The 130,093-nt window shown below is 37.9% G+C and overlaps 3 protein-coding genes across 6 annotated transcripts; 2 read left to right on the forward strand and 1 right to left on the reverse strand.

Annotated features, from left to right (window-relative positions):
* Window positions 1-10,210: 10,210 nt before the first annotated feature.
* Window positions 10,211-20,868, forward strand: LOC114247050 (uncharacterized). The gene is made up of 5 exons (XM_028179859.2): window positions 10,211-10,334; window positions 10,419-10,470; window positions 12,517-13,013; window positions 18,649-18,852; window positions 20,471-20,868. Exons 2-5 carry the CDS (start codon window positions 10,437-10,439, stop codon window positions 20,651-20,653), a joined length of 918 nt encoding a protein of 305 aa, XP_028035660.2. The 5' UTR covers window positions 10,211-10,334; window positions 10,419-10,436; the 3' UTR covers window positions 20,654-20,868.
* Window positions 20,869-27,729: 6,861 nt separating this feature from the next.
* Window positions 27,730-38,826, forward strand: LOC114247024 (ribosome biogenesis factor Nop53). Its single transcript, XM_028179820.2, has 9 exons — window positions 27,730-27,949; window positions 28,338-28,574; window positions 28,838-29,003; window positions 29,389-29,602; window positions 30,914-31,095; window positions 35,846-35,965; window positions 36,347-36,564; window positions 37,568-37,764; window positions 38,628-38,826. Exons 2-9 carry the CDS (start codon window positions 28,453-28,455, stop codon window positions 38,795-38,797), a joined length of 1,389 nt encoding a protein of 462 aa, XP_028035621.2. The 5' UTR covers window positions 27,730-27,949; window positions 28,338-28,452; the 3' UTR covers window positions 38,798-38,826.
* Window positions 38,827-40,887: 2,061 nt separating this feature from the next.
* thw (chitin-binding domain protein thawb) lies at window positions 40,888-110,849 on the reverse strand. 4 transcript variants are annotated; one of them, XM_089728596.1, is made up of 8 exons: window positions 110,721-110,849; window positions 109,264-109,391; window positions 88,831-88,888; window positions 52,791-52,860; window positions 48,370-48,410; window positions 47,526-47,691; window positions 46,107-46,222; window positions 40,888-45,592 (listed from the first exon to the last, which is right to left on the reverse strand). In XM_089728596.1, exons 4-8 carry the CDS (start codon window positions 52,852-52,854, stop codon window positions 42,167-42,169), a joined length of 3,813 nt encoding a protein of 1,270 aa, XP_089584722.1. In that variant the 5' UTR covers window positions 52,855-52,860; window positions 88,831-88,888; window positions 109,264-109,391; window positions 110,721-110,849; the 3' UTR covers window positions 40,888-42,166. The 4 variants fall into 4 exon arrangements, with proteins under 4 accessions (XP_089584722.1, XP_089584724.1, XP_089584723.1 ...); XM_089728598.1 differs by having other exon boundaries at window positions 109,264-109,304; window positions 110,721-110,828; XM_089728597.1 differs by having other exon boundaries at window positions 109,264-109,355; window positions 110,721-110,783.
* Window positions 110,850-130,093: the final 19,244 nt, after the last annotated feature.

Below are 130,093 nucleotides of genomic sequence, written 5' to 3' on the forward strand. Positions count from 1 at the left end.
CTTATGAGTCCACACGGGTGCGTACCACCGCCCTGCCTATTTCTGCCGTGAAGCAGTAATGCGTTTCGGTTTGAAGGGTGGGGCAGCTGTTGTAACTAAACTTGAGACCTTAGAACTTATACCTCAAGGTGGGTGGCGCATTTACTTTGTCTATGGGCTCCAGTAACCGCTTAACATCAGGTGGACTGTGAGCTCGTCCACCCATCTAAAGCAATAAAAAAAAAAACTTCGCATTACATGTAATCAGTTTTAAAATCACATGGATTCGTTAAATTATAAAATCTTTGAAACATTTATAGCTGAAAATTAACTAGATCACGTTGTTGTTAAATAATATGTTAATCACAATAAATTATCTCTATTCGAGTTATTTAAATCCAACAAACAGCTACCATAAAAGTCATCAATAAAAACACAATAAAGCTACATTCTAATTACAGCTATTGTAAAATGAATAAACCACTATATAACTTGGTAATAATTAACAGTACATACGATTTTAAACTAAAATTTCCATAGTTTTTTTGCAGCCGTCTCAGTACTTTACAAGATTATGAATAAGAGAAATATGGTAGCTTTTTTTTACTTTTTCTACTTTGACTTGAGGCTTGAGATCTATTATCTCAATTGTATAGTTATTAAGTAAATAAATTTTTTGGGGATTTGCCTTTTATTACACAATGTTATTCTTTCATCATGGAAGCGATTGGTTAATACGCGTCAAGTACATATTTCACTAGAAAAAATTGTACCCGTCTGTGGGATATGATCGTCAGCACAACCGTATCGCTCGAGATGAATTCACCGGCTATCTTATTCTTTAGACCGCAACTAACTTCAATTACTTTACATGGAGAGTCGAACGAGTTCACGTGGATGCCATCGCCTACTTTTTTTTATTGCTTAGATGGGTGGACGAGCTCACAGCCCACCTGGTGTTAAGTGGTTACTGTTGCCCATAGACATCTACAAAGTAAATGCGCCACCCACCTAGAGATATCAGTTCTAAGGTCTCAAGTATAGTTACAACGGCTGCCGTACCCTTCAAACCGAAACGCATAACTGCTTCACGGCAGAAATAGGCGGAGTGATGGTACCTACCCGCGCGGACTCACAAGAGGTCCTACCACCAGTACCTGGGGGCACGAGTCTGAAGTCGAGGTAAACTGCGACGAGGATTCGCCTTGTTTGATTGTCCTGGACCTGTTTCCTGTTTCCTGAATCCGATCCTGGACCTGTTCACATGAGAGCATGGAATGTCTCCACCATGAGGGCTTCTGGAGGGGTCGTTGTGGTAGTTATTTATCTGTATAAAACATATTAATATGGTTTTCATTGAATGGGTTAAAAATATTTAGCATGGTCGGTTAGGGTGTACCGGTTTCGTGTGTTTGTTTCTGGCGCCCATGACTCATGAGAAAATCCTAGCTGAAGATGGTCGATCCTCAAACGTTGAGCTAATAAACGTAGCTATCATAGAATAAAAGCATAAAAACCTGAATTGCGCTAACGACTTTTTCAAGGTAAGTTCGATTGAAGTTTCGAACTATATCGAATAAAGCGTGCCTGGCGAAAGATTTGCACTTATCTTTTACCTTTTTTTTTGACTAAATACCTTTTTTTGACTATATTACGAAAATTATTAAAGTTTAATTTTTATTCATAATTCACCATTAAACTCATTTTACATGCAATAATTTCGTTGCACGCACGTATACGGTCATAGCTTTTACATTCACAGAACATTGCTTTATAAATGACGTTGTTTATTTAGTAATTTCTTAAAACATTTGGTGTCACGTGCATAATACGTGAGTTAATTAATCGAAAGGGAGTGAATGATAAGAAGTTTCGTTTACCTTGACCGGAGACTGCGGCGACATTGTTTTTAGGATAGTAACACATTTTCTCTGTGACTTTACACATTTTGCACGGGACGAAAACTTTTTGACTTGATAACCACTAATATACTGTATAAGTATTCTAGCCGACACCATCTAGGTGCGCTTCGGATAGCCTGCCGACCGAGAGGGCTGGGGGGGGTGGCGCCGACGACCGCCAGTCCGAAGTCCCGAGGGGGAGGGTGATGGGAGAGATGTGATCCGCAATAAACGCTTCACTTTCCCTCCTTTGCCTTTTCATGAGTTCTGTCTCATGCGAGGTGGTTCGGACGTGGGTTGTTGAGCGAGAGGAGGTTTTTAGTCGGTTCGACTCCGACATGCCCCATCCGCCATCCTAGGTGGAGGGCGGAAGTCCTCCTGCCCAAAAAAAGAGTGTATAAGTATGTTTACTAGTAATTTTTTGTAACGTTGGGGAATACGTTTACGGTTGGCATTGGTAGCATACCGGGTTATGTCAGACTCTGGCGCCTCCAAAGAAGAAGAGGGAGAAAAGGACGACCGTAGTATGCCTACCAGTCTTATGTGTATAAATCCGGCTTGAGACGTGAAGTTTAATATGATCAAGTGTTTACTTTTTAAGCGCTTGAGCAATATTAGCGAAACTAGTATTAAGCTCCCAGTCAGGATCTAGGTCTCATCATTGGTATACGTAGCTAATAGACCACTAGTGGTGTCTATGAGAATATACAACGTAGCAGGTATTATAAGCTCGCAAGGGCGAACGTCTTGCTGTTTCTGTTAAGAAAAATTCATATAGGCCCATTCGAGGTTTGCAATTGGAACTTCTATCGTATATCTCTTTTTTTTTCCTACCTTAGCTGATAGCCTTGAGAGGCTATATCAGCGGAACCCTAACTAGTAGGTGAGGTCACGGGGCTCAAACCTGACGACGTTGCTAACACGAACCCTAGCAAGAGCCGTGCTTCGCAGAATCTACCACCGGATCGGAAACGCGACCCACTGAGAAGATCCGGCGAGAAACTCAGTGGGCTGTGTCTGAGAGTTAATTTACTCGTCGAGCCCTTCTTCGCAAGCGATGGGTTCGACGAGAACGGTGACCGGTGCTTGAGGTACCTAAAAGCACCAATAAAATGGAGTGAAATGAAATGAAGATGATTAATTTGAGACATTAATTAACTGAAATGAAATTAAATGAAATGAGATGATATGTGATGAAATATAATCTTTTTCTTCAGTGGACTTTTTTGAGGATCCCGAAAAGTTACGTCCAGCGGCTTTGTTTCATTTTCCCACATTTGTGCACTTTCGATATTAAACAGTTAATAAACCACCGTTATTACACATTTAAACCTGAAGAAACACTAAATAGACAAAATAAAACAAATCAAACAACTGCACTCCTCGCGTTCCCGCCAAAAAGTCATATCCTATATATTATATTGTTTTATTCTATAATAAGTTGTGACATAACATGACAAAACTACAAGCTTTTGTTAAAACTATATACGTTACCCTAAAATTGAAGTTTAAGAGACGGTCTATAGTTAATAATGTTCTTTTTTTTAACAAGTGTGCGTCCACGGCACGAAATATTTGCAATATGAAGGCAATATCTACTTAAATTGTGCACGCAATTTTTCTTATTTGCATTATAATAAAATGTTTGTGATTGCTTGGTCGCTTACCGATAACTGAATTAAGTTTTGAGAAATGTATAGAATGAATGTTGGTACATAATTGTAATATTGATAAACTCCGAAACTGACTGATTGAGTTGAATTTTTTTATTATTGTGGTGTGAACGAGCACACGGATCCGGTTTTCAATACTTATTGGAGCCCATAGACATCACGACGCGAATGACAACCCACTTTGAGACATGAGGTCTAAGCCCTAGATTGTATAAATATGTATAATTTTTATTAACTTTTATTAACCTTTTTTATTAACCTTTGTTATTAACTCGATAATGTGAACCAATGTTTTTTTACAGAAACCATTAAAATTAATTTCCCAACACTATCTTCTATCTATCTATCTAACACCTTCAATTTCCCAACACTATCGTGAAAAAAAAAGATTAGGACGAATCCTTATTTCAAAATATTATTCTGTGTTCTATTGTTAGGAATATTATTAGGAATTGCGACCGAAATGTATACTCTTAAAATGTGGAATTTCATCCGTAAATCCAGTCTGATTCTATTGAAAGTAATTGATTCTTTCCCATAGTTTTTTTTTTTGTGAATAAATCACGCTCAACACGATCCACCGACAATGAATCTGCTTTCGATTCAAGAGTTTTACTTCACGGCTAGTTGGAGATGTTCTTACTTTATTTCTAAGCAATTCACAATGGCTTTTAAAGGCGTTTTCGTGAAATATCGTTATTTTGTGAATCGCTACAACGCGTACGTGAAAAACTTAATAAATCACTACATAGTATAAAACAAAGTCGCTTTTTCTGTCCCTATATCCCTATGTATGCTTAAATCTTTAAAACTACGCAACGGATTTTGATGCAGTTTTTTTAATAGATAGAGTGATTGAAGAGGAAGGTTTATATGTATAATAACATCCATTAAGTAGTGGCGAAATTAATAATGAATTACAGTTTCCGAAGTGAAGCGAGGGCGGGTTGCTAGTAAAGTATATTTCACGACAGAGTATACTAATGTGCGAACAATATGTCTGTCAACTCTATAGAACAGAAAAATATATATTACTAGCTGACCCGGCAAACGTTGTGTTGCCTTAAATAAGATTTCTAGGGAAATTCTACTGTAGAAATAAAAACCTCATTTAACCACATAATACCTCATTATAAACAAAAAAATATATCCAAAAAATTTAAATAAAAAATAAATGTTTGGGGTGGACAACCCTTTTCACTTAGGGGTATGAAAAATAGATAGTAGCCGATTCTCAGACCTACTGAACATACTATTGATACAAAAATAAAACCAACAAAACATGGCTGAAAAATGTATAGTATTGTATAGCTCTCAAATATATTAAGAGTATAATCTATGATGTATAGTGAGTAAGTAAGACAGGAGACCGGCTTCGTCCCCATCCCTACTACGTGATGTTTGCTGGATCAGTGGTGACACCTGGTGGGGATAGCTGATCGATTAATAGTTGATCAGTAGTCGACCGGCGAGCGCGGGAGATCAAATTCAATTTAAAAAAAAATCATAATTAAAGGAACTTGAAATTATAAACTCTGAATAAGAATTTATCGTATTATAATATTTGGTTGCCATCTTGCAACCTTATTGCGGATGGAAAAATAGGGGTTGATCGTATAAGAGTGAAAATTGAGAGTAATATGATTTTTTTTATTTTAAGTCATGATAAAACTAAATAAAAAACTTGCCAAAAAAATTAAAGTTTATAATTAACAAAAAATAGGGGTTGATCATAGAGGGATGAAAAATTGAGAGTAACATCAGATTTTTTATTTTAATTCATGACAAAATAAAAATAAAAATGAAAATCTTGCCAAAAAAATTAAAGTTTATAATTAACAAATAAAAAATAGGGGTTGATCGTAGAGGGGTGAAAATTTCAGAGTAATATGTTTTTTTTTATTCTACGTCATGACAAAATAAAAACAAAATTCTCGCAAAAAAATTTAAAGTTTTTAATTAGCAAATAAAAAATAAGGGTTGATCGTAGAAGGGTGAAAATTGAGGATTGTATGTATTTTTGTATGTTGTATCATAAAAAAATAGAAATTAAAAATTTTGTCTAAAAAATAAATAAAAAAATTTAGGGGTGGACTACCCCTAACATTTAGGGGGATGAAAAATAGATGTTGGCCGATTCTCATAAATACCGGATAAGCACAAAAAATTTCATCAAAATCGATCAAGCCGTTTCGGAGGAGTATGGCAACGAAAACTGTGACACGAGAATTTTATATATTAGATATAATTTTTTTTCTGTAATTATTGAATTTTATCGATCGGAGACTTAATCGACTTCAGTGTTAATGAGCATGCATACATGAGTTTAATTCTGGATTACAACGGTTATAAGATAGTCTCTACGAGCCGCTAAACTTCCACCATGAATTTTAGTTCTCAAATTTTAAAAGCTATGCACCATTGATATATAAGAACCCTATCCACCCATTTCCTCGAGAACTGTCAACAGTGTTTTTTATACACGACGGCCTGCCTGTCTTGCCTTAGGTGGTAGGACATTTTACAATTTCAGGGGTCACTTGTCGACCCGTATATATTTATTTATTGGATTAATATTCAATTTCGTTGTCATTAAGAATATATCGAGTAACACTCACTCGAGACTGAGGAGAAGTTAGAGAATGACCTGTTTTTCTTCGTTAGACATAAAATGTTCGGCTATTATGCAGTACAAAACAGGTCAATGTTACATATTTTCAGTTTATTTTTACTCAGGCGGCAATTGGGCGTCAGGCGGGATAGGTTATTCGTTTAGTATGTGAGCGTCTCTATGGTATTTTCCATTTTTCTATACGGAGCGGAAACTTGGACCCTTAAAGCGGCTGATCGCAAACGCGTGGATGCTTTCGAGGTGTGGTGCTGGAGAAGAATGCTCCAGACACCTTAGTCAGCGAAGAGAACCACTGTGTCTATCTTAGACCTACTGCAGATCAAGACAAGACTGTCCACACTCTGCCTTCGCCGTGCATTCGAGCACTTCGGTCATATTGCTCAGAAAACACCCGATAGCCTAGAGAGACTATTCGTGACAGGGAAAGAGACAGCGCGGGCGCAGTCCGACAACGTGGTTCGACCAAATCCGCACCACACTAGAGATTCCATTCCATGAAGCCCTTCATGCGGTCAATGATCGGAGGGACATTACAAGAAGTAAAATCCTGTCGAAATATAATGGTCACGACCCTCAGAAGTGACGAAGCGACGCGAAGAGGGGTGAACCCTTACCATCTTCAGCCACTGATTCCCTTAAACTCTGTGCCCCGCCAGATACATGAGCCCCGCACGGGTACGGCCCCCGACGGACCCGCGGTTGCCCCGTCCCAAAAAACAGGTTATTTCATTGATTGATCAAGATAACATTATTTGCTTCAATGCCAATTACAGATAAGACGACATTTAAAAGGCATTGATATCTCAAAAGTCTTTTTTGTTCGTTTCCACCATTTGATTGGTCTTGTTGATTATAATAACGAATTGTTGCGACATAATTGGATTGGGTTTGTGTGCAATTCGTTAACTTAGTATTAGCTTCGGCTACTATGATTCTGATACGATCTAAACGTTTTTCTGTGCGCATAAGCCGATAGGCACTTATTAATAAAACTTATTTAGTGACGGGAATGAAGAAGCAGATAACATGTTCTGTCTGTATTGTCGCGAAGCATTCATTTCTTCTTAGGTCTACCTCTTCCTCTATATCCTTCCACGTTCATATTTAACACTCTCTTACTAACCTTATTTTCATTTCATCTCATAACATGTTCATACCAACATGGTGTTTCACTGGTGGTAGGACCTCTTGTGAGTCCGCGCGGGTAGGTACCACCGCCCTGCCTATTTCTGCCGTGAAGCAGTAATGCGTTTCGGTTTGAAGGCTGGGGCAGCCGTTGTAACTATACTGAGATCTTAGAACTTATATCTCAAGGTGGGTGGCGCATTTACGTCGTAGATGTCCATGGGCTCCAGTAACCACTTAACACCAGGTGGGCTGTGAGCTCGTCCACCCATCTCAGCAATAAAAAAAAAAAAAACCAAACGCGCACTTTTCAACTTCTCTGTCACAGGTGCCACTTTCAGTCTTCCTCTAACATTATAAACCAATGAATAAAATATTATTATTATTAAAAAAGAAAATGTTACATTGTAATATAAGTCTGTAATGTTCTACGAATGGCCGTCGGGGCATAAAAGTTCTTGAATGGCGACTGCGTACCGGAAGACGTAGTGTGGGTCTCCCACAAGATGGACGTAGATGGACCGAAGTCCTATTGAGGTTCGTGGGGATCCGCTGGACCGATCTTTGCGGTGAGGCTTGGGGGAGGCCTATGCTCATCAGTGGACTTCTGTAGGCTGATAGAATAGAATAGACATGTTCTACTACCTTTCTTCAGATTTAACAACACTTTACGTACGCTCCTGGATATTTGCGCCCCAAACATGAATCGTGGGCACGTGAACGTTGAGTGGTAGTGGCAGTTGAGCTTCCTCATCAGTCCTGGTGAACCTGTAAAGCCATTCCACCGAGAGCAGTGAGAAAAAAGTTACTATGGGTAGGCCAATATATAACGGGGGCCGGAGGCGGGAATACGCCCGTACGTCCCGGCCCCTGTAGGTAGCGGCCTTCCCCCGGTGAAGGTCAAGGGGCGACCTGAGGGGGTGAGGCCGCGCGGCGCGCTACAAGCACTCTAGCGCGCTGCCTTGGAGTGAATAGAGCGACCGGTCGACGGTGTATCGCGTCCCGACCCGGCAGGCTGGTTCTGGTCCAGCGGGGTATTCCGGGACACCAGCGGCACCGTCTGGGCGGCCCGACGGGCTGCCGTACCGAGACGGCTGACGTTTCAGAGCCTTCGATTCGCCTCGAAGGCTCCGTCGGCTGGGCGTCCTTGGGGTGAGTTGCGCCGTCTGGTTGTAGTGTTGACCGCGGTAGCCCCCCTACCTCATCCGGGTTCTGACCTCGGAGGGGATCGGACGTCGGGTGTAAGAGTGCAGGGGAGTCGTTTAGTGGGTGGGTCCTAAAATCCTTGGGCCCGCGGTCTGCTCACAACACCATGCAGATCGTTGAGTCTCACATACCCCGCGCGCCCCTTTTGCGCGGGGACCTCGTAGGAGGTTCGGCCCTCTACCCGAAAAAAAAAAAAAGGCCAATATATAAGAGTTACGGCTTAGTATCTGGAAGGTGATCAGCAGGAATACAATGTATTCCAGAAATGGGTATTACGAATTTAATATCAATATTAAATTCGTAAGAGATCAATCTCTACAATGCAGGAATCTAATAATATGCAGAGATGTCACATAGAGTTGTTAATAGTCATTTTGTTAAAAAAAAAATGTTTTTAACTTTTACTTTACCTACCTGTGGGAATGCAAGGCCACACCATCCCAGTTAGTTTTACCGCGAAGCAATGAAGTATTCAGGTTTGATAGATGGGATGCTAATAAAAATTCAAAATAGCACTTTCATATTAATATAAAGTATTGAAATTTACTTAAATATATTTCTGTATGGATAGTATTATCAAGTAGCAATCCTAGTAGTTTCACTATTTTGGTAATGAGTGTTACATGCTGTTGCCCATTCATATCTTATCCTATATGTATATGATATCGAAGTGAGACTACATTAATTTACGGGCTATTGGCTTTGCCCATAAGCCATTTTATTGAGCAGCTTATCTTCATTGGGAATGGTAACAAAACGATACTATAGGGATAAGCGGGGAAATTAAGTTCATAAATATACTTTACTACGGATGCGGAGAGTTAGAAGAAAAGTGGTTAAGAACAGTTTCTGTATATTAATTCAAAAGCCAAACTGAAAAGTATTTTGTCGTTGGGCGTCCAGCATTGCGGTTGCTATGTCACCATATTGCCAGAACAAACTGATCCAGTCTCTTTCAAAGTTCGCGAAGAGTTATGTTCAGTAACGCACTTCATATATGCTGGTATATTTAAATGCAACTAATAAATTACTATAGCTATGGTATTTAATAATTTTTTTGGAGAAATCAATGTATAGCGTCAAAAGATTATGCGGGTCTGCACTTTTTTCTTTCGTACTTATTCGCTGGTAGCCTAGGGGCTATTTCAGCTTCGCGTAGACAGATAGGTGAGTTCAGGGGTTCAGTCTGAGAGAATTGGTAACGTTGCCCCTAGCATGAGCAGTGTTTCGCTGATTCTACTACCAGATCGGACAAGTTCAATGAGGACGGTGACCGGTGCTTGTGGAGCCTAAAAGTACCGAGAGTGGATACAAAGGATCCGGCAAGACATGATCCTTTCACTGTCCTCTGGGTCGGATTTGAGTCTGTACGTTTGTGTGCCTTAGAAGGAAATTAGACAAACTAAACAATGCTAATATTACATATTTTTTGTACATCCGTGTATCTTTATCAACTGAAAATACACTAAGTAGAAACTCAGTAAGCAGCAAAATAAAATCATGTCATCGGTATGAACATAATAAAACAATAACAAAATTTCCGCAACAAAAATCGATTCGGCACAATCGATTAAATAATCAAAAATGACACCGCACGGAATACAAATCATTAAATCGTGATCTTAAAAACGATACAATAATTTCATTGTAACATCTCTATATTGTTCGGTATCAACTTCGTTCTTTTGGTAAAGAAATAAGCAGTATAAATACAACTGATTGCTGGGAATCGGTACATTGCTACACAGACCGAGCGAGGGGCACAGCACCCCAGAACCTAAACCGAAAACAATTAATTATTTGTGAAAGTATTGGAAGGTCAGCCATTTTGTGCATTATGTGGTTTGATAAAAAACAAAAAAAGTTAAACATTTTTAGTGTAATTTTTTTATGTGTTTTCAGTTCGACTGGGGTATAACAATGAAGACTTTTAGGACTTTACTGCTCTGTATGGGTGAGTTTTTTAAAATAACAATTATAATTGATATATAGCATATAGATAAACACGAAGCTTAGCTCGTTATCCTATTTGAAAGGAATTTTAAGATGATTTTTGGCAAAACTAAGTACAAAAATGTAAATCAGAAATCTAAGGTTAACCGATTTTCAATTTTTAAATAATAAATGCTTTACTATATAATAATAATATCACGCAAATTAAATTTAAAGCTGCATCAAAAATAATAATCGAATCATGTTTATATAAAAATTATATGTGATATAAATAATAAATACTAATGGAATTTTTTATGACAAATTTAAGGGTTAAGGAAAAATTTTAGAATTAAAAAAAACTATGAAATCTATAAAATTTCGTTTTTCGTTTATTAAATTTAAAAAAGTTAATTCTATTGAATTATTTTATAATACATATAACCCCGAATCACCCTAAAAAAAAAAAAACATTTTGGTCCAGCCCAGCAGAGCGCATTTAGAAATATTCATTTTAATTAACCCTTTGAAAATCATTCACTATAATGATAATTTTTTATTGTATTGCTCCGAATTAATTAACGCCCGCCAATGTTGCCGCCGTCGAAAAATAGAATCCCGCTCTGGGAGCTTGCTGGTTTATGTAGCCTGTCACTGTTCCTAATGATTATTTTCAATTGTATTTCTCCCAATTAATTACCGCAGCTTAATGCGCATATTAACAATTATTAAAATGTAAATTTACTTGATTCGTTTCTAATTCGGCGTAAGCAATGCAACAATAGTTTCAGTAAAAGCATCGTAAAACCGATGCGTGCTACAGAAACACATAACTTTTACATAACGTTTTCAAAGGAAGCGTTTATGTATAATACTAACACTAGTTCCTTCCTAACACGAATATATTTTCACGTATCGATGCACATAAAAATTGCTTTCTTTGCTATTTTTTTTTTTCTGTCATGTAACATTTGCATGATAGTCTCGCGATAGTTTTACGCACGCTGCTTTGTAAACAACAGTTGATTATTGTTTAATTATGTCAATTAAAATTGAGAACTAATAGCTCTGGAATACACTATACTCTCCAATAGAAAATAGCAATTTATAGCAGATCAAAGGTAAACCAATTGTTTGACTGTACTCTAAGACCTAACTCCAAAATGCAGCTAAACAGATAATTTAAAGTATTAAGTCGTCCACTGCTTAGAGACTATTCCTTTACAAACACCAGTTACCTTTATTTAGATTCATATAGCGATTGATTTGAAATCTCAATACTATAGGTCGATCTAAAATTATTTTACACAAATTTAATGGTGGTAGGACCTCTTGTGAGTCCACCCTCCTGCCTATTTCGTGAAGCAGTAATGCCTTTCGGTTTAAAGGGTGGGGCAGCCGTTTTAACTATATAGACCTTAGAACTTATATCTCAAGGTGGGTGGGGGCATTTACGTTATAGATGTCTATGGGCTCCGTTGACCACTTAATACCAGGTCGGCTGTGAGTTCATCCACCCACCTATCATCATCATCATCATGCTTTCCTATTACCCTCTGCTGGGGTGTAGGGCTCGAATCAAATTTTTCCATTTGTATCGGTCTTGGGCAGTCTGTTCTAGCTCCACCCACCTATGCAATAAATAAAATCAAGGAGCAGTTAATCTGTCGTTTAAATACAGTACTAAACTTAGTCAAGTAAAGTCCTTGGATCTACGCTAGGAATTAATAATTAATCTGTTTAGCATAATAAATAGACCGCGGTAAAAATGTAACAAGTCAAATGGCAAAAAAAATATTTATATATCTACGTGGATCCTGCGGCTGTAACGTAAAACTGAAGACTCAGCTTTTTATTTTGCTCACCAAGACAGCTGAAAACGATTTCTTTCAACCATCTTTATGAATTTACTGATCGCTTTTGCCAGAGATATCTCAAAATAGGTAGTATCAAGAATAGTGTTCTAAAATGTTAATTATTTTATTAAAACTGTAATCAATAGTAGTTTCATAATTGAAACCAGAAAAAAACTCTACCCGGATGTTTTAAACTCTAATCTTTTCTTTAGGAACCTTATACTTGGCGTCGGCAGCTCCAGTGGCCCGGAATAATTCACCACAGCACGCCGAATATGAGTACGATTACGACAGCTCCGCCCAGCAAGCGCAGGCCCAGGAGCCTCAAGAATCCGCCAGCCACTACGACGCCTACATCCAAGACGTCAAAGCAGCCACAAGCGGCGACACCAAAAAAGGTTACAGCAGAGGAAGTGGTCTAAGAACTATTGCTGTCGGTTCGGCGAATCAAGCGAAAACAGCGCTTGGAAACCAAGCCGCGGCGGCGTATCAAGCGGCGTATGTGGCCAAGAATACCCTCGCGCAGTCCGCGGCGCAGGCTAGTGCTACTGCTCAGGCGGCGTTGGCAGGAAAGCAGGTCATCCTGTCGGGATTAGAGCAGCAAGTCAGGGACGCCAAGGTTGCGCTCCAAGGTGAAGAAATGCAGTTGCAACAAGCCAAGAGAGCCGCCCAGTCAGCCGCCCAGGCCGCGCAGCAAGCTATGCATCAGGTACGTTGACTTTTGACAAATCAAACGATTTATCTATAAACTTATATATATACGCGGTAGGTAGCGGCTTGGCTCTGCCCCTGGCATTGAAGTCCATGGGCGACGGTAGCCACTCACCATTAGGTGGGCCGTCCGCTCGTCTGCCTACAAAGGCAATAAAAAAAATCTACGGTGGTTTTTACGGATGTTCCGTTATAACTACTGAAACACGCATCCGATTGACTTGAAACTTGGTATCCATGTAGAAAATACACGTACTTAATGGATAGGCTAATATTTATTGGACTCCCTTATAATAATGACATTAAATAATAATGTTAATTTTAAATGCCCAGCGAAGCGAGCGGGTACGGCTAGTCGACTAATAAAGACAATATTAGTCGATTGTAATACCATTGCCTTCGGGTATAGTCATCACAACATATATTTATCAGTCAGTTATGTACGTTGATGTAACTTGAGGTTACAATTCGTTCGCAAAGTTTGACTGGGTTAGTAACATGATCAGCAGTCTCGTGGGCGAATCTAATGTACAGTCCCTAACAAATTGTGTTATATTAATCCGTTATTTTCTCGTTGTTTTAGTATGAAAACCTAAAGAATGTTCTGAGTTCAATGAACTCTGAAAAGGACTTGTAATTTTATCAGGCAAGTTGATTATGTTAAGAGAGGGAATATTGTTTACAATAACATAGTTTTTTTAAAAAAGTACTTTAAAAACTAAAAATAAACACACCTTAATAACTAGAAAGCCGAACTAAAAAGAACGTTTTTTTTCTTGGTCAGTATATTACAAATATCGCATTTTCTTTGCTTCGTGAGCAAATTTTCGTTAATCCAACGTATTGAAGTTTATGAACATTACCTTGAAAGATTCCGTTACAAATACGGATATAAAACTAATCAAGTCCACTATACTATATCCACGTCCTTACGGATCCATCAGATCCAATAACCTTTGCATTAGACGCCTTCATTTTTATCACTAGGAGCAGGCTTAGGAACTCCGGTAACCGTATTCGTCGAACTCGACAAAGAGGTCGACGTGCAACCTAACCCATGCATCAGCCCGCTGAGTTTCTCGCCGGATCTTCTCAGCGGGTCGCGATTCCGATCCGGTAGTAGATTCATTCGCGAAGCAGTTGCTCTTGAGTTGTTAGGTCTCCTTCGGAGGTGCTCACGCAGTTGTTAGCAAATCCTACCCCTCCTGGCTGAGCCTTTGCTCGCCCACCCGCCCTGGTGAAAATGGAAAGGCCTCCGGGCCACCAGTAATCTTTCAATCATAAAAAAAAATACTATATCCTAATACGTTAATTTGGCGACAACATTTAAGAAATAATGAACAAAAAAGCTAAGTATATTCGCTAAATTTTATCGGACGCGTCGTGTCGTATCATACAGTTTTCAATATGCTTAGTGTGAGTTATTTAACGTTCTCAATGTCGTAAAAGTAACTCAAATTTGTTTGCAGTTGGAACAGCGCCCCTAGCGCCAAACGTAGGCAAACGTTCCAACTGCATACAAATTTGAGTTAACTTTTACGCTATCGAGAACGTTAAATAACTCGCACTAAGCACACTGGACTGCAGGTTTCTTCCATGTTTGTGTAGTCTTACGTGTGATAGGGAAAGAGGGATCCTAATAATTCAACATACAGATACAATTCGAGATTTATAATATAATAATTTATTAATATGCACAATAATTAAAAAGAGAACTTTTGTCCACGTTCTGAGAGAAATTGTGATATGTCCAAAAATTTAAATTTAAAGATTTATAATAATTGAAGCATTTGAGCTAGTTTCTTGAACGCATCGGGCGTGCTATTTGATTCAGGATCGTAAGCATGCATGAAGATCAATGGTATGTTAGAATGTTAGTAATGAAAGTAATTAACAGGTACTTCCCTGAAAAATAAAAGCACAAATCGTTAACAAAATAATCAAACCAATCAGATTAAATGTTATCACAACAAAAATGTGACATTTAATTTAAAATGAAACCAATTATAATAGCACTTTGCGTAAGATTCAAAAGTATCTACTATCGATTATGTAGCAATAGTGAGCTCTTTTTTTGTATCGGTGAACAGATATTATGTAACTTAAATTGATTACAGGACAGAAATACAAAGAAAACTCAATAATAACCTTCTATAATGTACGTAGCAGTAATCGGAAAAAATCGATTTGAAAATTAAATATGATGCATCGTAATAAAATAGGTATTGACAGATAGTCGATTTTGTCACGACGCGCGGCAAAATGTCTGCTCACTTAACAATTTTCATTGCCGTCTGTTTGTATATCACAAATATTTTACTTTCACTATCGTTATTATAATAACGAAATGTTATTATCCTAGAAAACGCCACTGTTAAGTATAATATATCGATATAGCTCGCAGAGTTAGTAAGCTGAAGTGGCAGTGGGCTGGTCACATATGTCGCAGAACCGATAACCGTTGGGGTAGACGTGTTCTGGAGTGCGACGACCTGCGCAAGGCAGCTGGCAGTAACTGCGATGCGTAGAACCGAAGATCGGGTTCAGTGGCGAGCTTTGAGGGAGGCCTATGTCCAGCAGTGGACTGCCGCAGGCTGATGATGATGATGATGAAGTATAGTATTTTAAAATTTGCAAACAATTTAAACGGAATACAGTGTGTCATCGCCAATCATTTTTCAAGTATCATGAATTTTATTATCATGAATTATTACTGTGATAGAAATCAGTTTGATTGGGTGTAAGTAAGCTTGTTAATTAATAGATCTAAAAGTAGTGTTGCATAGATCCCAGTTGAGGCGATTCCTCAACTAAGTTTATATGGGGATCATTATTATCTGGTTCACACTACATACTATTATATTTAATACGTCTAAGTTACATACTATTATGTTAATTTATTATATCCTCCAAACCGTGACGAATTCAGGTTGCAGCGTGGCTTTAAACAATATTAAACTAAAGGATTTTTGATTTATTGATATTTTTGCCAATTTCAAATTAAACATCACATCATTAAATTTGAATTCTTTTAAAAAAATTCTTGCCAAAAATTAGCATGAATATTAATTGTTTTCTTCATATCTTAATTATTATCCTTATTGATTGTGTTTGAAAGTTAAATGCTCGGGTATAATTTAATTTGTATGAACAAATTTTATACCTAATTATATTATGGGTGTAATTAAAAGAAAATTTTAAATGTCCTTTCAATACAAAAGTCGATTCCCTTTTCATATCGATGACGAAAACACTACTCCACACAAATCGATTCGCAATCGATCGATTTAGTAACAAACGTCTTGTCAGCTGTAAAAAAAAATCGATTTCGCATTCTTGAGAAAGATCGGCGCTGTGACTAATAATGTTGAAATTATAATAAACGTAAAATTAACGAAAACAAATCTTATTTAAGGTTTGGTAATTTATTTTATTTCAGTAACATAACGAAATTAAAAATGGCGTCACGTGATTTAATGTAAACAAAATTTTATACCAAAAAAAATTCTGGTCTTAATTTTTGAAACAGAAGGATTTTTATTACTACTTATCATGAATGTTTCATAACCATAAAAAAGATTTCAAAAAAGGTCGCTCGGTAAATTGGATATTCAGTAACTGTTGGATAATCGAGTAGTTTTCTCGTAATCCCACCATTATTGTAACGATGTTATGAAAATATTATTCTATTGGCGGTCAGACAAGCGCACGACTCGCCGTCATTTTCAATTAGCCTTAGCACATTAGTTTTTTTATTTTTTTTATTGCTTCGATGTGAGGACGAGCTCACAGCCCATCTGGTGTTAAGTGGTTACTGGAGCCCATAGACATCCACAACGTAAATGCGCCACCCACCTTGAGATATAAGTTCTAAGGTCTCAAGTATAGTTTTTGGAACGAAGTTCCTTATGGGACGATGCGGAGGGGTACCCTAATCGGGAAAAAGCGTCCGTAACGTCAGATTTTTATTAGTAATGTACACAGTGTACGACTTAACTTTGTAATAACGTACAAAAAATAACACATTTTTTTATCACTAATTGACCACGATCTCAGAGCGTTCGTTTGCGCAATACACTAACTCTAATGCAAACAACCAATGAATGAAGTGTACCACAATAAGTTCGCACGTTACCGAATGACCGTGGGTTGTTGCGAAACCTCCAGTTTTATTTCCGTTATACCTCGAATAGAACTTAAAATTAATATTTTTATAATAAGGAATTTCGTTCCAATCCGGTGTCCCACGACACCACACATCTTTGTTTTTATTGCAACCGTAGACAGACGAGCATACGGCCCACCTGAAGATAAGTGGTTACAGTCGCTCATAGACGTCAGCAATGCCTAGGGCACCGCCCAGCAGCTGCCTACCATAACATTAATTATCACATCGTGAAAGTGATTTGACGTGGATGTCTCAAGTTTATCGGCTATCTTCAGCTATGAGTCGAAACGCACAGGAGTTATGACCTTCTAGATTACGAGTAAACACATTATTTACCTATTAAGACTGTGAGTCTGGGCGTTGATACCGATTACTATACGTACCTGTGTTTTGCCAAATAATATGCCGACTCTCTCTGTTGTTTCAAAACAATTTGGTCTTCGTTGTCATGTGTCAATGTCTATGTCATATTAGGTCCAATTCCCAGTTGTCAAACTAACACCGGCTAAATTCTAATTAAAACATTTTTAATATTAGAAATCACTGATTCGTGAACTTTTCTTTTTGTTTAGGTCAGTTTTATTTTAATTATATCAATTGTCACGCTCCAATTACTAATGTTTGTATAGATATTTACACAGTGGGTAATTCGTTTTGTGTAATTGCCACTATAAGACGTTTTTGTGTATTTTAATAGAGGTCATTTTTTGTCTTCACAATTGCCAATTATTTGTTGGACAATAACTTGAATAGTGATAGTCTTGTTGCTTTCAATTTGTCTGTTTCCGTTTTTACAATGTCTGTTGTAAATACGAATCTTCCCTACTTCTACTGCACGCTGAGAGGGGATTTTGGTACCAAGAAGTCAAAGTCGTCGTGGCCTAAAGGATTAGACGTCCGGTGCATTCGTATCTAGCAATACACCGGTGTTCGAATCCTGCAGACGGGTACCAATTTTTCTAATGAAATACGTACTCAACAAATGTTCACGATTGACTTCCATGGTGAAGGAATAACATCGTGTAATAAAAATCAAACCCGCAAAATTATAATTTGCGTCATTACTGGTGGTAGAACCTCTTGTGAGTCCGCGCGGGTAAGTACCACCGCCCTGCCTATTTCTGCCGTGAAGCAGTAATGCGTTTCGGTTTGAAGGGTGGGGCAGCCGTCGTAACTATACTTAAGACCTTAGAACTCATATCTCAAGGTGGGTGGCGCATTTACGTCGTAGATGTCTATGGGCTCCAGTGACCACTTAACACCAGGTGGGATGTGAGCTCGTCCACCTATCTAAGCAATAAAAAAAATGTGGGGGTGGCGTAACATGTGCTCTTTTTTCATTACTATGAATACCAGGGATTTGGTATAAGTTTTACAAACGCTACTCGAAGTCAAACCTTATTGCGGGTGCTATCGTTGTAACCTCAACAAGTGCATGTTAAAAAAACTATCATTTTCCTTCCAGGTGAACGTGATCCAAGCAGCCCTGAACGCAGCCCAAGCAACATCAGAGAACGCCAACGAAGCGGCCTCCCAGGCGGCAGGTGAATTGGGAGCTCAGACTGCTATGGTTGGAGCTGCAAGGCAGAGGCTCCACACTCTCCAGGACCAGTTGCACGGAGTCAGAATAGACTTCGAGGCAACGCAGTCGGCTGCTAGAAAGGCCCAGGTATGTCAAAAGCCAAATTAAGCACAAATCTTTGTTAGTGACATGTCTTATTAGCGCCTTCCCGGTCACCGTCCTCGTCGAACCTGTCGCTTGCGACGAAGGGCTCGACAAGCGAATGAACCCACAGACACAGCCCACTGAGATTCTCGCCGGATCTTCTCAGTGGGTCGCGTTTCCGATCCGGTGGTAGATTCTGCGAAGCACTGCTCTTGCTAGGGTCAGTGTTAGCAACACTCCGGCTTGAGCCCCGTGAGCTGACCTACACACGTTAGGGCGAAGCTGAAATAGCCTATCAAGGCTATCAGCATAGGTAGAAAAAAAAGCGCCAGTGAGAAGACGAAGGAGAGCCCTTCTTCGAAAAAGAAGCGCGACACGATAATCCTTTTTTCTTGGATGCCTTAATCGCTCCCCTTGCATCTCCGATCGAAGGGACGAAAGCTGCCGTCGCCTTAAGCATGTCCTATCCTTCCGATCCACTCTAGGTGCTTTTAAGCACTCAATCACTGGTGGCCATTCCCGTCGAATGTTGAATTCGACGCGCAACCTAGCCCATAGACACTGTCTTCTCTAGTTTCTTGGAGGATGTTCTCAGTGGGTCATGATTCTGATCCGGTACACCGATTTTGCTAGGGCCAATGATAGCGATTCTCTCAAGCTTAGCCTGTGAGCTCACCGGCCTGCGCTAGCCCTAGTTAGAATTCAGGCTATCAGCAATAAGGTAAAGAAAGAAAAAGAGAGTCGGAGAAGTTCTTGAATACAGTGACGCTAGTACATAAACGAAATTTTCTCATCGGGAGACCGTCATAGTGTGTTTTAAATAGAGAAGCAAAATAAACATGTAAACGTCGGTCAGCCTATGAAATTAGCAACAGCATAAGTACACCTCTAAGCAGTAGATAGCTAAGCAGAGCTCCCCTCCTGGCTGAGCCTTTGCTCGCCCATCTGTCCTGGTGAAACTGGAAAGGCCTCCGGGCCACCAGTAATCCTTCAATCATAAAAAAAAAAAAAAAAGCTAAGCAGAGATACCTAAGTTCTTTCATTAAATTTAAGCACAATTATTTTTAAAAACAGGAGTCAAAGATGGCAACAAGGATGTACGTTGTAGAGGATATACAGATTTCAATATTTTTCTAAAGTAAAAATTGCACTTTATATAATTTACTTAAGGTTTTCTATTGTTCAACTGTTTCTTTCTGGATTCGAATGTTTAATAAATTATTTTGTTCATGTTAATTATTTTCTTTCAGTTATATGTACACCTTATGCAATATGGATAATTAGAGTTTAATTGCAATGAACTGGGCAGAATTTGAATAAAAGCTTGACACATTTTGACAAATAGTGACATTTCGAAAAAAATATTTATTTTTAACTTCCATAAGTCAAAGGCTGAATATTGTACATACCTAATATTACTTCTGTATTCAATTTAGCCAACATGAAAATCTCAACTCTTTTACCATTTATTTACTGTTGTTTGCCGCATTTCACGAAAACCGACTTTATTAGATTGGTTTGAATAAATAAAAGACGATAATTTATTCAAAAAGTATGTATATTGAAAATGAGTGTTTATAGTTATGCGACATTAACGCATCGAATTAATTCAATTCAATAGGCCGCGGCACAACAAGCCCAGGCAAACGCTGCGGAGGCTGCAGCCAAAGCGGCAGCCGCTGGTCTTGGATCCGGGCAGCACCACGACGCCTCACACGAAGGTACGAACCAAAAGGAGTACAAGGTAGCCCCCGGGCAGGACAGCCAGGAGTACTACTCAGAGTCGGACTACCAACACCAGTAGCAATAAGGTTTTAGGTGCTATAACCTATTACGGCGGTTATACATTTTTTGACAGATTGACAGTTTAGTTTTTAACGTTGGTATTATGCAAATTTCGTAATGACGTAGGTTAGATCTCTTTATGTATTTGTTTTAACCTATGTAGATTTTTTTTAAAGAATTAAAGAAAAGAAAAGTTTAATATGTAATTGGAAATGCAAAACTTAAACATCAAATGTCATCGTTAGTAATTTTTAAGTCAAAAAACTTGTAAACGCCGTAATATAAAAAAAACAATTAGAGTAGAACAAAATATCTTAAAAATTTATTTATTCCATCTCTTTAAGATATTCATGTACCTACTATAATTGGGTTAGGTAGATTAATTAGATGTAAATACAATGTCGTTGTTGTAATTTAGATCTTGTGATACGATATGTTTTGTAACATATATTTTTTTACTTTTATAAAAGAAGTTATTTATAATCGCTGAAAGTTTATTTGTGTGTGTTTTTTTTAGAACCGCACATTTTAAACTTAGGCTCAATAAATTTACATTAAGATACTGTGTGAAATAACGCGACATGACCGAGTCATTGAAAACAGAAAATCGACTTGAACAAAGTTTCTTATTAAAACAAAAAGTTTATTGAATTTTCAAAGTATCTAATATGAAATGACGATGCCAAGTCGTGTCGTAAACACAAGCAGCATCCAAAATGTCATCACTAACATTATAATAAGTGCGATGTCATTCAGGTGAAAAACACAGAGATGTTATAAGAAATAAAACGTTACTGTTACTATGTTTGTTATTTCAATTATGACTTGACTTACTGACTTTCGACTCGACTGTTGCTTCCGACTTGACATCTCACTTTTACTTGACTAATTTCACTCGACTATTATCTATTAATATACCTACTAACCTTAAAGATTTAAGGACAAAACCAACGACTTGGTAAGCTTGGTAATGGACAAATACAGTGCACTAAGAATGCGCGTTTCTTCGATGAATAGGTGGGTACTTTTTAAAACAGGAGAAAGACTACTTATCATTTTACGCAAAGTAGGTAATGATGTAGTAAGTCAGACTTATTATGGCTAATTTTATCTCTGCTGTACTTACTGTCTCGTACCGTGCGGTACTTGCTCCGCAATTATTACAATTAACAGGTTAAGCACCGAGATTTTTTAGCGATTTTTGCCAAAAGTAATAAAATGCATATGGATAAAGAATTACTCAAATAAGCTATTCCTGCTTTTAGTTATTTGATTATGCAATTATATTGTCGAATAGTCCCCCTTCAATATGTTATAGCTACTAGCCTAGATGAGCCATAGCGGTCCGCGTTTCTTACATATTCAATAGAAAACTTGCGGTCAAAGCAAAGTAATAGTATCAACCCACAGGGACCGCTCCGGTCCTTAACCTGTTAGAGCACGAGCTATGAGCACGAGCTATGAGCACGAGGAATCGATCACTGTGTAAAGTAAATCGTTAAGTGTACATTTTTCAATTACAAATAAAAGAGAGAAATATAGAGAAATACTTCACATGTGCTTAGATAATACTCCTGAAGTATCGTGTCGATCCTTGTTTATCAGAAATATTTATGTTGCAATAAATTGCAAAATCATATTACGACTATTTACTAACGTGATCAATGAATATACACTATGCACTAGAGGGACATTAATATGATTGACAGCTGCATTCAGAATAATTGACTAACATTTGATTTGCCTTATCTCAATGAATAATGTAACAAGCTGATGAATTTTTAATGAAAAGTACTATTGCAATAATATAAGCAATACAAATGCAAAGCTTAGAATAAATTATGACAAAAAAAATCGGCATTAGATACCTAATTAAGAGGTCTGTGAAAAGGTTTAATCGCACGTCTATTCCTAACTTAAATCATCCGCTTTCATACTTCTGCTTTATCTAAGTAACTTCGTCGCTTCCTTTTCACTTCCATCGACTAAATACGAATCGAAAAGATTCGTTAAGCGACCTCTTTCCATTTTCCAGAGAGGTCCAGACCCGCAAAGCGTCTCCAAACGAAAAAAGCTAAATCGATTCAACTCAAAAACCAAGATACACCGTCTCAAGCAGCGAAACCAAAAAAGCCCCTCGTTCTAGACCTAGCTCCTCATTCGAAACAATATCATTTCAAACAGAACAGCTCTGGTAATGGAGTAATCCACCAACCATTAACTTCACCCAAGAACAATAATCAGAACGAGTCTATAAAATCTAAAACCAAGAAATTGGATAAACCGATTTCTTTGGAGGAGGTCTTCCCTGATACCTATGTAAATTTAGATGAGTTTTAGTATAGCAGTAGTGACGGGCAGGGATCTTCAGATTTGAGTTGGTATACCTGTTCAGTGGAGGAAATCAAAGGTAAATCAAAAGCCCTGGAAAACCTGTAAGCGCATCAGCCTTCCAGGCAATCTCGTGTATCCTACTTATTTTAAATTGAAATTACGAACTTAGATATACCTACCTCTAATAATATTTCTGACCTACATAAAGCAAAAGCGGTAGTTGTAAAATAGCGGGAAAACGCACGAGAAAAACGCGGTAAACAATTTTTATAGATATCTTAATAACATATCCATCCTATATAATTTTATAAGTGTATCTAAAAATTGTTTAATGATTCTTTAAGAAAAGTAGCAAGTGGTGCATATTCTTTTAGCACATGCTGTAGATCTGGTTAGAATAAGTAATATTTTCAAGTAACTGCAGTATTTCTTGTTAAATAAAAAAATTACGGTAGCGGTAGGCAGCGGCTTGGCTCTGCCCCTGGCATTGCTGAAGTCCATGGGCGACGGTAACCACTCACCATCAGGTGGGCCGTATGCTCGTCTACCTATAAGGGCAATAAAAAAAAACTTAAAGTAAAAATAATATCAATTTTTTATGCATAGATTAGCCCTTTGGGACACCATTTTTTGCTGAAGAGAAAATAGCACCAAAAAACGTCAATGACAGTATATTGTACCGCGTTTCGTTCTAAACAGTGGCTAATATAGCTAACAGCTATAAAAGAACGGCTTCGCAGTATACAGGGACGTCTTAAACTAGGATGGGGCCCTTGGGCACACAAGAATTTGAGGCCCTTTTGGAAAGAAAAAAAAAGCGATTTATAGTAACATTTTTTTACTGAGTTCATGGCCATTTATTATAGGTAATCAAATACAGTATGATATAATATGTCATTAATGATATTAGAATGCTGCTGGTTTTTTGGTTACGATTTCGATAACGGTTTCTTTCGGGATTTCTGTTGAGCAAAATCTTCTATTATAGGCATAGTATATGCCTTCAAAATACCTTCTGATTACTGATTTGTGAAAAAAGTGTAATGTGCCCGACAAAAATGTTTTGAGAATAAACGTGTGAGAGAAATTGTCGGTATTTCGGGGCCCCCTGAGAATGGGGGCCCTGGGCACGGGCCCCGTGTGCCCTTATGGTAAAGACAGTATTGGCAGTATACTAAATTGACGTCAAACCTTACAGTGCTCGCAGTGCATATCGGAACATAGCCTATGTAATACTATTTACATACGTTTTTAGGATTATTTACAAAACTGTTTCTATTGTAATGTTTCGAAGCCTCGTTTTAACAATGCGTAAATTTAAAAATCACCGAGGGTATTCAATTGCTAACAAACTGCTAGTAGCTACCAAGTATATATTTTGAATAATTAAAACAATTAAAATGACAATTGGTCCCTCCGGAATCCGGTTACTGCACTGTTGAAGGTTCGCATAAGGACAATAAAAGCCAATTCGTTTGAAGAGAGATATGTCATGGCGCCGCGGAACATCAAGACGTTGGTACTCAAAGGCTTAGGTATAGAGTTAAGAAGAACTGTCGTATATGTGGAGCTATTTTCTTTTAATGCTTAGATGGGTAGACGAGCTCACAGCCCACCTGGTGTTAAGTGGTTACTGGAGCCTATAGACATCTACAACGTAAATCGCCACCCACCTTGAGATATAAGTTCTAAGGTATCGAGTATAGTTACAACGGCTGCCCCACCCTTCAAACCGAAACGCATTACTGCTTCACGGCAGAAATAGGCGGGGTGGTGGTACCTACCCGTGCGGACCCACAAGAGGGCCTGCCACCAGTAAAAAATGTGTCTAGCTAGTTAAAAATGTGTCTAGGTGTAAGCAGCACATTATAGCTGAAAACCCCATGAAAATAGCACTATCGTAGCAAATCGTGCATATACTTGTAGCAGTTATAAGCGGAACGAAGTGTGCAGAGTGAAAAAAGGTTATAATATTAACCTTTTATTTTTGGGGCTATGTTTGAAATTAAGCAACATGCTATGGTGGCCCTACTCTAATTGGTCGCTTTTCGACGGACGTTTGACTTTTTGGCGGGAAAGCGAGGAGTATCTGATTTTCTTTTGTTAATTATATTTTCTGCGGTTAGGTATCAATAATGGTTACTAAAACCCTTTAGCATTTGTAAAAATGCACAAGCGTGGAAAAATGTCGCTAGACGAGGCCTTTCGGGTTTCTCGCAAGAAGCCTATTATTATATTATGTAGGTACGGTACCGGTAAAATGGGGCGATTCGGGACAAATTCCAACTTTATGACCAATTTTAAGGTAGTTGTTGATGTATATAATGCTATATCAGGATCAAAATGATTGAGTCTTGGGAGCATCTTTGTTGTCCAACTTAAAACTATGCAACTAGCATTCCAGTTTAAGCAAAAAAAGCAAAAATAGGTGGAATCCCTATTTACCCGGAAATTGCGGTTAATTGAGACGAAATGAGAAATTTGCTAGGGTGGGCACTACTTGGTTTTAATTTATTTATTTATTTAGTTGCACCAACAAAGTGATTATCAATAAAAAACATTGAAAAACTGACACTCTGAACAATTATTAAATATTTTATTATGTATTACTTAGACATTTTTGTCCACCTTGAGATTTCATTGTTCTTATTACATGTCTGTGCAAAATTGACTTACTTATATTAAATTGCTTAGCTATTTCAACTAAAGACTTATTCCCAAATAGAAAATTTCCCAATTGCTGTTTTTAATATTAAGGGATTATTAATTATCTCTTATAAGGCTTTGCACTCTTTGATACGTACACGCGAGGCATATCTAAAAATAGAAAACAATACGTAACTGATAATATAAATATTTACCAAACAATAAAATAACATATTGATAATTTTGAATAAAAGTTCTAGACAAAAACATCATGAATAAACCAGATTTTTACCAACAAATTTAAAAAATATTGTTATAACTACATAGACAACCCTAGAAACCTGTACCTATTTATACTTAGGTCGTTTCCGTTTCACGTATTCTCATCCCAATTGACCCCTTTTTCGTTGTTATTTGTACCTAAGACGTCCCCAATATCCCCAAAAACAACAGATTTTTACATGTATTTTTATTTTATCAAATACATTAAAACCAATAACAACTGAGACTTACCTTTAATATACATGATGGTTCAAACACTAAATAACGTTTATAAATCACAGTCGTCTTCTATTATTATCAAATAAATAAAAGGGAGCAAAGTTTCTAGCACTAAAATAATTACCACCACAGAAAGTTAATTTGAAACGCGATTTTTTATAAGTTAGCAGCTATTATCATGCATATTCAGAGTTGTTTTGTAAACTTTCAACATTCTACTATTAAACTACAAAAAATGGAAGATTTTGCAACGAATTTATAACTAATATTGAGTGTCGAAAGATTTTCCCGGTTTTTTCCCGATTCGCCTCTCAATCCCTAATCGCCCCATTTTACGGTATTTAAAAAGAAGAAGAAAACGACACTTTTTAATTTATAGAGATTGTGTTTCTCACCTCTACTGTCATCTACTCTCCATAATAATATGGTAGGTTAGGTTAAAAAAAACATACAAGCAAAGGTTTCTTAATGTTTAAAAAAACAGTCGAATTTTGAGGAGGCAATGGGAATACGAAACATCGACACCAAGTTTTTACACAGGTAGTATCGGTATGCGCTGCAGTTGTGCCTTTAGTACTATATTTGGGTAGGTCTCAGTAAACAATTTCATAATGTTTAAAGCCAAAAAAACTTCTTCGACTTCCCCTTTTACTTTCAAATATAAATTAAGAAACCATTAGAATAGTAGAAAACTAACACCACATTTCTCAGCAATAACAAAATAATCTTACCCACACCAGTTTCTAAAGTTAACTATAACATAAATTATATACAGTTTTCTAAATTTAGATCGATAAAATCAAAAACTCTGTATTAGGAGTTAGTTACATGTCATTTTCCAGAAAAAAAAATTCGGTTGCGGAGTAATCATGCCTTTAGTCGAAAAGAACATAATATAATATCTGTTAACAATGTTTCCCACGTCTCATGACCTCATGTCTTAAGATTCGTATTCAGCTATTGTATGTCAGCTATTGTACAGTATGCTTATTATCTTTATAATATAATCCATTACCTATTTGACATGCTTAACACTAAGTGAGCTGTGAGTTAGTCAAACCTTTTTTTTAATGCTAAGATCATGACAGATAAAGACATGGGAGCAGGAAAATAAAGACTTTTGTGTGCATTTTTATTATTTTTAAAAACTTATACGATGATATTTCAGAAGTAGTCAAAGAAGAACATGCAGAAGAAGAAGATTGCGAAGAAGAAGAAGAAGAAGAAGAAAAGTAAACAGCATTCCAAACAGCTAATTGCCATTTTATTAAATTGTTTTATTTTGTGTAGCTAATAATTTCGTTGTTTTTTTATTTATATTAAAAGTGTAAGAATAAATGTGAATACGTATTGTGTTAACAAATTATTTTTATATACCTATTTGTCCCTCTATTCTGCATTTATTTTTCTTTATCAATCATCATTTAACAAATCTTCGAAAAACAAAAGTCTCCTTTTTCAAAATATAAAAAATGTTTCTATTATATATTTTATGAAAGAAATCAATGAAAATTCAAGCCCCTAAAATACAACAGGTGCTCAAGACGCGAGAAATAGTTTTCACTGGCAACAATTTTATCAACAACAAATATACGTTACACCTAAATGTTGCTAGTATCTATTAAGAGGGACAAGGAGCATTTAGGCCGTGGGTTTTTGGTTATTTTACTTTGTGTCAGTACGGCAATCGACTCCTTACTTTGAAATTAATGATAGTGTTCAGTTTTAATTTGTATTAGTTTGGTTTATTATTTTTGTTATTGCTTATATGGATGGACGAACTCACGGCCCACTTGGCGTTCAATGGTTACCCGAGCCCATAGACATTAACAAGGTAAATACCGTTACGAAATGAGTTCGATGTGTCAGTTATTATACTACAATAGTGATGTCCCACCCTTCAAACCGAAAGGCATTACTGTTTCACGGTAGAAATAAGTAGGGGTTGGTACAAAGGGCGGACCAAAAGTCTAACCAGACTTTTTAGGGATAATTCTGGCTTCACAGAAAGTCTAGTTAAGAACTCAGTGGATTGTGTCTGTGAGTTAAATTTCCGGTCGAATCCTTTCCCGTATTCGACGTGTTCGACAAGAAAGAGGAGTGGTGCTTGGAATGCCTAAAGCACGGAGAGTGAATCCGAAATGCCGCGTTGATGCCTTGTTTAGTACAAATTTATTTTATTTAATTTTGCTTCGATAATAAATTTACATTTTTATTTTAAGAAATTTGGCTGTATGAGAAGTGTTCGCTTGCAAACAAAAAAAAAACTCACACTTCCTTTAAAACGCGCTTTGTCGCGTGAAGTTTTAGAAACAGAAATATTATTATTTGTTGACAATGACGGAGACTAAGAAAAAGAAACATGTATCGAAAAAGAATAAAAAAGCGTGGCGGAAACACTGTGATATTAAAGACGTTGAAAAATTCCTGGAAGACCAGCGATTAGAAGAGAGACTAGGGTGAGGTTATGTTGATGTGATATTTTTTACTATTTTCGTTTAGATCATCAAAATAAAAACATTGAAAACTCTTAACTTAACCGAATTTAATACCAATATTATCGTCATAAAAAACCATGAATTTTATCGTGAATCTATTTGCATTTTTCAAATTCAAATAAATTATATTAACTAATATAAAAAAGGATCCAAAATAGAAAACCTAAAAATGTCATGTAGAGGAAATTAAAATAGAATTAAAAAGACTTACCATAATCTTTCAGTAAATTTGAAACTAAACCGGACAGTGAGATCTTCATCATAGACACGGGAGGAGATGGTATCAAAACTGAAGATGAAGACATTAAGCCTATATCATTAAAAAAACTAAGAAGAAGTAAGCTAGGGGAATTCCCTAAATGCTTTGAAATTTTACTACCCGATTCAAAGGTACATAATGTTAAATTAATAGTTATTTAATAGTGAAACAATTGTATAATCAGAATCAGCTAACTATAACTGCAGAAAGACTAAGGTAGGTTTTCCATGTAAAGTATGCAATATTATTATGATATGGTTGATATTCAATAATTTAACTCCAGAATTATCATCTCTGTAATGAGTTCCGATCTGGTTCACAAGATGTATAGCAAAGCTTTTATTGTAATATTCCATCCAGACTGCAAATTTAATCTTGGCCAGTAAAAGTCAGGATTATTAAATACTAGATGAGTTAAACAATCAAAATATTTTAAGTAAAGCTATGTTTCTCGATCGAATTATGTGATTGTATGTTAATAGTAGAAATTGCAAATTTAGTTTTCTGTATCATCAGGTGCAAGATCCAAATACAAAACGAAATACTGTAAAACCAGTAGGTTCCAAGCCGACGGCCTTCAGTAAGTTGACTGATAAACGAAAATATGAGAAGGGTATTTATCAGAAGAAAATAGAAGATGCACGCAGGAACAGGAAAATGGCATTGCAAAAGAAGAGGCAGGCAAAACAAGTGCGACAGAATTTCAATTTGGACCTTTGGGGCAAAGATTGTAAGCTTACTGAATTCTTTTACCACTATATTTTCCACTGTGGTTATTTCATTTATAGTTTGAATAGGATCATTTGTATCTGAAATTTATTTTAGAAGTCGTTGTGGCCTAAAGGATAAGACGTCCAGTGCATTTGTATGTAGCGATGCACCGGTGTTCGAATCCCCCAGGTAGGTACCAACTTTTCTAATGAAATACATACTTAACAAATGTTCACGATTGTCCACGGTGAAGGAATAACATACTGTAATAAAAATCAAAGGTGGTAGGACCTCTTGTGAGTCCGCACGGGTAGGTACCACCACCCCACCTATTTCTGCCGTGAAGCAGTAATGCGTTTCGGTTTGAAGGGTGGGGTAGCCGTTGTAACTATACTGAGACCTTAGAACTTATATCTCAAGGTGGGTGGTGCATCTATATTGTAGATGTCTATGGGCTCCAGTAACCACTTAACACCAGGTGGGCTGTGAGATCGTCCACCAACATAAGCAATAAAAAAATATGTCTGAAGACTGGTTGATTGTTGGTGTATTCATTGTTTGTCTACTATTTATTGTCTTTGTAACTCGATTGTACACTAAATAATTTTATAGCATATCAAACAAATCTCAGTTAAGTATATGGAAGTTTTGGAGAAGTTTAACAAAACAGGTTTTCAATAACTGTTTCATATACGAATCAACCCAATTTTTTATTTAAGTCACAGTAACATAAACAGACAAACAATTGTTTTATAATCTTAAGAAGGGACAAAAGCTGATCGCTTGGTACCACCATCTGTCTCTAACTGCTCTGATACAGTAATCTGTACCATTTTGAAGGTTCTGGGACAATAGTTATACAACTGACATTCAGGGTTGTGATGTCTGAACTGGCCAATATACACTAAATGAGTTTATTCATCCATACATCATCCAAAAAAATAGACATGCTTTAACAAAAGACTTCAAATAGAAAAAAAATATATTCCAAAACAAATTAATATACACTAAAAACAATAATCATCAAAATCTGTTAGTGTGATATTGAGTTATTGAGCTATTCATCTATATGTAACGCACATACTTAATGAAAATTTAAACGTAATGGGAAGCGCCAGCTTTCTAATTAAATAAGAATCATCAAAATCGATTCACCCAGTCAAAAGTTATGAGGTAACAAACATAAAAAAACATGTAGTCGAATTGAGGACCTCCTCTTATTTTGAAGTCGGTTAGAAAGGAGCTCTATCTAAAATCAATTGAATATTTCTGTGATTTGAAAGAGATTATGATTCTACTAGGTATAATAGATCATCATTTCTATCAACAGTACCAGATTCGAAAACCATCCCCTCAACATTATGCGATGAGTTCATTCCTCCACAAGCTCAGCTGCACAATGTGTTACCAGAACAGCGTCTCCGACAGAAACCTCCACTTGCCCAGACTCTGGTGACTCGTGCCGCTGTAGATGTTCCTCACCCTGGAGTCAGCTATAACCCATCATATCAGGTATTTAGTCGAATGTGTTGGCAAACATATTCTTATGGTAGTTTAAGTGGGAGTTGATACAAGGCTAATTATGAGTAGTGAAAATCTTCTATATATATAAAAGAAAGTCGTGTTAGTTGCGCTATTTATAACTCAAGAACGGCTGATTTGATTTGGCTGAAAATAAGTGAGAAGGCAGCTTAGAACCAGGAGAAGAACATAGGATACTTTTTATCACGTTCCCATGGGACATGACATAAAACGTGGTATAATTAAACGCAACTGACAGCCAAACGTAACGTAGTCTATGGTTAAATATAGTAGAATTTTGAAATTTATTCAAATAAAAAATTGACCTTGATAAAATCTAAGCTCTGCTCGTTTATTGCCTCTAAGGCGGAACAAAGTTCGCCGGGTCGCCTAGTAAATTATAAAATGTTGGTTTTGAACCAGTAATCACTTTATTCATTAAGCGTAACTTACTTAACCTCTGGTTTACTGAACAACATTTGAAGCACAGCTCGTTAGCTAGTGATGTAAGCTAACAAACTCTAAATACGTATAGTTTTAAAATAATTTGTGTATGTAAACTGAATAAACTTGTGTATAAAAACAATATCTTTTGTTACCAAAACTAAATGTTATTACAATATGCAAAAATCACATAAGATTCCAAATATGTAGTTCTATTTCCAAAATTCAGTAACATCCACAAATATCTCCGAAATATATACAGTTACTCATCACATACAAATGTATTGTCTATATTTTTCAAATAAAACTCTAACTTTAAACTTAGTATTACTTGTTGTTCAGATAAAACAACAGGATAGATACATCACATAGGTAGGATGTTGAAGGCTTATGTTACTGGTGGTAGGACCTCTTCTTAGTCCGCGGGGGTAGAACTTATATCTTAGAACTTATCTCTCAAGGTGGGTGGCGGCATTTACGTTGTAGATGTCTATGGGCTCCAGTAACCACTTAACACCAGGTGGGCTGTGAGCTCGTCCACCCACCTAAGCAAAAAAAAAAACAACAAAATACTTCGATGGGGGTTGATTGCTTCCCGCTTCCGTAGGTTTAACCCGCGATTCCCTACAAGTGACCCCTGGGTGGTGCAAAACGGGAGCCGAATACATAATCGGTGGTAGGACTTGTCCGACTGGCTGGCGACCACCCTCCAACTAGAGTCCGCCGCCAAATAGCCTAGCTGTGTTCCGGCGTGTGGGTTGGAGAGCCAGTGTTATTCCTTCCCTTTCCTCTTCCTTGTTGGGGGTGAATCTTGGCGATACCTGGAACATGCGGAGCAGACGTGCGTGTGAGCTCGCGGGACGTGATTGTTTGACGGGGGTATAGGGAGACCCAGTGAAACGGTGTTCGCCGCCGCCCGCCGGTCAGTTGGGGACCTGAACCCGGGTGTCACTACTAAACTCCGCCCCGGGAAGCTGTCCCGCCAACCGGTGTAAAATCCTGTCGTGCGGTCGTCGTGCCGGAGTCGGAGACCGGAGTGGATCCCGGCGATCGCACGCAGGGTGGACTGGGGGCCCTTCCATGCCCTGCGTCAGTCGCTCACGCAACCCGTGGCCGAGCACGTACTGTGCTCCGCGCTTTTTTCAGGTATTGTCAGGATTTCGCCTCGAACATCCTACCCCACCCAATCCCACTCTCCAAAAAAAATAAAAAAAAAATAATGAAAGTTCGAAAAAGGAAAAGGGTTTTGTCGGCGATTCCCCATTCCACATTTAATGTGGATTTCAGCAATGTAAGGGGTCTACATAGCAACCTCGACGCCGTACACCACCATCTTGAGACGGCGCAGCCTGCCCTCCTTTTTCTGACGGAGACGCAGATATCTGCTCCGGATGATACTTCGTACCTTGAATACCCCGGCTACGTATTGGAGCACAACTTCCTGCGTAAAGCCGGGGTGTGTGTATTCGTCCGGGCTGATGTCTGTTGTCGCCGTCTACGAAGCCTCGAACAACGGGACCTGTCCCTCTTGTGGCTGCGCGTAGATCACGGGGGTCGTACCCGAGTCTACGCGTGCCTGTACAGGTCCCACAGCAGTGATGCAGGTTCAGCTCTGATAGAGCATGTGCAAGAGGGGACTAACCGCGTGCTTGAGCAGTACCCATCTGCGGAGGTGGTGGTTCTTGGAGACTTTAACGCTCACCACCAAGAGTGGTTGGGGTCCAGAACCACTGACCTCCCGGGTCGGGCTGCCTACGATTTCGCCTTGGCCTACGGCCTCTCCCAGCTGGTGACACAGCCCACCCGTGTCCCAGATATTGAGGGGCACGAGCCTTCTCTGTTGGACCTTCTGCTGACCACCGATCCAGCCGGATACAGTGTGGTGGTCGACGCTCCACTTGGATCGTCTGATCACTGCCTTATCCGTGCTGCCACACCACTCTCTCGTCCTGGTCGTCGAACGACGACCAGGTATCGAAGAGTTTGGCAGTATTTGTCAGCAGATTGGGATGGATTGCGTGAGTTTTACGCATCCTACCCATGGGGGCGGTTCTGCTTTTCCTCTGCTGATCCTGACGTCTGTGCGGACCGTCTTAAAGACGTGGTGCTCCAGGGGATGGAATTGTTTATCCCCTCCTCTGAAGTGCCCGTTGGGGGTCGCAGCAGACCCTGGTATAACAATGCCAGCAGGGATGCTGCACACCTCAAGCGGTCCGCATACGTTGCATGGGATGATGCTAGGAGACGTCGGGATCCTAACATCTCAGAGGAAAGGCGGAAATATAACGCCGCTTCCAGGTCCTACAAGAAGGTTATTTCCAGGGCGAAATCGGAGCACGTTGCTAGAATTGGCGAGCGACTGAAGAGCTATCCCTCTGGGAGCCGTGCTTTTTGGTCGCTCGCCAAAGCTGCAGAAGGTAACTTTTGCAGGTCTAGTCTCCCACCACTACGCAAGTTCGATGACAGTCTGGCCCATAGTGCGAAAGAGAAGGCTGACCTTCTGGTCAAACTCTTCGCCTCGAACTCGACTGTGGACGACGGGGGTGCCACACCACCGAACATCCTCCGGTGTGATAGTTCCCTGCCGGAGATCTGCTTTACACAGTGTGCAGTCAGGCGGGAACTCCGACTCCTGGACGTCCATAAGTCGAGCGGGCCAGACGGCATCCCTGCAGTGGTTCTGAAAACGTGCGCCCCTGAGCTGACGCCTGCGCTAACGCGTTTGTATCGCCTCTCTTATTGCACTAACAGGGTTCCGTCTTCATGGAAGACTGCCCACGTCCACCCTATCCCCAAGAAGGGTGACCGGTCGGACCCATCGAGCTATAGGCCTATCGCGATAACTTCCTTGCTTTCCAAGGTGATGGAGCGAATAATTAATATACAACTCCTGAAGTATCTGGAGGATCGCCAGCTGATCAGTGACCGACAGTACGGTTTCCGTCACGGTCGCTCAGCTGGCGATCTTCTTGTATACCTTACTCACAGGTGGGCTGAAGCCTTGGAGAGCAAGGGCGAGGCTCTTGCTGTGAGCCTTGATATCGCGAAGGCCTTCGACAGGGTCTGGCATAGGGCACTTCTGTCGAAGCTCCCATCTTACGGAATCCCCGAGGGTCTCTGCAAGTGGATCGCTAGCTTTTTGGATGGGCGGAGCATCACGGTCGTTGTAGATGGTGACTGTTCTGATACCATGACCATTAACGCTGGCGTTCCACAAGGTTCGGTGCTCTCCCCCACGCTTTTCATCCTGTATATCAATGACATGCTGTCTATTGATGGCATGCATTGCTATGCGGATGACAGCACGGGGGATGCGCGATATATCGGCCATCAGAGTCTCTCTCGGAGCGTGGTGCAAGAGAGACGATCAAAACTTGTGTCTGAAGTGGAGAACTCTCTGGGGCGAGTCTCCAAATGGGGTGAATTGAACTTGGTTCAATTCAACCCGTTAAAGACACAAGTTTGCGCGTTCACTGCGAAGAAGGACCCCTTTGTCATGGCGCCGCAATTCCAAGGAGTATCCCTGCAACCTTCCGAGAGTATTGGGATACTTGGGGTCGACATTTCGAGCGATGTCCAGTTTCGGAGTCATTTGGAAGGCAAAGCCAAGTTGGCGTCCAAAATGCTGGGAGTCCTCAACAGAGCGAAGCGGTACTTCACGCCTGGACAAAGGCTTTTGCTTTATAAAGCACAAGTCCGGCCTCGCGTGGAGTGCTGCTCCCATCTCTGGGCCGGGGCTCCCAAATACCAGCTTCTTCCATTTGACTCCATACAGAGGAGGGCCGTTCGGATTGTCGATAATCCCGGTCTCACGGATCGTTTGGAACCTCTGGGTCTGCGGAGGGACTTCGGTTCCCTCTGTATTTTGTACCGTATGTTCCATGGGGAGTGCTCTGAGGAATTGTTCGAGATGATACCGGCATCTCGTTTTTACCATCGCACCTCCCGCCACCGGAGTAGAGTTCATCCATACTACCTGGAGCCACTGCGGTCATCTACAGTGCGTTTCCAGAGGTCTTTTTTGCCACGTACCATCCGGCTATGGAATGAGCTCCCCTCCACGGTGTTTCCCGAGCGCTATGACATGTCCTTCTTCAAACGAGGCTTGTGGAGAGTATTAAGCGGTAGGCAGCGGCTTGGCTCTGCCCCTGGCATTGCTGAATTCCATGGGCGACGGTAACCACTCACCATCAGGTGGGCCGTATGCTCGTCTGCCTACAAGGGCAATAAAAATAAAAAAAAAAAAAAATCTAGATCTGTTTGATTATTAAGGATGAACGTGATTGTTGTTTCCCAGGAACACCAAGAGCTCCTGCAGGAAGTTGTGCAGCACGAGCAAAAACTGATCAAGAAGGAACAACATCTGGACCGGGTCACCACCAAAATGTTCAAGAAAGTCACCGCTGCTGAAAAAGAAGTAAGAATATTCTTTAAAATTTTTAATTATTTAATAACAAAAATTGTAATACCAATCCAGAAAAAATGCCAATGGTGTTTAGTTTAAAACAAAGGAAAATTATGACCAGGGCCCCGTAACTGTAATACATTAAGAAAAAAAAAATGTATGGAAACTAGCGACATCTTGTAGCAGATGCCCCTAAACTTATATGCTGTGAAAGTTAAGGCATTTAATTATTGTATGACTAAACACAGAAAATAAAACAAAATATAATTCATACAAGTCTTTATTTGTTGTAGAAAATTAAGAAGTCTTATTACAAATTAGATTAAAATTGTAAAGGAATTGAATTCAAAGTATGTCACAAATGTCACTCATTCGTAAAACAAAACTTTTCAGAATCAATGGCGTGAAGAGATGAGTGAAGGTCTGCCGAAACCACATAACCCAGCGGAACATGACTCCGAATCCGACGGAGAGTACAAAGCCATCAACCCTCCCGTTAAGAACAAGAAGAAAGATCACAAGGCTCGAAGGAAACAGAAGGAGAGACTGTTGGAGAAGGAACGCCTGAAAAGGGAAAAGGTTGACAAAAAGAAGATAACTGATATTTACAAGTATGAGGATGTTCTTTTCTTTCTTATTTATATCAATAAAATGTTGTTTATTGGCAAGCACATTACTTGAGAATCCCTAGACAGATGCGATTGTTTTTGGCTATGTTTGTAACGGTCATAATTACATTATCACCCTGTCAGGTCATCCAGTATGTATTGCGCATTCGCGTGCGTATACTTTCAGGATGTCTGATTATTTTGATTTAAAAAGAATTAAGTCACTGTAATGTGATTATAAATACTGATCACACATTTAAAAGAGCCTCTGAGGAATTGTTTGAGATGATACCATCATCTCGTTTTTACCATCGCACCGCCCGCCACCGGAGTAGAGTTCATCCATACTACCTGGAGCCACTGCGGTCATCCACAGTGCGTTTCCAGAGGTCTTTTTTGCCACGTACCATCCGGCTATGGAATGAGCTCCCCTCCACGGTGTTTCCCGAGCGCTATGACATGTCCTTCTTCAAACGAGGTTTGTGGAGAGTATTTAACGGTAGGCAGCGGCTCGGCTCTGCCCCTGGCATTGCTGAAGTCCATGGGCGACGGTAACCACTCACTATCAGGTGGGCCGTATGCTGCGTACAAGGGCAATAAAAAAAAAAACAAAATGTGTGCAATTCACACGTGGTAGAAGTGAAACCTTCCAAAATTAAAATACAATTATCTTAAACGTCTTAAGTATATGTAAAATTTTGTCATTAGTAAATAATTGTAAGGTAGCGCCCTCTGTGAATTGATATTTTAATTTCACGTATAATCCTAAATTAAAATTCACTACAAGAGCTTTCATACACACGTTAGTATTAAAAAATCTCACAGATGGCGCTGTATTAAATAGTATGTATATTTCTGTCTCATTCTTTGTATTTGTGTCTATTACCTGTCGTTTTTTCCGTTGCATCCGGTTTGAAATCACAACGATTCTAAAGAAGTTTTCACTTCAATAAAAGCCTCATTTTTAATCTTCAGTAATGATAATGTAGTTGTCTTAAATTTGTAGGCTTCGGAAACTGGAGTCTTCGATCAAGAAAGGCGAGAGGGTTCGCGAGGCTCAGCGCGCACAGCGAGCCGCCCGCCGCGCCGCCCGCGCCCGCGCCGCGCCCCCCGCCCTCAGCGCGCACCCCGCTCCCGCCCCCGCCCCGCCGCTCGTCCCGCCCGCGCAGCTCTCCGGCGACCTGCGCCGCGTCGCGCCCGCCGGTACGGGGCACATGCTCACCAGCAGGAATACCAATTCCACATTCCCGATCCTGCGGACAGAATGGAAGGCAGTCGACGTCGCCCAAAAACACGTCATTTCGGATCCTCCCGATCCATTAACAGTGCTTTTAGAATGTATGTACTTCAAGCACTGGTCACCGTTCTCGTCGAACCCGTCCGATCCGGTGGTAGATTCTGTGAAGCATGGCTCTTGCTAGGATTTGTGTTAGCAACGTTATCAGGCTTGAGCCCCGCGAGCTCACCTTCTAGTTAAAGCGACGCTGATATAGCCTCTCAAGGCTATCAGCTTAGGTAGGAAAAAAACCAAAAACCAAATCCAACCATGACAAAAAAAAAAATTCAACACAATGCACTATCTTTAATTTATATCTATAATATATATATATACATCTATAATAATCTTCTTCTTTATTTTTATACTCCGGCACGGTTTGTGCATTAGCCAGCGTCAAGTAATAACATTTTTATAATTTGCCGTTTTAATTATTTACAGCTTATGAATAATTACAAAAAGATGAAAACTAATCGCGACATAACATAAACCATTAAAAACGAATGAAATTTACAAATGAGGTTATATGTGATGAAATTTAATCTCGGTAAAATTATGGTCATGTACTGAGACTTTCAGTGAACTTTTTGGAGGATCTTGAGAAATTACGTTCAGCGGCTTTGTTTCACAGATATTAAACAGTTAATAAACCATTTAAAATATTAAAATATTACACATTTAAACATGAAGAAACACTAAATAGATAAATTAAAAAAAAAACACACAACTTCGCTCCTCGCGTTCCCGCCAAAAAGTCAACACAATGCTTAAAGAACGATTTATTTCCCAGTGAACCTTCTCCGCGAACGTTTCGAGTCGCTCCAACACCGCGGCGCCCTCGCAGCCTCCAGGGTCATGATGAAGAAGAAGCGGAAATTAAAGAGCTACTTCAAGCCGGGACACAAGGTCACCGACCAAGACGTACAGAAATTTATCAAAAATCATAATATAGAAGTATAGATTCACGAAATAAAGTTGTGTTTACAAAATTATTGTCATTTTTTTTAATGATATAAATTGTAATGTGTATGTACCGATATTTAAATGGGACAGTCAATAAATGAATGTTTATATGACTAGCGGCCCGCTCCTGCTCCGCTTGGGTCTTCAACAAAAATTTCAACGATATTTGACGTTGTTTTATTTTTTTAAATAAAATAACACTTATTGCGGCATAACTATAATAGTTAGACATATTGCCGCGACATTTTTTGTAAATAAGGTGTTCTATAAAGCCGTAGTACATTATTTTATTCTATCATCAATAGTTTTCGTAGGGCACGCGATGTAAAGAATATTTTAGGTAATTTCTTATCACCTTGGGGTATAATATTGGAGTTTTAGTAAGGATCCCTATTTTTTTCAAAAAATATTATATCCTATGTCGCTCGGGAATAGTGTAGCTTCCAAACAGTAAAAGAATTTTTCAGTTCAGTATCAGGTTCATCGGTTCAGTACTTTCGGAGCCTATTCAATACAAACAAACAAATCTTTCCTCTTTATAATATTAGTATAGATTAATATAGACAAGAAATTATTGTTTAACAAAAAATATAGTAAAAAATGAATGTTTAAAACCATCCGCTATGCTTGAGCCAATCGTTTCCGTCTTCGATACAAGATGGCGCCCGTCAAGGGACGACCGCCGCAGCCGGGGGCCAGACATATAGTGCCCGGATGTTCCTATAATTTAGTCATCTATATGGATTGTAATTTTTTTAATTTTCGAAAATTAAAAAATGTTTTAGAATTTAATATTTTTATTATTATTTTATTGCTTAGATGGGTGGATAAGCTAACAGCCCACTGGTGTTAACAATACCGTCTTTACCATAAGGGCACACGGGGCCCGTGCCCAGGGCCCCCATTCTCAGGGGGCCCCGAAAGACCGACAATTTCTCTCAGACGTTTATTCTCAAAACATTTTTGTCGGGCATATTACACTTTTTTCACAAATCAGTAATCAGAAGGTATTTTGAAGGCATATACTATGCCTATAATAGAAGATTTTGCTCAACAGAAATCCCGAAAGAAACCGTTATCGAAATCGTAACCAAAAAACCAGTCTAATTCTATTATCTAATATCATCAATTCTAAATCAATCAATTCTAATATCATTAATGACATATTATATTATACTGTATTTGACTAAGTATAATAAATGGTCATACTCAGTAATTTTTTTAAATTATAATTCGCTTTTTTTGCTTTCCAAAAGGGCCTCAAATTCTTGTGTGCCCTAGGGCCCCAACCTAGTTTAAGACGTCCCTGGCTGGTCACTGGAGCCCATAGACATAATATAGATCATATCAAATATAGTTATAACGGCTGCTCCACCCTTCAAACCGAAACGCATCCTACCACTAGTAATTACGCAAATTATAATTTTGGGGGTTTGATTTTTATTATACGATGCTATTCCTTCACCGTGGAAGTCAATCGTGAACATTTGTTAAGTACGTATTTAATTAGAAAAATTGATACCCGCCTGCGGGATTCGAACACTGGTGCATCGCTACATGCGAATGCACCGGACGTCTTATCCTTCGGGCCACGATGACTTCATACTTCAGGTACATACGTTTAAGAAAGATTGATCTATATTTTATCCCATTAAAAAGCTGAAACTGAGATGTAGACTATATATACTAATATTTATATTAAAACTATCATCAAACTCGGTTTTCTGAGGCGCAAAGAGCATCCTTTTTTTTACAAAGTGCTTTCAACGGAAACTATTGGTTTGTAAAAACTAAACGCGGCTCTAAAATATAATCTGTGTGCTTAACTTGCGAGTTTCTTAACATTCTCGATAGCGTAAAAGTTAACTCAATTTGTATACAGTCGGGACAGCGCCCCTAGCGGCAAACGTAGGGAAACATTCCAACTACGTTAACTTTTACGCTATCGAGAACGTTAAGAAACTCGCACTGAACACGCCGAAAGGATAAAACATGTCCGGATGCAACTTATCCGATAGATTCTGAAATTTTGGGTTTGTGCACAGTTCCAACAATGAATTAACTGTTTTTGTAAATAAAAGCTTACAATCGTAAATATACATTTAATATCAAAAATAGCCTTAACATTTTTAATATAGTTAACTAAGTAAATATAATATTTTACAATTTTTTGTAACGTGGCAGTGTAATACTTTACAACTTAATCTAGTAAAATAAATGGTAAATCCTATTTATAATAAAGTCACTAATATTTTAATAATATTACTGCACTTAAACTGTAAGCCTTTTAACCTGGTGATGTTAAAAATTATTAATGTTCTTGTTATTAATATAGTGATAAATACAGTTAGGTATTAGTAATAAAAATAGATATAGGTATATTTTACTAGTTAATTTCAAATCGACAGATAATTTTAAAATTACTTTTAATTATAGAAATAACTAGCGACCCGCACTCGCTTCGCTTCGGAAACTGTAATTTATTATTGATTTCTCTACTATTTAATGGATGTTATTATATATATAAACCTTCCTCTTCAATTACTCTATCTATTAAAAAAAACCGCATCAAAATCCCTTGCATAGTTTTAAAGATTTAAGCATACATAGGGATATAGGGACAGAGAAAGCGACTTTGTTTTATACTATGTAGTGATATGATAAGAATAGTTCAAGGATTGCTCCGGTCACCGGAGGATATCAGCTTAGGCAGAAAAAAAAAGGATTGTTTAAACATGCGGTCGGAAGTAGTGCAAAGAGCGTGATTTTCATATATCTGATAAAAGTTACTCGTATATAGAATTAAATATAATTAATGTATTATGAAACGTAAACCATTTCTGTATTGAAGTGGTTTTAATAACGTACTACCAAACCCTTTCATATTCAATTAGGCTTATATTTAAAGTGTCAAATTGATCGTTAATTGTCGCCATATTTTTCTGGTGATTGATAAGTAGCCCTTAGTCATAATAATATTTAGGAAACAAGACAGTCGACTAAGATCTACTTTGGAAGTAACTTAAAAATATAATTTAAGTCGTGTTATATCGTATGAAACAATAATTTAACTAACTTAAAACAACTAAATCGTCATCAAACAAATTATTATATCCATAACTACTACACTCAAATACTGAAGTAAAAAAATGCTTAACGAAAAACAAACACGAAATATATTTCTCGTTGGCAAGATTCAAGAAGGCTAAAGTTCTAAGAACAATTCAAAGGTATCTACAAAATATTTACTAAGATTTACAATTACATTATATTTAGGGCTTTAAATAGATTCATCAATAAATGAAAACCGATAATAGTAAATCCCTAAATATAAAGGCAAAAATACCATTGACATTAGAAATATCTTCAACCCCATCTTGCTGCGATAGAGTATAAAGATTTGAGTAGCTCTAACGCTCTAGTGTCCGGAGCTGTTTTTAAATCTGAAGTGGCGACTCTAGCTTCTGCAATCGGTTTGTCGAAATTAGGTACTTTAGTAGTTCTCACTTCAGGCGTAGTTTTGTATTTCCTGTGTCCCCTTCGTCCTGCCGTCGTTCTAGGACTGAATGTAGTTGAAACAGGCCTCAAGTCTTCAATTTTAGAGGTTTCTGTTGTAGACATTAAAGAATTTATGACGCTTGGATCCAAGTTTATGCTCTTCCCTCGTCTCTCGAACTGTCTGGGTATGATTTCATGTCTGTCCATTCTCCTATTGTCACTGGTTTTGTATTCATTTTCAGCGATTGTGGTTGGTTCTGTCATCTCTTCTTTAGCGATCTCCTCCATGTCTTTCTGTGAAACAGCCATCAGGGCCTCTAGTAGAGCCTTCTTTGAAGCTTCAGCAGTTGAGTTGTGGTCGTCATCGCATGTTTGAATTAAGAGGAGAATAAGTCTTTTGACTGTTTTGGATTTAGTCTTCTTCATGACATTCATTAGTTTCTCTGTTGTTGTGGAGTTCATGCCTCCCATTATTTCTTTGGCTTTTTCAACTACCGTATCGGTTATTGCTGATAAATCTTGTGAAGGTTCAGTTGATGAATCCTTGAGTAGTCTCCCAACCCTAATATCATTTTGGTTTTCAGTACTGGCTTCGATATTGGCAGTAGTGGTTTGTTCTGTAGTTTGGTACTCAGAGATGGTCGTTGTCGCTGAATTGTACATTTCGTCTCTCAATGAGTTATCAGGTCCAGTTGGACTTAGACCGTCATTTAACGTGATTGGATCAATGAACGTACTCTGCCAATTATCAAAAGTTGACCACTGTTGGTAAGTAGTTTTGTCAGTGTCTGGAGATGTAAAAACACTATCGGAGGTTGGTGCTGTCGTTAGGATTTCAGATTCTGCAACTCTAGTAGTCGTAGGAGGTTGAGTTGTTGGTATAGCTGTAGTTAGTTCGAAGTCTGCCGTAGTGGGGGCTTCCGAATCACCAATCTTATTTCCAGTTTCGTCTAAGTTTATTTGTTTTCCTTGGCGCGAATTTTGTGTTCCTACGAAAGATTGACTATGTGCTCTTTGTAACTCTTCTTCATTCTCTAGCTCCACGCTGTCTGTTTCTGTGAAATACACAGGCGTAGTAGTCGGAATCACAGTACTCGTTCTAATTCTTTTACTTTCGAAATCTTCGATAGTTGTAGGGTAGGAAGTGGATGCTGATGTGTCTATGCCCCAAGCTGTTGGTAAATTAGTGGCCTCAACATATTCATCTAAAGGCTGATTTCCAGTGAAATTGATGCTATTACCATAAGGAGTATCACTGACGGTGAGTGCATTATTATGGAATCCACCGTATTTAGGAACAGAGTAATCCGTTGTTTGTTCGGAGTTAAGGTTATTTAAAGTATTGACCTCAAATGCCACGGTGTATGGTGTAGTTGATGCATTAGGCGGTGGGGGAGCTTTTGTATAAGATGCTGATATTCTACCGCAACATCTGAATGGATTTCTTGGAGTTGTCTGAGCGTGGGTCGTAGCCACTACTTCTGGTGTATATGTTGTTGCTGTTGCATCAGAATATTTGGTAGAGATTGCCAAGGCTTTAGGTTCTCTAACAGACGGTGCGTTATTTACTCGTTTGCTGTCATCGGAAAATCCTAGGATTTCATCGTCTTCTTCGTTAATTGTTGTTGTTCGTTCCGTATTTATTGCTTCTTCTGTTGTCGGAAGAAGATCACTGAAAGAGGGATGGGTTGGTCGGATGTCTGATAGCACCTTTCTAAATTGAACAGGATCTTGTAAATAGGCAGATAAGGCATGAGTGAATACTTGTGCTAGCTCTCGGACCTGTGGGGAGCTCGCAAATGGATTTTGGCTTTGTTGCACCATTAGATCTTCAGAAAACGCACCGAAAGTATTGTTTAATTCTGCTTTCATTTCTTCGATCAACTCTGCTTGTTCCGTTCCCTGTTCGAAGAGATTACTGTATTTATGTATGGTTTTCTGGCTGAAGAGTCCTGGAAGAGCTTCTTCCATTGCTTCATAATCATCAAAACCGCTCGTAGTAGTTTCAGCTTCTTCAGTTTTAGATGTAGCCAGGTTGTCTAATCCTGTAGCGTAATAAATAGCTAGGCTGTGTAATGATTTTGGCGTGAAGGAAGGTGGCACGATACGACCTGTCCTTAATGGTTGGTTTTCGTAGAATTTTTCAGTAGTCGTTACTGTTGGCGCTTCAGTTGATTCAATACTTTCCAAGTTCAATTTCCTTAAAAGCCTTTCACGTCTGTCTTTATACGAAGGCTCAGTGGTCGCTTCGCTAACTTGATTTGTTGTTGAGAATTCATCGTTTTGTTTTGCAGTTGTGGTGGTTTCGGTAAAGGAAACACCTTCAGACCTTGTTGTTTGTGGTATTTTAGTAACAGATTCAAAACTGTTCTTCGTTTCAATTACTACTTTGTCCGTTTTGCTTTCTACTTCATAGGATCTTTCTGTTGTTTCCGGTATTTTTTCAGTTGTGGTTGTTAAAGATTTATTCTTTTCCTTTTCTAGGAAACCTTTGAGCGCGGACACTCCGGGTCTAGTGTAGGGCTCGTGTCTCTGATACGCAGTGAAGCTCTTCGTGTATGGGACCAAAGTTGGTCGTTTGGTTGTCTCTTGTGTTTCTTGGGTTAAATGTTTATCGCGTATGTCGTACAAAGTGGTCAAATTGGGATTTATTCTCGGCTTAGGCTTTGGTGTGTTGGGCGTGTAAACCGGGTAGGGACGATAGTTTTTAGTGTGTAAATTTTGTAAGAATTGTCTGTTGTTATTATTAGCGAAAGACGCTGTCTCGGCAGCTACTTGCATTTCTTTGATTTCAGTGGGCACTTTAGGGGCTTCTAGATATGTGGGTAATGTTGGTTTTGGCACAGTGAAGCTGTTGGTGATCAATTGAACGAGATTTCTTCTTCTGTTTTCGAAACTGGTTGTCTCTTGAGTCCGTTGCGTTGGATTGAAATCAAAAAGCGTGTGCAAGTTTCTGCCCGTTGGTACGTTGAAAGGTTTTTCAGTTTGCAGTTTTTGTCTGTGCCTCTGTAGCCTCTCTGTTGTACTGGGAACGTTGACGGTAGACCTTCTGGACTCGGCCCTGATCTGGCTATCTCCGATCAGCTGTAGGTCCTGCTGTTTGTGGTTTTGGGATGTTTTCTGCGATTTCTTTTGTTCATTTGAGTAATACTCGGCGCTGGACTCGTATAAGGCGGGGGCGGATGCGCAGTCCACCTTGAACCACCAGTCGCAAATGAGATGGGACTGGCTGAAGATGGTCCCGTTTGGGCACAGGAATGATATCTTGCGTGACGTGTCGCAAATGTGGAATACCTGTAATTTTAAACAAGCGAATGTAAAATCCCTTTGTTAAAAAGTTGAGCGGCGCGATTATATCGGGATTTAAATATTCTGGCATGTACGTATGACAGGTACGTAAAATATACTTATAGGTTTTATTAATTACTGGTACGTAATTACTGGTGGTAGTACCTCTTGTAAGTTTGCGCGGGTAGGTACCACCACCCTGCCGATTTCTGCCGTGAAGCAGTAATGCGTTTCGGTTGAAGGGCAGCCGTTGTAACTATACTTGAGACCTTAGAACTTATATCTCAATATGGGTGGCGCTTTTACGTTGTAGATGTTTATGGGCTCCAGTAACCACTTAACACCAGGTGGGCTGTGAGCTCGTCCACCCATCTAAGCATTAAAAAAAATAGTAGTCATGCGTTCCGATATGAAGGGTGGAAAAACCGTTTTACAATTCAATTGAGAGTCGAATGATGATGATGAGATTATGAATACTTGATGAGTTTAGAGTCTGTCTGCTTAAATTAATTCAGTTTACCTGGCAGTCGGTTTCCAAGTCGGCGTAATATCCAGTTGGCACGTTCTTGCAGTTGAATTCAGTGCTGGGGATGTTAGGGTATGCAGGGAAGTCCACGCCCGCCTTGCCGATGACGCCTTTAATATGAAAATATATAAAAACTTTTAAAAGCATTTAAAATTAACATTATTATTTATAGTCATTATTATTAGGGAGTTCAACATTCATATAAATATTAACCTATCCATTAAGTACAAGCTGAAACGGAGTCACGATCCTCAACAATGAGGGAGCGATGGAGAAGAAGAAGTACATGTATTTTTTACATGGATACCAAGTCTCAAGTCAATCGGATGCATGGTTCAGTAGTTATGACGGAACATCCGTAAAAACCACTGTAGATTTATATATTCGTATAGATTATACAAACAGCTGATTCTCTTTTTAAATTCCAATAATTATGTTCGTGATCGTTTTGCAAATATTTCCGGGGAACTTCAAAGAAAGTTTAAGTTTTGTCGTATAGCGAAATTACTTTAAAATAAACTAAAATCTATTTTAAAGTAATTGGTGGCTAACGCAATATTCAAATCACGACGAATAGCTTATTCATTCGCGAATAGCGAAAACTAAAGTGGCCGAAACGTTGGAAATAATAATATCGAGGGGTGCGGCACGACAAGAGGGATTCATGTCGTGCCGGCTTTTCGAAGTGGCCCAATAATGCCGACTGTAGATACTTACTGACTGAGTCAAGCTCCAGGTCATCATGGACCGTTCGATGTTTTTAATTCAACACATTCAATACAACAAAGTTTACCTCATTAAAATAACTAAAGAAGCTTTTTGTTTTGTTATGATATTTTTGCCAAACTTTAAACTCGCGTAGAGTTTAAAAAATGTCACTTTAATTAAATAGCCTTTCATCCTTCGATATAAAGACGATACAAGGCCCTAAATTAAACTATAAAGTATAAACGTGCTTTTCTCTACTAATATTATGAAGAGGAAAGATTTGTTTGTTTGTATTGAATAGGCTCCGAAAGTACTGAACGGATTTGAAAAATTCTTTCACTGTTTGGAAGCTACACTATTCCCGAGTGACATAGGCTATAATATTTTTTAAAAAAAAATTGGGATTCTTACTAAAACTCCAATAATGTAAACCAAGGTGTAAAAAAATTACCTAAAATTTTCTTTAAATCGCATTGCCTGCGAAAACTATTGATGATAGAAGAAAATAATGTACTAAGACTTTGTAAAACACATTATTATTTACACAAAGTGTCGCGACAGCATATGTCTATTATAGTTATGCCGCAATAAGTGTTATTTTATTTAAAAAAATAAAACAACGTCAAATATCGTTGACATTTTTTAAAGACCCGAGCGAAGCCGGTGCGGGCCGCTTGCTAATTATATTTTAATTGCTGGGCTTACCTTGAACGTCCAGGTCTGGGTGGCTGTCGGCCGGTATGAGTCTCTTGACCAGCGGCCGACCCTCGGTGTAATGTTCGAAGCCCGCAGCGCCCATAGCTTCGGCGAGAGCTTGTAAGCTCTCCGCGCTTGGAGTCGGCTCGTAAAGCTCAGCAGTTCTCGCCGTGTCCTGAACGTGTTAATGAACAGAATCATTGATAGCTTTCGTGTCGTTGGAATCCAACGCTGTTTTGTACCGTAAAAAAAATATAAACGACCCGCCCTCGCTTCGCTTCGGAAACTGTAATTTATTATTGATTTCTCCACAATTTAATGGATGTTATTTATAGACATATAAAACTTCTTCTTCAATCACTATCTATTAAAAAAAACGCATCAAAATCCGTTGCGTAGTTTTAAAGATTTAAGCATACATAGGGACAGACAGATATAGGGACAGAGAAAGCGACTTTGTTTTATACTATGTAGTGAAGATGTAATTTTTATTTATTTTAAACTTTATCTAATGTACGTATCTTCGTAAGTTTTTTTTTTTTTTGATTTTTTTTTTATTGTTCTTGTAGGCAGACGAGCATACGGCCCACCTGATGGTGAGTGGTTACCATCAGGTGGGTAAGTAAGTAAGTAGTTAAGTAACGACTTGGCTCTGTCCCTGGTATTGCTGACGTCCATGGGCGACGGTAACCACTCACCATCAGTTTGGGCCGTATGCTCATCTGCCTACAAGGGACAATAAAATAAAAATGCTAGGTGAAATTAAAATGTCCGAATATTGTAAAGTCAGTAGGGTAGGGATACATAATATTATTTCCTGTTTTGATTGCTTATTTAAAAAATAAAAATTTACCTGCCGACGTTGCGCTGGTCTCCTGGCGCAGTCACAGAGCCCTGAAAATTAAAATGGTTAAATTAATTATTTCTATTTTCTTTATATAAAACTGTAAACCACGACTTAGGAAAACCAGTGATTTTTATCCACAAAACATTAAACAATCCGACAAACTCATCTAACTTTATTATTGGTGGTAGGATTTCCGCGCGGGTAGGTACCACCACCCTGCCTGTTTCTGTCGTAAAGCAGTAATGCGTTTCGGTTTGTAGGGTGGGGCAGCCGTTGTAATCATACTTGAGACCTTAGAACTTATATCTCAAGGTGGGTGGCGCATTTACGTTGTAGATGTCTATGGGCTGCAGTAACCATTTTACACCAGGTGGGCTGTGAGCTCGTCCACCCATCTAAGCAATACTATATACTTATATATTAAAAGAAAACAGGTCCTGTCCGTAGTCGCCGTAAAAGCAAAAACTTCCGATAATGCTTTGTCCCATTTTAACTGACAGTAGTCCCACAACGAAAGCTTGGAGCTTGTCAACATCGATGTGAAAGTTAGTAATGTCTCCACATAAAACAATAAATAATTGCCACAGCTTATGCATACTATGTACTGTGCTAGTTCAATCACTACTTTGTTCGCGGCTGTCATACGTATACACATATAGGCACCATGCTTATGGCATGTAGGTGTATTTTGAGCTTTGTATAACCTTTTTTATTAGAGGATGAATGCTTTTGATTTAAATTTTTCGAATTTCAAATCATAGATAGATAAATTAGATATAGATAAGCAACTCAAGCACTTAACAAAAATGTTTACGGGCGTCGGCCACTAGATGGTTTCGCTTCAATTAGTTTCTCATTGCTCCTGTAGATGGCAGTAACATATTACCTATCCTATATTTTATTTTTAAGAAAAGATTTTGTAAATTTGTAAGGAACTACTACAAATTAATAAAATTCATTTTGTCTATAATAAACAAAGACTTGCATGTTTTTATTTTATTTTTATAATCTATGTTTTGTTATACAATAATTAAATGCTTTAACTTTAACAACATATACGTTTAGGGACATCCGCTACAAGATGTCACTAGTTTCCATACAAAAAAAATATTTGTCTTAAAGTATCGCAGTTTCAGGGCCCTGTTTCAAGTTACATTTAATTTTTAGTTTAGCAAGTACAGTCAGTTGCAGTATTTGCAAACATTTGAATTTTAACCAAACACATACTAGATGGCGTTGGTGGTTTTATTCATTACATTCGTGGAAGGTCACGATCGGGCATAAACCTAATTATGTTTTTACATAACTATCGTTTCATTGTAAGTACTGATACTGTATACCTGCCGCAAAAACATATTTCTAGTTTAAGCACGACCCGGTCTCCAGATAAATTAATGAAGTTATACTATATTAATAAGATATGGCGTCGTTTAGTAAGTGCAAATGATTTTAATTCTGTATTATTTGCAGCCCACTATATAAATTTTAGATTTGACTATTTAGGAATACATTTCTTCAATTAATTGATATTTAAATTATACTAGGCTAAGCACGGATCCGTAAAAACAAACTTACAAAATGAAAATCTTACCCTTAACATTTTTTGGTCATTCTACAATTTAGAGATTCAGGTAATTTCGATAAACTGTAGAAATAGTCATGTTTCTGAGTCACGATTGAAGAAACTATTGTATAATTGGCACACTACTACCACACGGAAGCTCTCTTCGCTAATTTAATCTATAATGATTGGCTTCCTCAAGAGTACCAGCGCGTTCCACCACAAAGGACTATAACATTTGTTTCATATCTTTAACGTTCCATTTAGTCGTAATACCACTTCCTGTATGAGTTCCGTAGTTACGTGTTTCGACCGCAAGACATTGTGACCACTCCTGTTCCAATAAGATGTCGTAATATCATTGTCATAAATTCAGTAGATAGATATTATATAGTTTTAATAACACTAGATTTTTTATACAAGCAATTCCACTTGCAGAGCTGACTCTCAATTTCTGGACGATTCTTGTCGGCGATGAAGGTAAAGTAAATTCAAAACATATCCAAAGACCTCATTGAATAAAAGCTTTTTGATATGACAGTTTTTTTTACCTATGCTGATAGCCTTGAGAGGCTATTTCAGCTTCACCCCTACAAATAAGTGAGCTCACGGGGCTCAAACCGGGAGAGTTGCTAACACCGGCCCTAGCAAGAGCAGTGCTTTGCAGAATCTACCACCGGATCGGAAACGCGACCCACTGAGAAGATCCGGCGAGAAACTCAGTGGGCTGTGTCTGTGGGTTAATTCGCTCGTCGAGCCCTTCGTCGCAAGCGACGGGTTCAGCAGGGATGGTGACCAGTGCTTGTGGTATCTAAAATCACCGTTAATGGATCGGGAGGATCCGTAATGACGTGTAATGACAGTAATATTTTCTATTCCATACAACAAATGTTTTCGTTCGTGCTTATTTACGACTGACTCGATGCTGGAGCAGTTAGCGCTCCTGACCTTTGGGATGAGAGCCTAGGTTCGATTCCTACATCAGACAAACATTTGTGTGACGAAGAGGTTTCTTTGCACTTTGTTGAGCTCTTTAATATCTATATAGGTATGTTTAAACATATATAAGTATGTTTATCAGTCACTGCTTCTTACAGAACACTGTATCAAAGTAACTGACAAACAAGACCCACTGAGTATCTCACCGACCGGATTTTGATTGTCGCTATTCCGATCCGGTGGTAGATTCAGCGAAGTCCTGCTCTTACTAAAGCCAGTGTTAGCAATTCTCTCTAGTTGAACGGTCGCAGGTCACTTAAGCGGTTTAGTCGGTAGTCGTTGCGGGGGAAGTGCTTCGCGCGCCTTTTTCAAGGCGTAGACTCTTGCGAGGAATTCGGGGAGGTGGAGGACCTTCTCGTCCCCCTCTTCCTCTCAGGAGGCGCCGGAGTCCGACATAACCCGGTTCGTTACCCCCTCGGACCGGGTATCAGTAAATGGATTCCCCAGCGTTAAAAAAAAAAAAAAGGTCACTTAAGCGGTCGTTTGTTCTATTGTAGTCTTATATGAGAACGGCCAATTCGTTTTTTTTCGTCTTTTTGTGACTTTCTTTAAGGACGTCAAAAAATGTACTGCCGTGCCGCTGGTCACGTAAGCCCTCGTTCCATTTCTCTTCGAATTATTTTCAAATCTCTGTCTTAGTCTGTCTATGTCTAGTCATTATAGGTCTTATGTCCTGTCAAAGAGGTTGCACGCCACGACACTAGTTGAGTTCGTGAACTCACCTACCGGACCACGTGTAGCCTGAACAGTCCCAGCCATCAACGATTAGATAGGAAATAAAAATCTCTGTGCCGAAATTATTCGCTTCCACCTGCGGGCGGCACGAACGCAATGACTTGAATACCGACCTCAAACGAAACGAAGAGACTTTTTCGCAAGGTCCCGCCGCACCTTTATATTTTGCAATTTTAATATTCGTAATCTTAACTCGAGAATTACAAAATTAAAATTTAATGACACCTAGGAAAGTTAATTAAATATTTATTCATAAAATGTGCGGTTTGTTAATTTCAATGACCTGAATTTTGGAATTTTTGTAGTTTAAAACAATGTAAAAAATGTTTGATTGTTTGATATTGTTATTCTTTTTTACTTTTGAACTATGATAGCCAATTCCATAATGCTTTATTTATCTATTGGTTTATCTATCGGTAAAGTCCCTCTGACATTTTAATTTGTTTCGGTGTGCCGGTTAACTTGTGCTGGAAGCTTCTTTGAATAATTTTTTCAGGGTTATTTGTCGCTCTTAAAATTACTCCATTTTATTTTCTCGCTCTTAGTCTTTTTTTGTAACCAGTAAGTAATTTATTGCACAAATTTTTTGTACATACAAGTACATACAAAAGATTCTTAATTTTTGCTTACAAAAAGATTTTACCTGTTGAACCTTTTAAAATGTAATTAATCAATTCAACACTTTAATATCTTTAGTAGCAACCGAAACGGTATTTAAATCGCGTAGGCGGGTACCAATTTTTCTAATGAAATACGTACTTACCAAAATGCTCACGACTGACTTCCACGGTGAAGCAATAACACCGAGTAATAAAAATCAAACCCGCAAAATTATAATTTGCGTAATTATTGGTACCACTACCCTGCCTATTTCTGCCGTGAAGCAGTAATGCGTTTCGGCTTAAAAGATGGGGCAACCGTTGAATTGTTAAAACTGAGGCTTTAGAACTCTTACCTCAAGATGGGTGGCCGCATTTTTTCTGTAGATGTCTATGGGCTTCGGTAAACACTTAATACCAGGTGAGCCATGAGCTCGTTCACCCATCTAAGCAATAAAAAAAAAACATATCCAAGGTGGAAATGCTTAAGTCCATACTTATTGTAGTAAAAATATAAAAATTCTGTTTCATACCAAGAAGCATCGCAGCAAGGACTATTGATATGAGTTCCATGTTGTTTCTTCTTCTCCACCGCATTGTTATCTGGAAATATAAAATATAGTTATGTATAGTTTAAGGAAAGCCAAACGGGCATGATGTTTAATTTTTAATACGCTTTTATTAGCTTCAGACGTATGTATGTTATAATAGTATGTAACGGAATCTTTGAACATGATTTTGACCCCCTTCAAAACGTCGGATTAACTCGAAATTTAGTATACTTATTAAGGATCGGGGACAATTGAATATTCCAAAAAAAGTATTGAAAAAATTGAAATGCTACTAAAAAATGAAAAATAAATAATAGTTTAAAAAAGCTAACAAAATACGCTTTTATACAAAATCCAACTAAAAAATAGAGAATAAATTTTAATAAATTTGAATTAAAAATAGTGTAAGAAAAAATTATTTGCATGGGGTGCATGGTATCAGTAGTTACAAATATTTTATGAACAGATATCAGTAGAAGGGTTATTTTGATAATATCCTGAAAAGCACCCCACGCTTTTTTACAATAAAATCATTTTTTCTTACACCACTTTTAATTCAAATTTATTTTCTATGTTTTAGTTCGATTTTCTAAAAAAGCGTATTTTGTTAGTTTTTTTAAGCTATTATTTATTTCGTTTATTTTTTGTTAATTGTAATTTAATTTGTAACTCCTTTGTGTTATTAAATTAAAGAATCAAAATACATTATTTCTGCCGTGAAGCAGTAATGCGTTTCGGTTTGAAGGGTGGGGCAGCCGTTGTAACTATACTGAGACCTTAGAACTCATATCTCAAGATGAGTGGCGCATTTACGTTGTGGATTTCTATGGGCTCCAGTAACCACTTAACACTAGGTGGGCTGTGAGCTCGTCCACCCATCTAAGCCATAAAAAAAAACGAAATGGAACAGAGCGAGCAAGGAACCATCTCAAAACGTTCATTTCTTCTACTACACTGTTATTACGAACAAACCATGTTATATGGTGACATAACAATGAACAAAACTCAATTAAACGCGAAAACCATAAGGCGCGGTGGAGACGTGACCAGATATTAGATCCGACCCGGATGCGACTTTCGTTTTCAGAAATACTTACATACAGTACGTGATATAAAATACTATGTTGTATTCACACGGCAATTGTCACGATTTCGCGAACGCTCTCGGCGCCATTTTAAGTTTATCTGTCAAAGTTTTGTTGTCTACAGGACGTTTTAAGTATTCTTTTGAAAATACAAAAAAAGATGAGGTTTTTATAGGAAGTATTTTTACCAGACTGGCCCGAAAGAAGGCTGACAGGCTTAACTTTTAAGTGTACATATCTATATATAAATACGTGAAGCAAAAACTTTGTATCCCTTTTTACGAAAATTGCGCGGACGGAGGAGTATGAAATTTTCCACACTTATAGATAATATAGAGAAGAAGTGCACAACGCTAATATTTTTTTAAAATAATGCATAAAAGATACATTAAATCCATAAAGAAAACATTACACACACTACGTACCTTGTATTTGACGCACACACGCATGCATACTATTTATTGTCAAGCTTTTGTTCTTGACGTCTGTTGTCAAATTGAGAATAGGTTAAAATTTAACAAAGACAAATAATATTTAACCGTTAAATATTATTTGTCTTTGTTAATATTTTTTATAGTGTAGTCTTGGCGTAATTTGTGATTATAGAAGTATAAAATACAATCATAATAGTGTACAAACTTACAATTCCAATTAATTATAGTCGAATTTCGACTACTGCGGGACCTCTAGCTTTAATTAAAACAACTAAAATTAAAACATATAAATAAGCCTGTTCTTAAAACTGTTTACCAGTAAGAAAACAGTGGAACCCATCCGTACACGGATATAATTTTCCGGTAGCATAATATGTACAGCAATGCACATGTATTATATAAGAAATGTCGTATATGTAATATATTGATGTACAGACTACATGCTCATGCGTTATATCACGCAGCCAATCAAGTATTACTAGTTCACAATTAAGTAATTAAGTTACTTAGGGGTAATTATTTAGTAGTTGTTCTTGATCACTTAATCATCTTTAAATTTTACTTTATGATGTGGGCAACTGTCATTCTGTGACATGATTATTAATAAATTCCAATTAAACTTACTGAACGTGTCGCTGTTGAGATTTCTATAATAAAAGAATTCCTGAGTTAATAGTGTTTTTAAAATATGGGATATGTATTTTTAATACGCTTTTATTAGCTTCAGACGTATGTATGTTTGTAACGGAATCTTTGAACATGATTTTGACTCCCTTCAAAACGTCGGATTAATTCGAAATTTGGTAAAAAGCGTTTTTATTTTTTTATTGCTTAGATGGATGGCCGAGCTCACAGCCCACCTGATGTTAAGTGGTTACTGGAACCTCTACAACGTAAATGCGCCACCCACCTCGAGATATAAGTTCTCAGGTCTCAGTATAGTTACAACGGCTACCCCACCCTTCGAACCGAAATGCATTACTGCTTCACGGCGGAAATAGGCAGGGCGGTGGTACCTACCCGTGTGGACTCCCAAGAGGTCCTACTACCAGTAATTACGCAAATTATAATTTTGCGGGTTTCCTTTTTATTACACGATGTTATTCCTTCACCGTGGAAGTCAATCGTTAACATTTGTTGGGTACGTATTTCATTAGAAAAATTGGTACCCGCATGCGGGATTCGAACACCGGTGCATCGCTTCACACCAATGCACCGGACGTCTTATCCTTTAGGCCACGACGACTTCAAAACGCGTGGGGTGCTTTTCAGGATATTATCAAAATAACCATTTACTTATATCTGTTTATAAAATATTTATAACTACTGACTGATACCATGCATGCACCCCACGCTTTTTTACAATAAAATTTTTTTTTCTTACACTATATTTAATTCAAATTTATTAAAATTTATTTACTATTTTTTAGTTGGATTTTCTATAAAAGCGTATTTTGTTAGTTTTTTTAAACTATTATTTATTTTGTTATTCATGAGTCAGCGCATCACACCTGGTGTTAAATGATTGAAGCATACTAAGTCTTATAGGCGCTGTATAATGATTGTCACATTCTTGAAGTCAAAATGCATGACTGCCTTATTTACCATAAGTGCGGCTTCGGGAATCGCGAAAAATACCGCCCTGTTACCTATATGCAGGATCACTATTCGAGTAAAGGACCGGGGCGTACCTAATAACTGCATAACTAAGTAGTATAATACCGGTTTTACCGGTGGTAGGAGCTCGTGTGAGTCCGCACGGGTAGGTACCACCACTCCGCCTATTTCTGTCGTGAAGCAGTAATGCGTTTCGGTTTGAATGGTGGGGCAGCCGTTGTAACTATACTGAGACCTTGGAACTTATATCTCAAGGTGGATGGCGCATTTACGTTGTAGTTGTCTATGGGCTCCAGTAACCACTTAACACCAGGTGGGCTGTGAGCTCGTCCACCCATCTAAGCAATAAAAAAAATACATCGCTTATGTAAAGGCTGGCTAGTGTAAATAGTGGTGGTACCTTACCGTGCTCCTAAATGTTATTATGGTACTAGCGTTTGGCGTGTTTTGGCGACCTTAATCTCGCATGTATTGTTTTTATTTTATAACTTGCGTTGTTTCGAATATTTCGTAATCGTCGTGGTCGCCGACGGTAAGATTAGTTAAACAACTCATTTTTAATGAGTACAAAAGAAAAGTGTTTTATGGAACACCCTGTATGTATTAAATAAAACTGAAAATCTGCTCACGACGGTAGGAGTGCGACCTGTGTTGCTATAAATCTTGAATTTTATCCGAGCTCCGCGACTCGGCTGGCTTTGGAGGGAATATTTATGAACAAACATTTTTGATTATAGACAGAGAATTTTCGTTACAGATTCTTAGGCGGTCCGCGTATTTAAGCGGATTCACAGAAGGAAACGCATATGTGTCCATCAAGTCAATAGACAATTATATAATATTAAAACTGAACGTTATAACAGTTTTTTACTGACTGTAATTATTGATGTCAGTATTACTATAGCTTGAAAATAATTTAAGTAATTAAATAAGCAAAAAAAGGCTTAATATTATAGTTTTTCTCTTATATTGGTAGTCCAGTTTTTTGGTTTGGTGTCGTGTCCGATCCGTTAGCATTAAATCAGTCAGATACAATTGGTACTCATAATCATACAATAGTAACAATGCTTTCAGGACTAAAGGTTTATTAATAAAATAAAATAAAACTGCTCTTGAAGTCAGCTAATAAGGATTTGCATCGCAATTTATGACGTCACCGTCCGCGTTCAGGTGCGAACGTGCGAGAGGGAAAGCAGTGCCATTTCTAGAATACTATTTGTTTGCATAGAAATATATGGATATAATTAGAAATAATTGCATATAACTGCATAGAAATATATACTTGTTTAAAACGGCGTAGCGAACGTGGATGAAGAAGGCGCGTGACAGAAAATTATGGCATAAAGCCAGCGACAAATATGCCAGCCGTGGGTACCAAAGGGCTGAAGATATGATATTTTTTTGAAGCCTCATTTATTTATTTAGTTGTACCAAAAAAAGTGATCATCAATAAAAAACATCGACAAATTGACAGTAAGTTTGCAATCGACAGTGCAATAGTTGATTATTTAAGATGTCATAGCACGTAACAGCTAATACCATTATCCGTATTTTATTAAAAACTAAATTTGTGCTTGCTGCGTTCCTAAATGCTGACCCCTACATTAAATGCTATTCAAACTTTGGATAAATTTTCGAAATAACCGTCCTACCGACAGCGATCAGTTCATAAATCTAAGCCATATACTAGAATCCGTGCAGAGTTTTGACGCGAATCGTTAAAGAGAAAACACCATTGTTCCTAGCCTGAGGCAGTGATTGATTTATTTTTGAAACGGTTTCTGATGATTTATCAGCTAATTTTCTTGTTACGACACGATAAGGAAGTACAATTTAATTTTTTTATGTTATTCAATACTGTTTTCAATCTTGAGACAAAGCCCACTGAGGTTCTCGCTTGATCTTTCAGTCGATAGCTTTTCCGATCTGATGGTAGATTCTGCGAAGCACTCCTCTTGCTAGCGCTAATGTTAGAAAGATCGCCAGGCAGAGTCCCGTAAGCTCATCTAGTCGCTCGGTGACTCTAGTAAAACTCCCTGAGGTTACTAGAATAGGTAGGCAAAATACGCTTTTCTTTATCTATAGTAATATATAAATCTACAGTGGTTTTTACGGATGTTTCGTTATAACTACTGAACCATCCATCCGCTTGACTTGATACTTGGTATCCACGCAGAAAATACATGTACTTAATGGATAGGCTAATATTTATATGAGTGTTGGACTCCCTACACCAGTTGCGGGGGCGTTAATGATGAAAGTCTTTGTGGAGGTAAGAAATAATAATGTTAATTTTAAATGCCCAGCGAAGCGGAAAGGTACAGCTAGTTTAGTTATAAAATTACGTACCATTTCAGCTTCCAAACAAAAATGGCCAGTTAGTAAAGATATCCGCTACTGACCCTTCGATTTTCAATGCGACTGGCTGGTGCTTACTACTTTCAACAACCTGAATACACACAAATAGGCAGGGCGGTGGTACCTACCCATGCGGGCTTAGAGTGCGTCCTATCACTAGTGAGCTGGTATAAATACTCTGCGATCATGTCTGCTCTTCTTTTAGAAGGTCTTAGTCTTTTACGACACCCATGGGACAGACGGTGGTGGCAATTTAGGCTGACACAAGACAGTCAATATTGTTAGAATTATCTTGACATTGGAATCCGCTTTTAGAATTCAAACGAAACTTTCAAGGAAAATTGTCTTAAAATAGATAACAGTATGTTGAGATGCAATTTTCCAATTAATGAAAATGCAGTATGAAATTTTGTGGCCAGTCAACTATTCAACAGTCAGCAAGATGATCGGTCTGCGCGCGTTGCTCATGGAATCTATAATCTTTGAGGGCAAAGTGTAGCTACCGGTTGATTACACGTAGATCTGTAGTTGTGGTCCAAGTTAGAACATTTATGATACGACGCTCACACAAGCCGGAGAAAATACCCCACGAATAAAACCGTTCATGTAAAAATGATGTATACTGAAATTAATTTCCGGGCATAAGCACTTGTTCAAAATGTGTTTGTAAATAACGCAGTGCCCAGTCATTTTTAACCGATTGCAAAGCTTTTATCGCGGGCTTTGAGCGCGGCGACCGAATCAAGAAATTCCGTAACTAAAATAAAACCTAACACCGCCACTCCGCCTACCATGTAGTTCGCGTTCAACACATTCACACGTTGCGCGTGTGTATTGTTTGTGAATAAGTGACCGGCCTGACATGTGTTTATTAATGATAGAATCGGGCGTCCTTTTTCTTTGACACGGATATCCTTTAAATTGGAACGCGTACTTACTTCCTGGCTGATTGTGGTGGTAGTATCTAATTATAATAATATAGTTATTATAGATACTGATTATAGTAATATTAGTTACAGAAAGACTACCACCATAAAGAGCACCAGAAGTAGGGTACTCATTACCAGTGTCTATGAGGAATTTTCCGATATGTCGGAACGAGTATCGGCTGCGTATAAGACTGTATTAGTGTAAGTTAATTGAACTATAACTAGTTTTGCGCCAAACTCTCGGCTCTTGGGTCAAGAACTAAGTATAGTTCGTTCTCCTCAATACAACAAACAAATCGCTTCTGTCAAGACCACTCAGACCAGACTATAAATGGTAGCTTCCTTATCGCTTTACTATCTTCAAGGGTTTTATTATGAAATTTTCATAAGCACGATTAAGCTTTCTGTCGGTCACGATCTTAGGAATATAGTGCACTTAAACAGCTAATTTTTAACACAGAACTTTTACTTATTCAGCGAGCTTGATTATTATTTTAAAGCAGGTAGGTAGCCATCTTAGAATAAGGTATAAGATATTTGAAGAAATCTTGCTAACGACATGTTCGAAATAAACTTGCACATATTATGTATACCTATAAGTTTTTTTTTATTGCTTAGATGGGTGGACGAACTCACAGTCCATCTGTTGTTAAGTGGTTACTGGAGCCCATAGACATCTCTAACGTAAATGCGCTACCCACCTTGAGATATAAGTTCTAAGGCCTCAGTGTAGTTACAACGACTAACTCACTCTTCAAACCGAAACGCATTACTGCTTCACGGCAGAAATAGGCGGGGTGGTGGTACGTACCCGTGCGGATTCGCAAGAGGTCCTACCACCAGTAAAAAGTAGTTAGATGTCTTTTAGTTTCTACTCACCCCACAATACCCATCGGTCAACGTCGTCTGTGAGTTTCGATGGATTTTTCTACTCTTTCCAAAATACTGTACAATTTACGCACACTACATAAGTTACCATTCAGCTCAGCAAAGCGGGCGCCATATCGTCGAGATCCATTGACTGTCCGTCCATCATAACTCATTTTTACTGGTGCTAGGACCTCTTGTGAGTCCGCACGGGTAGATACCACCGCCCTGCCTATTTCCGACGTGAAGCAGTAATGCGTTTCGGTTTGAAGGGTGGGGTTGCCGTTGAAACTATACGGAGACCTTAGAACTTATATCTCCAGGTGGGTGGCGCATTTACGTTGTAGATGTCTATGGGCTCCAGTAAACACTAGGTGGGCTGTGAGCTCGCTCATCCATCAAAGCAATAAATAAAAAAGCTCAGCAACTAAAGGGCCAGTCATTTGTCTAAGGAAACCTAGCTTTCTGTGAAACAGAAGCAGTGGTTGAATATAAGCAACTCCGCATCGCGGTAAGATCAGCGGTTATTTAACTTACGCAACTTTACCGGGTATTGTTGTGTACTGGCGGATGAAAAAATAAATTTTACACTCGACACTGAGTCGCTTAAGAATATTTGAATTGCAAAAAATTTGTAAATGATTCATAGAAGTGAACTATAATTTTTTTCTCGCATATTTACTGGTGGTAGGACGTGTTGTGAGTCCGCACGGGTAGGTACCACCGCCCTGCCTCTTTCTGCCGTGAAGCAGTAATGCGTTTCTGTTTGAAGGGTAGGGCAGCCGTTGTAATTATACTTGAGACCTTAGAACTTATATCTCAAGGTGGGTGGCGCATTTAAGTTATAGATGTCCATGGGCTACAGTAACCACTTAACACTAGGTGGGCTGTGAGCTCGTCCACCCATCTAAGCAACAAAACAAAAGAGGACATCTTCAATCAACAAGTTCTCATTGCAACCTAACGATCAGTAACGGTTTTTATCATAAGTAACATTTAGTATGCGAGATGACGAAATTGGTACTTGTTACCTACGTTTCATTTGTGATTTAAATTGTAGAATTTATTTTTCAGGGGGAAGTTATTATACAATAATAACAGCACGGAATCATCAACAGTTCAGTGAGCTTTTCGGCTTCTCTAGGGATTTCCATTTTTAAGACAAGCATCAGAAGAGGATGAATGATTTATTAAGTATTTTGAGATTTGCGCTATATTTATGTTATGTTATACATAATATGTATACAGCCTCATTCCACAAAGAAATATTGATAACTGTCTGCTTATTGCGAGTTTTAAACTTCTCAATCGCGTTAAAGCTAACTCAATTTTTTATGGGGGTGGAACCGGATAATGGTACCCACCCGCGCGGACTCTCAAGAGGTCCTACCACAAGTAATTACGCAAATTATAATTTTGCGGGTTTCATTTTTATTACACGATGTTATTCCTCCACCGTGGAAATCAATCGTGAACATTTGTTGAGTACGTATTTCATTAGAAAAATTGGTACCCGCCTGAGATTCGAACACCGGTGCATCGCTCAACACGAATGCACTGGACGTCTTATCCGTTAGGCCACGACGACTATTTAAAACCGTATTTTGAAACATTCTTTATTTGTGCTCCACTTATATTGGCCTTACCGTGATGTTATATAGCCTATGGCCTTCCTCAATAAATGGGCTATCTAACACTGAAATAATTTTTCAAATCGGACCAGTAGTTCCTGAGATTAGCGCGTTCAAACAACCAATCTCTTTAGTTTTATAATATTAGTATAGAATTTCCGTTTTTCTCTGTCCGCGACAGTACAACGGCTATGTTAAATAATTGTCATAGATGAGGTTAACATTGTTGTTTACTTCACTGTTCCAAAACAATTTACATAAACAATGAACTATTTTCTTTTACTGTCTTTATGATTGTACGTTTTGTTACAAAACTGCTAATCAATTTAGGTTACTTCTTGTTTTTTTTTGTTGTTGTTGTTGTGTTGTTTGAATTTTATTAAATGTATCTATTGAAGGTTAATTTCTTGGTGGGAACTAGTGCTGAGTCGGCAAAAGTGCTGCTAGAATTCTGCGTGCCTCTTGAAAATCAAAAGTTGTTTGTTCGTGAAAATTGAGATCAATGAAGTTATAATAATCATCACATGTTGCACCAAGAAATTAAATATATCTATTGAAGATTAATTTCTTGGTGCAACATTTGATGAGTCGGTAAACGTGCTGCTAGAATTCTGCGTGCCTCTTGAAAATCAAAAGTTGTTTGTTCGTGAAAATTGAGATCAATGAAATTATAATAATTAACTATATAATAGTTCTTTAAATACCAAGCAAATAGAAGCCGAATTGAAAATCAAAACAAGATCTATAGATTCTATATGAGTTAAAAGCGTGTTACAATAATAAAGTTATACTCATTTTTTATTTACTACTAGCTGGGTCCCGCGATGTTAGCCGCGGTTGACGCAAAGCTAGTCTAAAAAAAATAGCCTAATTTATTCCTTATATCATCAGCTACCTATTAGTGAAAGTCTCGTCAAAATCGATCCAGCCGTTCCAGAGATTAGTCGGAACAAATATACAGACAGACAAAATGAAAAAAAAAAATTTGGTATATGTACTGTGTATACATAGTTACACATTTAGTAAAAAGTGGTTATTTTATTATTACGAACAGATACTCTAATTTCATTAATTTGTATAGATTGACAAAAACCCTCATATTATTAGTTACTGTCTATCTAGTAGGTAGTACTATTTACACCTATTTTCTCCTCTTCCCCCCCAGTTCTTGACCCCTTAATTTCTAATAAATAATAGATAAAACTGTTTAATATGTACACACACATATTAAAAGAATTTATTTTTCTTTTGAAGCATCAAATAACGAATATGTCAATTTTGATGGCTGTCAAACGAAACATAATCGATGATACGAGTATTTATAAATCGATAATTTATCAAACTGCCAATGATCCGATGATTTTATTGAAACCAAAAGGTCATTTGTGACTACGAAATTGTAATTTACGAAATTACTTCTCTTAATAAACTTGTTTAGCAATAAATCTTCGGTATTACAAATTAAATTACCGCTCTATTAGGACGTGTTAGAATTTGAAGCTGTGATAATTGACATCAAGTGTCAAGTGTCAAATGAACATATTTGTCAGCGTTACATTGCAATAGGTTTTTAAAAGTAATGCCATGTTTGTTACGCAAAGTAGTATGTAAATCTATACTAATATATAAATCTACAGTGGTTTTTATGGATGTTTCGTTACAACTACTGAACCATGCATTGACTTGAAACTTGGTATTCATGTAGAAAATACATGTACTTAATGGATAGGCTAATATTTATATGAGTGTTGGACTCCAGTTGTGGGGGCCTTAATGATAAGAATCTTTGTGGGGGTGAGAGATAATAATGTTAATTTTAAATGCCCAGCGAAGCGGACGGGTACAGCTAGTATGTTTTAAAGTAAGACAAATTGCGACCGTTCTAGCCTTTGTACCAATCTGGTTATAAATTCAACCTCATTAAATTTCATTAGATGTCAGTAACAGATCCACACCGCGTAAAAGGTGAGTGCACCTATTTCATAGATAATTTAAACAGTCAACTAAATTTATTAATAATATTAATATTACTGTCACAAAGCGTACAATTTTTGCATGAAATAATGCAGCGTATCTTCCAATTACAGAATAATATCTTCTTTTTTTATATAATCCATCATTGTAGAAATAAATGCCTTTTGGTCTACGTTGTCCTTGAAGTCGCAGAGATAAAGCCTAATAAAAAACAATTTAATGAAAAATTTCCAAATATGCTCTTTATCATCATGCAAGAAAACGATCATCGTTGTCTGCTGGTCGGATCAGAGATAAAGAGGCTTGGGGGAGCGTGAAATTACAAACGCCTTCGCAATGTGTATTACTTAGGAGTACGTCCAGCTATGAAGCTATACGATTTCTGTTATTTATTATAGCGGCGGAGTAGAATTTCCATACCATATCATCCAGCGGTTGTCCTATAAGGCGACTTTACTAGTGGTAGGACCTCTTTGTGAGTCCGCACGGGTGGGTGCCATTACGTAGCAGTAATGGGTTTCGGTTTGAAGGGTGTGGCAGCTGCTGTAACTATACTTGAGACCTTAGAACTTATATCTCAAGGTGGGTGGCGCATTTACGTTATAGGTGTCTATGGGCTCCAGTAACCATTTGATACAAGATGGGCTGTGAGCTCGTCCACCCATCTAAGGAAAGGAATAAGGGCGAATGGGTATCACCAGCATATTGCGATTGTTAAGCCGGATTTACTAGTGGTATGTCGTATTGTTATCCACACAGGTAGGTACCTCCATTCTATCAATTCCTGCCGCGAAGTATCCATTCCGTTTCGCAGACTGAGGCGGCTATTATATAGAATTTGAGACCTCGTGTCTCAAGTCACAGCATTATGGTGGTACCAATGGGCTTTAGTGATCAGCTAATTCCTCTAACCTTCAGGTGGACCTTGAGCTAATCCTCCCCCCGACAGTAATAAAGAGAACGATACTAGCTCTCTACTTTTTTTTTAATTACCGTATAGGAAGACGAGCATACGGCCCACCTGATGGTGAGTGGTTACCGTCGTTCATGGACGTCAGCAATGCCAGAGGCAGAGCCAAGCCGCTGCCTACCGTAAAATATATCACGGTCTATATCACGGCTATAAACTATATCACGGGCGCATCGCTGGTCGTGTGCCACAAATTGTACAGACAGACAAACAATGAATAATAGTGTGTTTGCAATCAGTCGGCGATTTGTATAAATCGTTGGCGAGCTGCGGTCTGCATTCGGCAAATTACCCGTTTTTGTAACGCCGTGTCTAATTATAATTGTGATGTTGATAATGTAAGGTCAAAAGGGGAATTTGAACCGGTCTTTGGCATTATTGGATTGTACTACGATATAGGTTTGTTTTATAAAAAAAAAATTGATGGGAGTGGAAAATGGTGTAAATTTTATAACTTAAATATAAAAATGTTATATTTATCTATAATATATTATATAAATATAATTTCATATAAATATAAAAATATGAAAATAAATTAATAAAAATTTACGATACTCTAATGACGTTTTATTGACTATTGGAAGAGGTATTTAATTGAAGTAACAAACTTGTTTTGTCACAGTCCTATAAAACGCAGTAATGCTTCCAGTTCCAAGGATGGGGTAGCCGTTGTACTGTAAAACTGATATTTGTTGGCATTTACGTTGCTGATGTCTATGGGCTCCGATAGCCACTTGACACCAGGCGGGCCGTGAGCTTCTTCACCCGTCTAAGCTAAAAAGCTCGGTGGTCAAGTTTCCTTGAACAAAATCAACATATTTCGGAAGTACACATTATTAGGGATATGAAAGATTTCAAAACGTTATTGTATTTGAACAGTAGTATCGTTTTAGTTCTATTGTTTGAGAGCCTTGGCTTTGATATAAATAGCACTACAATTTGATACAGCTTAAAGAACCAAGGTATAATCTTTGTCTCTATTGGGAACGAAAAACTGTGAAGCATATTTCGGATCTCAGAATGGGTAGCGATAAAGTGATGATGACATCACAAACTTGGATGCCGCTACCCACCTTGAGGCGTGAGGCCCAAATCCAAATTACAACGTCCGTCTGGTGTAGTGGTAAGTGACATGGTCACTACACTAGGGGGTCGCGGGTTCGAATCCCGCCAATGGAAGATATTTGTATGATAAATATACATGTCTTTTCTAGGGTTATGGATGTATATTAAATATATGTATGTGTATAATAAAAATCTTACATTTATTTCCGATATCTGGTACCTGTAACACAAGTTCTTTATGAACTTATCACGGGAACAGTTAACGTGGTTAAAAAAAAAAAAAACATTGTACCATGTCAGAAATGAAATGTAAATTTTATTTACAAACATTTTTTTTTCACGTACGATCATTAACAACCCTGCTTTGAAGTTTAACAAAATATTTTAGTGAATACTAACTTTCTTCAGCCCTAAATTCAAGTCTAACTTGAATCACGATACGAAAGCTTGACCTCGGGGTCAAATTTAGCTTTTACCTTTGCCTCCTTACAAGGGCCGTGCTGTGTTGATTTCACTTTAACGTTACAAGAACTAACTGTCAATTAGGCATTTGATACATTTGTGTAGCATTGATTTATTTTTAAATAAAGTTTTTATTTATTTATTTTTTATTGCTTATATGGGTGGACGAACTCACAGCCCACCTGGTGTTAAGTGGTTACTGGAGCCCATAGACATTTACAACGTACATGCGCCACTCACCTTGAGATATAAGTTCTAAGGTCTCAGTATAGTTACAACGGCTGCCCCACCCTTCAAGCCGAAACGCATTACTGCTTCACGGCAGAAATAGGCGGCAGAAGTGGTCAGACCAGCCTACCAAAAGTACACTACACAGAAATTCTTTTGACTTGAAGCTGAGAAATGAATGGCTTGCCGATAGTAAGTAGACTGTTTAAAAAAAATGTAATCTATATCATCTTATTTATTATTATCTTCTCATCTTCTTCATTCTATCTATCAGCGGATCAGAAAGCTCACGGCCGATTCAGTGTTGAGTGGTTACTGGAGACCATGTGAATACCACCATAATAAACACATGAGTCTCAACTATATCGTATAACTGGTTCATACCAGAAATAGGGAGAATAATAATAATAATAATTACATTTACTTACTCCACAATACAAATAACTTTTCAATTAATATGACATACATTTCTAATTCTATCTAAACAGTATTACAATATATTAATTATACTGACAGTGGAGATAAAAAGACCGCGGCTCAGCTTTGTGATAGCTGAAACTATAGCTGCTATTCTGCCGCTGCCTGTAATTTTAATCTATAAACTAATCTAATCTATAAAATAATAAACTAAACTACTAAAACTAAAATAATATAAACTAATATATAAAAAAATAATCTAATAATACCTAAATTTTAATATGTGGCCTTGGTACCTGTCTGTCTTATAGTACGTCCGCTACTTCGATAAGGCTATGCGTCATGATAATCGCCTTATCGTTGCCGCCGCTGACTACTCCCCGAATCCTGATCACGCAGGAGCCAGTTACCGTCGACGCCCTAGACACGTCCTTACGGATCCATCAGATCCAATAACCTTTGCATTAGACGCCTTCAGCTCTAACACTAGGAGCAGGCTTAGGGACCCCGGTAACCGTACTCGTCGAACTCGACAAAGAGCCGTGCAATCTAACCCATGAATCAGCTCGCTGAGTTTCTCGCCGGATCTTCTCAGCGGGTCGCGATTCCGATCCGGTAGTAGACTCATTCGCGAAGCAGCTGCTCTTGAGCTGTTAGGTCTCCTTCGGAGGCGCTCGGGCAGCTGTTAGCAAATCCCACCCCTCCTGGCTGAGCCTTTGCTCGCCCACCTGTCCTGGTGAAACTGGAAAGGCCTCCGGGCCACCAGTAATTCTTCAATCATAAAAAAAAAAAAAAAGTACGTCCGTAACTACATATTACTGAAAACAAATTCGAAAGCCTTAAATCGTTCAATAAAAACGTATATTACTTTACAATAGAGTATAATATCTTATATGTTTGCAAGTAATTAAATAATAGCTGAAACGATTTCTCGGTCGACAGACTTCTGTGCATCTCTCAGTGAAAGTAAACGTGTGGTACGACTTACAAGTTGAAGCGATTAGAACAATTAGATAATAAAATAACTAACTGCTTTTAATGTAAATAATATAGTGATTGCATATTGTATGTAAATTGTAGATATGTTTATTGTATAAGTGTGTTTTCTTTAATAATATGCGTAACGGCTTTGTCTAAATATTGTTAATAGTACACCACAACATACCTACTGTATCTTTTTCAGAATTTCTGTATAAATATTGTTTAGAACGGATCGTTTTTAATGATAAGACGACCTGTTGTACAGTTATAGCTGCCGTTGATTGTTTATGAATGTTTATTGTATTTTGGTGAGCAATAAAGTATATTCTCTCGCTCTTTCTCTCTGTTTTTAAGATTTATTCTAGCGTTTATTATTTCAGACATTACAAATTTATTCATAAGCATGACTTTACACTCTTCATACGACTAAGATAAGTGCGCGTTGAATCTAACAAAGATTAATTGTTATTTACAAATTGACAGTTAAAAAAAATGTAAATCCGCTTTCGCTGCTGTCGTGTGTCGTATGATCTATGGTTACGCGCACGCAGTTTGTCGGGTTACCGCACTGTACGGTATGTGCGATGAGACATAATCATTTTTTGAGTCTAGTGATGTACTCACGCTTGAATACGATATCTATTAAATTAAACTGAGTATTCAAGTATTGTTGGAAAAAATCATTTTTAAAATTATAACCGAAAATCTGACCTATAGTGCGATCTAAACATGACTGAACTTTTAACCAGTTTCCCTGAATTTTTACGAGATTTAATATCAATGGAGGATGTTGCGTCGTTTTTAAAATCAATTGCAATAAATTTTGAACAGTCAAAAGGTACCATGTCTTTTTTTCAGCAGTGTTATTGTGGGAGTTTATAGGTTGCTCGCACTAATTAATACGCTGCCTATTTTTACAGCGAAGCAGTAATGCGTTCAGAGTTGTAAAGAATAGGATGCTCATTATGCAATACAATAGGATTAAGTGATCTATGACCTCGTGCTCCAAGGTTAGTGGCATTCAAGCTATGAGCTAGTCCAGTCAATAAGAAGTTAACTTGCAGTAATACAAGATGGTCCATACGTACATTCGACCCCATTCGATAAACATCGATAAATCAGAAAATAAACGTGTCCTAAATCGATAAGCTACATCGATATCGACACAAACCCAACACTGGCCACACAATTACACAGCGAAAGACATAATTCGATGATATCTAGCATTGCACAATGCAAGCTTGTTGGTTTAATGACAGTAACGACTGATCTTCGGATCTTGTTATTGGATGTCTGACTATTCAGATATCGATCTGGCGAGACAAAATTGCATGTAGAGTAGGCTTTATGATTGTTTGACTGGGCGAATCAAATTAAGTTAAGAATCTAGGACTGATCGTGGCATAATAGGAAACGCCGTGGCACGACTTTTGGCTTTTTTACTGGTGGTAGAGCCTGTTGTGAGGCCGCGCGGGTGGGTACCACTACCCTGCCTATTTCTGCCGCGAAGCAGTAATGCGTTTCGGTTTGAAGGGTGGGGCAGCCGTTGTAACTATACTGAGACCTTAGAACTTATATCTCAAGGTGAGTGGTGCATTTACGTTGTAGTTGTCTATGGGTCTCTCGTCCACCCATCTAACCTTAAAAAAAAGTTTACAGTTGTAATGGTTACGGACGACAAGGTTTCGTTTTCCTAATTCGTCGACATAAATATATACTTTTCCTGTTTCCGTTATTATTGTATGCTGTTTAAATCAATAATTAATCAGTTTATCTAATCTAACCAACCCTTCAATCGCGATTCATAAGAAAACTGAAAAAAACAGGTTAGCTCTTATTTTGACTAATATACATATTTATTTAATTAAAAATAATATAGTTATTTATTTATTAAATTTATTGACTACAGTACAGGTAGAGATAAAAACAGTTAAGCTTCGATTCATGATTTATTCGCCGCTTGTGAATCGTTCCATTTCTCTCTTTTTTTTTCTTAATTATTGTTGCAAATTTTACGAAATGATCATTTCTCTTTCAAAATCATAATAGTACAATCAACAAGAAAATGTAATACATACATAAAACACCCGGAAAAATAATATTTCAATTCAGCCTACCTAAATCTTATAAATACTGTGGCAGCAGATGAAAGTGACAATAATAAAACATAAACAATTTGTGTACAATTCTATTGGAAACCAAATTAGAATTATGTAAACGTGAACACTGTCTGAGCTGCGTGTAGGAAGCGTGAATTGTGAGAGCGAATTGAAAAAAAAACCCATCACGAACGATTCTTCGTGGGATAGACATAATATGTAATCTAAACTTGTAATAAAATTCATAATGGATATTACGTGCTCATAAAATGCTAATCATTTTTAATTTCAACGTAGAACGACAATGAAATGAAGATTTTTCCTTACTTACAACATTGTTACAAAAGTATTTTATCATTGAGTAAAAATGTATCGGTAAAGGGGAATGCCTATTTCAGGTCCAAAGTGAACAATAGATTAGAGAAAAAATATTTAGTGCATTAATTTTTTCATAAATAAATATGCATTTACTTTCTTCCAAATGAGCGCCACTACAGTTTACAATAAGTAGTTTAAAAAAAAGTAACTCCATTGAAAAAACAAGGTTTTTGATTTTGATGCGGGCAAAATATTGTTAGCATGTGTGTTTTTTATACCGTAATAACTATAATTGGATAAAAATACATTAGGAACATCTCTCTTATCATAACCAATAAATTAAAAATGAAGACAAGAAAAGTTCTTGAAGTATCTCACAATCCGACAATTATCTATACAGAAAATTAACCTCAAAACGATTTTTTATTTTTATAATAGTGGCGCCAATTTCAATATATTTTTTAGATATCCAATACATTCAAGAATTTGAATCAGTCCATTTTTATAGTAATATTTGATGTTCATTTTGGGCCTAGCACATAATGGAGAGTGGGCATTCCCCTTTAATGGTTAACATTGGCCAAATGAGCTCTTGAGCTTAGATGAGCTCCAAAAACATCATTGGTTGGTATTTTTGATAATGGTTGTGTTACATTAAATTTAGATTTATTGGTGCAGAATGGACTAATAAGAGACCCTGTAATTACGTATGTATTCAGGTTCATCATTATTTTATTCTACAGGCATTGGTTTGGTTAATTTCTATGTATGCACAGGCAAAGGAAAAACAGTTAAATGCCAAGCTCCCTCTTGGTGTGAACTGATTTTATTCGTTTTTTGTTCGTTTAAGAGCTATTGTAGAGTTGCAGTGTTTAATTAAAAAAATTGTAGTTAAGAACAGTATATTTTCTCCTTCTTATTTCAAACAATATTTTTTGTTTATTAGTTATAATTTGTCATAAAATTTTTTTTGGACGCCCTTCTAATTCTCATTTATAGAACATAACGACATGAAAACCAAAGAGTGAATATGATACACAATATTGTACCTATAATACCTAAATTGTAAGGTTTCAATTATTATAATCGAATTTGGAACATTAAGAACACTAATTTTGTTAAGTTTTGCAAGTAAAACCAATGTCCAAAAACCAATGAAGTTGCCCTTCATATCCGCCAATGTTAACTGTTTGACGATTGCCACTCGAGAAATTTAATAAAACAAAAATCATTTTTCAATACGTCGCAACCGGTATGAAATTTTATTAAGCGTGACAAATAGAAATTGATGATCGTCGCGAATTTTATGTGTTTAAAAAGCGAATCTTATCTCTAACAGGTAAAGTGGGGATGTTAGCCTCGTATTTGCTAATTGGCACAGCTATCCGTCTCTCTTTATCTAATAAAAACAACAAAGAGAAATAGAGATAAATTGTAAAATTACACGCTGGATTACTTAGGTGCTTTCTCTAAAACATATATGGAATATCGTTGCCTTTTTAGACTAAATTTTGTATCGTTTCTTTTCTCCTTTGAGGAACTAGTACAAAGAATATTTTAAAATTGCATTATTTTATATTTAAACTTTTTTTTACTCTTTTTAAATAATATTTATTTCGGTTGGTCCTAACGGATAATTTATTAATCACACATGAATCAGCTCGCTGAGTTTCTCGCCGGATCTTCTCAGCGGGTCGCGATTCCGATCCGGTAGTAGATTCATTCGCGAAGCAGCTGCTTTTGAGTTATTAGGTCTCCTTCGGAGGCGCTCGGGTAGCTGTTAGCAAATCCCACCCCTCCTGGCTGAGCCTTTGCTCGCCCACCTGTCCTGGTGAAACTGGAAAGGCCTCCGGGCCACCAGTAATCCTTCAATCATAAAAAAAAGGATAATTTACCACTTAATTACAGTTCAAGAACATTCCTTTGTATTCATTAATCAGGGCGAACGAAATTCACAGTCTATTTAATTAAATTCGTTAGAAAGAGGATGTTCTAGATAACGATCTATATACGTATGTGTTGATATTTGATACCTTCAATGAAACGATAAGGACTGTATGAGAACATATCATTATTTAATCAACGAATTGTATGTATACGTTCAAATATTAGCTATTTTATTTGGCGGCGCTGTGGTCCCATTAGCGGGTAACAGAGATCCATGGAAATCACAACGTGTATACCGTAGCCAACCTTAACAAGCAAGGTCAAAATCTGGTACCTGATAGTACTTGTTCTGAGCACTCACGGGTCTGTACCGCCCAATTTGCTACCAATTTCGATAGCGAAGCAATCGTGTTTACTCCGTTTAAAAGTCTCCGCTACGTCAACAGTTCTTATAACTGAAGGTGGACGATAGCATTACAGCTGGCCTTGTCTAAGCGACAAAAATAAATCTGCATCAATCGACATCTACTAATTTAGATAATCATCTTCATTTCATTTCACTCCACATTATCATTTTTCGTAAAAATAAGAATATCAATTAAGATAAGACATGATCTAAAGGTCTTAGTTACTTGGTCATAAAGTGACTTAAAAAAAAACTATAATAATTCAGATCGTCGAGACCGGATCCCGTTTTTTGGATTTGAATAGCGGCTGTATTTCTTGACCAGATTTGTGAAGACCAGATATTGACCTGAAGATTTCTGAAGACCAGGATCCCAAGACAACTGGTCTATGGCAAACCAGAGGGCCATAGAAGTCATGGCAGACCCAAGCTTCGATGGTTGGATGGCGTGGAGCGCGACCTCAAAGTTATCGGTGTCAGGAACTGAGCAGTCTGGAGAGACATACTGGACCAGGCTAAGGCCCACCCTGCCCTGTAAGGCCTAAGATGATGATGATGATGTATTTCTTGACGTTCACTTTTTCATTGTCCACATTGCACAGCATAAATAGACGGCCGCTCCATGCCAGATTACAAGGTGTCAATCTGTTTTAGTTCAACCACAAAATTCCATCTATTGTCGTGACTATTTCGAATTTCACTTAAAGAGTTCTGACGAACATAGTTAAAAATATATGAGCGCATAATATCTGCACGGGCAACGCGAGATGCGCGGATGTACGACCTTGCTTTCATTCAATACTGTTATATACAGTCGTGAAGTAAAGTGCTGTGTGCGCCTTAATTTCATTGATATTGAAGAACGCGTGGCGAAAGACGGAGCATAAATTACGTTATTACTACTTAGATTTAGTTTTATTGTTAGTAATAGGCAGACCAGTGTAATGCGTACCTTATTGGAGTTGATTAAGTCAGCGTAAAGCCCAGTTTTAGGGTGCAGTTGTAAAGGTTTTTTTTTTTTATTGCTTAGATGGGTGGACGAGCTCACAGCCCAGCTGGTGTTAAGTGGTGACTGGAGCCCATAGACATCTACAACGTAAATGCGCCACCCACCTCGAGATATAAGTTCTAAGGTCTCAGTATAGTTACAACGGCTGCCTCACCCTTCGAACCGAAACGCATTACTGCTTCACGGCGGAAATAGGTGGGGTGGTGGTACCTACCCGTGCGGACTCACAAGAGGTACTACCACCAGTGATTACGCAAATTATAAAGTGATTATTCAGTCCTTTAAACTATAACTAAAAATGAACTCATGTCTGATTAGTGTCAGAAACGTACGGATTACAAAAAGGCCTGAATTTTATTCGTGTTTTCTTTTAGTGTCATGGCCCACCTATTCGTGGCTATCAGAGTCAAAAAACACTTCATTTCTTCTGTTGTGAAGCAGTAATGCATTTCGGTTTGAAGGGTGGGGCAGCCGCTGTTACTATATTGAGATCTTAAAATTTATATCTCAAGGTGGGTGGTGCATTTACGTTGTAGATGTACATGGGTTCCAGTAACCACTTAACACCAGGTGGGCTGTGAGCTCGTTCACCTATCTAAGCAATAAATAAAAAAAACTTCACCCATATAATCACTATTCAATATATGAAATGTCGGTACTTTTCTAAGCGACATTACAGCATCCAGTACAGTCAGCTTCAAAATTGCGCAACGCACGAAATATGTAACTCATGATGGTGTTCTAGCCTTCTTTCGATCACCGGATAGCGGAAGGTCAGTAGTTTGGTTCTCAGCCGGAACCACTAATTGTTCTATGAACCCATCATAATTACGTTTTGATTAATGAATATTTTAGGGACATCATCAGTCAATTTGATTTATTTGATTCTTGACATCAGAAAGCTGATATTTCGCCCAACTTAATATTTTTTTATTGCTCAGATGGGTGGACGATCTCACAGTCCACCTGGTGTTAAGTGGTTACTGGAGCCCATAGACATCTACAACGTAAATGCGCCACCCACCTTGAGATATAATGTCTCAGTATAGTTACAACGGCTGCCCTACCCTTCAGACCGAAACGCATTACTGCTTCACGGCAGAAATAGGCAGGACGGTGGTACCTACCCGTGCGGACTCACAAGAGGTCCTACCACCAGTGATCTGTATTCATTATCTTTATTCATGTAGATAGAAGGCAATTGAGCTTAGGTAAGCACAGCGTAGCAACGTTAAGATTCACTTCAGCTAATAACTTTAGTCATCTGTGTGCTTAGTGCGAGTTTAACGTTCTCGTTAGCGTAAAATTTAACTCAAATTTGTATGGAGTTGGAACGTTTGCCTACGTTTGCCGCTAGGGGTGCTGTTCCAACTGCATACAAATTTGAGTTAACTTTTACGTTATCGAGAACGTTAAAAAACTCGAACTAAACACACTGTAGGCTTTTGTCTTGTTCGACTGAGGCTCTTTTGTCCGAGAGAGGTGCTGTAATTCCAAAAACCAATCTTACATAATCGTTAATAAGATTACAAATTGAAAAGCATTGTGCGATCGTAACAGCGACCGCACAGTTGCTTCTGATCTATACTAAGATTGAATTTCGAATTTTTATTGTAATAGGTTTTTTTTTATGTACATGTGTACACACTTTCTGTTTTATTGGTTTTGGTATTAGCCACCTCTACATATACACCATATGCACTAGTTTCTTATTTTAGCTACAGTATAGTTGTATAGTTAAGTTGTTGTAAGTTAAGTTGTCGTATAGTCAGTTTATAGGCAGCGGCTTGGCTATTGCTATTGCTATCGCATGGCTTACCATTGCTATCGTCTATAGGAGACGGTAACCACGTAATTACTGGTGATAGGACCTCTTGTGAGTCCGCACGGGTAGGTACCACCACCCCGCCTATTTCTGCCGTGAAGCAGTAATGCGTTTCGGTTTGAAGGGCGGAGCAGCAGTTGTATCTATACTGAGACCTTAAAACTTATAGTGGGTAGCGCATTTACGCTGTAGCTGTCTATAGGCTCCAGTAACCACTCAACACCAGGTGGGCTGTGAGATCGTCAGCCTATAAGGGCAATAAAAAAAAACTTGTGTCAAAAATGGCTGCCCAAAGTAGCTAACACTAGCATTAAACGCTCAACGTGTTTGTTTGTTTGTTTGTTACATCAATACTATCATAATTTATCGTAAGTTCCTTGGAAGTCCCAGACCTACTCAAAACAGTTTGCATTGTATCACGGAGCTTTAATATTTTGTTTTGTGAAAAAAAGAAAAATCTTGGTTGCATGGTGTTAAACAATACACTAATAGTTATTCCGTTATTTTTTGATTTCCAAACAATGATTTTAGTTTTCGTGATCACTGATTTCTTTGTGGAACGAGATGTAATTTGTTTTTGGTATAAGTTATTTTGCATTGTTAGGTAGACGAACAGGCGAAGCTTCTGATTAGGTAAGCTTATAGTCAACGTGGCTCATGGGCATCAGCAATTCCAGGGCCATAGCCGTGCCGCTGCATACGGTTAAAGAGTTTAATCTATCTTTGAAAACTTAAGAAATTACTCAATTCGTGAATATTAATTTGAGTTATTATCTGTTTCTGTTTATCTATACTGGTGGTAGGACCTCTTGTGAGTCCGCACGGGTAGGTACCACCGCCCCGCCTATTTCTGCCGTGAAGCAGTAATGCGTTTCGGTTTGAAGGGTGGGGCAGCCGTTGTAACTATACTGAGACCTTAGAACTTATATCTCAAGGTATGTGGCGCATTTACGTTGTAGATGTCTATGGGTTCCAGTAACCACTTAACACCAGGTGGGCTGTGAGCTCGTCCACATATCTAGGCAATAAAAAAAGATCTATATATTAATACGTGAAGCAAAAACTTTGTACCCTTGTAACAAAAATGGCGCGGACGGACGAGTATGAAATTTCCCTCACTTATAGAGAATATAGAGAAGCAGTGCAGAATGCTAATATTTTTTAAAAACTATGCATTAATAATACATTAAATCAATAACAGAAACATTATACATATACACGCTACCATGTGTTTGATACACACACATACATATATATGCTCCATGCTTATTGTCAATCTTTTGTTATTGCTCAGTCTGTGGTCGAATAGAGAATAGGTTAATATCGTTTATATTTAATATTATTTGTCTATAGTGTAGTCTTGGCAAAATCTGTTATTATAGAAGTAGAATAAATTACCTTTGACAATAGAACCCTAATAATTCGACTACGGCGGGACCACTAGTATATTGAAATGTTGATTGTTGTTTGAGGCAAAAATAGAAATAGTTGAAAATGTATTGGTTTTAGATTTTACGTCATTCCAAACACTCATCATCATCATTATCCTGCCCTTCTCTCAGTTACCTGGGGTCGGCGCGACATGTTTTCTCCTTCCATACTCTTCTATCATATACCATTTCTCCCCTCTTACCCATATCGTCTTTCACGCAATCCATCCATATCTTCTTAGGTCTACCCATTCCTCTATATCCACATTCATAGTTAACATTCTCTTACCAACCTCATTTTCATTTCGTCTCATCACATGTCCATACCATCCCAAACGCGCACTTCTCAGCTTCTCATTCCCAATACTATATTCATAAAAATAATTTTTTAAATCCTTTCTATTTCGACAGCATATGAAGCTCTATTATATAACCTAAAGACATAACCTCTTAAAATTATCACTTTAAAACAATTGCTAACGAAATCAGATTCGTATCAAAACGTCTTATGTGTGATCTGCTTTATACGAAATAGGCTCTTATGTAAACCTAGTACAGATAAAATTACTTTCATATATCGTTTCATGTGTAATTACATATTTTTAGTCGTTACATCGGTATAGTCTTCCGGTCATTTTGTTATGTTATTTAATGTATTGATGAGAGCGACATGTCAGTTAGGAAATTAAGATGTTTATCAATGAAATACGTATTAAAACTGACCCCAATAACCTTTGTTAGAGGCGCAATTTGAATTGTCTTAGAGGTAAGAATTGATTACGCGTCAACCTACTGTGACATAAATAAAATTGAGTCACATTACTGATGGTAGGACCTCTTGTGATTCCGCACGGGTAGGTACCACCGCCCCGCCTATTTCTGCCGTGAAGCAGTAATGCGTTTCGGTTTGAAGGGTGGGGCAGCCGTTGTCACTATACTGAGACCTTAGAACTTATACCTGAAGGTGTGTGGCGCATTTACGTTGTAGATGTCTATGGGCTCCAGTAACCACTTAACATCAGGTGGGCTGTGAGCTCGTCCACACAGCTAAGCAATAAAAAAAAAAAAAGAACACTCTAGTTGATACAACATATACATTGCGGTAGGCAGCGGCTTGGCTCTGCCCTTGGCATTGCTGAAGTCCATGGGCGACGGTAACCACTCACTATTAGGTGGGCCGTATGCTCGCCTGCCCACAAAGGCAATAATAAAAATAAAAAAAACTTTATCAGCAGTTGACAAGTACATGCGGTGATGGATCTTCTATTTTTATATTTATTCTTTGCGAGTATCGCCTCGAAAAATTTCAAAATATTAAAACAGCATTTATGTTTAAGAATTTAAGAAACATTAAAACCTTTAAAAAAATTCGCTTTATTACAATTTTTTGTAATGTCAGAAGCGATGTCGTCGCCAATGGCTTCTCGAAAGATTTTTTATTTACCTAATGTCAGCTATAATTGTTTTCTTTTTGGCTTTAGTGTCAAGTAAAGTTTAAAAACTTAAAAAAGACCAGGTTTGGACAGCAAACCGAACTAACAATTCATTTCATGTCTTATAACCTTATAATCTCGAGGAATACCAAAAAGCAGCTCATCACCTCCCTCGTCTTTTCCACTTTTTTCTACGGCGCAGAGACTTGGACTCTCAAGAAAGCCGACCGCCAACGCATCGACGTGTTTGAGATGTGGTGCTGGAGGAAAATGCTCGGGATTTGTTGGACAGAACACAGAACCAACGAATCCATTCTTACCGAGCTCAAGATTCCAATGTGCCTCAGCACTACATGCGCACGGAGGAGTTTCGAGTTCTTTGGACATATCGCTAAAAATCTGGACAAAAAAAAAATCTGGACAATCTGGAAAAGCTGCTGGTAACAGGCAAGGTATGCGGGAGAAGGCACAGAGGCAGAAATCCAATGCGCTGGTTGGACCAAATATCCTCCACTCTCAATACCTCAGTCCACGTTGCTATCCACACAGCCGAGGACAGGCAGGAATGGCGCAAGAGAATGCATGAGAAAGTTATTAGAGGAGGCCACGACCCTCAGCACTGAGGATTATCGACGCAAGGAGGAGAGATAGCCTGTTGATACTGGTCAGGATATTAGAGCGAAGTTATAAAGTTATTGTATAATCATTGGTGCGTTTGAAAAATTTCGAGTCGGCGATAATAATGTTCTTTTTTTTTTATTACTTAAATGGGTGGACGATCTCACAGCCCACCTGGTGTTAAATGGTTACTGGAGCCCATATAGACATCTACAACGTAAATGCGCCACCCACCTTGAGATATAAGTTCTAAGATCTCAGTATACTTAAAACGGCTGCCCCATTCTTCAAACCGAAACGCATTACTGCTTCACAGCAGAAATAGGCAGGGTGGTGGTACCTACCCGCGCGGACCGGAATGGAATGGAATCCGGCTATGGAATGAGCTCCCCTCCACGGTGTTTCCGGAGCGCTATGACATGTCCTTCTTCAAACGAGGCTTGTGGAGAGTATTAAGCGGTAGGCAGCGGCTTGGCTCTGCCTTTGGCATTGCTGAAGTCCATGGGCGACGGTAACCACTCACTTTCAAGTGGGCTGTATGCTCGTCTGCCTACAAAGGCAATAAAAAAATAAAAAACTCACAAGAGGTCCTACCCCCAGTAAATGACGTCCCAAGATTCCAAACAGACATATAAACCAAACTAATGAAAGCGTGTTAAAAACAATAAAACTCAATCAGGTGTCAAGGTTTGTATAAAATAACATCGTGAGCAAATTTTAGTGGTTCGAATTGTCTATTTGTTTGTTTATTTGTAAAACGTGATAGTAACGATCGTGAGTTATTAACACAATCAAATTAAGTGGATGCTCATTTAGTCCGTGTTAAGTGCAAGTTCATTTAGTGCATGATAAGTGCAAGTTCTTTATTAATCATCTATCATCAAGGCTGGAACTGAATGTTTATTTTGTTTTAGACCTAATGCTAATAACCATAATTGCAAATCATGCTATATCGGTGAACGCGGTAGCTTTTGTGGTAAATAAACCCGTCGCTTGCAACGAAGGGCTTGACGGGTGAATTAAGCCATAGACACAGCCCACTGAGTTTCTCGTCGGATCTTCTCAGTGGGTCGCGTTTCTGATTCGGTGGTAGATTCTGCGAAGCACTGCTCTTGCTAGGACCAATGTTAGCAACACACCCGGTTTGAGCCCCGTGAGCTACCCTCCACTTCAAGGAAGAATCTGATATAGCCTCTCAAGGCTATCAGCATAGGTAGGTGAAAAAAGTAAATAAAGGATGACAGTGCACGATTTTTGACTGCATAGTGTCAATGTAGAATAGCACCACTCTATCTCCTGTGTGTATTTGGTGTAAAAGGATGACAGAGGGAAGCCATCATTAGAGAATGGGCAGCAGCATTCTCTGTATTTAATATCAGGGTACAGGGTAAGTACAAATATTCTGCCGATTTCTGTCGCGAAATAATCATGGGTTTCGGTTTAAGGGGTGGGACAGCCGTTACATAATACAATGGAAATTTTGACCTCGTGGGTCATGCGGGTTGCAGAATTCAACTGTTCTTTTCTTTTTTATTGCATAGTTTTGTGGACGAGCTCACAGCCCACCTGGTGTTGAATGGTTACTGGAGCCCATAGACATCTACAACGTAAATGCGCCACCCACCTTGAGATATGAGTTCTAAGGTCTCAAATATAGTTACAGCGGCTGCCCCACCCTTCAAACCGAAACGCATTACTGCTTCACGGCAGAAATACGTAAGGCGGTGGTACCTATCCGTGCGGACTCACAAGAGGTCCTACCACCAGTAAAAAATGTAAGCTGATCGTATTTTTAATTATTCACGAAAGGCCTATCCATAACTTCCAACAATCCTCTTAGAAATCGCGGTCACAACTCAACGGATGAACTCTCGGTTCATCCGGACCAAAACAAAAACGGTCTCGCAAGCGATTCCCACAGTGCCACTGCTCTACGACACATCATCATTATTAACTTTTATTACTGTTTACTGTGTACGGCGAAATATCCTGACGAAATATGTAAATTAGTTTACTTATTGTTTGATCATACTCGTGTTACGGTTCTTGTACTTGTTGTTCTTGTTGAATTTCGTTTATTTGTCAATAATTACGTTAAATGTTGGTGCTGAAATAGATTTAATGCGATGACGTTTACTATCAGCCCGAATTTCGTTTAAATTCATAATAATTATTTATTATTTATTTAAAAACATATCGACTTACTGGTGGTAGGACGTCTTGCGAGTCCGCACGGGGAAGTACCACCACTCCGCGTATTTCTTCCGAGAAGCAGTAATTCATTTCGGTTTGAAGGGTGGGGCAGCCGTTGTATTGTTAAAACCGAGACCTGTAAGGTCTAACTCATGTCTCAAGCTCAGAATACAGAAAAAAGTTTTTTCTCTATTCTGAGGTCTCAAGGGTAGGTGGCGGTATTTACGTTGTAGATGTCTATGGGCTCCGGTAACCACTTAACACCAGGTCGGCCGTGAGCTCGTCCACCCATCAAGGCTATAACAAAAAAAAAAATACAATATGCTGGGTCTAGGGATCTAATGAGTAACATGTGTTTTCTGTTATTTTTCTTTCTGGCTTTTGTTACTTAGATCTATGTACAAATTTGCCCACGTCGGGTAGTGGAGGTATTAAAATAATTATATCAAAACCACAAAACGCACGTGTACTAAATGACAGCGGTACCACGAAACGTGGGCGTGGTAAACTCGTCACTATCGCAAACCATCTTCCAACTATTTTTTATAGAATGAACGAGCGCATCCATAAAAATAAATAATAGTTTAAACTAGAGGTCCCGCAGTAGTCGAAATTCGACTATAATTAATTGGAATTGTAAGTTTGTACACTATTATGATTGTATTTTATACTTCTATAATCACAAATTTCGCCAAGACTACACTATAAAAAATATTAACAAAGGCAAAAAATATTTAATCTATTCTCAATTTGACAACAGACGCCAAGAACAAAAGTTTGACAATAAATAGTATGCATGCGTGTGGGCGTCAAATAAATGGCATGTAGTGTGTGTAAGTTTTTCTTTATTGATTTAATGTATCTTTTATGCATTATTTTAAAAAAATATTAGCATTGTGCACTTATTCTCTATATTCTCTATAAGTGTGAAAAATTTCATACTCCTCTGTCAGCGCAATTTTCGTAAAAGTTTTTGCTTCACGTATTAATGTATAGATAACTAACAAAATACGCTTTTTTCGTACACTATTTTTAATTTAAATTTATTTTCTATTTTTTAGTTGGATTTTCTATAAAAGCGTATTTTGTTAGTTTTTTTAAACTATTATTTATTTTTCATTTTTTAGTTGAATTTCCATTTTACCAATATTTTTTTTCAATATATTTTTTTAAATATTTAATTGTCGTCGGTCCTTCATAAGTATACCAAATTTCGAGTTACCCCGACGTTTTGAAGGGAATCAAAATCATGTTCAAATATTCCGTTACAAACATACATACGTCTGAAGCTAATAAAAGCGTATTAAAATAGTTATCATGAAAAAATTCGAACGATTACGTCAAATAAGTCTAAACTAAACAAAAGATTATCAGATATCCTAAAGCGAACAAAAGATCAAACCAACGATAGTGAAATAGTCATTCAATACGACTTATTAATCCGCGCTATTGTTAATTTTTCTACCCACACCGAGCATGACAAGCGTGATAATTGTGTTCACTTAAATATCAAATGACAATGCCGGTTTACACAAAAGCAAATAAAACATTACATAAGTACTGTTTGTCGAAAAACGTTTAGGAATACATTCCTAGCCTGTGGTTTGCAATTTGACATTTGACATTAGTTTTGCAAGTTGACAATGAAGCTTAAAAAGAGATACGAATATGCTTTTTTGACTTACTAAATATGATTCAGAAGGTTTTAAAGTTATACATTTTTTTATTCGATTAATTTTTTTTAATTAATAACAAAACAAACTTTAGTTTCCGCGTTTTAAGATTTTGGCTCGGCTTCTTATAGAATTATTATATGTTTAATTGGTTTATATTCACATTCCAATTACCACCTCAGTGTTTATTAGTTTCAAAGTTTCTCTCTAAATAATATGAATTATACTTCTTCCGAGGGTAATTTAAGTTATATTATTATACATTATATGTATCTCCTCCTCGCGTCGTTTCCTCAGTGCTGAGGGTCGTGACCATTATATGTCGACAAGATTTTGCTCCTTGTAATGTCCCGCCAGCGCCTCCGATCATTGGCCGCATGAAGGGCGTCGTGGAATGGGATTATATGTATACTATTAAAGTAATAGTTGTATGGAGAAAGTTTTATATTTGAAAAAAAAAAACAAGAAAAATCGCTGCATTTAATTTATGTTTGTTTAGAGAACTGTTATTTTATTGTCTTAAATGGCAGCGAGGTATGCTGGTGGTCAGTGATTACACCACCTCACGGTCATCAGCAACAAAGCTAAACAGCTACCCACCAAAACTCATAAAAATGAACAATCTCAAGGTGGGTGACGCATTTACGTTGTAGATATCTATGGGCTCCAGTAACTACTTAACACCAGGTGGGCTGTGAGCTCGTCCACCCATCTAAGCAATAAAAAAAATAACAGAAGCCCTTTGTTTTGATTGGAGGCTATAATTCTATCCAATATCTATTAACATTTTTTCTATTGCTTAAATGTGTGGACGAGCTCACGGCCCAAGTAGTGCTATATTGCTAAGTGGTTACCGGAGACCATAAACATCTAGAAAATAAATCCCGCTACCCTTCTTGAGACAACAGTTCTAAGGTCTCGGTTGTAACAGTACGCATTACTGCTTCACGGCAGAAATAAGCAGGGTAGTGGTACCTACCCGCTTGGACTAACAAGAGGTACTACCACCAGTAATAGAAAGTACTAAAAATCGTATTCATAGCCGTATTTTAGATTGGGTCGTATTACGTCGTCGTATTACTGAATAGATGATGACCGAGCTTTGCTCGTTTTTTTTTGATAACGCCATCTTGTTGTGTCTTTAAAGTGGTTAGTTGCTCTCAATTAAGAAAAATAGTATTATTATTCGCCAATAGATGTCGGGAAGAGTTGATTATTGAAAACACGAATAAAACAACATTTTCTGAAAATAAATCGTAGCTAGATCGATTTATCGCCCCCGAAATCCCCTGTATACTAAATTTTATGAAAATCGTTGGAGCCGTTTCCGAGATTCAGATTATATACATATATATTAATATACAAGAATTGCTCATTTAAAGGAATAAGACAAGAAAACACCTCATCGCACGATAGCAATAGAAAGGTTATTCAAACGTAAAACATCTGAAGATCTTTACAAATTCATTCAAAACACACACAGAAGTATCAAGACGTTTCAAATATTTGCATTGCACAATCACAAAAGCACCGTCTTTATTTATTTCCTGTACAATTGCGAACTATAACAACACCAAATAAGGTTGGAAAGTGTATGTACGCTTCGTTACAGGTCAAATTATGTTATTATTTGTTACTATTCACGGCTCTATCGGAGCTTGTATCGCGTGTGGTCAAAATACGATCAATTTGTATGGGAAATATGGGTTCGTTCACTCGACCTTACTAGGCGTAATAGTCAAGCAATCACATGATTTTTAATCCAAATTTATATTATTGTTATAAATGTAAAAGTTTTTTATGTTTATATGTAAAATTGTAAAAACGCAAAGTAGGTTGAAAGGACTCACAAGAACATAGATAGTTTAAATCCTGGACTAACACATATTATGGTATTTTCTTAAGTGTAATGAATGACCTGGGCGATGTCGGAAATCTCATGGTATCTATATATTAATACGTGAAGCAAAAACTTTGTATCGCTTTTTACGAAAATTGCGCGGACGGAGGAGTATGAAATTTTCCACACTTATAGAGAATATAGAGAAGAAGTGCACAATGCTAATATTTTTTTAAAAGAATGCACAGAAGATACATTAAATCAACAAAGAAAATATTACACACACTACATACCATGTATTTGACGCACACACGCATGCATATTATTTATTGTCAAACTTTTGTTCTTGACGTTTGTTGTCAAATTAAGAATAGATTAAATATTGTTTGTCTTTGTTAATATTTTTATAGTGTAGTCTTGGCGAAATTTGTGATTATAGATGTATAAAATATAATCTTAATAGTATACAAACTTACAATTCCAATTAATTATAGTCGAATTTCGACTACTACGGGGCCTCTAGTTAAAATTAATACGTAATGCTATACGAACACACTATGCTAATATAATTGCAGCAAGCGAATTCTTTAAGCTTCGAAATACGTACGCAACTGCTAAAATTAATGTAAACGACATTTGGGAATTACGAAAAAAAAGAAGTAAGCTAATTAACCGCGAAAGGGTTTAAATACCTAATTAAGTGTTCGTGCAATTTAGCAACGATGCCCCAATAATCTCATCTCAGAACAATCGTTTCTCATGCTACACATATCGGTGCTAGTTATATAACACGCAACGTAATCAGGAATTGAGAATGGGAGGCATGGGCCCCAACTATTTCCTTTTTGAGGAATTTTTTTTATTTCTTCGGCGAGCTTGATTATTATTTTAAAGCAGGTAGCCATCTTAGAATAAGGTATAAGATATTTGAAAAAATCTCGATATCGCGACATGTTCGAAATAAGCTTGCACATATGTATACCTATAAGGTTTTTTTATTGCTTAGATGGGTAGACGAAGCTCACGCCCATCTGGTGTTAAGTGGTTACTGAAGCCCATAGACATCTACAACGTAAATGCCGCGACCCACCTTGAGATATGAGTTCTAAGGTCTTAGTGTAGTTACAACGGCTACCCCAATTTCAATTGAAAATGACTTTTATTTAATGTTTATGAATATTAAATACTTTAATTTAGTCATCAGAGTTTTGTAACTGATTAAAGATATTGAAAAGTTAATTACCTAAAGGTAAGTACCTACCTAACAACTAAACACTGAATAATTTCATAGAGTTCTTAAGTAACGTGTTCACCAGATATTGTAACCTCTTTCGCTAAGGACCTGAGTCCTACCCTGTAGTGTGTGAGCTCGCGAGATGCGTGTCTTCACCGCTTCGATGCCACAATGATAAGGGATCGGTCGTGTGAAACGATATCATCGCAGCTAAACTGTTCAAAGTCAGACGGCGACGAGAGAAAGTCGAATGATACGAATCGAAAATAAAATTTACGGTAGACAATGAACTAAATCACATAACACACTCATTGTAATTAGTTTGAAATGTTAAAGTTATAATGTTAATTGTCGTTGTTATGTAAGTGTGTATCTATAATATTTAGATGCGAAAGTATTTTGTTTGTTATAATATCCTTATTATTATTATATCTTTAAGCGAGCAATTCTTGTATATATATATAATCTGAATCTCGGAAACGGCTCCAACGATTTTCATAAAATTTAGTACACAGGGGATTTCGGGGGCGATAAATCGATCTAGCTACGATTTATTTTCAGAAAATGTTGTTTTATTCGTGTTTTCAATAATCAACTTTATCGAAAATACTAATTTTTCATCCCTTCCCATCTAAGCAATAACAAAACAAAGATGAAGAGAAAAAAAACTGGGAATGATCGACTTAGATAGAGCAGATTCCGAACTGTATGACTAATTACTGTCTGCCTAAACAGGACGTAGATTTTGTCGATATTCCAATAAAATTGTGAAGTCGTCGTGGCCTAACGGATAAGACGTTCGGTGCATTCGTGTTGAGCGATGCACCGGTGTTCGAATCCCGCAGGCGAGTACCAATTTTTCTAATGAAATACGTACTCAACAAATGTTCACGATTGATTTCCACGGTGAAGGAATAACATCGTGTAATAAAAATGAAACCTGCAAAATTATAATTTGCGTAATTACTGGTGGTAGGACCTCTTGTGAGTCCGCACGGGTAGGTACCACCACCCTGCCCATTTCTGCCGTGAAGCAGTAATGCGTTTCGGTTTGAAGGGTGGGGCAACCGTTGTAACTATACTTGAGACCTTAGAACTTATATCTCAAGGTGGGTGGCGCATTTACGTTGTAGATATCTATGGGCTCCAGTAACCACTTAACACCAGGTGGGCTGTGAGCTCGTCCACCCATCAAAGCAAACGACGACTTCAAAATGTGTGCAAATATTATTCAAAATTATTTACATTATATTACACTTTTGATGATGGAGCTATGTAGACAAATATTGACCATCAGGTGGGCCGTATGCTCATCTGCCTAAACGGGCAATAAAAAAAAATACATCATAAAAATTGTAAAAAATTACTTTATCAACTATCATATACGGTATGAAAAACATAATTATTCCATTATGGAATGACCCTATGTAGTTATTAACACGAATGTTGACAAGACAATGAGAGAATACCTTGACACTAAGCGTGATAACCAGTGATTAGCTGCGTGATTTACTGCAAACACTGCTGCAATATAGCTACTGGGTGTTAGACCGCTTCCAAAGACAGACGATAGTACTAATGACACCTTTGGGATGTAAAATGGGATGGGAAAAAAAATCGATCCTGATTAAAAAAAAATATATATTTTTAAAATGTTTTACTAGCATTATTTACGCTCCATCCTGTTAGTACAGCTGAACGAAACGATAGTTTCATAAAAAATACATTACTTTACTGAAAAAAAAACCAGCAATGTAACACAAAATCAAAAACAGTTGATGCTCGGATCAACAAACGCACGGGCGTGGCGCAGATTCGTACAATCGTGGTGCAATCGCACAAATACTTATCTCTATATATAAAAATGAATTGCTGTTCGTTAGTCTCGCTAAAACTCGAGAACGGCTGGACCGATTTGGCTAATTTTGGTCTTGAATTATTCCTGGAAGTCCAGGGAAGGTTTAAAAGGTAGATAAATATGAAAATGTTGAGAATTAAATAAAAATAACAATTTTGTTTTCCCTTTGATATCTTTCCCGTCGAACGGATTCCTTTTGTTTGTTTTAAGTTTATTTTATACAAAATTTTAGGTATTTTGTTTATCGATTGAGGCACTACGAAGTCGCCGCCGGGTCGGCTAGTGGTAAATAAATAATTTAAATGTGTACTAAATTAGTTTTAGCGTCCAAATGTACTAGTTCAAAATGACCTAGATGCAAATACTCGCTTAAAATGGAAAGGTCATGCTCTCACGCGTGTGCCATCCGCATGCGAGATTAATTGAGTTTTGGAAGCCTACCGGGCGCGGAACGATCACGAGAGCTCACATACACCACGACCGAGAGACGAGGTTACAAATAATCATCTTTCAAAAATAATGAAGTAAATGGACATATTATGTATATATGTTAATTATTAATTAAAACTTCTTTTTCGGCTTTAGCTCCAATTTACTTTTTTCATTTAATTATTACTCAACTTTCGAATATTTTCCAGTCTTCGTGGTCACAAACGACTATGTGTCATTGGTCAACTATCGAATATCGTGCGATGTACTGTCTATTTTTGCATAAAAAAATGTTTCTTAACTTTACTTTTGCACCCATAGAGACAGCCCACTGAGTTTCTCGCTGGATCTTCTCAGTGGGTCGCGTTTCCGATCCGGTGGTAGATTCTGCGAAGCACTGCTCTTTCTAGAGCCAGTGTTAGCAACACTACGGTTTGAGCCCCGTGAGCTCACCTATATGTTAGGGCGAAGCTGAAATAGCCTCTCAAGGCTATCAGCATGGGCAGGAAAAAAAACTTTTGCTTTCAAACAGAACAAACGACAAGGATCTCGAGGTCCAGCTGTTTACTTGACGTGTGATTTCATTTTCACGATTAGAGTGTTTGGTAAATGTCACAATAGGCTCATGTACCATACGTGTACATATTTTTTTTTCGTTAGCAAATATTTGGATTTTGTCAAATCTTTATTTAAATATAATAATAAATCAAATAAAAAAATATGTTATAGTGACTAATGTTATAGTGACTCACCGACTATTCTTCTTGCCTGCTTTGACCACACGAATCAGATTTTTTTTACACTTTACACCTGAAAAAAATAAAACAAAAAACATTATTGGCATATTGTTATCAAAAAAACACTTATCTTGATATAAAGCTTAATACTAAATAAAAATATTTCTTTTTGGATATAAATTTATTATATCCCTTGCTGATTTTTTACATATTTTTTTTATTGCTTATACGGGTGGACGAGCGCACAGATAACCTGGTGTTAAGTGGTTACTGGAGCTCATAGACATCTACAACATAACTGCGCCACCCTGCGCGTTAAGTGGTTACTGGAGCCCGTCTATGGGCTCCAGTAACCACTTAACACCAGGTGGGCTGTGAGCTCGTCCAGCTATCTAAGCGATAAAAAAATTGTTATGTAATTTTTTCCAACTTTTAAACTTTAAAGACTGCATATAGTGCACTATTAAATTACCGTCACTAGCTGACATATTTATGTGTAACTTTGACCCCCACATTTTTATGCTTAATACGGCCCAGAAACTAGCGCGACGTCACTGCGTCTTTTCATTTTATTACCAGATCACTAAAGGTCATCGCAAAGGTTCATCCTCGTGTTGCAACTAACTCAGCTCGCACTCACAAACTAGATCTTCTCGGGACCTTCACAAAATGTATCATCACGGCGCGTACAATCACTTGGGGTGACAGAGATAATCAGTTCGAAAGTTTTTGTTTTTGATTCGTAAGTACGTATTTCATTAGAAAAATTGGTATCTGTCTGCGGCATTCGAGCACCGATGCATCGCTCGACACTAGTATAGCCGTCTCATCTTTTAGGCCACGACTACGTCTAATGTCAATGTTAATAAGCAACGTTGTTGTACAAATTCAGCACTATGTCTTGTTTTGTCGCGCGCACATAACTTATGTTGCAAGCCAGATTTTGCTTCTTTTTACTTGTGTTTTTTATGTATATTTTTAGCTTGTGGTCTATATTGTGAGCGTAATAAATAAATAAAATAAAATAAATAAATTTATGTCTTTTTTTTTCAATTTTTTTTTAACCCATTTAGAACTATTTAAAGGCTTCAAACCTACTCTGGTACATGCTAAACTAGACCCTCTATCCGTAGCTCATTGAAATTATTGTATTACTGGTAAGATTCTGTTTTCACCAGAGTTTTTCTATTCGCCGAAATACGCCGCTCCAGACATAAGGCCCAAATTGGCTTGTTATTGCATTGCATTTTACATAACACAATATTATAGTTTTCGTCACAAAACGTCGTAAATATAAAACCGACAATGATGTAGCGGTTTTGGTATTGGTTAGTTGGAACTCCGAGTTACTGCTTGTAGTATTGAGGTCGAATTACCTTTCGCACATTATTAAAACGCTATTTTATTTAATTTTTTTAAATTCAACCTGAATTGCATGAGACAAGATTAAAAAAAAAGAAGATATCACAGGTGCTGAATGTAAAAAAATTATATACTAGGGACCCGCCCTCGCTTCGCTTCGGAAACATTAAATTTTATTATTAATAGGCAGCTGAATCTCGCGACGTTACCCGCGGTTGTTGTCGTACCGCAAGTGAAGCCGCGGGACGAAGCTAGTGTAAAAAAAAAGTAACCTAAGTTACTCCTTATATCATCACCTATCAGTGAAAGTCTCGTCAAAATCGGTCAAGCCGTTCCAGAGATTAGCCGGAACAATCAGACAGACAAAAATTGTAAAAAATGTTATTTTGGTGTATGTACCGTATATATATTCAATGCATGTAGCAAAAAGCGGTTATTTCAACATTACAAACAGACACTCCAATTTTATTTATACATATGTACGGATAGTGCGTTTAAAATAAGAATGTGCACGTCAATGACCTTGAGACGTATGGACAGCAACAAAAAAAATATATCTTTTTTATTGAATTTTTTGCCTAATACCTAATAAATAACCTACAAGTAAAAATATCCAATTCAGTAGGATATACAACTGAATTACCTAGTAATTTCTAAGGTACTAATAACCACTTAACACTAGATGGCTAGTGAGATTTATAACTAGTCAGGTCATAAGTATTGTCACACAGTAAAAACTTTTCTTTTAGAATGCTGGTCACAAAAAAGTTTATTGATTTCGAATTTCGAATTGTTCATGAAGATAAAAATGTATAATTTTAGAATTTTACTCATTTTTAAATATGGAGTGGACGCTTAAAGAAGACCGTGTTGCAGTTATTGCGTTGCATCGTTGTGGTTACCCGCCAATTCAAATTTTTAACATACTGAAAAGTTTGAATATAACCAAAAGATTCGTTTATCGTACCATCAAACGATACAATGAAGACTCTAGTGTAGATGACTGGTCAAGAAGTAGTCGCCCTCGGTCTGTTAGGACTCCAGCAGTGATAAAAGCTGTGAAGGCGCGAATTCAAAGAAATCCCAAACGTAAGCAGAAACTGTTGGCCCTTCAGATGGGGTTAAGCAGAACCACGGTGAAAAGGGTGTTAAATGAAGACTTAGGGCTTCGGGCATATCGAAGAAAAACAAGACATCGTTTGAATACTCGTCTAATGGACCTGAGACTGAAGAGACGCCGCGCTTTGTTGAAGCGGTACGCGGGAAAAAAAATTCGGGAAATTCTTTTTTCGGGTGAAAAAATTTTTACCGTAGAAGAGAGCTACAACAAACAAAATGATAAGGTGTACGCGCACAGTAGTGAAGAAGCGAGCAACCGTATTCCGCGTGTCCAACGAGGTCATTTTCCATCCTCGCTCATGGTATGGTTGGGAGTTTCTTATTGGGGCTTAACAGAGGTACATTTTTGTGAGAAAGGGGTAAAAACGAATGCAGTTGTGTATCAAAATACAGTCCTGATGAACCTTGTGGAACCTGTTTCTCATAACATGTTCAATAACAGGCACTGGGTATTCCAAAAAAATTCGGCGCCAGCTCATAGAGCGAAGAGCACACAAGACTGGCTGGCGGCGCGGCGGCACGAAGACTGGCCCTCCTCCAGTCCAGATTTGAATCCGTTAGATTACCAGATATGGCAACACTTGGAGGAAAAGGCGTGCTCAAAGCCTCATCCCAATTTGGAGTCACTCAAGACATCTTTGATTAAGGCAGCCGCCGATATTGACATGGACCTCGTTCGTGCTGCGATAGACGACTGGCCGCGCAGATTGAAGGCCTGTATTCAAAATCACGGAGGTCATTTTGAATAAACTTTAGTGTCATAAGAATCTATGTTTTGTTAAGTTCATTTTGGTATATGAATGGTCACATAATGGATAAACTTGTTTCAATTATTTTACATTAAACATGTGACAGAATTTATGACCTGACTAGGTATATACTTTACCACATATCTTTTTTTATTGCTTAGATGGATGGACGAGCTCACAGCCCACCTGGTGTTACTGGAGCCCATAGATCTACAACGTAAATGCGCCCACTCACCTTGAGATATAAGTTCTAAGGTCTCAGTATAGTTACAACGGCTGCCCCGCCCTTCAAACCGAAACGCATTACTGCTTCACGGCAGAAATAGGCAGGGTGGTGGTACCTACCCGTGCGGACTCACAAGAGGTCCTACCACCAGTAAAAAACGTATCAAAGAATATATGCTAACTTCCAATGAGTTTTAAGTTATTGACATAAGGAAATAGCAAACAAATTTATACAAACAGAGAAATGCATGAAGCATTAACAAAGTTAGCACAATATTTTAATTCAAATACGGTTCTTAATCGAGCGAAATCATCGCGTGCAGTCACGCGACGCATCTATATGTACGCGCGTATCTCAGAACCAAAAGCTTGTATGTCACGATTCGGAGCGAGCGAATTTCTAATTTATCCTGTTCGTCTTTGAAAACGCTTTCTGCTGTTCAACTGAATATGTTAAATACGACTTTTTGGCTCCGATACGAGACCTGTAATGACAAACGAAAGTGAAGATTCTAATAATTCAGTAATAATCACGATTCGCGCATGAAAGTTTAATTGCTTTAACCTTCAGCAGACTTGTTTGGGTAAAAGTGTTTTGTAAAAGTTTTGTTTTTTTTCTCGAGTGTTCACGTCAGAACATTGACCTTGCAATGATGTTGTTTGTTCCAAGCGAAAAAAATCTCTTGTGTATGTGTGAAATAATAATATTTACAATTGCAGATGTTCAGATGAATTTTTAATACGCTTTTATTAGCTTCAGACGTATGTATGTTTGTAAACGAAATCTTTGAACATGATTTTGACCCCCTTTAAAACGTCGGAGTAACTCGAAATTTAGTATACTTATTAAGGACCGATGACAATTCAATATTAAAAAAAAGAATTGAAAAAATTGAAATTCATCTAAAAAATGAAAAATAATAGTTTGAAAAAACTATACAAAATACGCTTTTATAGAAAATCGCACTAAAAATAGAAAAGAAATCTTAATAAATTTGAATTAAAAATAGTGTAAGAAAAAATGATTTTATTATAAAAAAGCGTAAGGTGCTTTTCAGGATATTATCAAAATAACCCTTCTACTCATATCTGTTCATAAAATATTTATAACTACTGATACCATACACCCTACGCTTTTTTTATAGTAAAATCATTTTTCCTACATTATTATAATTTTTTTTTAATGAAGAGCATGGAGGGATATGAACTTCCCTAGGACTTCCTAGAATAGGGTAGTACCTACGAGTATGTGATGACCCATCCATTAGTCCGCGTTTACATTGAGTGGACTTCAAAGAGCCGCCTAATGCCAAAATAATTAAAGCCAGCTGCAAACGATTACAAAACTTAATTCCTTGCTTAGAGCTTATTCATTAAGGCATCCCGTAATTTGTCATATTAAACACATTCATTTTTAGTATGTTACTAAATTAAAGGTTAGACTGTTATTATTTGTTATTAAAATAATCATGCGAAATTTTGTAATTACATTTAGGGAAAAGTGTTTTCGCTGAAGGTTTTTTTTTATTGCTTAGATTGGTGTACGAGCTCACCGACCACCCGGTGTTAAGTGGTTACTAGAGCCCATAGACATATAATATACTATCGACCCGCCTTCCCTTCGCTTCGGAAACTGTAATTTTTATTGATTTCTCCACTATTTAATGGATGTTATTATACATATAAACCATCCTCTTCAATCACTCTATCTATTAAAAAAAAACCGCATCAAAATCCGTTGCGTAGTTTTAAAGATTTAAGCATACATACGGATATAGGGACAGAGAAAGCGACTTTGTTTTATACTATGTAGTGATGACGTAAATGCGCCACCCACCTTGAGATATAAGCTCAAACCGAAATGCATTACTGCTTCACGGCAGAAATAGGCAGGGCGGTGGAACCTACCCGTGCGGACTCACAAGAGGTCCCACCACCAATTTGGTTGTATCAGCGGATTTGATCGTCTTGTTAACTTAGAAAGCTTTATTGAATATGTACCTTTGAGACTAGATTCGATTGCTGACTGAACATATTTGTTGTGTGGTCACCGCCTTATTGGTCATGTGATAAGCGACCATGACTCGAGGTTCGGGTTCGATTCGGGAGTTTTATTTTCGCCTTTGCTTGAGGCAGCCATAATACACGATAAAGCCTACTTAGGAACTATCCTCCTTAAATTAAATAATTTGTTTAGTCTAGAGGTAAATGGCTGACCTAGTCCGCAATCTCCTTCAAAAGTTTTCAAAGCTTTTTAATATAATGTATATTATTGTTTTTATTACGAAAGTAACCCTATCTATTTGTTAGGTATTCATCAAACTCTAAAAGGAATTAATTCTGAGGAAGAGTATGTGCTACTTTTTATTTCAAGCCTTAACTTTAAAATGGAAATGGGCTGGACATGTGGCACGCCTTCAGGACCAGAGATGGACAAAAAAGATAACAATATGGACGGGCCCACTAGGAAAAGAAAGAATGGAAGACCATATACTAGACGGGAAGACGATATTAAGAAAGTAGCAACCACAAACTGGGTTAGAATTGCGCAATCTAGAGAAGATTGGCTATCCTTGGAGGAGGCCTTTAATCCGATGAGGGGTTCTTGCAAGTGGAAAATAATACCTACTATTATTCAAAAAATACCTATAGTTAATTAATAGCATAGATCACATTGCATCAATTTTTGTTTTTATGTCACTTGTACAAAATAAAAGCCGTTTTTATTTTTATTTTTTATTTTGTTATTATTTTATTACCGTGCTAAGTAAAGCTGTATGATAGGTTTTAAGTCTACCCTAAATTGCCACGTGAAGTTGCCAATTAATCATGTCTCAACATCAACGTTGCTAGTAAAAAAAAACGTTTTGACCGTGACTTTTGGACGAGTGTATGTCATGCCTGAGGCGAAGTCGCGACATTTCGTCTGCCGTGCTTCGTTGCGATGAGTGCTCCAAAAACATATTTATAGGTTATCAACATGTCGACATATAACGCTGTTTCAAATTACGCTTTGATTTATGAGCCTTACATAAATCGTAGACACGGATCGTGTAAAAGCACTTCTCGATAGCAGACTTCGTTTATCCAAACGGAATTTACATGTAAGGCGTGTGGCGGTGGCCATTTGAAGGTTGCGGGTTCAAATCACGTCGGAGTCACCAGATGGGGTAACAAGAAACGTATGGATCTTCCACTGCGCAGATGATATTGCTCGCTAGACCGACTTTCCATATGTGTTAAGGAGATTCAGGCATCTGTTAAGTATTTTGTGTTCTATAATGCTCGCTACAGGCCTTTAGAGATGGGTACCACAGTCCTTTTTTGTTCCTACCGAAGATGATGGTCTTGTCAGACCATTTCAACGTAACCGGACGAGTAAGTGAGCTTACGGGGCTCAAACCTGATGTTGTTGCTAACACGAACCCTAGCAATAGCCGTGCTTCGCAGAATCTACCACCGGATCAGAAACGCGACCCACTGAGAAGATCCGGCGAGAAACTCAGTGGGCTGTGTCTGTGGGTTAATTTACTCGTCGAGCCCTTCGTCGCAAGCGACGGGTTCAACGAGAACGGAAGACCGGTGCTTGGGGTACCTAGAAGCACCGTTAGTGGATCGGGAGGATCCGAAATTTCGTGTATTGGGCGACACCACAGTCTTACTTATTTCTGTTGCGAAGCAGTTACGCATTCCTATTTGAGGTTATTTAATACAATGGAACTGAACTTATGCCTTAAGACATGAGGTCCCTGTATGCAATAAAACTGCATCACTTGTGACTTCGCTCAGTGCCGTCTTTCTCGAATCGTATCGTATAAAAATCGTGAGCGCGTCACGAAAAAAATCGGACGCGCTTAAAATCGTAATATTCAGCTGAAAGCATTTCAGCGAATGCATCACATTACATAACAAATGTTATTTTTTTTTAATTATAAGCTATAGCGGATGCATTACTGTGCATAAAGCTTAATTGTCCAAAACCGAATATATTATTCGCTGTTTTAATGTAACACAGCATTACAACGTCTGCTATTTTGTGTCATTGAACTGTGTATCAAGCTATTAACGTTATATTTAGTATGCGAGTTAAATAACATTATATGCAATTTGCTAATTTCTTTTATGTAATACGAAATTTTGCTCATTGAAAAATAACTGTGTTATATGTTTAGTATTTTTAAAACGTCATATTATATAATACCAACGGTTTCAATTAATATTTGGTTTTTAAATGCCAGAATAGTATAAGAGTATCATAACCTATGGAGTGTGAAATCATTATCGCGTCTCGAAGACATCACCTACCTTGAGACATGAGGTCGATGTTTCAACTGCATTTTAGATTGACTATTCTTCTGCTTAAAATCGGAACACATTACTTGTAAGCTGCAGACGCAGGCGAGACGGTGGTACCCCACAGACACAGCCCACTGAGTTTCTCGCCGGATCTTCTCAGTGGGTCGCGTTTCCGATCCGGTGGTAGATTCTGCGAAGCACGGCTCTTGCTAGGTTTCGTGTTAGCAACGTCATCAGGTTTGAGCCCAGTGAGCTCACTTACTAGTTAAGGTTACGCTGAAATAGCCTCTCAAGGCTATCAGCTTAGGTAGGAAAAAGAAAAAAAAAAGGTGGTACCTGTCCATATGGGTGTACATAATCTCATGCTCTGTACATAATCACTCTAGATCCAAACCAGCTTATAGGTTAAATTAGTTTAGTTTTAATTTTATTCCGAAATTATCGTTGCTGTTTTATTTTATTTTTGAGTTCTAAGTGAAGCGTTATTTTTAATTTAATATGGATGTAATATCTGAAGTAAATGAAATAAATAATAGCCCTACAGTATACCGATAAGAAAAATGCGACAGGATGACCGGGTTCCCGTTTTGCTGTTTTAGAGGAAATGACAAAGGGAAGATCTTCCACCGAGCGGATGATATTGCTCGGTATAGCGACGGTCCGTATGTTGTCGTTTGGAACTTGTTTATATTCAAACTTAAAAATGTCCTTAGGGGGATTCAGGCATCCGTCAAATATCTTATGTTCTATGATAGTCACCGCCACACTGTAACTAGTCAGGTCATAAGTATTGTCACACAGTAAAAACTTTTCTTTTAGAATGCTGGCGACAAAAAAGTTTATTGAATTCGAATTTCGAATTGTTCATGAAAATAAAAATGTATACTTTTAGAATTTTACTCATTTTTAAATATGGAGTGGACGCTTAAAGAAGAACGTGTTGCAGTTATTGCGTTGCATCGCTGCGGTTACGCGCCAATTCAAATTTTTAACATATTACAAATTTGAATATAACCAAAAGATTCATTTATCGTACCATCAAACGATACAATGCAGACTCTAGTGTAGATGACAGGTCAAGAAGTGGTCGCCCTCGGTCTGTTAGGACTCCAGCAGTGATAAAAGCTGTGAAGGCGCGAATTCAAAGAAATCCCAAACGTAAGCATAAACTGTTGGCTCTTCAGATGAGGTTAAGCAGAACCACGGTGAAAAGGGTGTTAAATGAAGACTTTGGGCTTCGGGCATATCGAAGAAAAAGAGGACATCGTTTGAATGCTCGTCTAATGGACCTGAGACTGAAGAGATGCCGCGCTTTGTTGAAGCGGTACGCGGGAAAAAAATATCGGGAAATTCTTTTTTCGGATGAAAAAATTTTTACCGTAGAAGAGAGCTACAACAAACAAAATGATAAGGTGTACGCACACAGTAGTGAAGAAGCGAGCAACCGTATTCCGCGTGTCCAACGATGTAATTTTCCATCCTCGCTCATGGTATGGTTGGGAGTTTCTTATTGGGGCTTAACAGAGGTACATTTTTGTGAGAAAGGTGTAAAAACGAATGCAGTTGTGTATCAAAATACAGTCCTGACGAACCTTGTGGAACCTGTTTCTCATACCATGTTCAATAACAGGCACTGGGTATTCCAACAAGATTCGGCGCCAGCTCATAGAGCGAAGAGCACACAAGACTGGCTGGCGGCGCGTGAAATCGACTTCATCCGGCACGAAGACTGGCCCTCCTCCAGTCCAGATTTGAATCCGTTAGATTACAAGATATGGCAACACTTGGAGGAAAAGGCATGCTCAATGCCTCATCCCAATTTGGAGTCACTCAAGACATCCTTGATTAAGGCAGCCGCCGATATTGACATGGACCTCGTTCGTGCTGCGATAGACGACTGGCCGCGCAGATTGAAGGCCTGTATTCAAAATCACGGAGGTCATTTTGAATAAACTTTAGTGTCATCAGAATCTATGTTTTGTTAAGTTCATTTTGGTATATGAATGGTTACATAATGAATAAACTTGTTTCAATTATTTTACATTAAACATGTGACAGAATTTATGACCTGACTAGGTATATTCAGTAACCACTTAACACTATATAGCCAGCGACCATCGAACTGTCTATGGACAAAAAATTGTTAAATAACCTATACAACAATAGTCGTAATATGTCCGTAACGAAAAATGTGAGTTACAAGAATAACGTGCTAAATAGAGCTTTTTTTTTGTCAGAAGGAAATAGATAAATTAATAGACCTACAACGAAAGCTTACAAAACCCATCACTGATCGCTTTTAAAGAACGTCCCTAGTTGTGTTTTTATGAAAACTAGTGGCCCTGCAGTAGTCGAAATTCGACTATAATTAATTGGAATTGTAAATTTGTACACTATTATGAATGTATTTTATACTTCTATAATTACAAATTTCGCTAAGACTCTACTATAAAAAATATTAACAAAGACAAACAATATTTATTAATCTATTCTCAATTTGACAACAGACGTCAAGAACAAAAGCTTGACAATAAATAGTATGAATGCGTGTGTGCGTCAAATACATGATACGTAGTGTGTGTAATGTTTTCTTTATTGATTTAATGTATTTTATGCATAATTAAAAAAAAATATTAAAATTCTGCACTCCTTTATATTCTCTATAAGTGTGGGAAATTTCATACTCCTCCGTCCGCGCAATTATACGTAAAAAAGGATACAAAGTTTTTGCTTCACGTATTAATATATAGATGACGTTGCGATTGTGAACTATGACCATCGCGATGCAAGCACGAATGTTTTGCTTGTAGGTTTGTACACGAAATGTCTTGGACATGGAAAAAAACTAATCAACGAATGACCTTTTCGTACTAGCGCAGGTCGTCAGACGTGCAGTTTTTTATTACCTTCGTAGACAGACGAGCCTACATCCCGGCCGTTGGAAAGTAGTCAGTTTCTCATAGGCATCAGCGATGCTCATACTGATATCGGACAGTCGCTATCAGAGTCAAACCCCGTGACTTACCGGAGAATAAGTTGTTTATTCGACAATCAACCTCTTTAAGTACGTACGTACTTAACACATTAATTCGCCGCCCCCCCGCCATGGTTTCGCCCCTGGACCCCGGCTCGGTACTCCACGGGTGCTAAGTTTTTTACAATGTCGAACTTCCGGCTTGGTAGGAGAAAATATAGTATGTGCACCGTGGGAAAAAAGTAGGACATCTCATCCCGCGTTTTGGCAATTTTACACGCGGGAGGAAATGTCCAACTTTTCTCCCTTGGTGCACAATGTACTATTGTGAGAAACATTAAATTTGCGTAGTTATGATGGTAGGAGTATTGTGGGAACGCATAATTTTTTTTTTTTTTTTTCGTGCCGGGGGCCGCACCTCCTACGATGTGCCCGCGCCTAGGGGGCGCGCGGGGTATGTGAGACTCAACGATCGTCGGTCTCCGCGGTACGGCGGCCCTACCAGGCCGCCCGGGCGGTGCCGCTGGTGTTCCGGGATACCCCGCTGGGCCAGAACCAGCCTGCCGGGTCGGAACGCGATACACCGCCGACCGGGTTGCTCTTCAACAGTATGTTCGGCGACGACAGCGACGACGAAAATGGGGATCGCGTCGCAGTCCGCAGCCGCCGACGCGCCGTCCCGTCCTCCTGGTGCCAGCGCGCTAGAGTGACGGTAGCGTGCGGCGCAGCCTCAACCCCCTTAGGTCACCTCGTGACTCATAGGGGCTGGAGCTGGACAAACGCCCTCCTCCGATCCCCGGCCCGACGGCGGCGGCACGGCGCCGAGAGGGAAGAAGAGCTCTCCCTCTCCCGTTCCGCCGCCTCCTTCTGCGAGATGGTGGACTCGCAGAAGTCGAGCATCGCCTGCCAGGACTCGTCGCTGCCGAGCATCGTAGTCACGACGGTCGGAAGCGACAAGTCCGGTCCTATTTTTGCAACGAGGACGCGGCGCTGCTCCGCGAAAGCGGGGCAGTATGCGAGCGTGTGCTCCGCCGTGTCCTCGTTGCAGCCACTGTAGTGGTGGCACTTCGGCGTCGGCTCCCTCCGGGCGACGAGGTGCAGGTAGCGACCGAAACAGCCGTGTCCCGTGAGCACCTGCGTCGCTCGGAAGGTGAGACGTCCTCGGTCGCGATTCACCCAGTCCGAGAGGACAGGGCGGATCGCCTCGACGGACCGTCGCCCGTAGGCGGGGTCCGCCAGGCGGCGAGACCACAACGCATAAATACCAAAACTCTGCTTACTTCTGTTGCGAAAGTTTGTCCCATCAGAACATCGATTCTATAAGATCGAAGTTCTATATGGTCTAAGGTCGTGTTTTTTTTTTTTTTTTTTGCCCTTGTATGCAGACGAGCATACGGCCCACTGGATGGTGAGTGGCTACCGTGCTACCTGGCTACCTGCCAGGGGCAGAGCCAAGCCGCTGCCTACCGCAGTCGTGTCTTGTCTTTCTCAATTCTTTCACACGTCTTTTAAGAAAAAGCTAAAAGAAAATCGTATTAGTGAAAATGATTATCACATGATTTTCTTAGGAACGACATTCAAAATAAATGGATTTTTTTATTATTTGTTGAATGATGGATGAATGGAAGGTAAATATTAAGGTTAATATAATAATACGTGAAGCAAAACTTTGTACCCCTTTTTACGAAAATTGCGCGGACGGAGGAGTATGAAATTTTCCACGCTTATAGAGAATATCGAGAAGAAGTGCACAATGCTAATATTTTTTTTTAAATTATGCATAAAAGAAACATTAAATCAATAAAGAAAACATTACACACACTACATACCATGTATTTGACGCACACACGCATGCATACTATTTATTGTCAAACTTTGTTCTTGACGTCTGTTATCAAATTGAGAATAGATTAAATATTGTTTGTCTTTGTTATTATTTTTTATAGTGTAGTCTTGGCGAAATTTGTGATTATAGAAGTATAAAATACAATCATAATGGTGTACAAACTTACAGTTCCAATTAATTATAGTCGAATTTCGACTATTGCGGGACCTCTAGTTATATATAATAATATCATAATATCTTGCACTGCACTGCAAAATTTGCATGTCAAATAATGGCAAAGCACACACGCTGCTTTTAACTTCTGTAATAACTCATTTTCATTATGCTTAGCGAATAAATTATTTCTTTCTTTCTTTTTTTAGGCTCCCGTGAACATAGCACGAGATTGGTCACTAGGTCGACGTAATACAGTCCGTCTGCAATAATAATAAAAATATTACACCTGAGAAACAAAATTTCAAATTCACGACAATGCGACAATTAAAATCATAATCACGACATAGGCCACACGACAAACCACAGATTTTGACATGTCAATTTCATTTATGACAGATGAAGACACCTCGCGGAGATCTTGTATATGGGATGTCACAATAGTTGACATTTCTAGTCGTGGGACACTAATTACTGGCTTACCATCGTAAGAAGTTTCTATCTTTTGTAATGTTTGAAGGACAATAGTATAAATTGGGTAGATTGTTTTTATGGAGAATTCGAAAGGTTGTATTACAAAAGCTGATTAAATCGTGCCTTTAATTGATTGATTATCGTCAGCGTTTTGTTTTTAATGAGCTAGCTTCAGTTTGGTATACGGTCCACATAACAATTTTTGGGTTTTCCTTACTACAAGGAACAAACTCATCAGTATTTATTGTTAACGACTTGTCAGCAATGATTTGATGTTGTTATCGGGGTTGGCGAAGGCAAATCCATTACGTCAACCGCTCAGAAAAGGTTTGGAGAGTGGATAGGCCGATGCTTGTTACATCAAATCGGACTGACATTAACATATTGGAACTCATGACTACAAGGAAAGATGCAGGGTGGTGGTAGGTGCAGGCTAATCCAAAAAAATTGGACTTTGAAACATTTAACCGTTACAAATGTATTAACTAGTGGTAGGGCGATTTGTGAGCATACACGGGTAGGTAGCACCACCCTGCAAATTTCTGCCGTGAAGCAGTAATCCTTTCCAGTTTGAAGGGGGGGGGTAGCCTTTATACAATAGAATTGACACTCAGAGCTCATGTTTCAAAGTGGGTGGTGGCATTTACTTTATTGGTGTCTACGGGCTCCGGTTATCACTTAACATCCATTGGCCTATGCACTTGTTTATCCGTCTAACCAAAAAATAAAAAGTCAAACTATAACTTTCTCAAGACTTATGACAAATCTCAGGCTAATTCGTGCATGCGATTTGTATAAGGAAACACTAACAAGCTTTTCTTCGCGTATTAAAGATAACTAATAATACAAATGTGAAAGTTTCTGTGTTTTTTACTAAACCACAAGAAGATGGTTGAAGAATTTGATTAAATGTCGCATTCAAATAGTTTACATATAATCTGGATTAACATATACCATAATATGATGGTAAATAACAGATCTAATAATCGACTCATAGTTTATGAACCACAGAGTAACACTTATTACTAGTGGTAGGACGTCTTGTGAGTCCGCGCGGGTAGGTACCACCACCCTGCCTATTTCATCCGTGAAGCAGTAATGCGTTTCGGTTTGAAAGGTGGGGTAGCCGTTGTAACTATACTGAAACCTTAGAACTTATCTCAAGGTGGGTGGCGCATTTACGTTGTAGATGTCTATGGGCTCCAGTAACCACTTAACACCAGGTGAGCTGTGAGCTCGTCCACCCATCTAAGCAATAAAAAAAAAAACAAGCAACGTTTTATCCCTCGCTTTGTTTCGGCAACATAAAAAATTATTATTGATAGCTGAGTCCCGCGATGTTACCCGCGATTATTGTCGTACCGCGGGTGACGCCGCGGGGCGAAGCTGTCTAAAAAAGTAGCCTAAGTTACTCCTTATATCATCAGCTACCTATTAGTGAAAGTCTCATCAAAATCGGTCCAGCCGTTCCAGAGATTAGCCGGAACGAACAGACAGACAGACAAAAATTGTAAAAAATGTTATTTTGGTGTATGTACCGTCTATATATTCATATGAATGTAGTAAAACGCGGTTATTTCAATACTACAAACAGACACTCTAATTTTATTTATATGTATAATTGAATCAGAAGTTTAAGACGAATGAAACCACGGAATATATTCTAGTGTTCTATAAAAATACAAACGGATCCCACGGCTGCTTACCCAAAACAAGATCGCCACAATATTAATTGAAGTGCTTGCGGCCTTCATATTTCAAAGTCATTACAATTCCTTCCATATAGAAAAATTACAAAATCTTTTATTGTAAAACAAATTACTATAATAAGGCATAAGTAGTAATGACTGCATAATATCTATTCATGTATAGTACGGCCAATTTCTAAGAGATCTTTCAATAAAAGCGTATAAGTAAATAATTATTGTGAAACATGTTGTTTCGTGTGACTCAAGTTGGAAGATGTTGGCGTGTTAATTAAATAAATTATGGAATTTAATTGATTAGTACTTTCAATGATTCTTTAAGAATGAGGATTAATTTTTTTTTGCTTATCGAATGACTTGTAATCTCTTTTTTTGTAATTGGATAATCGACCTCATGATCCGCCTGGTGTTAAGTGATTGCCGAAGCCCGTAGACATCAGGGAGAATACCTTCAAACACCATTGTTTGGTGTTAGGGCATCACGTGAGCTCGCACGGGTGGGTAATACCACCCTGCCTTTTTTCAAACGCGAAGCAGTGACGCCTTTCAGTTTGAAGGGTAGGGCAACCGTTATGCTGTAAAAACTGAGACTTAGAACTGATGTCTCATGATATTCAAACTGATACGTAGGTATAACTGCTGCTTGGCATAAATGGACAGAATGACGGTATCTACCCTTGTGGGCGTACAACGCAATACCAGTTAAAAATATTTAAATTCTTCTGGATAATGAATGCAGATCTCATGATAATATCCTTTTCCTCTGGTTTGAGGTGTAAACATCAGTTAATTAAATTCAATTATAATTTCTTCTTCAAGTCTCGAAGCAGAGTCTTGTTCGTAGTATAAGATTCTTTTTTCGAGCTCATGTTAAGAGATGGCCAGAATCTACCTTAGACAACACAACGCCGCGGGCGCTGCTAAACATGAAACACCTATAATTGAATAGAATTATAACTGTGGAATGTATTATATGTGTTCAGTGTGCTTAGTGCGAGTTTTTTAACGTTCTCTATATCGTAAAAGTTTACTCAAATTTGTATGCAGTTGAAATAGCGTCCCTAGCAGCAAGCGTAGGCAAACGATCCAACTCTACTAAGCTCGCACTAAGCACGCCGATCAAACTTCACTATTCGTGTCTTTGAAACGCCTTTATTTATTGAAACGGTCCACACACCAATGCCCCTGGTCGTAGATATGTTGGTAACTGAAACTTTCCCTGAAAGTGTAAACTTAGTCTAGTCTAATATGCTCAAATCACTGGTGGTAGGACCTCTTGTGAGTCCGCACGGGTAGGTACCACCACCTTGCCTATTTCTGCCGTGAAGCAGTAATGCGTTCCGGTTTTAAGGGTAGGGCAGCCGTTGTAACTATATTGAGACCTTAGAACTTATATCTCAAGGTGGGTGGCGCATTTAAGTTATAGATGTCTATGGGCTACAGTAACCACTTAACACCAGGTGGACTGTGAGCTCCTCCACCTATACAAGCAATAAAAAAAAAGCAATCAATAGAATGATACGCAAACACGTGGCAATCAATCAAATCAAATCAAATCAAAAAAAAAATATTCAACATAAATGAAAGTACATACTTGTTACAACTACCGCCAATTCACAAGAACTAGCCTCCGTCCTGAGAAGCAATTCTTGTCCTGTCCTGAGAAGCAAGAAACTCAGCGGGCATGTCTTTTTTTTTTTTAATATTAGTTTTTTTTTTTATATTAGATTTTTTTTTACTCAAACTAAAAATTTTAAATAGAGTATGTACTATTTCATTAATTAAAAAAAAAGGTGATTTCAATTTTATTCTAATAAATACATAAAATTATATGTTGCGAAAACTCGACTGCGTGTTTTAGACGTTGTTTCCTAAGATTTCATTTGTTTTTCTTTCATATCGCAACATTTTTTCAATTACACCACGTCCTACACGCAAGTTGAATATTACATCTTACTACTTCACGTATTAAGGTTGCTAACACCTTTGATGATTAGGTACGTTCTCGACTCACTCAACAATAACGAATATAAGATATATTTACTCGTACGAGATAATCTGGGATTTATGGATTATTTTATCGTTTATTTTATGAGCTAACTAGCTGACCAGGGAGACTTCGTAGTGCCTCAATCGATAAATAAAAGACCTAAACTTTTGTACAAAATAAATTTAAAACAAACAAAAGGAATCAGTCCGACACATAAAAGGAAAAACAAAATTGTTTGTTTTTATATAATTCCGAGCATTTTCATATTGTTTCACCTTTTAAGCCTTCTCTGGACTTCCACAAATAATTCAAGACCAAAATTAACCAAATCGGTCCAGCCGTTCTCGAGTTTAAGCGAGACTAACGAACAGCCATTCATTTTTATATATAAAAAATAGATATATGAGCGAATTATGAGCATATTTAAGCCCACAGAAGCTACTAGTAAACAAGCCATATATATAATTATAGTTCAACTACATCGGAGAATTCTCAGCTCCTCAACCGGTACAGCTTCCTCAAGGGTACACTTAAATGTCAAAGTGTGTGTTTACATGTTTTCTTAATAATGTTTTTAACATATAGAATGTTGATTAAGACTACTGTTACAATTTAATGTCGTGTTTATTTATTTCCGTACACAATTTCTGGCCTTTCTAGAACTATAGTTATCATGGTCACAGAAGACTCAGGTAAGGTTTGTTAAATACTACTAAAATAAATATGAAAGTTTGTATGTATGGATGTATGTTTGTCGCTCTTTCACGCAAAAACGACAGGTTAACTTTGATGAAACTTTTCAGTAATATAGTTTAGACATCACAATAACACATAGGCTATAATTTATAAAGATGTAGTGTGAATTACTCAAAATATAAATATACGTGTCAAGTAAATAGGTGAAAATTTGCTATCTGCGAGTATTCTGACTACAAGTATTCTGGCGTGCGCTGCAAAATCCATTGGAGCTACACGTATATAATGTAAAATGAAAATGTTTATCTTAAATAGTCCTGTAAAAAGGCCCGCGTCGGCATATATCTTTTACGTGTAAGCCATTATTGTCAAAATAGTGAACCATTCATATAGGAAGAGCAAAGGTTAGATTACATTCTGCTTTTATTGTGTTTTTTACTGTCTTGTATAAAATAATTTTTTTTATGATTGGAAGATTACTGGTGGCCCGGAGGCCTTTCCAGTTTCACCGGGATAGGTGGGCGAGCAAAGGCTCAGCCAGGAGGGGTGGGATTGCCTAACAACTGCCCAAGCGCCTCCGAAGGAGACCTAACAACTCAAGAGCAATTGCTTCGCGAATGAATCTACTACCGGATCGGAATCGCGACCTGCTGAGAAGATCCGGCGAGAAACTTAGCGGGTTGATGCATGGGTTAGGTTGCACGTCGAGTTCGACGAGTACAGTTACCGGTCCGGGTCCCTAAGCCTGCTCCTAGTGTTAGAGCTGAAGACGTCAAGTATAAAAGAACATTCATTAAGATCGATAATAAATTACAGTTCCTGATGTGAAGCGAAAGCGGGTCGCTATTTTATAATAAATTGGTAGTGAATTTTGGGTTAACCACCGCCAAATCTTGGACTTCATCTTACTGATGGTTGGCTGTAGGTAGACCCATTGCGTCAGCTGTTCCGCTATGAATGGTACAACCGTTACACCATTGAGGTTCCTGAGACGAACTCAAGTCTCAAAGCGGGTTTCTTGTTTACATTTCAATCTTCATAAGCTGCGGTAAACGTAAACCTGACTTGCTTAATGAGGTCATTCATATTTAATGAATTTATTTCATGTCTTTAAATTTTTTTGTTTATTGTTTTTTTTGCCTGCCTAATAACCTGTAGCGTTGTGGGCTATTCTGGTTTGCCCGAGTGTGTAGGTGAGCCCATGGGCCTGAGATACTATTAAAATCTACCCTAGGGAGAGTAGTGCGTTACTGAATCTACCACCGGATCGGCATCGCGACTTACTGAGAATATCCGGCGAGGAACTTACTGGGCTGTGTCTGCTTTTAACTAAAGTCTAATTAGTATGCACATTTTAATACAAATCAAGATAGATTGTTTTATATTCTTTTCGTACATGAGTCAATCTCAACTTAACTTTTTTTTTATTACCCTTGTAGGCAGAGGAGCATACGGCCCACATGATGGTAAATGGTTACTGTCGCCCATCGACTTCAGCAATGCCAGGTACAGAGCCAAGCTACTGTCTACCGTTCAATACTATCCAACAGCCTCGTTTGAAGAAGGACTTGTCATAGGGCTCGGGAAACATTGTGGAGGGGAGCTCATTCCAAAGCCGGATGGTACGTGGCAAAAAAGATCTCGGGAAACGCACTGTGGATGAACGCAGTGACTTCAGGTAGTATGGATGAACTCTACTCCAATGGCGGGTGGTGCGATGGTTAGCACTTCTGATTATCGCGGGTTTTATACTGGTTTCTATAATCACATAACATGGGGTAAGCTGTGAGATTCTCCACCTATGCAGGATAATATAAAAACTACATAAATGTGAATTTCCGATCATCTTAATTTTTTTTATTTATGGCCATTGTAGACAGATGAGTATACAGTACGTGGTTACTATCGCTCATGGTCCTCGGTAATGTCGGGGCACAGTCAAACCGCTGCCTATCGCTGAGTACTTCTTACAGGTGGTAGGACCTCTTGTGAGGCCGCACGGGTAGGTACCACCACCCTGCCTATTTCTGTCGTGAAGCAGTAATGCATTTCGGCTTGAAGGGCAGCCGTTGTAACTATACTGAGACCTTAGAACTTTTATCTCAAGGTGGGTGGTGTATTTACGTTGTAGATGTCTATGGGCTCCGGTAACCACTTAACACCAGGTGGGCTGTGAGCTCGTCCACCCATCTAAGCAATAAAAAATAAATAAAATCTCCGTAAGCCTCATTTGAAGAAACTTATAACATAGAATAACTTCTATGACGTGTCCTTCTTCACGTAAGCATGACTCGAAGCGTATCTCTCTTCGTTACGATTGTCGTATTTCAATACACATTTGAAACACTAAAATAATATTATGATATGTCAACACTATGAAAAGCCTAACCGGTGTTGTAAAAATCACTTCAAATAAGATAGAAATAAAATTTTTAGACTATAAAAAATCTACTAGCAGCCAAGAGTCCACAAAGTGTTTTAGAACACAGGTGAATACACCTCATGAACTCTGTCTTTGGAACACATTGTCAGCCATACGGCTTGAAGCTCGTTCATAACTATTTCTGCCGCGAATTAATCATGGCTCCAGTTTAAGAGCTGATGCAAGCACTATCCTAAAAGGATTGAGGTTTTTTTTGTGTCTCAGGTCATCCGTGTTTCTTTGTGTAACGTCAGGCGATTTCGTCTGTATATGCATACAAAATACCTCCAATACGTGCCCTAAAAAAGAATTCACAGAGTGCTTTTTTGCATACCAAACTCACAAGTCGGCCATTCTTCTACATGTCCAATTACGTGCATTCCGTGAACATAGCAAAGTAAACAATGAATATAACAATTAAATTATAATCTCTCACCCAGATCAGTTCGTTCCCACGGCGAAGCCTTCGTTATGTCACTTGTCACAAGAAAATATCTTTTAATCACTTATTTAAACACTTTCAAAATGCTTGAGAAACAAAACAACAAAAACAAAAAAAAAACTCTGAAATAGACAAATATTTGGTTGGTTCAATCGTGTGTGATAATTTATATTCAAGATCTGTAATTTTGATTGCGTGTTACTGTTGAAACTGCGAAATCTGTGCGTTTATAAATAATTTTGGGCAAAATGCATCTCTTCACTCTGACTTTTGCTAGATAATAACAAAACGCTCATTTCTTGAAACGACTCGCAAGCAATTCTACGTGCCCCTACCAAATATCATACCTCAAGCGTTAACAAGGTTATGAAAGTATGAGTAAGAATTTTGTTAGAAAATCAGTAAATAGTATTGAATTTGTGCATTTTTTTCACGCAAAAACATAACTGGAATTGTTTTTATGTTCAAAATCGTGGTACAACTGTGGCTTGTCATTCTGACAGCCACCCACAAGTTCCCGCGTTGTATAACGTCAAAAAAACAAGAGTACGAACGCGCGACACGATGTTCGCACGTATATTGCACAATGTATTCATGTAATTAGTAGTTTCTTGGACAATATCATGAAAAAATATGTTTATATATTTGAAAATTGTATACGTTGTGAATTAGATGAAGCATTGTGCTCTTTAGATTTGAATTCTGCGATTAGAATGAGGTTGTATAAAGTCGGTCATGGCGCAAGATCAGAGCAGTTCCAATCAAATATTAATAGATTTGTTTGTTTATATTGATGTGCGTGTATGATTTTATATGAAATCGACATATGGTAAAGTTCATTAAAAAGAAAAATTGTTTAATTATACATTTAAAACGATATTATATAATTATAAAATTTGACTATATTGATTATGAATGACTATGAATGACTATATTGATTAGAAATAAAATAAAATAATAAATTAAAACGATTTTAATCGATTTTGTACCTAAACAGAAATTACAAGTATGCACAAACACATCTTACAAGTGTTTTGTATAAAATTACTAAAATCATCACTTACAACTAGCGCTCACGCAAAAAGTTTTTTTTTTGTTACTCAGAAAGAGCTTTCTATTAATTAATCGAAAAACACACACAAATAATTCATACAAAAAATTACTGTAAATTTTATTATAAATTGTTTTTATTTATTTATTTATTTATTCAATCTACATTTTTTAATCACTGCAATGAAATATTAAAACAAACGCTATAATAATTATACTATTCGCAGCTTTTATTTCATGTATTATTTAAAAAAAAAAAATTATAAATTAGTTGGTTAATATTTTCCTTCTTAAATACTCATGGCTTTATACTACATAATAATATATTTGTTTAAAACTCTTTAAGGTCGTTAAAAATATTTGTGAAGTAAAGCATTCTGAAAGTGAATAAAAAAGGTTACCCGTTAATAAATGTAGATGGTACGTGCGAACTGTGGATGCGCGCGGACGATCGCTGCGCCGACGACGACTGGTGATGGCAGCGGATGGTCACCGTCCGACCTGCCGCAGGAGGGGAGACTCGACTATCACCGCACGCTCAAACTTTTACACTTTTAAATTCAGTCGCGACTGTATAGGGTGTGCTTTTATTGCTAGAGCTTTACGAAACTTAATGTTTGTTTATTAGTTATTGTTTCAAACGAGCAAGCAAAAAGCTTAAACATGGTCTTTCGTCAGTGTTGTCCATAATAATAACAGTAACACATTGCAATAACACGTTAGGTTTTTTATTTTGTTCTTACTAAACATTTTTTTTTCCCGCCTATTCTGATAGCCTTGAGAGGCTATTTCAGCTTCACCCTAACGTGTAGGTGAGCTCACGGGGCTCAAACCGGAGTGATGCTAACACTGACCCTAGCAAGAGCAGGGCTTCGCAGAATCTACCACTGGATCGGAAACGCGACCCACTGAGAAGAGCCGGCGAAAAACTCAGTGGGCTGTGTCTATAGGTTCACTCGTCGAGCCCTTCGTCGCAAGCGACGGATTCGAAGAGAACGGTGACCAGTGCTTGTGGTACTAACTAATGTGAACTGATAATGGTATGTTTTTATTATTGCTTAGTTGGGTGGAAGAGCTCACGACCCACCTGATGTTAAGTGGTTACCGGAGCCCATAGACATTTTCAACGTAAATGCCGCCACCTACCTTGAGACATGAGTTGTAAAGCCTCGCCTTTAACAGTGGTGGTACCTACCCAAGCGGACTCACAAGACGTTCTACCACCACCACCAAATATTTAACTATAGAAGTTAAAATCAACTTTGGGTTGACATTTTGTGGTCTCCAAGGAAAATTGAATCTTTAAGGTAGATAAGTTTAAAAGCTCACAAACAATCACGTTTATTCTTTCGCATGTTTGTATGTATGTTCGATTTGTAACTAAATTTGAAATTGAAAGAAATGTCATAATAATTTCAATACAATTCACAACTTCATTATCTGTATAAAAAATTTAGTAAATAAGAAACCAGATAAATAAACAATCACCCTGTATATTAGAGTTCGATCCTAGAAGAGTCAAAAGAATACAAAATAATTTTTATTACATTCATAACTATTATTTAAGTAACAAATTAAATACTTCAAGATTTCATTTGAACTATTCATTTTTACTCAACAGCGAAATAGACAAAAAATGATTGTAGTTTTTACATGTGAGGAGGAAGCTTGAACGTCTCAGAAAATTTGGGTTTTTTTAATTTATGCTTAGATGGGTGGACGAGCTCACAGCCCACCAGTAGGTGACTGGTGGGCTGGTGGTAGGTGGTCTGGTGGTAGGACCTCTTGGGAGTCCGCACGGGTAGGTACCACCACCCCGCCTATTTCCGCCGTGAAGCAGTAAATGCGTTTCGGTACGAAGGATGGGGTAGCCGTTGTAACTATACTGTGAGACCTTAGAACTTATATCTCGAGGTGGGTGGCGCATTTACGTTGTAGATGTCTATGGGCTCCAGTAACCACTTAACACCAGGTGGGCTGTGAGCTCGTCCATCCATCTAAGCAATAAAAAGTAAATAAAAAAGAAGTGATTATTGGAGCCCGTAGACATCTACAACGTAAATGCGCCACCCACCTTGAGATATAAGTTCTAAGGTCTCAGTATAGTTACAACGGCTTACCCCCTCTTCAAACCGAAGTATATTACTGCTTCACGGCAGAAATAGGCGGGGTAATGGTACCTACCCATGCAGACTCACAAGAGGTCCTACCACCAGTTTAAATTAATGAGTATCATCAACATAGAAATCCAGTGGTAATTGGAGCTCAAGAACATCAATACGTTAATGACACTCTGTGACATGAGGGGCATCTGGAGACGAAGTCATGCTATATTTCGGCTGACACAGATGCTCACGGATCGTTGCTGTTCCTTTCATTACCTGCACAGCAAGAAAGCAGACAACGATGGCGTATCACCGTTGCGGTAACCCCGAAGAATCAACGAAGCATACGATTGCAACCTGCTCTGCTTCTAAGCTGCTTCTCTCCGGATCGAACCTCTACTCTAGAGACCACACTAGGAAAAGAGCCAACGTCCAATTCCGGCCCAGAAGTAGTAACAGTAGAAATAAGTTTTTTTGGAAAGTTCGGGGTGACCATAGCGATTTAGTTCGCGCAGTGTTGATATTTCAGATTAACCAGTTGATGGTATATCGCATTTCAGCTAGGCAGTCTGGTCCCGCGAGGCATCTTGGAATAATAGCTGGACCGCCTAGGCGGCCAGAATTACCACCGACCAAGCAGGGTGACATTCGTTGACATCTCTGTCAGTCAGGCGTTGGGTAGCTTGCAGTTTTGACAGCAGTCACCTCACCTATCTCTCCGGAATTGCTTAAAGAATCCCTTCAAATCAATTGGTGCAAGAATATCCGGCGCGTAATGGCAAAGGAAAAAAAAGTTGGAGTCTCATCAATCGCAATATGAAAATTGCGTCAAAAATAGGGAAGGTGGTAACTGGCTTTGTCAGGGTACAGAAAGCCATACCACCAGTGGAATTTATTTGGGAGAACAAAAATACCTTGACTGTGATATGCGTATTCAGAGAGAGATGACGTAGGCTCTCAAAACTTAGCCCTGGCCAGAGAATATTACAAATCGTACTTTCGTCAGCAAATGTTTAGAGACTTTATTAAATTGTAAATAACGTAATCATTTTTACAGCTCTTAATAGATATTGTGTGGGTGACATATACGACCAAAGTTTGTTCGTTCTATGTCGAAAATTAACTATTATAAATATACTAGCTGACCCGGCAAACATTGTTTTGCCATATATAAGATTTCTAGGGAATTTCTAGTGTAGAAAAAAAACTAACTTATTGTAAGTGTGTAAGGATGTGGTACATGAGTGAAAGAGGTATGTAGTGCTGTGAACGATGAGGGAATATATAATAAAAATAACAAAACCTCATTCAACCACGACTCATTATAACAAAAAAAAAAAACCAAATAAAAAAAAATAAGTTAGGGGTGGACAACCCTAATCACTTAGGGGTATGAAAAATAGATAGTAGCTCATAGCAATAGTCTCAGGCTAACTGAATATGCATAAAAAATTTCATGAGAATCGGTCAAGCGGTTTCGGAGGAGTATGGGAACGAACATTGTGACACGAGAATTTTATATATTAGATTTTTTTTGCATTGATTGTGAAATTTTCTCCCAGTCCGTCAGTCAGGTCGATGTGCTATATTTATTGCAGGGTACTGTACAATCATATGCGAAAACCACTCTATATCATTATATAGGTAATAAGCGTAAGGCCACAAGTATTTATGTCAAGGTTGACTAACTATTGATTTTCGGAAGCTATTTCTGTAATTACGGTTATAATACAGTCGAGATAAGTTACTGCCCTACTAAGCCTCGCTTATGGTTACTGAGTGATTCGTTTATCATGTTCATCAGGATCAAAACACAAGTGACGTGCGTTTATATCGTTACTTTGATTCATTGAATAATTGTGGACGTATCAAATAATCTTAAATTTCACTGTAAGCAAATGAAATTATATAGAATTCGACAGAATAATTACCGCAAGGTTAAACGTTCAAATAATAATAATAATTTATTTATTTCTCTCTTAAAGGTATAGTACAAATACAAATGGAAAATCAACCTTATAATTAATTTTGTAAGCCTTTGAAAGAGCTGAAGTCTGTACTAGGTTCAAAGACCTGTATTACTGATCTCCAGGCTCCCTCCTTCTTAGGATAGATTAGGTTAGGTTAAGTCGTGAACAGATGCTGCGGACTAGTGTTGGGAGATCATTAGGTGTTATCATTTAAGGTCATTATGCGTGTGTGTGTGTGTGTGAATGTGTGTGTATTTTTGTGTGAGTGTGAGTGCGTGTGCGCGCATGCATGTTGTATTGTGTATGTGTGAGTATCTGCATCTATACGTGTTTATTATTACTATTACATAGGTATAAATAATTATTGTTATTGATGTATAACCAGCTCAAAATAAATATAAATGTTTTGAGAAAGCAACAAGTTTTTTTTTATTGCTTATGTGGCTGGACGACCTCACAGCCCACCTGGTCTGGTGTTAAGTGGTGATTGGAGCCCATAGACAACTACAACGCAAATTCCCACGTCCTAACAGATGCATTCAGTGTTTTTATATGCTACAAGCAGCTTTTTTTTCATTCTACCTATGCTGATAACCTTGAGAGGCTATTTCAGCTTCGCCCTAACATGTAGGTGAACTCACGGGGCTCAAACCGGAGTGTTGCTAACACTGGCCCTAGCAAGAGCAGTGCTTCGCAGAATCTACCGCCGGATCGGAAACGCGACCCACTGAGAAGATCCGGCGAGAAACTCAGTGGGCTGTGTCTATGGGGGCAGTCTAATCTCATGACTCACGTGGTATCTGAGAGCTTCAAAAGCTCGTCTGTCTCTTATAACACGCCAATAAAAATAATTTTTTTTTATTACTTATATGGGTGGACGAGCTCACAGCTCACCTGGTGGTAAGTGGTTACTGGAGCCCATAGACATTTACAGCGTAAATGCGCCACCCACCTTGAGGTGTAAGTTCTAAGGTCTCAGTATAGTTACAACGGCTGCCCCACCCTTCAACGTGTTGGTACCTACCCGTGCGGACTCACAAGAGGTCCTAGCACCAGTAATTACGTAAATTATAATTTAATACATATAAATATAGGAAATAGATTTATTATTTGATTTCTAGAAGCTTTAACTGAAATCATATGAGAAAATCGTTCATTATACGCCTATTGCAGACCATCGACAAAAGGGTTTAGCTGTCACTTCGTTACTGTCCCATTGTCGTGGGGTCGCAGGCTCAGGACTTTCGCTAGGCAATGATAATTCTGATCATTTCATATATCATTGTATAATGCTAATGCAATTCGAAGCAGTGATGAAATTATTTAACATCAACAATGTCGAACCCATATTTGATATGTGCAGTCTGTAAAGATTTCAACATTTGAACTGCTTTAGTGAGGAATTATAAATAAAAAAGGATTTTTTTACTGAAATTGGTTTGACAACAATGTTACATTCGAATGTAAATTTCATAAGATGCAAAAGAAAATACGTATTAGCTTACATCGGCAAATAAAACTGAATATAATAATATGTAGACTAATACTCATGAGTATTTTTGAAGAAGATTTTACAAAAACTGGTTATGTATTGTATAATATAATAATAATAATAAATTCTCTCAAACAATTACATTAGGGCAAATCAGTTATGTAGGACAATTTGCTTATTTGTCTACAACAAAAAAATATTAAAAACTAGCTGACCCGGCAGACTTCGTAGTGCCTCAATCAATAAATAAAAGACCTAAACTTTTGTATAAAATAAACTTAAAACAAACAAAAGGAATCCGTCCGACGGGGGACGCATCAAAGGAAAAACTAATTGTTATTTAGCCAAATCGGTCCAGCCGTTCTCGAGTTTTAGCGAGACTAACGAACAGCAATAAGTTATAAAATATAACGTATTGTATATATTTTTTTTTTATTTTTTTTTTATTGCCCTTGTAGGCAGACGAGCATACGGCCCACCTGATGGTGAGTGGTTACCGTCGCCCATGGACTTCAGCAATGCCAGGGGCAGAGCCAAGCCGCTGCCTACCGCGTTATATATATATACAATTATTAAGTGCTGTAAAAATTGTTTTAATTATGTGAAGTACTTGCAAAAGTCCAAAATATACTTTCGCCTAGTTTTAAAAGAACTTAAAACTACTTTTATGGATTACGGACGAATACTTCACACTATTCGTCTAGTGCCAATGAAGATCCGTGATTGAACCGAAAGGCTACCGAGGATAATTACAAATTGACTTGTTTAGAACAACATTGTTTTCGCTATTAACGAATATGTATACTCGAACATAATATGTATACCGAGAACCTCTGAACTAAGATCACAAAGCTAGCTAGACATCCGTCGACACACATCCACACGTGCGATGTGGAGATAGTGTTGGTTTATGGTCGACTACCAACAATGGTGGTTTATTGGTACACGCAACCAGGAAGTACGTTGATCGATTCATGGGACCACGTTACGTGGTATATCTTCATCCTGACTATGTTTATGGTATGAGCAGAGATACGTGGTGTAAGAGAGCGGCTTGCGGCTTAACTGTAATATTTTTTAATTTATTATTTATTGCCCTTGTAGGAGGCATACGGCCCACCTGATGGTGATTGGTTACCGTCGCCCATGGACCTCAGCAATGACAAAGGGCAGAGCCAAGCCGCTGCCTACCGTAAACGAAATGAACGTACCTAATAAACGAAAAGTAAAATTATTTTATTACATTATTACATCTTCATCTTTTTCTCTACCCTATCCCACTAGGTGGGGTCGGCACAGCTATTTTTTTTCTTCCATTCTCTTCTATCAGCTGTCATCTCAACCCTCACTCCTCTCTCTCTCATATCATCATTCACACACTCCATCCATGTTTTCTTTGGTCGACCTCTTCCCCCTCTACCTTGCATTACCATTTCCATGCATCTCCTAGTCACATGCATCTTCTCTCTACGCATCACATGTCCATACCACACTAACCGTCCGCTCTTTAATTGTTTAATTACCGGGGCTACTTTCACAGTTCCTCTGATATACTCATTCCTTATCTTGTTCATTCTTATCACTCCATACATCCATCTCTACATTCGCATCTCTGCCGCATGCACTCCTCTTTCATGCTTTACTTTCGTCGCCCAACGTTCAGTTCCATACAGAAGATGTGGCGAGAAACTCAGTGTACTTTGTCCGTGGGTTAATTCGCTCGTCGAGCCCTTCATCGCAAGCGACGGGTTCGTGACCGGTGCTTGTGGCACCTAAAAGCACCGTTAATGGATCGGGAGGATCCGTAATGACGTTGTAGCGTACAACACTCGACGGCACTCGGGCGTCATCGGATGCGATCGGAGTTCCCGAACGCGCAGGTGTCCCGTGACGTCATGCTACGAGATTCGCGCGCGTCGATTTAAGTTGATTGTAAAACGTATTATAATTTTAGTTTTAATTTGTGCCTTGTAGTGCCTAGCGACTTGTTTACTCTTTTTAACTTATAATAGAACATTGTACACATATTATATTATTATATTGTTAAATTGGTGTGTTTGACTTTTATGTGTTCGGAGCATAATATCCCAAGAATACAAATAACAAACCACAACGTGTTTTGGGCGACGTCGATTATTACATAGTGCTATCTTAATAGATTTATTTGATTTTTTGAATGACCTAAGACGTTCACACCTCAACGTAGGGTAGAGTAGGTGCTCCCTCGCTGCTTAAATAAGCAGGATTCTGATGACCAACCTAGTTGACATATAACTCAGCACTTTTACCTCTTGTGAGTCCGCACGGGTACGTACCACCATCCCGCTTATTTCTGCCGTGAGGCAGTAATGCGTATTGGTTTGAAGGGTGGGGCAGTCGTTGTAACTATACTGAGACCTTAGAACTTATATCTCAAGGTGGGTAGCGCATTTACGATGTAGATGTCTATGGGCTCCAGTAACCACTTAACACCAGGTGGGCTGTGAGCTCGTCCACCTATCTAAGTAATAAAAAAAAAGACAAAAAAACATAACATCAATATGTTAGCTTTGTAGCGGTAAACATCATCGAACACCAGCTTATTTGAAACATTTCTGAATCGCGCTAACGACATTATAAAGATAACTTGTCAGATATACTAGTTTCGAATGACAACATTTTTAGAGTATCGAGCGATTTCAAGCGCTAGATGGAAAATCTTCCTTGTGATATTTTCTCCAAATATTATTTGTTTTCATGGCAATATTAAGGAGTTTAAATATAAAAGTATACGGTTGTAGCTACTTATCCAGGATCGGATATCTTTTGGGGTGCTCACTATCTCGATACGACATTTATTATTATACGATACGATACGATATAAGTATTATAGTATACGATCGAAATATGGTAGATACGCAATTCACCGGTGATAATTTTCAAGTGTTTTTTTTTGTATGAAAGTACTTCACATACTTAAGTAAATAAATAAATAAATATTTACTAACAATCACGCCACGTTAACCGGCCCCGTGATAAGTTCGCAAAGAACTTGTGTTAGAGGTACCAGATAACGGAAATAAATGTAAGATTTTTATTATACACATACATATATTTAATATACATCCATAACCCTGGAAAATACATTTATATTTATCATACAAATATCTTCCCTTGGCGGGATTTGAACTCGCGAGGGGTCGCGGGTTCAAATCGGGGCGCCTGTGTAGTGACCATGTCACTTACCACTACACCAGACGGCAGTTGTAGCTACTTATCCAGGATCGGATATGTTTGGGGTCCTCACTATCTCGACACGACATTTATTATTATACGATACGATACGATATAAGTATTATAGTATACGATCGAAATATTGTAGATACGCAATTCACCGGTGATAATTTCTAAGTATTTTTTTGTATGAAATTTCTTCACATGCTTAAGTAAATGATTAATGATTGACACAAGACAGGCGCACTAAATCGCACTAACGCAAATATTATAATCAACGTCTGATAGTTCAAGGATACGTTATTAGCCATGGACATCGCGTTGAAGGCGGTCGTGTTTGTTTATTTATTAGTTTAGACTCTAAATGCAATGTAATTAAGGTAAAATTGCTCAAAATTTTAAGTATCATCGATGAATTTATCGATCATGTTCCTTTGTCCACAGAAACTTCTTACAACTTGATTGCGTACGGTGTGCGGGCGGGCTATCCTACGAAATCTAATATATGTTAAGTATTTTAAGTTTTTATAACATCTTACAGGCTAGAAATATAAACTAATTATTCGTTATTGTGTAGTAGGTGGGTTTTAATTTTAGTGAAATTTAAAATACTATATACAATAGAAATTTAAAGTAAATGAAATTACAAATTATACATCGCCCCCCCTATACCAAATCAACGCCCCCCATTTTTTCTGGGCCCCCTAACGCCCTCCTCTAGGTTTCAAGTGCCCCCAAGGGGGCGTTATCGCCCAATTTGAGAAATACTGGTTTAGAGGAAGTCAACTAATTCGTTGCCTTTTCAAATAAAAATCGAAACAAATAGAAAATCTGTTTTAATTATTTAATTAAAGATAAATATGCCAGAGCGACGTGGGTATTTATTTGAAAAACATCTTCAAAATCACTATCCTTAGAGTGCGAATTCGCTTGGCGAATTATTTCGATTACAAAATAGGACTTGGTGTTTAAAATACGAACGAAATAGTCACGAATCTAGGTTTTGAACAGCAAGGACAGTTAACGCAATTTTAATATAATTTTTTCATAATAACAGTTATTGTACGAGTAAAATGTTTCAGTCTGGCAACACAGATTGGTACAGTGCGACCGCAAGCCAACGATTCAATTTTAAAAACTTTAATTTTTCTTTTTATTGTGGCGTTTTAAAAATATATTTAAATAGCATTTTTACTGGTGGTAGGACCTCTTGTGAGTCCGCACGGGTAGGTACCACCATCCTGCCTATTTCTGCCGTGAAGCAGTAATGCGTTTCGGTTTGAAGGGTGGGGCAGCCGTTGTAACTATACTTGAGACTTTAGAACTTATATCTCAAGGTGGGTGGCGCATTTACGTTGTGGATGTCTATGGGCTCCAGTAACCACTTAACACCAGGTGGGCTGTGAGCTCGTCCACCCATCTAAGCAATAAAAAAAAACTTTTGTGACGAGATTTATGCCGGGGCGGTATTATTTTTCCAAATAATTGTGTATCGTCGCATATTTACGAGTGTTTATGATCGATTCCTAAAACAGAGGGTCATCTAACGTACACCTAGGTTAGTAAATAACACAGTGGACATGATAACGTACAAGCCGTTTATTTCAATTATGTTGATTGTCTCACCCCTCTACTGGAACGCGATCAGCTCTCAATGCGTCAATTAACCCCATTTTTAAAGGGGAGAGTGTTAATTACTTCCTTTTGCAGGTGACGAAGAAGCACAAGCCAGATTGAACCTCCAGAAGTCGCAGCTATGTGTCAGCTCTACAAGGCATCACACGTATTAGATCGTGAAGTTGTGCAATGATCGCCAGGACGCGATAGTCTAGATCGTTCCGTTCCCACCATTATCTTCCTAGTAATAACAAAAGTGAAATTGTATTTTGTTTATCAAGAGTTCGTGGCGCGTTTGTTTGAACGCTAAGCTCGGTCACGGATCATTTGGTATATACGTGAGATGTGGCGTGTACAGTGAGCTTAGTGCGAGCTTTTTAACGTTTACTGGTGGTAGGACCTCTTGTGAGTCCGCACGGGTAGGTACCACCGCCCTACCTATTTTTGCCGTGAAGCAGTAATGCGTTTCGGTTTGAAGGGTGTGACAGCCGTTGTAACAACATTGAGACCTTAGAACTTATATCTCAAGGTGGGTGGCGCATTTACGTTGTAAATGTCTATGGGCTCCAGTAGCCACTTAACACCAGGTGGGCTGTGAGCTCGTCCACCCATCTAAGCAATAAAAAAAAAACGTTCTCGATAGCGTAAAAGTTAACACAAATATGTATGCAGTTGGAACGTTTGCCTACGTTTGCCGCTAGGGGCGCTGTTCCAACTGCACACAAATTTGTGTTAACTTTTACGCTATCGAGAACGTTAAAAAACTCACACTAAGCACACTGATGTATTCTATGTTGGAGTCACATACGTAGACTAAGTGTGAACGAATTTTGTTCGAAAACAAATAGTTAGGTTCTGTTATATGGAGAATTGTATCGAAACCTGAAGTTTGTCTTCTTCTTTTCTTTATCCCACTATATGTGTTTGGCCGCAGCATTACCTCTTTTCCAATTCAGGCCTATCATACGTCACTTATCCATTCACACCCTTCTCTCGGATATAATCTTTCATAGAGTTCATCCAAGACTTTTTAGGACGTCATCTCCTCACGTTACTCTGAATGTATATGGAGTACTGTAATCTTTTAAATAGCTACTTATATTAAAAATAAAATAAAATCAGATAGCGTTGATGGCTATATTCACTGTGTACATAGATTAATTATGTGGCATAAATCTAATTGTATTTTTATCGATATTTATTTAAAGCAGATATTGTGTTAATGGTGAAATTGTATTCCTAACTCAACAAAATATATTTCTCAACAAAATAATGTATACAATTACGCTTTTTTTTTTTCCTACCTAAGCTGATAGCCTTGAGAGGTAATATCAGTGTAACCCTAACCTCAAACCAGGAGAGGTTGCTAACACTGGCCCTAGCAAAAGCAGTGCTTCGCAGAATCTACCATAGGATCGGAAACACGACCCACTGAGAAGATCCGGAAACTCAGGTGGCTGTGGGTTACGCATACTCACATACAGTATTATTACCACAAATGTAATGGTAACCTACTGATAACAGATGGCGTTGATTTACCGAATATGACGTTATAACTATACATGTCTGACCAATCAAGTATTGGAAACCATAACCTTATTCAATTTCTCCCATTAATGGTTAAGTAGCTGAATTTTCGACTACTGTCTTTCCTTTCAACAATGGTACATCACGATACACAATGCTCGGGTTCAGTCTGTAGCCCTGACCTTCCCTTACCAGTGGTATCCATTTATTCTCGGTGGGTAAGAGGTTTTGGCGACGTTAAGAATACAAAATGCACAGTACGAGTACTGGTTTTGAGTCTTTAATAGTATGAAGTTAGTGGAAGGAAGATTGTCGCGGGGGTGATGTGTTGGTCTGATCGGGTTCGGACTAGCCTCGAGACCATTGCCTATGGTGCCTTAAGAGCAATTGAGGACAGGACGAGATGATACAACATTGTGAGGACGAAACTTTTACTGGTGTTAAGACCTCTTGTGAGCCCCCACGGGTAGGTACCACCATCCCGCCTATTTCTGCCGTGAAGCAATAATGCGTTACAGCTTGAAGAGTGAGGCAGCCGTTGTAACTATACTGAGACCTTAGAACTTATATCTCAAGGTGGGTGGCGCATTTACGTTGTAGATGTCTAGAGGCTCCAGTAACCACTTAACACCAAGTGGGCTGTGAGCTCGTCCAGCCATCTAAGCAATAATGTTCAGCATAAGACTACGCACGCGCGAAGCCGGCTGATTCGATAGTATTAGAAAGTTAAATGAATTTCAAAACGCAGATTAAAATAGTAGCGTAAAACATGGATCTTACGTTTAGGCTCCTACGCCATAGCGCCTGTCAAAATTGATTTGACAGATCGATCAGATGTGACAGGTGAAAAATGACAACCGCCATTGCACTGTGGGTCGTCGTCCGATGTTTATTATGGCCGAAACAAAAGGTTACACGCAATTACGTAAAGCTTTTCATTGCAATATCGATAATCGCATTAGGATATTTTAATCGACTTCAAAAAAGGAGGAGGTTTTGAATTCGACTGTATGTTGTTTTTTTATATTTGTTACCTCATAACTTTTGACTAGGTGAATCGATTTTGATGATTTTTTATTATTAGAAAGCTGACGCTTCCCGTGTGGTCAATCATTTAGTCCAGTTCTGACAATGGTTTCCATAAAATAGCGATTTTTTTCTCTTGTTATTTCATGTACAGATCTCGTGGAAACTAACAAGGACGTCCGTGCATTGAGAGCCTTTTGTTACAATTACTATTGCCACCGTAATTATCATCATAACCCCTAATCTGAGTGTTATTCTATATTCAACTTCTCTCGAGTTTACTTCTAGTGTCATCGCCTCTCTTTACAGGAATGGAAGTCGGTATCTAAGCGCCTGTTACATTCTGATGAAGTGTCGTTCGTGGTCCAAGTTTTTTTTTTTTGGTGTTGCTTACATAGTTGGACGAGCTTTCAGCCCACTTGGTGTTAAGTGGTTACTGGAGCCCATAGACATCTACAAAATAAATGCGCCACCCACCTTGAGATATAAGTTCTAAGGTCTCAAGTATAGCTACAGCGGCTGCCCCATCCTTCAAACCGAAAGGCATTACTGCGTCACGGCAGAAATAGGCAGGGTGGTGGTACCTACCCGCGCGTACTCACAAGAGGTCCTACCACAAGTTTTTCTCTAGTTAGCTGAACATCATCTCTCAGTCTTTTAGTGAGGGCGGTACATATGCGTTGGGCCACAGAGGAGTACAAAAGCAGGAATGAATCTTGAGCCAATACTCGAATTATTGTAATCACAAGATACCAGTTGAGAAAACCACAGAGAACACTAGAGCTTAAAGATCCATGTCTTTACTACCTCAGGTCCGTATGTACCTCCATATGAATGTAATAAGAAAAACGAAATCTAATTTTTAGAACAATATCTTTTCTGCATCTCGATACACGTAATTGTGAAGCTTGTTAACGTCTTACGTTAAATTATTAAGTGCACTATCTACCTGCGTTTATTGTTTACGTAAGACTATTTCTACGAATATTTGTTATCTGATTTTTAAAAAAAATATAAACTACATATGATTAGATATTTAATTTAAGAAATTATAATTATAAATATAATTTCAGACATATTTGAAGTGAAACTTCTTTAGGCGCATAGGGGTTAAATTTTTACAGAACGTCACGCAGGTATGCAACGGAAGTGACATCAAACTACTATTGAAATTAAGTACTTGTCAAATGTCAGTAGTAGTAGTTGTTGTATTTTTCTAACTGGAAAGGCAAATGTATCATACCATACAGCCTAATATTTTATAATTTTTTTGTGAAAAATGTTACTAGTAATTGAAATGAAATGAAAATAATTTGGAACATTAATCAAATAGCATGAAATTAAATTAGTCAATTCAATTGGCAAAATATTAGTCATTTACAATTCAAAAATCTAAACATAATGTGACTGTCAATACTGAGGTTTGAGATTGACATTTGACAGACTTTTGGCGGGAACATATCTTCCTTTTTCCCTTCCTCTAAGTCTCGGAAATCTAAAGTTTTAGATTTGTATAAATATAAGCAAGACTTATAAATTAGATCGCCAAAAAAGTTTCACTTCTGACATGTGTACTTTGTACGCGTGCACTTTTTTTTATAGTGTTAAAATTATACACCAGGGAAAATAGTCGCATTTCGTACTAGTAAAAAACCGTTTGATATTGTTTGTGTAACCATTTTTGCTGTGGGAATTTTGTGGAGGTGCTTCGAGTTTAATAGTCGATTAAAGATATCGATATTCGTTTTTCGTTCTTTAAATGTTTTAGGCCTGCCAGGATGGGTACCACCATCTTGCTTATTTTTTACTACGATGCCATCATTTTCTTTTTAAATAGTCTATTCTACTTTTACCATAATACGTTAGGATTAAGATTCCACCTCATGTCCCAAGGGGGGAGAAGGCCACTCACGCGGGATACCATATAGTGTGGTACTTATTCTTAAGATTTGAGACTTTGATATATTATTATGTATGGATTTCGTTTCTAAGTTTCTGTGTCCGTTCTAGCTTAAAAATATTTACTTTAATACGATTTTTGATGTATAGTATCTACCCCAAGTACTGTGGTCATTTGGTAGGAAGAAAAATTACTCGTTTGTCAAGGTATTCAAGTGATCAAACTCTTATCACAACTCGTAGCAGTAGTTCTGTTTAGCGCGATGGGACCACTGACAATAATAGATTTTTATCGATAACGAATGATCATGGGAAATTTAGAGATCGATAAAAAAATTATCGATAAAATGTAACGCCATCTCTAAAGGCCAAATTCACACAGCAGCAACACGGATCCCGAGATCGCAGCATGTGGTCGTAACCATCTCATTGTGGTTATAAAATAAGTGACGCAAGCATGCAGGGAAGCCGTACTCTGTCGTATGTGTTGACAGTTCGAATGTCAACATTGATTTGTTTATTTGAATATTTCAATAAGGTTCGGGAATTTGATGTGGTTCCGGTAATCTTCTTCTTCTTCTTTTGAGTCGGTTTCTTCATATTCTTCATTTGCGGAAACCGAAAAAAATACTTTACAACATTTTAGCAGCGTACACAACCTAATAAATGCCAAATGAAATAAAATAAAAAATCTGTGCCAAAAATTTAGACGAAGATTTGTGTCCGCTAATGTTGGGATCTATATAGATCCCAACATTAGAATTTAGGAAGTGAAGACTATAAAAAATTGTTACATTGTTTAAGTTACACAGAGATAGTCAGAGATTTTGTATTAATTTTAATATAGAACGAAATAAAAATAAAATATAATAAAAATAAAATAAAGATAAAATGGTGCTTTGAAAAGTTGCTCTTGATCGTTATCGACCTAAGATTTTTTTTAATTTTTTTTTTAATGCTTATATGGGTGGACGAGCTCACAGCCCACCTGGTGTTAAATATATCCTGGAGCCCATAGATATCTGCAACGTAAATGCGCCACCCACCTTGAGATATAAGTTCTAGGATCTCAGTATAGTTACAATGGCTGCCCCACCCTTTAAACCGAAACGCATTTTTTATATTATTTTTATATTTTCATAATTTTCGCAGTCACTACTACATAAAACTGGATTACCTACAGCATATCCTATTAACAGTGCTCATAATAGAAACCAGAAGGAGAGTTAGATAAATAGATAAGATTAAGTAGGAAATTTTGAAATCTGATCTAACTATACATGTTTAGACAATTAGTACCTATGTGTGCTAGGTAGGTATTTCTCAAATGTATCTTGATGACGTTACTTTATTGCTTAATTAGACAGATAAGATAACTGCTTTCTCGGTGTTAAGTCCAAACCGAAATACCTTAAGACATGTGGTTGTTTTTTTTTCTTCCGGGTCTGAGTCCGAACCTCCTACGAGGTCAAATCAACGCAAAAGGGCCGCGCCTGGTATGTGGGACTTGACGATCTGCAACAAGGTGTTGGGGAAAAAAAAAGAAAAGAAAAATTAAAAAAAAAATGTGGTTGATAATTATAGAGGTGTGTGGCGCATTTACGTTGTAGATGTCTATGGGTTCCAGTAACCACTTAACGGCAGGTGGGCTGTGAGCTCGTCTACATGCCTAGGCAATAAAAAAAAATAAAAAAAATAAAGTGTCACTGTACGATGAATCGTGACGTATCTGAGTAACTTAAATTCAAATCGCGCAACTCTACTATCATGGTAAATTTACGACTTAAAACCTGAAAATGAGAGAGAGAGAGAGAGAGTATTCTTTATTGTACACCAAAAAAAAACAAATAATACAAGTGCGATACATTAAAAACAAAAAGTACAATTGGCGGTCTTATCGCTAAAAGCGATCTCTTCCAGACAACCATCAGGTGGACAGGAATCATTTGGAAACGAACTACGCGCGGTGTACCATTCCAGTGAAATACATATACATATATGTACACATACATATACACATACATATCTCTGCAAATATACATAAAATTAATACAAAGTATTATAATATAATAATAATTATTAGAAATAAAAAATAAGTAAATTAAGTTTAAATTTTGCTTTTGCTAAATTTGAAAATGCGTACTTTTGTTTCACTGATGTTTACAAGAAATATGAAATTATGATTATAGCCATCCATTCCCTGTACAAATAGCCTAGTTTTGTTTAGGGAGATCCTCGACAAGTACTCAATGCGTTTCGCTAATGTAATGCCCTGCCAATCATTTTGCAACGAAACCAATTCCATTCGCCGATACCATATGCTCAATATAGAAGGTTGACCAATTCCCGACAATGATTGTTAATGAACTTATTGATTACGCATCAACTACAGAACACTGCAGGCTCTATTGTTAATTGAATTCGTTAAAAAAGTAGGCGTTTTATAACGTAATTCAGTTATTTAGGAAGCTGCTATAACATAATTTCATATACATGAGGCTTCTTTTAAAACGTTACGCAAAAGGCTTTTGACTTTGTCGTAATTAGATCCAGGACACACAGCTCCCTGGTGTTAAGTGGTTTCTGGAGCCCATAGACACCTACAACGTAAATGCGTCACCCACCTTGAGATATAAGTTCTAAGGTCTCAGTATAGTTACAACGGCTGCCCCACCCTTCAAGCCGAAACGCATTACTGCTTCACGGCAGAAATAGGCAAGGTGATGTCACAAGAGGTCCTACCACCGGTAAAAATCGATCGTGTTTTAAGTTAAAAATAACAAAGTATACTAACCATATCCCCTTACTACCGCAAAAGTAAGAGGAGAGAGAGAAGCTTGAAAGATACTGTAATATAAGATAATATTGATAAAAGTTGATGAAGTATAATATGGTAAAGTTGTGGCCTTAATCATAAGATGTCCAGTGCACTCGTACCAAGCGAAGCAAGTGCGTCTGTGTTAATAATCCCGCACCCCGAACCAATTACTTTAAGGAAATACATGAGTACATAGCTAATGTTGACGATTGATTTCCTCTGTGAAAATGTAAGTGTAATTAAAAACCAACCAAACCAAAGCTCAACTACACCAGATAGAAACGTATCTAATCCGGTGCATTCGTGTCGAACGATGCATCCGTGTTCGAATTCCAGGCGGGTAACAATTTTTCTAATGAAATACGTACTAAACAAATGTTCACGATTGACTTCCACGGTGAAGGAATAACATCGTGTGATAAAAATCAAACCCGCAAAATTATAATTTGCGTAATTACTGGTGGTAGGACCTCTTGTGAGTCCGCGAGGGTAGGTACTACCACCATGCCTATTTCTGCCGTGAAGCAGTAATGCGTTTCGGTTTGAAAGGTGGGGCAGTCGTTGTAACTATACTGATACCTTAGAACTTATATCTCAAGGTGGATGGCGCATTTACGTTGTAGATGTCTATGGGCTCCAGTAACCACTTAACACTAGGTGAGCTGTGAGCGCGTCCTCGCATCTAAGCATTATAAAAAACCAAATATAAAAAATAATAATCGAATGATACTATTTCTATTCTATTTGATTCGAATGCTGTTGGCACATCCTTTCCTTAAATTAAAAAAGTACCGTTGCCACAAAAAAAACAAATAATTCCAATTTAAGTAGAGCCGATTATGAACAATTGAACCTTTTTTTTAACTTCTTCTTTTTCCGCAGTTTGGTGAATAGTCATCCGATTCCCAGCTATTTTCAGAATTCCTTAAAAGGCTCTGACAACTTTTTTTTTATTCACGAGATAGGATAAACAATTGGAATCGTTTGTGCAGAATCAGGGGGTTAGTCTACAATTGTCTGTATGTATTGTTGATATGACTGTATAAGTTCCTACCTCTTTTGTATTTACTTGCATATTTTTAGTATTTATTTGTATTTAATCGTATGTAAGTTTATCTTATATTGTATTTATTTTTCACAGTATGTGTATATAAGTATAAATTTTTATGTAAGTTTATTAAGATATAGCACCGTCCAGTTCACTTATTCCTCTCCCTGCAAGGTTGCCTGGAAGAGATCGCTTTCAGCGATAAGGCCGCCAATTTATATCACCGACTTTTATTTGTTTTATTAGTTTACTCTGTACATAATATGGTGTTAAATAAAGAGTTATATTATTATTATTATTGTTTGATAAAGTTCCACCCAAACAAAAACACACACAAGAAGGCGATTTAGTAAAAGTTTTACTTACAATTAATTTTAGAAAAAATTATCAAAACATTAAATTTTAGTTTATATGCGCGGGAGAGTAAGTACGTGTTGATGTATGAATTTAAAATGTTACGTGACCATTATCAGACATTAAGACACAATGAAAATATAACTATAATTAATACAGCATTCTAATATTACCAATATCATTTCTTTGTATCGTCTTCGATTGAATTATCTTAGACGTATTACGTCATTTTAACCGATTGCTTTTCTGCCAAGCCACCAAAACGTTTCTGAAGTCAACATCTCAAGAGAACACATAAAAGTAGACCTTATATCTTCACTGTTAAGTGTTACAAAGCTATTATAGAATCGTTTCATAAAGTTGTGGTATACATTTTATTGGAGTTTTGTTCTCGATGACAGGAGTATGAACAGAATTGCGTTTCTCACGCCGTAATCTACATATTTGTAGATTGATTTATAGCTTTAATGTATTCAATAGAAGTCCAAATTTAACTGTAGGAGACGACTGATATCATAACAGAAGCGGTCAAAATGTGCCAAATAGGCACAACTCACTGACTTTCTCGCAGTGGATTCCAATTCCGATCCGGTAGTAATACAGAGAAACAGTGCTCTTGCTAGGGCTAGCAAGACCTCCCAGGTTGAGCTGGTGAGCTCGCCTACTAGCCCGTGTTTAGTTGGAGTAGCGCTTTAGGTTGCCTTA

Source organism: Bombyx mandarina, chromosome 07, assembly GCF_030267445.1.
Source record: "Bombyx mandarina strain Sakado chromosome 07, ASM3026744v2".
NCBI lineage: Eukaryota > Metazoa > Arthropoda > Insecta > Lepidoptera > Bombycidae > Bombyx > Bombyx mandarina.

Excerpts from the sequence above, each read along its gene's own strand:
- LOC114247024 (XM_028179820.2), top strand. The coding sequence starts at position 28,453 with ATGACGGAGACTAAGAAAAAGAAACATGTATCGAAAAAGAATAAAAAA. Across the intron at positions 28,575-28,837 it reads CGATTAGAAGAGAGACTAGG|TAAATTTGAAACTAAACCGG; the intron begins GTGAGGTTATGT and ends ATAATCTTTCAG. Across the intron at positions 37,765-38,627 it reads GCGCCGCGTCGCGCCCGCCG|TGAACCTTCTCCGCGAACGT; the intron begins GTACGGGGCACA and ends TTTATTTCCCAG.
- thw (XM_089728596.1), bottom strand. The coding sequence starts at position 52,854 with ATGCGGTGGAGAAGAAGAAACAACATGGAACTCATATCAATAGTCCTT. Across the intron at positions 48,411-52,790 it reads CCTTGCTGCGATGCTTCTTG|GGCTCTGTGACTGCGCCAGG; the intron begins GTATGAAACAGA and ends TTTAATTTTCAG. Across the intron at positions 46,223-47,525 it reads CCCAGACCTGGACGTTCAAG|GCGTCATCGGCAAGGCGGGC; the intron begins GTAAGCCCAGCA and ends TTCATATTAAAG.
- LOC114247050 (XM_028179859.2), top strand. The coding sequence starts at position 10,437 with ATGAAGACTTTTAGGACTTTACTGCTCTGTATGG. Across the intron at positions 10,471-12,516 it reads GACTTTACTGCTCTGTATGG|GAACCTTATACTTGGCGTCG; the intron begins GTGAGTTTTTTA and ends TCTTTTCTTTAG. Across the intron at positions 13,014-18,648 it reads CGCAGCAAGCTATGCATCAG|GTGAACGTGATCCAAGCAGC; the intron begins GTACGTTGACTT and ends TTTTCCTTCCAG.